Source organism: Ovis aries, chromosome 21 (assembly GCF_016772045.2).
Source record: "Ovis aries strain OAR_USU_Benz2616 breed Rambouillet chromosome 21, ARS-UI_Ramb_v3.0, whole genome shotgun sequence".
NCBI lineage: Eukaryota > Metazoa > Chordata > Mammalia > Artiodactyla > Bovidae > Ovis > Ovis aries.
The window spans coordinates 867,432-989,327 of NC_056074.1; the positions used below are offsets into that span (position 1 = coordinate 867,432).

General features: G+C 46.8%; 1 protein-coding gene and 1 non-coding gene across 30 annotated transcripts; one reads left to right on the forward strand and one right to left on the reverse strand.

Annotated features, from left to right (window-relative positions):
* The first annotated feature begins 17,404 nt into the window (after positions 1 to 17,404).
* On the forward strand, positions 17,405 to 97,141 carry SMCO4 (single-pass membrane protein with coiled-coil domains 4). 29 transcript variants are annotated; one of them, XR_009597911.1, is made up of 6 exons: positions 18,096 to 18,127; positions 19,827 to 19,903; positions 42,750 to 42,907; positions 43,156 to 51,581; positions 63,218 to 63,298; positions 96,385 to 96,427. XR_009597911.1 is itself a non-coding variant. In XM_060404218.1 (6 exons), exon 6 carries the CDS (start codon positions 96,466 to 96,468, stop codon positions 96,643 to 96,645), a length of 180 nt encoding a protein of 59 aa, XP_060260201.1. In that variant the 5' UTR covers positions 18,096 to 18,127; positions 19,827 to 19,903; positions 42,750 to 42,907; positions 63,221 to 63,298; positions 74,292 to 74,395; positions 96,385 to 96,465; the 3' UTR covers positions 96,646 to 97,141. The 29 variants fall into 29 exon arrangements, 23 of the variants coding, with proteins under 23 accessions (XP_060260193.1, XP_042094345.1, XP_042094340.1 ...); XM_060404218.1 differs by lacking the exon at positions 43,156 to 51,581 and adding an exon at positions 74,292 to 74,395 and having other exon boundaries at positions 63,221 to 63,298; positions 96,385 to 97,141; XR_006057576.1 differs by lacking the exons at positions 42,750 to 42,907; positions 43,156 to 51,581 and adding an exon at positions 22,439 to 22,608 and having other exon boundaries at positions 96,385 to 97,141.
* Positions 65,137 to 65,208, reverse strand: TRNAC-GCA (transfer RNA cysteine (anticodon GCA)). The gene has a single exon. It is a non-coding gene; the product is annotated as a tRNA-Cys (tRNA).
* Positions 97,142 to 121,896: the final 24,755 nt, after the last annotated feature.

A 121,896-nucleotide genomic window follows, 5' to 3' on the forward strand; every position in this document is an offset into this window, starting at 1 on the left:
TCCTAAGGGAAATAAACCCTGAACACTCATTGGAAGGACTGATGCTGAAGCTGAATCTTCAATATTTTGACCACCTGATGTGAAGAGCCAACTCATTGGAAAAGATCCTGATGCTGAGAAAGGTTGAAGGCAAAAGGAGAAGAGGGCAACAGAGGATGAAATGGTTGGATGGCATCACTGATTCAGTGAACATGAATTTGGGTGAACTCCAGGAGATGGTGAGGGACAGAGAGGCCTGGTTTGCTGCAGTCCATGGGGTTGCAAAGAGTCAGACACAACTTATCGACTGAATAACAACAACAATAGATACACATTTCCTTAACCCAGTCATCTGTTGATGGGTTGCTTCCATATCTTGGCTATTGCAAATAATGCTGCATGAATTTTCTTGAATTAGTGTTTTTATTTTTTCTGGATCTATACCCAGGAGTGAAATCGCTGGATCACGTGGTAGTTCTGTTTTCCATAGTGCCTGCACAGTGGTCTCTTACTAGCCAGGTAATTACTGAACCACCCTGTGCTTTAGTTTCCTCATTTGTGAAATGAAGGTAATAATAGTATGAGTAATGGTATCCACTTGTAGGGATGTGGGAAGGATCTTATGAGTTAACATGTATGAAATGCAAGAACAGCCCTTGGCACATGGTCAGACCTTGAGTGTGCTAGCTAAATCGCTGCTTGACTGGGTCTGTGAAAGCAGGTGTAGCTCTTCCTTTCTTCTGTAACCCAGACCCTGGCCTAGTGGGCGGCTCCCTGTGATCCTCGGCGAGTGCTGCTGAGTGAAGAGCCTGCCCAGGTGCAGAAGCAGGCTCCACGCCATTAGGGGACACGTGCACGACCCCCGGAGCATCACACGGGCCTTGAGAGCTCTTAGGTTGGTATTGACCTGGTCACTCGTGCATGTGCAGTAGGTGGTAAGCTCTTCTATCTGTGTACCTGGAGCAAAGAAGGCTCAGTGCAGTTAAACTCACTTTTCAGATTGCCTTTTATGATATCTATAGAGCAGCATTTGCAGTTACAGAACACGTGAAAAAAAGTGAATATAAGTGTAAACTTTTGATATTACTGTGATTTCGGGAATGATAGGTGTTATTTTTTCTCAAGTTTTATGTAATGTGAATGCATGCTCTGGAATAATCTGAACAAAAGTTGTAAATAAGCCTGAAGAGTATTTATTTCTAGGATAAGGTGTGATGGCAGTGTGTCCCTTATCTTTCAAATGTTGGCAAAATGTGTGGTATTTCTAACAGTGCAAGTGTGAGATATTTCCTCACAGTATTTATTGGCCTGAGATGCTATGAAACAAAGCCATACTCATCTTTGGAGCCCTGATTTAGAATCTTCAGTCCTCAGGGATGCTGCTGGGAGCAGGAAGGTCAAGGGAGGTTTTGACTTCTTACACTCACAGTTAAGACTGCTTGTCCTCCACCTGGAGGTGTCTACCCTGCCCTGGCTCCGGGCCCAGTTCTGATTTGAGGGCAAAGTGAAGGAACCCAGGTCTTGTAAGTTAGCTCTGCTGTTGGACTCATTCTGATCTGGGTTCTGATTCCAGGTAAAGAAACCAACTTGCTGATTGACCTATCTATGTCAGGCTTCTACATGCTTTATCTGGTTTACTCTTCATAAAAAACGTCACGTGTGATGAAACAGGTGCCTAGAACGATTAAGTGACTCAACTTAACCAGGATTCAAAATCTGGTTCATGGTGGAAACAACCCAAATACCCATCCACTGGTGAATGGATAAACAAAACATGGTATATCCTTGCAATGTGATTGTATTCAGTCATTTAAATAAATGAAGTACTGATCCACGCTATGTATTAGTCAGGATTCTCCAAAGAAATGGAACAAATAGGATGTGTATAAAATATGTATTTTATAATTAAACATATTAATATTGGTATACCTATGTACCTACATATCATCTACCACTAGGAGATATATAAAATATATTAATATATCAATATATACTTGGGTCAGACAGAGAAGGAGAAATATTGTATGGCATCCCTTATATGTGGGATCTAAAAAGAAGTGACAGAAATGACTTACTTATAAAACAGAAAGAGACTCACACACTTAGAGAATGAGCTTATGGTTGCCAAGGGGAAGGGGTAGTTAGTGACTTTGAAAAGGTCATGTACACACTGCTGTATTTAAAATGAATAACCAACAAGGATCTATGGTATAGCACATGGAACTCTGGTCAGTATTATATGCTAGCCTGCATGGGAGGTAGGTTTGGAAGTGAATGGATACGTGTGTATGGATGGCTGAGTCCCTTTGCTGTTCATCTGAAACTACCACAACATTATTAATTGGCTATACCCCAATCCAAAATAAAAAGTTTTGGGAAAATATAGACATATATAAAATATATTAATATATTATATATTCATACTATGTTATCCCTACAAAAAGGGGAAAATAAGTCACACGGTGATGGAGGTTAACAAGACCCAAGATCTGCAACCTGCAAGCCAATACTCAGTGGAACCAAAATGGTATGGTTTTAAGTCCAAGTTCAAAGGCACGAGAACTCGGACAATCAATGTTGTAAGTTCCAGTCTAAGTCCAAGTTCAAAGACCAGCATCCCTGCTTGAAATCAGTCAGGCAGACAGAGAGATAGAGGGCGAATTTTCCCTGGCACAGCCTTTTTGTTCTATTCAGCTCTTCAGTGGATTGGATGAGGCCCACCCACACTCTGCAGGGAAAGGGGCATAACTCAGTCCAGCAATTCAAATGTTCAAATGCTCATCCAGAAACACTTTCACAGATACACCCAGAAATAATGTTTAACCAAATATCTGGGCCTCTTATGGCCCAGTCAAGTTGACACACGAAATTAACCATCACAGACTACTCCACATATGAACCTTGAAACCATTATGCTAAGTGAAAGAAGCCAGACACAAAAGGTTACCTGTTGTGTGATTCCATTTAAATGAAATGTCCAGAGCAGGCAAATCCAGAGAAACAAAAAGCGGACTAGTGGCAGCCCAGGAACTGGTGGGGAGATGGAATGCCAGTGACTAATTCGTGAGTATGGGGTTTCTGTTTCACGCTAAGTCACTTCAGTCATGTCTGACTCTGTGCAACTCCAGGGACTGTAGCCTGCCAGCCTCCTCTGTCCGTGGGATTCTCTAGACAAGAACACTGGAGTGGGTTGCCATTTCCTACTCCGGGGGATCTTCCCGACCCAGGGATCGAACTCGTGTGTCTTACATCTCTCTGCACTGACAGGCAGGTTCTTTACCCCTAGCGCCACATGGGAAGCCTAGGGTTCCTGCTCAGGGTGTGGAAAATGTTCTGCAGCTAGACAGTACTGATGGCTGCGTGGCACTGTTAATGTAACGAATACCATTGAATTGTACACTTTAAATCAGTTAAACTGATATCAGTTTATGGCAGGTGATGTGTATCCTGCCATAATTTAAAAAACCTCACACCTTGTTTCTCTCATACAACAGTGCTTCTGCTGTGTCCCTGATTCACAGCGATTTCTCTGTGGAAAAGCTGCTCAGCCTTCCAGTCCCCGCCCCTGCAGCACGGGCTGTACTCTTTAACGCCAGCCCCCCACGTCTCGCCCCTCCAGGCCTCGCCCCTCCCCACGGGGGCTGGGTTGGAGCTTTGTCCTCCAGCAGGGGCGGGGGTGGGCGGGTGCGTGACGTCGCTCATTCCGACTTCCTGCCTGCTTGTGGGCGGGCTGCTCCTCCGTCGCTCTGCGATCCCGCCAGAAACCTGCTCCCCTTCTAAGCGCTCATCTTCAGCCTGACCTTGCAGGGCAGAGTTTCCGTGGCCGGTGCTGCCTGTCCCAGGGAGCTGCTCAGGCTGACCCGCGTCAGACGCTTCCTCTGTCCCCCTGCCGCTCGTCTCACGCCCTTTCCCCCACAGACCCTGCCTTCCCCTCCTACCGTACCCCTGACTGCCGGTACCTGTCAAAGTGTCCCCAGCGGGACGATCAGTCCTGTGTGGAAACTGGGTGAAGCCTACTTATTCTGGGCTTTCTTGCCCTTTCCCAGCTGACCCATCTTCTCAGAAAACACGTGTTATCATACCCACTCTGCCCCTAATTACCCTTGCCAACAACATGTGGGTCTAAGGCAAGACAGTGTAGAAGGGAAGAAGCCACATAATATAAAACAGAGAAAAACTGAACATGGTAGGACATTTGAGCCCAGAAAGGAAGAAGAAACCATCACAAGGTCAAGGAACGTGGTAGGAGCCCCGCACGGTCTTCCGCCTGGTGAAATCGCCTGGTGAAATCGCCCGGTGCACCACCCCCACCCAAGGCCTGTCCTCTCCTGTGGGTGCCTAATGCCACTGAACCCTTTCTTCTTGCCAGCATGATCCACAGGATCTTTCGTGGTCTCAAGTGGCTTGAAGCAGGATTTTGGTTCCCACCCAGAGACTGAAGTCAGGCTATGGGAGTGAAGAGTGCTGAATCCTAACCGCAGGACCACACCAGGGACCAGTGCCCAATGACAGGCTCTGGCCCTTTGAGCTTGCAGAAATGAACTCCCACAAAGACGGAAAGTAATAAAACGTGTAAAGTGTTTGTTACGAAGAAAAAGAGTACAGTATGTGTCAATAGACACACAGGCAGACTCAGAGAGCATCGCGCCCTTGTGGAAGTTTAAATCACTTATATGGGGTGTTTTTTCCAGATTTCCTTGGGCCAATCACCTTCCCTTGTCTGATTCCAAGTCTGTACTTGGTGGATCTCAGGATCCTCTTAGGTGTGCGTTTGAATCTCTTAGCCAAGGTGGATTCCAGCGAAGAGGCTTATGGGGTTGTCATCACTCACCTTTTGACCTCCAAGGAGTTTTTCTGTGCATGTGTGGTTGGAATGATCTTGACATCAAGAATGAGAAGTATCTTGTCTGTATTATTATTGGCAGGGCTCAGTCTCTCCTGTTATCCTCCTGTTATCTTCCTCTTAGAACATCTATCCTTAGACGATAAACTCCAGCTGCTCAACCCGGAGCCTCTCTACCCCTGCCTCACACATTCCACCTACTTGGCAGCCTGCTGTCGCCGGGACGTAGGGCCCAACCTGCTCCTTCTCCGAATAAGCAGCCATGCTTCACTTCCGTGAATCTCCCAATGTCCCTGCCAGAGAGGGGTGACGCCATTGGACACGTAAAGGGAGAAAGAGCCCTTTCCATTGTCCAGCTGCAAAGGCAACAGGCCGCATCTGTGAGAGGCCTTGCAGCAGGGACAAAGCCCCGAGTGAGGCCGGCCCCCCTGTGCAGGGGGGGCGGTGTAGAGCAACTCGGAGCCCTGTCAGTCTTCCCGGTGCAAGGAAAGGGGCCAGGGAAACAGGCCCAAAGCTTCAGTCTGAAAAAATATCCATCTCCTGCTGATGGGAGAGAAGCAAGCGATTTCTATCTCTCAACCCTGTCAGGTACTGCATGCAGTAAAGACAGAGGGAAAAGACACAGGCGCTGCTCTGAGTGAGGGGTTTGCTCTGGGCGTGGTGTGGGGCAGGGCAGGGAGGCAAGACCCAGCGTGGCTGCGGGTGACGCCTGCTATGCTTGGTGTGTGCTGGTGTAAGAAGTGCATTCAGAGGAGGCCGGCACCCCAAGGGGCTGAGAAAGCTTCCTGGAGAGGGGGAGCCACACCCTGAGGAATGAGGGGGTCCGGGGTGCAGAGGGGAGAGACATTCTGGGTGAAGCCGCTGTGACACAGTCAGGGGCCAAGGAGGGGAAGGCCGGCTGAAGCTGAGCACAGGAACGGAAGCTGGAGGATGGAAGGGAGGTGGCGGGACACGGGGAGGGCTTGAGGAGTGCGACCCCGGCCTAGTCTCTGCATCTGTGAACGACCGTGAGAAAACCATGATGTTCACAAGCATTGCTGAAGACACCCAATTGGAAACCTAGCCCAGCAACCAGCACTGTCTGGGCCCTCCTGAAACGACAGTTCGGGGCTTGAAACAGGAAGAGAGGAGATAGGGCACAGCCTTGGAAGCCTGAGGGCACAACGTACACTGCTGCCACTGCTAAGTCACTTCAGTCGTGTCCGACTCTGTGCGACCCCATAGACGGCAGCCCACCGGGCTCCCCCATCCCTGGGATTCTCCAGGCAAGAACACTGGAGTGGGTTGCCATTTCCTTCTCCAATGCATGAAAGTGAAAAATGAAAGTGAAGTCGCTCAGTCGTGTCCGACTCTTCGTGACCCCATGGACTGTAGCCCACCAGGCTCCTCTGTCCACGGGATTTCCCAGGCAAGAGTACTGGAGTGGGGTGCCATTGCCTTCTCCGACGATGTACACTAGTTAGAATCAAATGGGTCCAGAGTGACAGACAAGTCAGCTTCGACTAGACCTTGACCCTCAGTATATACTTGTTGTGACATCGGCAAGCTGAATGTCTTGACACCAGAGGTGCCATGACAGTTCCAAGGCCGACCGTCAAAGACAAAAAGTGGGCAGTGGCCCAGTTCCTGGTCATATCCGTCCCGTCCCCAAAATAGTTGGAATAATTTTCCCACTCATGAACCTATGAAATTACCCAGCCCATGTGGCACAGTGGTAAATAATCCACCTGCAATGCAAGAGACTCAGGAGGAGTGAGTTTAATCCCTGGTCCGGGAAGATCCTGCGGAGTAGGGAATAGCAGCCCACTCCAGTATTCTTGCCTGGGAAATCCCATGGACAGAAGAGCCTGGTGGGCTACAGCCCATGGGGTCACAAAAGAGTCGGAGATGACTTAACGACTAAACAGCAATTACATGAAAAGTAGCCACAGCACGTTCTGAGGCTGCACTCGTCCTCTGCAACTGCCTCGGCAGCACGCTCTGTGGAGTGTTTCTCTCTGAATAAAACCACTCCTTACCTTTCACTTTGTCTCTCAGTGAATTCTTTCTGCCACAAGATAGTAAGAACCTGAGCTTCACCGGGTCCTGAAAGCAGGTCTGTGATCTCAGTTGGAGGACCATGGGTTTGGACTGGGTTTGTGTCTTGGTCTTGTGAGTTCAAGTCCCAATCTGAGGTAAACGGTTGCAACCTGAGATACTTGGGCATTATCCCACAGGCTGTGTGGAGTCACAGGAGCTGGTGAACAGGAAAAGGATTTCAAAGCTCAGGCAGAAAGGAAATTATGAAGGATGTGAGAGGGGCTTGTGGAAGATTAATCCTAGCCTTCTCTGACGGAGGCCAGCAAGGACCGAGAACCCTGGTGGGAGCCGCAGAAGTCCTAGAGCTACCGGGATGGGAAGCCTTCCAGCGACCTCTCAGACCCTGCTTGAGTCCGTCAGATCATGCTGGAAACCTTCCCTGAAAACTCTCCAGAGCTCTCAGGAGGTAGGGGCTGCCAATCCCTAGTTCCTCAAGGCGAAAGCAGAATGTGTGGGTAGGACGGGAGAGACTCTCTCCTCCCTTCTCAGTCATCACTGTCAGCCGTTTTTCACTCCAGTGAAAATGTAGTAGGTATATTAAAATGCATCCAGGCACAATAAAGCCTGTTTCAAGTTTAAAATATAGCTTGTCAGGTGAGTATTTAGTGGTGTGTTTTAATGTGCAAAAGTGCAGACCAGAATTTCATGTGCAGCCTAGGGTACACATTAGCAATTTCACGAGTGTCCATGGGCCGCTTGAGGGGCGGGATGGGGAGGAGAGGGAGCAAAAGAGCTTGAAACTTTGGGACCTTTTTACTTTATCCCCCTAAGTAGGGCCTTGAATTCCCAGGTGACTTTATAATGGAGTTTCTTTGCACTTATTATTGTATCTTATGTTTTATTGAGAGAGAATTCGTATAAAATTAGCCCTTTTACGGTGGGTAATGCAACGGCATCTAGTGCACGCGCAGGGTTGTGCTCTCCGACCGTCATCGGCTCCCAGCTCTGTGACGTTTTCATCGCCCAGAAGCAGGCCCTGCATCCACTAAGCAGTCACCCCTCCTCTCCTCCTCGTTTCAGCCCCTGGCAACCAACCACTCATCTGCTTTCTGTCTCCATGGATTTACCTATTCCAGACCCTTCTATTTTTAAAATGTCTTATTAATTTTTGGCTTTTGTTTCTGTCTTATGATTCATAGAAGTGTTTGTGTGTTTCTCTGGACCACAGGCAATCATGCCTGCTGTTTTGGAGGGATTCAGGGATTGCAAAATGGTAGCTGAGACATCGAGTTATTGAAAAGAGAGGGACTGCAGGGAGGATGCTACACAGGTAACACTGCAGAAGCCAACACAGGCAAGGTGGGAGATGGTCCTACCATCCTACCAAATTGTTCCCAAGCGAGGCTATTAACCTTTTCGTATGACTAGTGACTAACTCCTTGGCAGTCTGATGAAGCTCTTGGACTTCCTCTCAGGATGGTGATTTGGATAAAATAGAGCATAGAGGATTACAAAGGAAGCTAATTATATTGAGATTCAGTTATAAAATATTAAAGTATTTAGTGATCGTGTTTTATTTAATGCTTCTTTATTAACGTATTGAATAAGGAGACCTAGTCGTGGGTCTAATAATACTGTAATCTTAAAGTAGGGAGAGGTGCAAATTATATTTGGAGTTATCTGTAACACTACAAAGTGGTATGAAAATATCTTATATTGGTGGTGAAGTCACAGATATTGCTAATATTACTGTGATTTGTCACCTATATTCATAATGGAAAGGAACATGCATGGAACCTAGGGGAAACAAAGTTATCATTTTTCCCCAACCAAGTTCATCCACTGATGTTGCTTAAGAATGCTTATTCTGGAGTCAATGGTTTCTAATCTATTTTCAGCCATGGATGTCTCTGAAAATCTAACAAAAGCTATCTGTACGCCATCTCACCCTCCTGCAAATGCATTTATTAGTACAAAATCTACATCATGTACAAGTACATGTACAAAAATTACATCATGGCTATGGACCCCCTGACACCTGTCCATGGACCATTTCCAAGCCCATGGACCCCAGGTTAAGATCACCAGTTTTACCTGCACCAATAGTCAAGGGCACTGTATGACTTAGCATTTCTTGGCTGTAGATAACAGAAAATGCCTGGAGCCTGCAGTTCTAGAGGATGGCTGTAACAGAAGCTTCTAGACAGTCTTATCTGCATTCCACATCTAGAATAAGTAGGTTCCATCTGGGGCCAGGCTTTTGACCCTCAATCACCACTCCAACATCTGAGTGTCCTCGGCCGGGTTAGGAGCCCATTGCTGCACTAGAGGAGAACTGGGTACCTTGGTCAGATACCTCAGCAGGCTGTCTGTGATGAGGAAGAAGCATTTCTCAGAAGGAATTTGAGGCACACACACACACAACGAACAGAAAAAAAATTGCTGCGGATATGAGGCAGAAAAAAGACAAAATAATTTTTTAAGTTCCGTGAAAACCATAGACAAGTACTATTTTATTATTATAAGATACTTTCTGGGAACATTTTAATATTTCTGCAATCAGGATATAACTCTCAATATAAACACACATTGAAAGCACCCCAACTCTCCTCCCTACGCCCAGACAAGTAAACTGCTGTTATATCAAATCAGTTTTGTGTCTTACAGCTGAGTCTTAGAACTGTGGCCTCACAGAGTCATACAAGCTACATTTCCAGAAGCTTCAGAAAGTCCTTCCATTCCTATTCTCTTCATGCTATTTTCTTTTAATCTTAGCTCTTCTAAAGCATACTTTATTTGTCTAGTTTGGCTCCTTTTTCATATCGGATGTTTACCATATGACTAAACACTGAGATGAAGCCTGATTCAGTTAAGCAGGTGTCCTCTGAAGAGCAGCTACCAATCCAGCTCTTTTCTGAGCATTGTGAGCATCAGACAGGGAGAATAAAGCAGAGTCACCTGCTCCCTGAGAGCTTACAGCGTAGATGTGGAGGCTGCACACACACAGGAACCAGGTACAGCACTCATCTGGACTGCTAGCCTAAGTGATGCACACTTTGGTGTTCAGGTGCTCAGTCATGTCCCCATGTTGCTCTGAGACCCCATGGACTGGAGCACACCAGGCCTCCCTGTCCTTCACCATCTCCTCCTAGAGCTTACTCAAATTCAGGTCCATTGAATCGGTGATGCCGTCCAACCATCTCATCCTCTGTCGTCCCCTTCTCCTCCTGCCTTCAGTCTTTCCCAGCATCAGGGTCTTTTCCAAGGAGTCAGCTCTTCACATCAGGTGGCTGAAGTACTGGAGTTTCAGCTTCAGCATCGATCCTTCCAATGAACACTCAGGATTGATCTCTTTTAGGATGGACTGGTTTGATTGCCTAGCGGTCCAAGGGACTCTCAAGAGTCTTTTCCAGCACCACAGTTTGAAACCATCAATTCTTTGTCTCTCAGCCTTCTTTATGGTTAGGTGAGCCTTTACGAGCTGCTGCTGGGAGTCAGGAATTGAGAGAGCAGGGGACGGGTTGAGTGGCAAAGCAAGACCCTGGGCATCCTGTCCTGGGTCTGTGCCTGTGTGCACGCGGGGCTCTCTGGACATCTCTCTGAAAGCAACGAGTGTTTGAGAAGTTGCACTCCTTGTCTTGGTCATGATACAAGAAACACGGAATCTTTGAGTAAGGAAGACCATGTGGCCCCTGGGCCCATCACAGGGCCAACCCCCGTTTATCTCCCAGGTCTCTGCTTTAAGGTCACTTCCAGAAAGTTCCTCTCCACCCTCTCAATTTAGAACTAAATGCTGCTATGAAACTTTCTCATAGTACCTTGTTCTTTTTCCTCAAAACACTTAAGATCATTTGTAATTACATGTTTATTTTTCTTTCTCCTGGTCTGCAAGGTTTTCTAGGTAGGCCAAGGACTGTGTCTTTTTCGCTTGCCTCTGCATTCACAAAACTCAGTGCAGTGTCTGCGTCTTTGAAGTGCTCAGGAAATACGTGCAGAGTGATTAGAGATTTAAGTGTAGGCTACAGGCTTCCCTGGTGGCTCAGGTGGTAACGAATCCACCTGCAATGCAGGAGACCCAGGTTCAACCCCTTGGTTGGAAAGATCCCCCAGAGAAGGGAATGGCAACCTCCTCCAGTATTCTTGCCTGGAGAATTCCATGGACACAGAAGGCTACAGTCCACAAGGTCACAAAGAATTGGACATGACTGAGTGATTTATGTTTCAGAAACCACGTCAGTGTTTTCTGATAATGATGAGGTTCAGTTGAGGACAAGGGCACCACTGACAGGAAACATCGTTTGATGTTAAAATTGTGCCAGACCAAAAGGACAGCTGGTATATATGTCACTGATGCAGATCTTAAGGGTTATGAATCTGAGAGTTACGGTAATTAAGAAACATTGCTTTCCGGTTTGGAATTGAAAACCTGTAGTGAAATACAACCTATGGAATAAAGTGGAGAGGCTCCTGCTCTGTTGCATCCATGCCAACTATTTCAACTGTTGTGCCTTTAATGGGACTCTGGGGAGTTGTGTGTTACTGTGGTCTTATTTTCTCAAGCCAAAAAAAAAAAAAAAAAAAAAAAAAAGCCGTGAAACCCTGAAAGGAATTAGACAACTACAAAGACAGGCAAGTTAATGAAACTCTTATTTCTCTTCAAGCAGAAACTTAACATTTGCCAGCAGGGAGAAAGTTGTGAAGAACTGAAGTTGAAAGAATCCACTGGCCTTCCTGGCTTGAGAGTTTGCTTTGGTTGTTGGCAGTGGGGTGGAGCAGGGATTCCTTTCCATTTTTAAGCTGAAGACTTAAACTTCAAAAATCAGAGGCAGTGAGCATAAAGGTCTTGGTTGAACTTTGCATTACTGCTCCAATGTGTGTGTTAGTCACTCACGTCTGACTCTTTGCGACCCCTGGACTGTAACCTGCCAGGCTCCTCTGTCCATGGGGATTCTCCAGGCAAGGATACTGGAGTGTGTTGCCATTTCCTCTTTCAGGGGATCTTCCTGACCCAGCTGGATCTCCTGCATTGTAGGCAGACTCTTTACTGTCTGAGCCACCAGGGAGGCCCAATGTCTTTGTGCAAATGAAAGCAGAGATCATGAAAGTTTCCTTATATGGGATTTTACAGCTTTATAAAAATGAGCAAGCCTTCCTTTACTGTAGAATTGAGTAGGTATAATTTGGTTTAAAGTCTTTTTATTTAATTTTTAAAAACTATGTATGTCTGATATTACTATCAGTGAGAAAAAAGACATTTTTATTGTAAGACTTGATACTTATGCAGCAGTCTTCTCTGAGGGATTCAAAAATTCCAGCTAAGTGTATGACATGGGTAGGCTTGCTCCTGGTGGGAATGTGAAAGTTTGGGACTTTATGCTACTCTTGAAAACACAAGAAGTTGGATATTTTCCTCTCGCAGCTTAGGGAAGATAAATTCCACCCGTTTTTTAGTTCTAGAAGAGTCTTTCTGGAATGTCAGCTTCTGGGAATTCATATCGGATTTAATTTTCACCAGTTGAGTACCTGCAGCAGGAAGCATTGTCGAAGGTTTTGAGTGTCTGGCCTCTGTGTTCAGCTGGCCTTGGTCTCAAACGTGCTAAGCCTCAGTTTTCCCCTTGGTATGTGTGGCTTTTAAGTCACCTCAATCATGTCCCACTATTTGTGACCCCATGGACTGTAACCTACCAGGCTCCTCTGTCCATGGGATTATCCTGGCAAGAATACTGGATTGAGTTGCCATGCCTTCCTCCAAGGGATCTTCTCAACCCAGGGATCGAACTCGCATCTCTTGTGGCTCCTGCATTGCAGGTGGATTCTTCACTGCTGAGCCGCCTGGGAAGTTCCCCGTTTGTAAGATTAAAACAATATCTTCTCTTAGGGTCAAGTAGCCTCCCTCTGGTGAACAGTTTTGGTGACCTGAGAAGGCCTCCCCTTGCCACAAGCACACACCTATGAGCGTGCACACATATGCGTGGGCACACACACGTACACACACATACTCTGTCACTGACCAAACCCCAAGCCCAAAGTCTCAGTCCTGAGTCACCCCCAGTTTCTTCCTAACCCACAGCCACAGACGCAGTCCCTGGAGCAATGCCTCTTGAGGCTCCATATTCTAACCTGCTAATGTGTCTGCCACGTAGGTGAGCGAGAAGGAGACAGAGGCATGATTCAGACAGTAGCAGTTGAACGAATAACGGTGCATTGAGTCTGCTGAGCCTTTGCGGGGATCACCCAGATCTCTGCGATTGTAAGGCAGTCACGTCCAAGGCTTTCAGATGGCATGGCCCTGTAACATTACGAAAATATTTAAGGGGCAAACTGAGACTGTCAATGTTCTATTTTGCTGAAAACAAAAAACCCTAAGCCATCAAGAGTATAATATTCACTGATATAAAAATCGAATGCATTTAGCTTTACATTGCTCTAACAAGATCTCATTTTGCTTCTGAGTAGCAGAAACCTCTCCACGGGTCTGCAGCCATCAGCAATGAGCCTGGGATCCTGCTGTAGAGATGACACAGCTGGGCAGGGCCAGGCCCAAGGGAGCAGGTTCGTGACCAGGCGCTGAGCTGTGCTCCAGCAGCTGTAGCCAGGGTGCGCCCAGTCTCAGTTCTGAGGACTCCTGTCTGTGAGTGCCCAGGCCTGCTGCCTTCCCCATCCCAGACCTGCCCTTTCTTACTTCTCAGCTTTTAGAACTCATTCCCCAAGACTGGCACAGGACTGTTCTGGTGGTCCAGGGGTTAGGAGTTTGCCTGCCAGTTCACAGGGCATGGATTCAATGCCTGGTCTGGGAAGACCCCACATGCTGAGGACAGCTAAGCCTGTGAGCCCCAACTTCCGAGGCCCGCACACCCAGGGCCCACGCCCCGAAATGAGAGGAGTCCCCCTGCTGAGGAGCCCACATTGCAACGGAGGGGCCCCTGCCTGATGCAACTAGAGAAAGCCATCCATAGCAACCAAGGCCCAGCACAGCTGAAAATAAAGAAATACAACTAAAAAAGAAAGACTGGCATGGTCCAGCACAACACGGCCCATCTCGGATGCGTAAGCTATCGTTTCCTCCTTCGCCCTGAATGTGAGTACGTGTCCTCCTCACAGGGTCACGGACGGACCCAGCATGGTGTGTCTTCCACAAATCTATACCCACCACATTCTCTTTATTTTTTCGCCATTCCTATAAAGCTAATGCCATATGGAATGAGTCAGAAGAGTCAAAGGCCTATATTATTTGTCCATTGATTCATTCATTTAATAAATTTTGAGAGCCGATTTTGCAGCAGGCTCTACGTCAGGTTACAGGGATACAGCAGTGGGTCAACAGCACAGTCCCTTCTCTCATGGGGGGAGAACATGACAAACAAACAAATATGTAATCATGAAATGTGATGAGCACAGTGAAAGGTCAGGAGTGTCGTGGCAGAGTGTAAGAGATGCAGAAGGTAAGAGACGCTTTCCTGAGAAAGCTACAGCTGAGCCGAGGCCTGAGATAATGTAGTAGATGTCCACTGGTTTTGGTCACCTTTGGTTCGCTTTCTCTTCTTTTGATGACAACACTTGATGATTGTCTTTGGGGGCTTTCTTCATGGGAGTCCCATTCTTCTTAGGTTGGTGCTGTGATCAAGCTGGGTCATGTGACCAAGCCAGGTCAAGCTGGCTTTCATTGAGGGCTTGGACTCTGAGCGGAGTGACACAGGACGGAAGACAATCAGGGAGGGCAGGGCGTGCCGCGTGACAGCAGAAGCCGAAGCGATGGGCTGGCTGCACCAGGCTTCGTGGGGCCAGATGGAGGCTTTGGATTTTATCCTAAATACAAAGGAAAGTTGCAAAGCTATTTTGAGCACAGGGAGGATATTTTTGGGAGCAACCAGTGTCACAGGGGAAAAACAACCCAACAAACAATCCAGTCCAATGAACAGTGTGAAGACCTTTGGTCTTCTCAGTTCTGCCCTAAGCTAGCTCCAGGACCCTGAGCATTTGTTAGGCTCTTCTCATCTCTAATCTCTCTGAGCCCCAGTGCCTTCCTCTGCAAAATGAGGTAGGAGATTAGCTGACCTTTAATTTCCCTTTCTTCTTGGATGTTTCATGATCTACCGAGAAACCCTGTCAAATAGAATGAAGTGCTCATCATCAAGAAGTTTATAATCAAACGGGAGATACGAACACCCAACCTCTGTAACCCCTGCTGTATTCCAAGGATCCATGTTTAAAGCGGTTTCTAAGCTGGTTTTGCCAGCTCATTGTCTTGTTGGCTGCAGAAGGATTTTAACCAGGCTCAGTAGTCATTCAATGTAAACTTTGAGAGAAGGCAGTACTTGAAGTGTGATGCTCTGTTAAGCTGAGACATACTGACTTCAGCTGAGTGTTCTGTGACAGAAAACACGAGTGAGAGTATTGACTCTTGGCTGAATTTAGCCAAGATCTTGGAACTGTGGAAATGGCTGCGTGTGATATGTCTGCTGCTGCTCCGTAACTAAATCACGTCCAACTCTGCGACTCCATGGACTGCAGCAGGCCAGGCTTCCCTGATTTCACCAACTCCCGGAGCTTGCTCAAACTCATGTCCATTGAGTCGGTGATGCCATCCGACCATCTTGTCCTCTGTCACCCCCTTCTCCTCCCGCATCGTCTATCAGTTCATCTATTGCTGCTAACACTCAGTGGCTTAAAGCATCCACCATTTTATTTCTCACAACTCTTCGGACGGCTGGGTCATTTTGGCTAGACTTGCCTGGCCTCTGTCTTACGGCGGCATTCAGCTGGTGGGTTGGCTGGGGAACTGCTACAGCTGGGATGACAAGCCTCTCTCTGCCTCAGGCTTTCATTTTTGACGAGGTTGGACCAGGTTTTTTTCACTTTCTTCATAGCATTTCCAGAAGGCAAGGAGCGAGGCACAAGTGCTGATCAAACAGCCCTCGTTTGCCGTGTCTGTGGATGTCCCAGCGGCCAAGCCCAGGCTTAACAGAGGAGGCTTGACACCAAGGACATGCATAAGGAGGTGAGAGTCATCAGAGGCCATTAGGGTGACTGTGTGAACTGTCCCTCTTAGATATGCATTGCAAGACATGCAAGTTTAACCTATATGGTGCTTTCACAAAGACAAAATGTTCATGTTATTACTAGTATAAGGAAGCATTTGGAGTCACCTTATTAAGGGACTAAATCCTACATCAAGTGGTTCTGCTTGCCTCATAAAATTATTCATTAATTTTTGCAGTGGCCTTGGAAAGTTATGTACATATTTAGAAGAAAATACCATTTGCAATTATAATGAATTAAAGCAATCTTTACTGCAGTACCACTGTCTCAGTTTGGAACTAAGGCTTTCTAATTTCATATTAGCAGCGTCTATGTCCTCCCAACCCCTCTGCCCAAGGATGTGGGTGCCCTTCTCGTCGACCAGACCTCAGTCTCTTTTGAGGACAGGAATCCTACCTCACCCAAGTTTCTTTCTCTCATTCTCCCAGAATGTATGACATTCAGTGGACGCTCCTCGAGCTGTGCTATGCTAGGCTCAGATGCTGAGTTGTGTCCAACTCTCTGCCACCCCATGGACTGTAGCCCACTAGGCTCCTCTGTCCATGGGATTCCCCAGGTAAGAATACTGGAGTGGGTTGCCATTTCCTCCTCCAGGGGATTGTCCTGACCCAGGGATTGAACCTGTGTCTCCTGCACTAGCAGGTATATTCTTTACCACTAGCTCCACCTAGGATGCTCCCTGAATGCTGATTAAATAAACAAATCCACAGTTGCCTTTTAGTAAACCCCTTTATATTCCAAACACTTCACTCACAGATTGGATCACCAATCTCTCAACGCCACAGATGGATCATTCTCCACAGTTTACAACTCAGGGGACGGAGGCACAGAAAACCCAAGGTGGACAGGCTGGGATTCCAGCCCAGTCCTGTCTAACGCAACTTCATTGCACTCACTGCTGTTTTCCATGCAGAGCAGGAAGGAGACTGTCAGAAGTGAAAAGACACCTCCAGGTGTTGAGAGAGGGGCAATGAGGAAACAGTAGAGGCTGTAGCTTGCAGAAACCCTTAAGCATTCACTGCCTTTACAAGAAAATAAACACTGTTAATTAAGAGACTGGCCACCAAAACCCAGGTGGAAAACCAGTAGGAGAGCTGGTTCTACAGGTCTTAAAAAAACCCAGTACCAATTAGTTAATTCTTGGGGATGGGGAAGAGGAGAGACTGGAGAGGCCCTGTTGGGTAGGTGACAATTCCACACTCACAAGGGGTGTCCTCAGATGAAAAGATGGCCGTTAGTTTACATTTTGCATATAGTTTTTATTACCTACTGGATCAGTAATAATAGTAACAGTAGCTACCTGTTAATGATCATAATAACGGCTTCTACCACTTAGCTCTGGAGCATAGGTGGGTGGAGGGGCCGAGCAAGGCACTTCACATACAATGCAAGGTCTCAACGCTCACAACAGCCCAGAGAAGTAGGTTTTACTATTCTCAGTGTGTAGACGAGGTAACCCGCTCAGAGAGATTAGCTTTCCCAAGAGCTCCCAGCTGTTAAGTGGAAGATCTAAATCCTAAGTCTGTTCGACTGAAAGCCAGGAGTAACTGGGCGGTGGGCCCTGTGCCGCTCCGTGCTGGTCTGAGGTCGGGAACTGTGAATCTTATTTATTTATGCAACGTTGAGCACGTGTCTGAGTGTGTAATTCACAAACGAAAAAACAAATCTAGGTCCGGGTATCTGTTCTCTGGAAGTTTAGAAGCCTGCGTGGTGGAGAGCTGCCAAAGTCTGTCTTCATTCATTCGCTCCTTGGATCCCGTAAGAAGTGTTTGTGGCGCACTTGGGTATTCCGGGCGGGGCGCTAAACTAGGAGAGGGGACGGCGAGCCGGCTGCTCCCCAGCCTGACTTGACTTTCTCCGGGGCAAGGGTTAGGGTTAAGGGAAGCAGAAACGGTATGGAGCCGGCTGGGGCGCGACCCGCACCGGCGGCGGGGCGCGGGCGGGCGGCGAGCGGCGGCTGTCCGGGGCGGGCGCCCGGAGGCGGGCTCCCCGAGTCGGGCCCGGGGCCTCCGGCGGGGCGTCTCGGAGCAGCGGCGGTAGAGAGCCGGGCGAGGGGCCGCGGCACGCGGGCGGGCGGCCGGGCGGGGCGGGCGCGTTAGGGTTAGGGAGGGAGGATTCGGCTTCCCGGCGGCAGAGGGCGCCTGGCACTGCCGGCCGGGGCCGCGCGCCCGGGCGCCGGGAGGCGAGGCGGGGAGCGCGAGCGGCGGCCACCGCCACGTCTTCCCGGCAGCGGCGGCGCGGGCGGAGGTGAGCGGCGGCGCGGGCCCGGCCGGGCCGGGCTGGGGGCGGCGGCCCCGCGGTTCCCGCCGCGCCCGCCCCGCGCAGAGCCAAGCGGCCGCCGAGGCCCGGGCCCCGAGCGCGTCCCGAGCGCAACTCGTGCCGGCCGCGGGCGGGGGCCGCGGGGCCGCGCGTCTCTGCGCGGGGCCGGGGTCTCCGCGCTGCGGGCCGGGGCCGCGGCCGGGAAAGTTGGGGCGGACCGCGAGCCCCGCGGGCCGGGCGGGAAGTGCGGGCGCGCGGCGGCCCCGGGGGACGGGGGCACGGGGGGCGGCGGGCGCGGGTGCTCGGCGCGCGGAGAGGAAGGGGCGCGCTCGGGGTCCCGGCTGGAGCCCGCAGGTGCCCGGCGCGGCCCGTGGTGAGCAGGGGAAGGCAGGCCCGCGGGGTGCGCCGGGGGGCGGGGGGCGGAGTGGAGCGGCGGTGGGCTTGCCCCCTCCCCGCTGCCGGCGGACGCGGGGGAGGGGTCGGGCTCAGAGTTGGGGACGCCCCTGGGCTCCCGGAGACCCGGTGGGGAGTTCCTGGAACTGCTGGAGGAGGCGGCCGAGCCGCGCTTCCTCTACCGCCTGGGCCAAGTACCTCCCCTCCCCGTCTGCCAGACTCGCCTCCCCGACTGCGGCGCTGCTGTCTGGGAAGTTGACGAAGGACCCCTGAGTGGATGGGATATGTAGGGGTCCCGTGGGCAGTAGGATTGGGCTGCATGCAATCATTAACCGTTGCCAGGAGAGAACGCAGCTCTGACCCCCTCTGACACCCACGCACCCACCCCCATTCCCCTCTCCAGCACAAGCCACGTCGGTATTCCCAGGGTTCGGCTACGGATCCGCAAAGCCTAGCAGCCCCTCTGTTGGCAGAGTCGTGGTCATCCTGAAGGGGCGAAAGACACGGCCATTGATTCTCGGGCTGAGGCTGGCTATTTCAGAAACAAGTGGTTCTGCAGATGCTTTATTGGAATAATCTGTGTGGTGCCCCTTGACAGTGGAGATGACTCATGTTAGCTTTTTTTTTTCCCCTTCAAATAAATTTTGTATTCAAGACACAAGCGCACTAGGTCATTTGCAACCGTGGTAGAGCTGGAGACCCACACTGTAGGCCTTGAGACCTTGTCCTAGTCCTAGATGTATTAGCAAGGATTATGGCCTCCAATAATGGCATCACCAACTTGATGGACATGAGTTTGAGTAAGCTCCGGGAGTTGGTGATGGACAGGGAAGCCTGGCTTGCTGTAGTCCATGGGATCGAAGTCAGACATGACTGAGCGACTCAACTGATGGCCTCCAATGCATCACTTCCCGTCTTTGGAACTCAGTTTCTTTATCTGCAAAGTTCGGTATACAGAATGAGTTAGACAGTCTCAGGTGGCAGGAGTAGGTGTTTGAGGGAACCTTTTTCCTTGTGAACCTTGATCAGCCACACAAAGTCCACCTCAGCCTATTATAAAGAAATTAGGATGGACTGAACACAGCTCAGAAGCAAGAGAGGCTGCATAAGGCAAAACAAAACCAAAAACTAATAATACTTGGTACTGGATTTGCAGTCAGGATACTTTCTTATGTAGACAATTAGTGTATTGCCTGTTCAGCTATCATTATCATAAAGTAGTTAACTGTGCTTTAAAAAGTTATGTATGTCTCATCTGAGGACCTGAAATTTTTCTTTTGTTTGAACCTTCAAGCCTGGAGTGGATGCGCAGTGGCTCCACGTGGAGCAGCCTTACTCGAAGAATACCCCCAGGATCTCTCCTTGCCGTGGGTGAGTGCTCAGTCGTGCTTGACTCTGTGATCCCATTCTGTACCGGAGGACCCCACCAGCCTCCTTGGTCCGCAGAATCTTCTGGCAAGAATACTGGAGCGGATTGTCATACCCTCCTCCAGGGGATCTTCCCTATCCAGGGATTGAACCTGGGTCTTATGCACTGCAGGCTGATGCTTTACCACTGAGCCGCCCGGAAGCCTCTCTCGTTGCCATAGGACCATAGGTTTCCTTCTGTCTGACTGATGCTGCCGTCCTTGTACCACCACACTTCTGTCATCTTTCCCGTTCTGACTTGAGAAGTGGGGAGCTGATTCCTGTTGCATGTGGCATTTCTGAACCTCCCAGGTTTCGAGTGAGTGAAATTGATAGGCAAATAGTGCATTAGATACAGCACATTAAAAATAGCTCAAGGTAATAATGTGTCTGCTCCACCCCTATTCCCTAGACCCTCTGGACAACCTCTCAGTAGAAGTTCAGAGGCACTTCCTGCCCATCTTGTTTTGGATGCTGAGAGTTGAAATGCCATAGCTGGGTCAAATGGCACATTCATGACCAAGTCATGGTGCTGGTGGGCGGGAAGGGTTCTGTGTGTGTGTATTTTATCATAACTGAATGCTTCTGTCTTTCTGTTCTCTTCCATTAGTAGCTTTCAAATCCATATTGGGTTTGACCACATCATTTTCAGTAATCCTTTTCTGTCAGTTTCTTGTATACATTTTTACTTTAACTGAGAGCTATTAAATTAATAAAAATCCTGGTGCTAATAATAGTTGTCATTTGAGCCCCTACCATGTATCAGGCAGGACAAGATACGGGGGCTCAGCAGTAAAGAATCTGCCTGTGATGCAGGAGATGCAGCAGGGGTCGTGGGTTTGATCCCTGGTGGGGAAGATCCACTGGAGGAGGGGATGACACCCACTCCAGTGTTCCTGCCTGGAGAATCCATGGACAGAGGGGCCTGTCAGGCTACCGTCCATGGGGACATGAAGAGTCGGACATGACAGGCTGCACGCATGTAATGTTTTATGATAGTGGAAGAGTAATTCTTTTTTTTTTAATGTTTTATTTTGTTTTGGGATGTAGTGATTAACAACGTTGTGTAGTGTCAGCTGAGCAGCAGAGGCACTCAGCCATGCGTATGCATGTACCCCTTCTCCCCCAAGCTCCTCTCCCATGGAAAAGCAATTCTTAACTGTCTCATACAGGATTGGGATATTAAATGAGATCTTGTATGTGAAAAGCAATGTGTAAACTGTAAAGTGCCCTCCAACCCAGGGCAGGTTCTACACTAAGCACCCGAAGACTCTGGAAGCGTATGAGTCCATGAGTCAGGAGCCCAGTGTCTGGTGGGCCTGGTGTACATGCTGAGCCCATCGCCTAATCCCTCTGAGCCTGATTTCCATGTGTGTAAAATTAAGATGATAATATCTGCCTTGCACTAAATGAGATGCACTTGTGAGTTGCAGCAAGTACTCAGTGATGGTTAGCATTCACCCCTTCCTCTCCCCTTGCCCATGGGCACTTGGAATAATGGGATTGATTAAGTCTTCCAGTAGGAATTGTCCTCCAGGGAAAAAGGCTTTAAAGTACGTTTTTGTACTTATAAATAATTCTTTTAGCTTTTGGCTTCCCACTGCACCCTCAACACACACAGTGAATATTCGGGGTCTTAGCATCATCTGAAAGGAGGGCATTGCTGAGACTAGCTCAGCCTTGTGAATCAACTATACTTCAAGTGAGAATTAAAAGAAAGGTGGGGCTTGAAGTAAACTAGAAGCCAGAAGGAACAGGTCTTTGGTAGGGGCTAAAGATGGATGTGGCTAGTTACCTTGTGTCCGTTTTGTGCAAAAAGGGAAAGAGACTGAATTTGGGGACTTCTGGCTGGAAGGAGGCATTGTTAGAGCTCTAGTATATGGTGGGAGGGGAGGGAAGCTATGGGCTGTGAAAGGGATGGAAGAAGTGATTTTGATGGTAAAATCTGGACAGTTTGTCATGGGGGAGTTCTCTGTTAGATGAGGATTTGGCTAAATATGGGACCAATTTCCATCAAGTCCTAAAGGAATCTGTTGTGGCACTTTGAAGTTTTTGTGCTCCAGGCAGATTTTGACTGGTAGTGGTATCATCATAAATGAGTTTCCATAGTAAGTTGTATGTGGAAAATGAAATTAAATTCCAAGAGGGTGTTTGTTGTGACTGATGCCAGAATTTCTCTGAGAATTTTATTAAGATTCAGTCAGTCTGTAAAAGTACTTCTTAGTTCTCTGAAGATATTAATTAAGAAACAATTAAAAAAAAAACCCAGAAATGTCTCCTTTGTGAGCTTTTGAAATGTAATCTTCCTAAATCTTTGGAAAAAATGAAGTCTAAGAAAAAGTCGCAAAGCTGTATATTTTAAAAGCAGTTCCTCTGAAGTGATGTTTTTCTTTTTTCCTGTCTCTTCCCTCCTCTCCCATTATTTTGATAATGAGTTAATTTTGGTATCTTTCACAGCTTGGGAACCTAATTTTTATGTTTATGACCCTTCCCCTTTAGATCTCAAATGTGCCTTTTTTCTGAGCTTGCCCATGTTCATTCATTGTGAGGAAGCAGCACGGCGAGGTCGTGAAGAGCGGAGACTCTGGAGCCAGGCTGGGGACAGGGAGAGTCATGGTCCTTCTTGGAGAGCCGGGGTGTCCTCTGCTGAATTCACAGAGGCTCCGGAGGTCAGTCGTGTTATCCCCCTGCTCAGATGAGGAGACGGCTCAGAAGCACCTGTGTCCCCAGAGCTGGGGCGGGATGTTCGCCTGCGTGGCAGCCCAGATGTCTGTGAGTCCAGAGCCTGGGAGGCGGGGGTCAGGCCGCCCTGCCAGTGCTGGACTCTGCCCCAGAGACGGGGCTGGGTCGGGGCTGTGTGGAGTCCGCAAGGGGCGGCAGAGGATTGAGGCCTTCAGGGTAACTGGCCTGAGAGAGCGTGAGGGTTGGCCTCACGGCGTTGAGGCTGGCAGCTGGTGGGCACAGGGGGCGCTGGCCGTGGACAGTGTTCCGTCCTTGGACCTGGGCTTGAGAGATGCGGGGCCGAGTCTCCGTTCTCCCCCTGCCCCTCACGGCCAGTCTCACGCCGCAGGCAGGGTATGGATGCTATGTGCAGACCGAGGGCCTCTCTAGAAACCATGGTGGCCTCCTGTGGTCTCTCTCTCGGGCTGGGGGAAGGTGCTGGCATAAGCCCCAAGCCCTCCCCTGTCTTTACCCGCCTACCTGGCCTCCATTGCCACCTTTCCTGGAGCAGCTCGGGATGGAATTCAGGTTCTCAGACCCCAGTCCATGAGGGACGTGCAAGCTTGCTTGTTCACACTTCAGGTGAAAGGATCGCAGGGGAAAAGCCCCATGGAGGCCGCCTCCCGGGGTGGGGTCCGCACCCTCCTGTTCCCGGGGGACCCAGCGGACTGTGCTGGCCGTGGGCCTCACCTCTGACAGGTCCCCCAGGGCCTGACCCATCTCTGGACGTGGCAGGTGGTCACCACACATCCGAGGCCGGTTGGTGGGCGAGTTCTCGGGGTGGCCGGTCCTGCCGGGAGGTGAGCCCACCCCCCGAGGGGTGCAGCGCGGCGGGGAGCCGGGCTGCGCCCGGGGGAAGCAGCGCCAAAGCCCAGGGGCGCGCGCGGTGCCTGTGCCCTCCGGGCCTGCGTGTCCTCATCGCGCGGGGCCTGCCGCCACGTCAGGAGTGCGCTGGCCCCGGGCCGTTCCCCTCCCAGTGCCCGTGTCTGTGCAAACTCGCCCAGGCTTCCCATTTTCCTTGCGTAAACACTGGGACTCTTCAGGTAGCTCCCGCTGAGCTCCGGCCTGTTGGCCAGGTCCTGGCTTTTCTTGGGTCGCATTCTCACTGCGAGGGGGCCGAGGATCCTCGCTGGGCCCGCCTGCTCCCGGCTTCTGCAGGCAAGGCTCACCCCGGTGAGTCATGCATGGGACTCCGCCGCCCCGTTGTGCGGGGGGCACCCCTTTCCCCCAAGACGGGGCTTCTCTTCCTTGTCCTGAGGGTGGTCCCCTAGCCGTGGGCTGTTCCAGTGCCCAGAGTGTTTGGTGCACTAATGGGGTACCTGTACTAATGGGAGGGAAGCACCTGACCTGGGGGTGTCAGCTGTCAGCCTGCCTCCTGAACATCATGTCCTAAGCAAAGCCCTTCTCTTTTTCTTTTTGCTCTGTGTTTAGCTGCGTGCTTGTGTGTTCGTTTTAGTTTTTATTAGGAAGCAAACAGGTCTTTATCAAATCTTTAATTTTACAGACATGTTACTATGGGCAAGCAGAAAGAGTAACTGTCTTTACCCAGGATATCACTGATTGATCTCTCCTTGTACCACATTGTTCTTGTTCTGTTGGCAGAACCCTCTGATATGTGTACCGGTTCAGTTTCAGTGTTGAATGTGAAGTGAGGCTTGACTGGTTGTTCGGAGGGAGTTGAATGTTTGGACACTGGGCTGCCAGCCTGGCTGTCCTTGGAGCCTCAGGAGCCTGGCAGCAAAGTGGCTCAGATGGTAAAAAATCCACCTGCAGTGCAGGAGACCAGGGTTTGATCCCTGGGTTGGGAAAGTCCCCTGAGAAAGGAATGGCAACCCACTCCAGTGGCCTGGAGAATCCCATGGACAGGAGCCTGGCGGGCTACAGTCCGTGGGGTCACAGAGTGTGACATGACTTAACAGCTGATATGTTCCCTGCTTTCCCTTTTTCTCCAGCTTCACTCGCGGGTGGCTCTGCTGCTGACAGTGGGTGACTGCCCCTCTGCTGTGGGAAAAGGAATTCTCCTTCACCCTGGTTCTTACTTTCTTCTTATCCCGTGGGGTGAGAGGGAGGCAAGTCTTGGAACAGTAGCTCCTGGAGCCCAGCAGCTTCAGGGGTGCAGCTGCAGCTCCCACAGCGCTGCCGTCCACTTTGCCCTTCCTCCCTGTCGACCCTGATCCCATCTGTCTCTGTGGCTTAGAGATTGCACTTGAACTTCATTATTCATTCTTGCGAAGACCTTGGAGTGTGGCCCCAAACTTGTTCAAATTGCGGAGGCAGCTTCAAGCCAGAGCACAAAGGAACCCTGTTTTGGTGGTAGTGGTATTATTCAATCAGTTTGTTGCCTTTTTTCTAAGCGATACATTAATTTGTTACACTCTTGCACCCCACCCTCCCAATCACTTAGTAAAGTCCGCAGCAGCAGATACAGAGTTCTCCTTCCCCTGGGACCCCCTCTCTCAAGGGGCCCCTCCCTGCTAACTCCTCAGCCCTGACCATTGGAACGTCCATCAGCCTGTCCAGACCCAGAAACATACTGCTTCGTTTCTTCTGAGGCATAAATTGCATTGCATCATCTATGTCGTTTCACTATTGTATCTTTTCATATACTGGGTCTTACAGATCGTCTCATGCATTCTTCTCTTACTTTTCCTACAGAATATTTTATAGTATAGATGTATCATGATTTATGAGTCAGTCCCCCACTGATAGACATAATCTAACTCCTTAGTTTTGCTACTATATCTTCATACATGCATACTGTTGTACACGTGTATTTCTCTAGGAGTGGAATCAGTATGCCACAGGTTCTACATGTTTGAACTGTTATAGCAAATCCCCACGCTGCGCTCTTGAGGGCTGGGCTGGTTTAAAGCACCAATAGATAATGAGGCCGCCCCTTCCCCCTGGACTGCCATTCTGCTAGACGATAGAAATGGATAGTGTTTAGTAGGCATTTCACCACCGCTGGTGTGGCTATGAGACTCACTTGGCTTTCGGATCTTACTTGTGGGGGAGGCATCATAGCCCTAGAGGATGGGGACGCTGAACCCCCAGGACCACGGCTCTGCTCAGGGTGTCCTGCAGACAGGGGTGGGAATGTGGCAGTGGAAGCAAGTGCTCCTGGTTTCATGTTTTCTCCACTTTTCCCAGAGGCTGGGCACTGTAATGGATCATTTTAATTCTGGCATGACCTGCCAGAGTCTTTCTGCGAGCTTCTCCCCAAGGAGGCAAGTGCTTGTAAGCAGCGCTTTGATAGCAGTTCTGTTCTGCGTAGCTGAGGCAGAGGTGCCAGGCCTGGGAGCTGAGCTAGGGAAGTGCACGCCAGAAAGTCAGAGGCTCTGGCTTCGGGACAGCCTCTGTTCTGGGTGTGAAGCAGCACCCTGCGGCGGCGGGGCTGTCCCTGCAGCAGGCGGTGCCTCTCCGCCCGCTCCCAGCTCGCTTGGGAAGAGAGTGACGGGCGGTCCCTGCGCTGCCTGGGCCGGCAGAGAGCATGTCCTGAGGCTTCCCCTGGCCTTTCCATGTGGGCTGAGCTGCACAGTGGGCTCTGGAGGCTCTGACTTAATGACAGCGTCCTGCACCTGCTGGTCAAAGACGGCCAGGAGGCAGGAGTGATGGAGGCGCTGGTGGGGTGGGAGGAGGCTCCACTTCCAGCTCCCCCTCTGTCGTTTGTGGCTGTGTGATGTAAGTAAAGTTGTCTTTTCTCCTGGCCTCCGTTTCCTCATCTGTAAACCAGGAATAATATCAGCACCCACCCCACAGGGCTGTTGCGGGGATTCAGAGAGTCATGTTTGTGAAGATCAGCACACTACTAGTGTGCACCCAGCAACAGTAAGCAGCTGCCACTTTGATTTGTGTTCTCCTTTCCTTACAGGTGGCTTAATCACTAGGTCGTATCTGACTCTGCGACCCCATGGACTGTAGCCCACCAGGCTTCTCTGTCTGTGGGAATTCTCCAGGCCAGAATACTGGAGTGGGTTGCCATTCCCTTCTCCAGGGAATCTTCCTGACCCAGGGGTCAAACCAAGGTCTCCCGCATTGCAGGCAGATTCTTTGCCAGCTGAGCAACCGGTGAAGCCCAAGATTACTGGAGTGGGTTGCCATTTCCTTCTCCAGGGGACCTTCCCCACCCAGAGGTTGAACCCACGTCTCCTGCATTGTAGGCGGATTCTTTATGTCTGAGCCACCTGGGAAGCCCCTTTCCTTACTTAGTAAGTGTTTCTAAATGAACAAATGAGTGTTGCCTTCGGTAAGTGTAGCAGTGCACATCGTCTGGTAACGTCGAGGAGGATACAGGCAGATCCAGGTCAGGCAGGGCTGTGGGAGTGCCGCGGGGTGGAGGCTTTGGGGCTCTTTCTGCATCAGCCCTGCCGTGGGGTGTCAGAGCAGAGGCCCCCTGCTTAGGGTGACTGGGTCCTGCGGATCCTCTTACAGCCTCTCCACTTTGTTTCAAAGGCTAAGCCCAGCCGTGAGAGGGGACGTGCAGCTGTGAGCCTGGTGGCTCAGCGTGCAGGTGGGACGGGGCTCTGGGCTCGAGGCTTGGGGCTCTTTACCCTGTTCTGCACGCCGGGTAAATGGGCCACGTGCTGCCTCTTCTAGCTGCAGGAAAATAGAACCACGCAGTGTTCGGGGTGCCCTGCAGAGTCTGCCGTCTGCTGCTCTGGGACCCTGTGAGCTGAGGTCGCTGCAGGGAGGGCCAGGAAGTGCAGCCCGCAGGTGGGGGGCTCTCGCTTCACCCCCTGCCTGGTTGTGCTCCCAACAGCGCTAGCCCTGGGGTGCCATTGTCGCGGGTCTCCTGCCCTGACCACATGTGTGTGCAGTGCACGCAAGTGTGATGGCACGCTCTTCTGAAGTCCCTGCTATGTTTTCTGATGGTTCCCCCAAACCAGAGAGGCCTGCCGGCTAAGTGTGGGCAAGGCTGTGCCCAGGATTCCAGAGGACCCTGGCTGCCTGGGTCCAGGGGGCAGAAGGGAACCTTGGTCCTGAGAGCAGAGTGTGCTGGGGGAGCCCCATGTGTGCGGGGGAGGAACAGGGCCGCCCGCCCGGCGGGGACAGAGGTGGTTCGCAGACCGCGGGGCTTGCAGAGCCACGGGTGTGGGGAGTCCAGGCGCATGTGCATGTGGCAGGGTGTGACTGTGGGGCGTGCAAGCACGAGTGCCCTGTAGTGCGAGCTGGACTTCAGAGTAGTGCTCAGAGAGCGCCAGAGGCGCCACCTGCATCAGCCGCTGGACAGCCGTCCTCTGGCCTCTGGGCCCTTGAGGGCCTTGCGGAAGCAGTGTGGGAAGACAGGCCTCGCTTGCATCCTCACTCTGCGGGCGAGGACGCAGCCCTGCCCAGGGGACGCCTGAAGCCTGCGCTGCCTGCACTCTGCTCCACGCGCATGCTCACCAAGGGCTCGCGTGGCAGTGCCTTGCTTGGTGCCCGGAGGAGCTGAAGGTTGCTTCCCAAAAGAATGAACGAGGTCTTGATTCAGTTCTGGTTCTGGCTCTTCTGTCTCTGGGTGGAGCTGGGACCCTGGCCCTTCAGTTGTGCCCTCTGTAGGGTGGGCGCAGCACCCCACCTCCCTTCTAGGCTTATCTTCATTCACTCAGAACCTGTTCAGCAAATACATTTTTTCAGGTGGATGCTATTCCACGCGTTGGGCGTTTTACATAGAGCAAAAGAACATCAAAATCCTTTTCTCTTGGGGCTTATTTTCTCGTGAGGGGCAACAGACCATAAATAGCTGGTCACAGTCCATGGTCGTCCCAGTTTCCTAGCGTGTTGCAACAAAGGACCGCAACCAGATGGCTTAAACACCAGGACCTTGTTTTCTCGCTGTCCTGGGGCTCTGAGGGCAGACCAGTCCCTTGCTCCCGCCGTTCCTGGGGGTGCCTGCATCCTCTGCTCCCAGCCTCCCATCACCACACGGCACCTTCCCTGTGTCTGTGGCCCCTCTTTCTTTGCGGGCCCCCTCTTCCACGTGACCTTGCCCTAACCGTGTACATCTGAAGGCCCTCTCTCCAGAAGGGGTCACGTGGTTCCAGGTGGCTGTGGGTTTGTGGGGACACTGGTGGACCCAGAACAGTGAGTGAGGTGGGGATAGTCGCTGAAATGTCAGGGGAGCGCCTAGGGCAGGGGGTGGTGAGGTGCTGAAAGTGGGTCCAGGCAGGCCTTGCTGAGCAGTCATGTCTGAGGGGAGTTGTAGTGTGGAGCAGACGTGGTCCAGCCAGGGGACAGCTGCCACAGAGGCCTTGAAGTGGACACGTGCGCCTGCCAGGCTGGTGTGGGGGCATGGAGATGGAAGTCGTGTGTGTGTGTGCATGTGTGCGTGTGTGTGCGCGTGTGTGCATGTGTGTGTATGTGTGCGTGTGTGCATGTGTGCGTGTATGTGCATGTGTGTGCGTGTGCGTGCGTGTGTGTGCGTGTGCATGTGTGTGTGCGTGTGTGCGTGCGTGTGCGTGCGTGCGTGCGCGTGTGCGTGCGTGCGCGTGTGGGTGTGTGCGCGTGTGTGCGTGTGCATGTGCGTGCGTGTGCGTGCGTGTGTGCGTCTGTGTGCGTGTGTGTGTGTGCATGTGTGTGTGTGTTTGGGGTGGGGGCCTTTTGCCCCCATGGGATGGGAGCCAGTGTTGAGTCCGCAAGAAAGCGAGAGAATCATTGGCAGGTGGGTAGCCGGTTGCGGCTTTTCCAGGTTTAGATGCCACTGCAGTGCCGTGTTCAGGCACCAGGGTATTTTGTGGCAGTTGTCTCTCTCTGCTCTGTTGACCCTCGACCCACCGCCCTCTCCTGTGTGTCCTCCTCATAGATGCCTGTACACCACCCGCTCCCCACGTGGAAATCACAGGCAAGAAGAGAGAGCAGAGGAGGCCAGGGTGCGTCTTGCCACCAGCCCGGCTTGAGGGGTACCACCTGGGACGGTGCCTGCGCCCCAGCAGGTGTAGAAACTACCGACTGAGGCCGGCACACCCAGGGCCCACATCCTTCCATGGACCCCGTCACCGTGAGAAGAGTGGAGTCAGCGCAGGGCTGGGAGGGGGTGCGGCATGGGCCAGGCACCCGGGCGGCGTCAGGGCACCCAGGCCCTCCCTGCCCCCAGCTTGTTGTGGGTGCACAGAGCTGTGCGCTGTCGTTCCTGTTTGCCGTGAAAGCACTCGGGCCCACGTCCGAGCCCCGTCATCGTTGGAAGGAAGGCGCCTCGGGCATGGCTGGCCGGTCTGGGTTGGTTTGGCCTGCGTGGCCCCTGGGGACTCATAACTGTGGATCACTCGGCGTCGGAGCTCCTTATCTGGCTCCCGTTTGATTTCCTCTCTGCGTCTCCAGAGGAAAGGGCCTGGCACGCCTGTGATCCGGGCCTGGGAGGAGTGGGCCACGGGTGGCCGTGCTTTGGGCTGTCTTCCAGGCCTCTCTCTGTGATGCTGGTGCAGAAGCAGCCGGTCCAGGAGGTGACCTGGGGCCGCTGGTGCTGCCAGCCCTCCAGGGAGTGCCGCTGTAGAGATAATTACGTGTAAGCAGAGATGGAAATAGAACTCCCCAGCGCCCGGAGCAGCTGCTTCTCTGTCGGATTTCAGGAACTGCCTTGGGGGTGCTGCTTGCTCCCTGGCCCTGCTTCCCAACAGAATACTCACCCGTCCAAAATGAAAGTGGGGGAAGGCCATGCCTCACCGGCGACAGAACCTTTAAGTGCGTTTTGTGGGATCGTGGTTCCTTCTACACTAACTCCTGGAGTTAGTCCTGGGGCTGCTTCCCCAGCCCAGCAGAAGAGCTTCCTTCTTTGCCAGGCGCTCCGGGAGGTTTTGGCCCATGTGGCATCCCCAGGAGTCAGTGGAGTCTGGCCTTGTGTCCGCATTAGAGGCGGAGAGGCCTTGCCCACGGACGGGAGCCAGGCAGAGCCCGAGGGTCCGGGTAAAACAAGCTCCTTGTCCTGTGCCCAGGCGCCACTGTCTCTGTGCTGACACGCTCGCAGTGTGTGCCTGCCCGATTGTGTCCGGCTCTTTGTGACCCCATGGACTGTAGCCCGCCAGGCTCCTCTGTCCACGGGATTCTCCAGGCAAGACTACTGGAGCGGGTTGCCATTTGCTTCTCGAGGAGATCTTCACCACCCAGGGATCGAACCTGTGTCTTCTGTGTCTCCCGCATTGGCAGGAGGATTCTTTAATGCTGAGCCACTGGGGATGTGCCCCAAGCACCTAGTAAATAAGGGCTTGTACGTACATACTGGATATTGGCCCTGATGGTTTCTTTTTGTTTTTTATTGTGTGTGTTTTTTTAAACTGGGCATCTGTGAGCTACCTCAGGACCCTGAGAACTCAGCCTTCTGGCCTGAAGTCAGGACTGGTCTCATCCCTGCAGCCTTGGGGCCGTCACTTGTCTCCTGGGCAACCTCCTCCTTACCAGGGGCTGGGTGGGATGGCTGTCATGCGTGTCTCCTTCCTGTGCCCCCACAGCCTGAGGCACAGGCCCCAGGGTGACTTGCCTGCAGAGGCTCCTCTGTCACTGCAGGAGCTCCTGAGGGTGGGGACATGGTGTGCAGAGCTCCCACGGGCTCCTCCATGGCCCTTGTCCTGCTCGGCCAGACCCCCAGGGTCTTGCTTTCTGGGTGAGCGTCGATGGGGAGGGAGGAACAGGTGGCCGGGGTTTGATGGACACCTCCCTCCTGGCTTTGGGGGCAGGTGTCCCCAGCTGTTCAGCGTGAGCTCTGTGTTCCTGCCTCAAGTTTCATGCAACTTTTGATCCTTGCCCTGAACAAAGTCCCTTTATTTCTGGGTGTTGTAGAGAGAGCTGTTTCTGCAGTTTTGCAGAAAAGAATGGATCATGATGACAAAGTTGGCTATTTATTATATTCCAAATTTACAAAATATCTATGCTTTGGAAAAATACCATAACGAATTTTATTTCAGTGGTTGCCTCTGGATTTCAGTATTAAAGGAGATTCTTTTTATCTTTTTGTTTTTCAGCATTTTCCATGTTGAGCACATATTGCCTAGATAATAAAAGCTATTAATATTAAAATTACTATGAATAATAAATAGCTATTTATTATGCTTTAGTATGTGCTACACACATAAGAATTGCCATTAAACTCTTATTTAATCCTTGTTATGAACCTGTGAGGTTCTCTAACAGTATAAATGCTAGCCCATTTTATTTTACTGTGGCGAAATATACAAAACTCATCTCTTTAACCATTTTTAAGTTCTGTGACATGAAATACATTCACCATGAAATCCTTTTTTTGAATTCCTTATTTTAGAAATGAGGAAGCTGAGATTTAGAGAAACAAAGATGCTTAAGGTCACAGAGAGTAAGGAGTCCCAGAAACAGGATGTAGACCCAGGGTGCTGGTACTCGGAGGTCTAGGGTCTCTGGCTTGTGGGAGATCTCTGGGATCTGACACCTACCCTGCACCGGGATCGCCATTTGATTGCGGAGAGCAGTGCGTGTGTCTCTCTCCTCTGGAAGCTCTGGAGTTGGGTCTAGTGTGTTTACAGGGAGGTGGGTGGCCACCTGGCTTGGGGCACAACTGGCTGACATGAGTGACACCACGGTTGGTGATTTCTCTGCACCTGTTTGTTAAGCAGGTGGAAGTGTGTGTGGGTGTGTGTGGCCTGTGTGTTAGCGTTCTGTCTCCAGAAGGTTTTCAGTCGTAGGGGCCAGTGGGCTGGAGACCAGAGGGCTGGAGCTCAGATACCTGGCTTTCCCAGGCCTGGCCACACTGTGCGGGTGATTTTAGAGAAAAGGCATTGAACTTGGAGTTAGAAGGTCTGTGCAGCAGACCTGATTTTTACCATGGGGTAGACATGCTGTGGCCTCTATTTCCTCATTTCTAAGCGGGCGATGAAAGTGCTTGTTCTGCTTGCCTCGTGATTGCAGAGGATTAAATGTCATGATGGGGTCAAAGTGCTAAACAAACTAAAGGCCTACCAAGTAAGTTTCTGGGATGGGTATTTGAGAGCTCAGTCTGGGAGAGGAGTCTATGCTGCTGATGCTGGAGCCCTGGGGAGGGTGGATTTGGATGTGAAGACTAGCAGCTTTGCTCCGACTTGTTCTCTTTGGTTTTGGCCATCAGCTTGCTTCCTCCACCGTTGCCTAGTTGGTGAAAGACAGTGTTCCATTGTCTGCCTCGTACTGTACGTTGGAATGCTCTGAGATTTTACTGGCTTTGACTCTGCCAAGGCCCTTGGATTCACTTTCCTGGTTCCCCATCTCCTGCCCCAGGGGTCACACTGCCCTAGTGAAATGAATTATGATAGAGGAGGTCTGTTTTGTAGCACCTGGTGGTTGAAACTATGTAGCAGCTTTCCCTGGTCTTCTGTGCCTTTCTCATCTTTGTAGCCAGCAAAGTCTGTCTCTTTCTCTTCCCTAATCTTGAGGAGCCAAGCGTGGGAGTGGGTGGGACCTGGAAGACTTGCTGGCGAGGCAGTGGTGGTGAATGCAGTGCTTGCTTCTCACCGCACCAAGACGCTGTGAAATATCACGATAAAGAAGACAGGGTCCCGAGGAGCCCATTGTGTCCTGGAGAAGGTACAGATACTCCAGAAACAACTGTGAAGGTGAGGGATAGGTAGCTTGAAAAGGGACTGTCAAGAGAGGTCCTTTTGTTTAAATGAATGAAAATACATCATGAGAGCTGGTCAGAGGGGTGCACTGTCATGACTTTGAGACTCTTTGCTTTTTAACAACTGTTTGAATCAGCTGTTTCTAAGCTAAGGTTTCTGTCTGGCCCCTCCCAAGGTAATTTCTCAAGCCATCACTGTTTTAGTGCATGTTTTGAATTACAGGAAAACTGGGGTGCTGTGCAGGGCCCTGCGGAAGTCAGCGGACCCGCCCACCCCCCTGGGTCTAGCGTTGGGAATGGTACTGGAAGACTAAGTAGGTCACAGAGATCTATTTTGAACTGAGTGTGGCTGGGCTGCCTGGACGTTTAATTTCCGGATCAAATATTGTTGGGCTTGTTTGCCCAGGAGGTTGGCAGCGAGCACACTCTGGTGGGTCGTGTGGTATATTTATAAAGTGTGAAGAGTCTGGAGGTAAGGAGACCTGCCAGCCATTTCTCATCTGGTAGGGGCGCCGGTGATGGAGAGGTTTCAGAATCCTTCCAGAAGGCGGGGGAGTATAGTTTTCCCCACCCCGCAGCCTTGATTTTTCTGAAAATGGTCAGTCCTCATTAACTTCCTGAAATCTTTTTCTTTTAAAGAATGAGATCTAGTTATTACCCAGGGCTGGGTGGCTTCTGCTTATGTTAGTAAGAGTGGCTGGTTGCTGATCAAGTCTTTTAGGTGTATTGTTTTATTTACTCCTCACAACAACTTTGGAAATGCGAAATTACTGTCCCTGTTTTGTAAGACAAGAATCAGCTGTTGCCAACAGACCTGGTGTGTAAGTAGCAGCGCCAGAGATTTGAACCCAGGTCTTTCTGTTTTAGTTTCGTTAAAACCTTTAATTTTGTACTGGAGCATGGCTGATTAGCAGTGCTCTGATAGTTTCAGGTGCACAGCAGCCCAGCCACAGTTGTGCATGTATCCATTCTCCCCCAGGCTCCTTCCCGTTCCCGCTGCCGCATAACACTGAGCAGAGGAACCAGGTCCGTCTGCCCAGTGTGGCCTCTTGCTTCACTCCGCATGCTCTTGGGAGCCCATCTGGGAGTGGGGAGTCGGGTAGCGGCTCCTGGGCCTGTTTGGAGGCAGGAGTGACCTGCCCCCGGAGGGGAACAGGTGTGGGCACTGGGGCACTGGCCTCCCGACTCAGACATTCTGTGTGCAAATAGAGCCAAATTTCAGGCGAGCTCTCTGATCTGATGGACCACAGAATCATGGGAATTTTGCTCTTTGTTGGCGTTTTCTCCCCTTTCCCTCTTTTTTCTGTAGGTGTTCTTGCCTAAGGCCTTGGGTGAGTGCGGTGGGGCGGTGAGGTCCATGAAGAGACGCAGGTGGTGATGGAGTCCTCTCCACTCACTCCTCGGGATGCAGGGCCTGTCTGCCTGGACATCCTTCTGTCCTCAGGACTCTGCTTTCCCTGCATTATTGGGGAGTAAACACAAGCTTTCGGGTGTGTGTTTGCCCGTCTCTGCAGTTCTTCCCTCTGAGCCTCTTGCGGAGCCCCGGCAGTCAGCCTGCTGCGCATGGTGTCTGCGACGCGGGCGTGCAGCACTTCTCAGGCGCTGTGCACAGGCTTGCCTCACAGTGAGCCACCGTTGACCTCAGCTCACAGACCGGTACTTTTTCTTTTCTTTTTTTATAAATTTTATTTGTTTGTTTACTGAGTGCACTCAGCCTCTGTTGCTGCGTGTGGCCTTCCTCGAGCTGCAGAGCTCTGGGGCTGCTCTCCAGGGGCAGCGGCCGTGGCTTCTCTTTTCTGGTTGCAGAGCACAGGCTCAGTAGTTGAGGCACACAGCTTAGTTGCTCCACAGCATGAAGAATCTTCCCAGACTGGGACTGAACCCGTGTCCCCTGTATCGGCAGGCAGATTTTTTTTAAAATTTATTATTATTATTATTTTTACGTTACAATCTTGTATTGGTTTTGCCACACATCAACATGAATCCACCACGGGTGTACATGTGTTCCCAATCCTTAACCCACCTCTGACCTACCCCCTGACACCATTCCTCCTGGTCATCCCAGTGCACCAGCCCCAAGCATCCTGCACCCTGCATCAAACCTAGACTGATGATTCGTTTCTTATATGATATTATACATGTTTCAATGCCATTCTCCCAAATCATCTCACCCTCTCCCTCTCCCACAGAGACCAAAAGACTGTTCTATACATCTGTGTCTCGTTTGCTGTCTCACATACAGGGTTATCGTTACCATCTTCCTAAATTCCATGTATATGTGTTAGTATACGTTAGTATGCGTTAGTATTGGTGTTTTTCTTTCTGGCTTACTTCACTCTCTATAATCGGCTCCAGTTTCATCCACCTCATTAGAACTGATTCAAATGTATTGTTTTTAATGGCTGAGTAATACTCCATTGTGTATATGTACCATGGCTTTCTTCTCCATTCATCTGCTGATGGACATCTAGGCTGCTTCCATGTCCTGGCAATTATAAACAGTGCTGTGATGAACACTGGGGTACATGTCTCTTTCAATTCTGGATTCTTTGGTGTGTATGCCCAGCAGTGGGATTGCTGGGTCATAAGGTAGTTCTAGTTCCAGTTTTTTAAAGAATCTCCACACTGTTCTCCATAGTGGCTGTACTAGTTTGCATTCCCACCAACAGTGTAAGAGGGTTCCTTTTCTCCACACCCTCTCCAGCATTTATTGCTTGTAGACTTTTGGATCACTGCCATTCTGACTGGCATGAAATGGTACCTCATTGTGATTTTGATTTGCATTTCTCTGATAATGAGTGATGTTGAGCATCTTTCCATGTGTTTATTAGCCATCTGTATGTCTTCTTTGGAGAAATGTCTATTTAGTTCTTTGGCCCATTTTTGATTGGGTCGTTTATTTTCTGGAATTGAGCTGCAGGTGTTGCTTGTATATTTTTGAGATTGGTTGTTTGTCAGTTGCTTCATTTGCTATTATTTTCTCCCATTCCAAAGGCTTTCTTTTGACTTTGCTTATAGTTTCCTTTGTTGTGCAGAAGCTTTTAATTTTAATTAGGTCCCATTTGTTTATTTTTGCTTTTATTTCTAGTATTCTGGGAGGTGGATCATAGAGGATCCTGCTGTGATTTATGTTGGAGACTATTTTGCCTATGTTCTCCTCTGGGAGTTTTATAGTTTGTGGTCTTGTGTTTAGATCTTTAATCCATTTTGAGTTTATTTTTGTGTATGGAGTTAGAAAGTGATCTAGTTTCATTCTTTTACAAGTGATTGACCGTTTTTCCCAGCACCATTTGTTAAAGAGATTGTCTTTAATCCATTTATATTCTTGCCTCCTTTGTCAAAGATAAGGTGTCCATAGGTATGTGGATTTATCTCTGGGCTTTCTATTTTGTTCCATTGATCTGTATTTCTGTCTTTGTGCCAGTACCATACTGTCTTGATGACTGTGGCTTTGTAGTAGAGCCTGAAGTCAGGCGGGTTGATTCCTCCAGTTTCATTTTTCTTTCTCAAGATTGCTTTGGCTATTCGAGGTTTTTGTATTTCCATACAAATTGTGAAATTATTTGTTCTAGCTCTGTGAAAATACTGCTGGTAGCTTGATAGGGATTGCATTGAATCTATAGATTGCTTTGGGTAGTATACTCATTTTCACTAGATTGATTCTTCCGATCCATGAACATGGTATATTTCTCCATCTATTAGTGTCCTCTTGATTTCTTTCATCAGTGTTTTATAGTTTTCTATATCTAGGTCTTTAGATCCTTTAGATAAATATATTCCTAACTATTTTATTCTTTTTGTTGCAATGGTGAATGGAATTCTTTCCTTAATTTCTTTTCTACTTTCTCATTATTATTGTATAGGAATGCAAGGGATTCTGTGTGTTGATTTTATATCCTGAAACTTTACTATATTCATTGATTAGTTCTAGTAATTTTCTTGTGGAGTCTTATTTTTCTGATTCCTTTATTTCTTTTTCTGCTCTGATTGCTCTGGCCAAAACTTCCAGAATAAGTTGAATAGTAGTGTTGAGAGTGGGCACCCTTGTCTTGTTCCTGACTTTAGGGGAAATGCTTTCAATTTTTCTTTTTTTTTTTCTCTTTTTTTAAATTTTTTATTTTTTTAATTTTAAAACCTTTAATTCTTACATGCGTTCCCAAACATGACCCCTCCTCCCACCTCCCTCTCCACAACATCTCTCTGGGTCATCCCCATGCACCAGCCCCAAGCATGCTGCATCCTACGTCAGACATGGACTGGCGATTCAATTCTACATGATAGTATACATGTTAGAATTCCATTCTCCCAAATCATCCCACCCTCTCCCTCTCCCTCTGAGTCCAAAAGTCCGTTATACACATCTGTGTCTTTTTCCTGTCTTGCATACAGGGTCGTCATTGCCATCTTCCTAAATTCCATATATATGTGTTAGTATACTGTATTGGTGTTTTTCTTTCTGGCTTACTTCACTCTGTATAATCGGCTCCAGTTTCATCCATCTCATCAGAACTGATTCAAATGAATTCTTTTTAACGGCTGAGTAATACTCCATTGTGTATATGTACCACAGCTTTCTTATCCATTCATCTGCTGATGGACATCTAGGTTGTTTCCATGTCCTGGCTATTATAAACAGTGCTGCGATGAACATTGGGGTACATGTCTCTTTCCATTCTGGTTTCCTCGGTGTGTATGCCCAGCAGTGGGATTGCTGGGTCATAAGGTAGTTCTATTTGCAATTAGTGGCTGTACTAGTTTGCATTCCCACCAACAGTGTAGGAGGGTTCCTTTTCTCCACCCTCCAGCATTTATTGCTTGCAGATTTTTGGATCGCAGCCATTCTGACTGGTGTGAAGTGGTACCTCATTGTGGTTTTGATTTGCATTTCTAATAATGAGTGATGTTGAGCATCTTTTCATGTGTTTGTTAGCCATCCGTATGTCTTCTTTGGAGAAATGTCTATTTAGTTCTTTGGCCCATTTTTGATTGGGTCGTTTATTTTCTGGAGTTGAGCTGCATAAGTTGCTTGTATATTTTTGAGATTAGTTGTTTGTCAGTTGCTTCATTTGCTATTATTTTCTCCCATTCAGAAGGCTATCTTTTCACCTTGCTTATATTTTCCTTTGTTGTGCAGAAGCTTTTAATTTTAATTAGGTCCCATTTGTTTATTTTTGCTTTTATTTCTAGTATTCTGGGAGGTGGATCATAGAGGATCCTGCTGTGATTTATGTCTGAGAGTGTTTTGCCTATATTCTCCTCTAGGAGTTTTATAGTTTCTGGTCTTACATTTAGATCTTTAATCCATTTTGAGTTTATTTTTGTGTACGGTGTTAGAAAGTGATCTAGTTTCATTCTTTTACAAGTGGTTGACCAGTTTTCCAGCACCACTTGTTAAAGAGATTGTCTTTACTCCATTGTATATTCTTGCCTCCTTTGTCAAAGATAAGGTGTCCATATGTGTGGATTTATCTCTGGGCTTTCTATTTTGTTCCATTGATCTATATGTCTGTCTTTGTGCCAGTACCATACTGTCTTGATGACTGTGGCTTTGTAGTAGAGCCTGAAGTCAGGCAAGTTGATTCCTCCCGTTCCATTCTTCTTTCTCAAGATTGCTTTGGCTATTCGAGGTTTTTGTATTTCCATACAAATCTTGAAATTATTTGTTCTAGTTCTGTGAAAATGTGGCTGGTAGCTTGACAGGGATTGCATTGAATTTGTAAATTGCTTTGGGTAGTATACTCATTTTCACTATATTGATTCTTCCGATCCATGAACATGGTATATTTCTCCATCTATTAGTGTTCTCTTTGATTTCTTTCATCAGTGTTTTATAGTTTTCTATATATAGGTCTTTAGTTTCTTTAGGTAGATATATTCCTAAGTATTTTATTCTTTTCATTGCAATGGTGAATGGAATTGTTTCCTTAATTTCTTTTCTACTTTCTCATTATTCGTGTATAGGAATGCAAGGGATTTCTGTGTGTTGATTTTATATCCTGCAACTTTACTATATTCATTGATTAGCTCTAGTAATTTTCTGGTGGAGTCTTTAGGGTTTTCCATGTAGAGGATCATGTCATCTGCAAACAGTGAGAGTTTTACTTCTTTTCCAATTTTGAACTATGTTGAATAGTAGTGGTGAAAGTGGACACCCTTGTCTTGTTCCTGACTTTAGGGAAATGCTTTCAATTTTCACCATTGAGGATAATGTTTGCTGTGGGTTTGTCATATATAGCTTTTATTATGTTGAGGTATGTTCCTTCTATTCCTGCTTTCTGGAGAGTTTTAATCATAAATGGATGTTGAATTTTGTCAAAGGCCTTCTCTGCATCTATTGAGATAATCATATGGTTTTTATTTTTCAATTTGTTAATGTGGTGAATTACATTGATTGATTTGCGGATATTGAAGAATCCTTGCATCCCTGGGATAAAGCCCACTTGGTCATGGTGTATGATCTTTTTAATGTGTTGTTGGATTCTGATTGCTAGAATTTTGTTGAGGATTTTTGCATCTATGTTCATCAGTGATATTGGCCTGTAGTTTTTGTCAGGTTTTGGTATTAGGGTGATGGTGGCCTCATAGAATGAGTTTGGAAGTTTACCTTCCTCTGCATTTTTCTGGAAGAGTTTGAGTAGGATAGGTGTTAGCTCTTCTCTAAATTTTTGGTAGAATTCAGCTGTGAAGCCGTTTGGACCTGGGCTTTTGTTTGCTGGAAGATTTCTGTTTACACTTTCAATTTCCGTGCTTGTGATGGGCCTGTTAAGATTGTCTATTTCTTCCTGGTTCAGTTTTGGAAAGTTGTACTTTTCTAAGAATTTGTTCATTTCTTCCACGTTGTCCATTTTATTGGCATATAATTGCTGATAGTAGTCTCTTATGATCCATTGTATTTCTGTGTTGTCTGTTGTGATCTCTCCATTTTCATTTCTAATGTTATTGATTTGATTTTTCTCCTTTGTTTCTTGATGAGTCTGGCTAATGGTTTGTCAATTTTATTTATCCTTTCAAAGAACCAGCTTTTGGCTTTGTTGATTTTTGCTGTGGTCTCTTTTGTTTCTTTTGCATTTATTTCTGCCCTAATTTTTAAGATTTCTTTCCTTCTACTAACCCTGGGGTTCTCCAGTTCTTCCTTTTCTAGTTGCTTTAGGTGTAGAGTTAGGTTATTTATTTGACTTTTTTCTTGTTTCTTGAGGTATGCCTGTATTGCTATGAACTTTCCCCTTAGCACTGCTTTTACAGTGTCCCATAGGTTTTGGGTTGTTGTGTTTTCATTTTCATTTGTTTCTATGCATATTTTGGTTTCTTTTTGATTTCTTCTGTGATTTGTTGGTTATTCAGAAGTGTGTTGTTCAGCTTCCATATGTTGGAATTTTTAATAGTTTTTCTTCTGTAATTGAGATCTAATCTTACTGCATTATGGTCAGAAAAGATGCTTGGAATGATTTCCGTTTTTTTGAATTTACCAAGGTAGATTTATGGCCCAGGATGTGATCTATCCTGGAGAGGTTTCCATGTGCACTTGAGAAAAGGTGAAATTCATTGTTTAGGGGTGAAATGTCCTATATATATCAATTAGGTCTAACTGGTCTATTGTATCATTTAAAGTTTGTGTTTCTTTGTTAATTTTCTGTTTAGTTGATCTATCCATAAGTGTGAGTGGGATATTAAGTTCAATTCAGTTGCTCAGTTGTGTCCAATTCTTTGCAACCCCATGAATCGCAGCACACCAGGCCTCCCTGTCCATCACCATCTCCCAGAGTTCACTCAGACTCAGTCCATTGAGTCCATGATGCCATCCAGCTATCTCATCCTCTGTCGTCCCCTTCTCCTCCTGCCCCCAATCCCTCCCAGCATCAGAGTCTTTTCCAATGAGTCAACTCTTCCCATGAGGTGGCCAAAGTACTGGAGTTTCAGCTTTAGCATCATTCCTTCCAAAGAAATCCCAGGGCTGATCTCCTTCAGAATGGACTGGTTGGATCTCCTTGCAGTCCAAGGGACTCTCAAGAGTCTTCTCCAACACCATAGTTCAAAAGTAAAGTCTCCCACTATTATTGTGTTACTGTTAATTTCCGCTTTCATATTTGTTAGCATTGGTCTTACATATTGCAGTGCTCCTATGTTGGGTGCATATATATTTATAATTGTTATATCTTCTTCTTGGATTGATCCTTTGATCATTATGTAGTGTCCTTCTTTGTCTCTTTTCGCAGCCTTTGTTTTAAAGCCTATTTTATCTGATATGAGTATTGCTACTCCTGCTTTCTTTTAGTCTCTATTTGCATGGAATATCTTTTTCCAGCCCTTCACTTTCAGTCTGTATGTGTCCCTTGTTTTGAGGTGGGTCTCTTATAGACAACATATATAGGGGTCTTGTTTTTGTATCCATTCAGCCAGTCTTTGTCTTTTGGTTGGGGCATTCAACCCATTTACGTTTAAGGTAATTACTGATAAGTATGATCCCGTTGCTGTTTACTTTATTGTTTTGGGTTTGGGTTTATACACTGTTTTTGTGTTTCCTATCTAGAGAGTATCCTTTGGCATTTGGTGGAGAGCTGGTTTCATGGTGCTGAATTCTCTCAGCTTTTGCTTGTCTGTAAAGCTTTTGATTTCTCCTTCATATTTGAATGAGATCCTTGCTGGGTACAGTAATCTGGGCTGTAGGTTATTTTCTTTCATCACTTTAAGTATGTCTTGCCATTTCCTCCTGGCCTGAAGAGTTTCTATTGAAAGATCAGCTGTTATCCTTATGGGAATCCCCTTGTGTGTTATTTGTTGTTTTTCCCTTGCTGCTTTTAATATTTGTTCTTTGTGTTTGATCTTTGTTAATTTGGTTAATATATGTCTTGGGGTGTTCTGCCTTGGGTTTATCCTGTTTGGGACTCTCTGGGTTTCTTGGACTTGGGTGATTATTTCCTTCCCCATTTTAGGGAAGTTTTCAACTATTATCTTCTCAAGGATTTTCTCATGGTCTTTCTTTTTGTCTTCTTCTTCTGGGACTCCTATGATTCGAATATTGGAGTGTTTCATATTGTCCTGGAGGTCTCTGAGATTGTCCTCATTTCTCTTAATTCGTTTTTCTTTTTTCCTCTCTGATTCATTTATTTCTACCATTCTATCTTCCACTTCACTAATCCTATCTTCTGGCAGGCAGATTTTTAGCCACTGGATCACCAGGGACATCCCCGGATGGGTTCTCAGGGGACGTCACAAACCTGAGACTTTAGGTAGCGTACTGCGTAGGCTTCTCTGATGTTTCAGACAAAATATCAGCAGGGGTATAAACTGAAACTCAGTCGTCTTCTGAGAATGAACGTGTGTCCCCTTCGTGTGCTGCCCCCACTGGCAAGGACACCGTGGGGCCTGGGGGCTGCGTGTGGGCCCATCTGAGTGTCCCTCCCAGTCACCTCCTGGCTTTTTACTCAACCTCTGTGTCTGTGATCCCTAAGCTGGGCATCATTATAATATCTGAAGGAGCTGAGTAGATGTAAACAAGACAGCATACATGAAATTGCTTGGAACTCAATGAACAGGTTACTACTTTGTCTTTATTTTAAGCCAGCATGACTTGGAGAGATCACAGACCTTTAACTCGGGTGCAGAGGCCTGAGACGCTCCCACCGCCCCGAGAGCCTTAGTGACTGACCTCCCCGGTACACTCCCTTCTCCAAAGTGAGAGAGAGAGGACGGAGCATAAAGAGTCCTGCTTTAGCCAGGTATTTTCTAAGGTTGTTGGTTTGGGAGCTGGGTAGCTGACATTTGCTTCATTTGCTGGGACCAGAGCTCTAAGGGTGTCCTTGTTAACCACATGGCCACTCTCAAGTGCCCAGGCCCATTTCTTCATTTAAAAAATGAAGAAATGCCAAAATAGGATGTTGGAAACAGGTGTTTTTTTCCTAATTGAAGTGTGATATTTTGGGCTTCCCTGGTGGCTCAGACGGTAAAGAATCTGCCTGCATTGCAGGAGACCTGGTTTTGATCCCTGGGTTGGGAAGATCTCCTAGAGAAGGGCATGGCAACACACTCCAGTATTCTTGCCTGGAGAATCCCTGGGTACAGAGGAGCTTGGCGGCTACAGTCCATGGGGTTGCAGCGTCAGACGCAACTAAGCACATCACACCACGGTAGGTTCACAGTGCGGTTTTAGTTTCAAGTGTGCAGCCAAGTGATTCAGTTATAGACATGCATACATACATATATACATACAGCTGAAGATGCTGAATGTAGCTCCCTGTGATACACAGTCCCTGTGGGTTATCTAGTTTATGTATAGCAGTCTCTTTGTGCTCATCACAAGCGCCTGATCTATCTCTTCCTCCTCCCCTTTCCTCTTTGGTAACCATAAGTTTTATTTGCAGTGTCTGTTTCTGTTTTGTAAATAAATTTGTGTGTGTGACTTTTAGATTCTGCATATAAGTGCTATCACATGGTATTTGTCCTTCTTTGTGTGACTTACTTCACTTGGGGTAATCTCTGGGTTCATCCATGTTGCTGCAGCTGACATCATTTCATCCTTTTTTTATGGCTGAGTAATATTCCTTTGTGTATATATAATCCATCTTCTTATCCCTTCATCTGTCATGTTGCTTCCATGTCTTGGCTGTGTAAACAGTGCCACTATGAATGGTGGGGTGCATGTATCTTTACAGTTTCCATTTTTCTGGATATATGCCCAGCAGTGGGATTGCTGGGCCATGTGGTAACCCTCTTTTAGATTTTTAACGGATTTTCATACTGAGAAACAGGCATTTCAAGTATGCACATTGGACACATGAATACTTTTAGTACACACATATACAGTGGCTTTATAATCTTAAGATGACTTTTAAAGTCTAACTTGGAGGCCTCTGGCCTCACCTTTCAGAAGACCTACTTAAGCATCCAGCAGATTCAGTCTTATTTTTGACTGCCTCATGGAAGGCCTTTCATCCTGCTCACCCTTCCTTCCTCTTGTAATTTTGATTCTGGACAAATATAGAGCAAGTTCCAGAGGAACTGGAAAGGCAATCAGTGATTTACCATCTTTCGAGCTTCCAGTCTTGTGATGTTTGTCATGTGATGTTGAACAGGTGACCTCACTTCCAGCCTCAGGGCGCTTACAGTCCCATCAGGGAGGCAGCGCTGGAGCTGTGACCGTCCTGCTTGCTGCTGCTGTAGCAATATCCAAGGACGGGCTTCCCTGGTGGCTTGGTAACGAATCTGCCTGCAATGCCGGAGATGTGGGTTCGATCCCTGGGCCGGGAAGATCCCCTGGAACAAGAAGTGGCAGCCCACTCCAGTGTTCTTGCCTGGGGAATCCCATGGACAGAGGAGCTTAGTGGGCTACAGTCCATGGGGTTCACAAAGAGTCGCACACAACTCAGTGACTGAACACCAGCAAGAGCAGGCAAGGATGCTTTTCTTCCGGGCTTGAGACTTGGCTTGGAGGCGGTAGTTTCTGATTCTTAATGCATTAGCAATTTGTGAGCTGTGGTGTTTTTTCCTACTAAAAAAAGTCAGCTAGGATTTAGGAGTGGGCCTTCCAGCATGAGCTGCGTTCTCCCGGGATGCCTGGTTTTCAGTTACACTGCCTGGCCCAGTGGATTATACAGTCACCTGTTTACCTGTCCATCTGCCCAGCTTGAGGGCGCGCTCCGAGGGCAGGCGCCTGGCCGAGGCCCCATCGTAGCTTAGGTACCTCACGTGTCATGCTTCCTGTAGAAAACAGACCTTTCCTCCCTGAGAGGTGAGGTCTGAAGGCGGCCCTCGTTGCGGTGGAGGGGCGCAGGCCAGTCTGCAGCTGCAGAGCTGTCTGCAACCACTTGGGGGCGTCAGGCGCTGTGTGGTGGAGGCCGGGGTCGGGGTCCGGGCCTGTCCCGCAGGCTAGGCTTGGCCCCCTCCCGCCCGTGTCCTAGGCCTCCTGAACATCGGGGACCAGCTCCCGGGCAGGTGGCCTGCGACAAGCTTGGGGGTGAGTGGCGTTGGCTCCCAGTTTACAGGCCAGAGTCTGGAGGACTTGGGCAGCGTTTGGGTGCGGGTCAGAGGACTCCAGGTGCAGAACCTCAGCCAGCCCGGTCACTGCTGAGTCCGCCCCCAGGAGGTGTGCAGCCGTGCGCATTGGAGTGACCTGGCAGCCTAAGAAACTTAAGCTGGATGTCAGGGCCAGCTTCCTGATTGTTTTTTGCTGTTTTATTTATTTATTTTTAAAATTAGAGCTAAAATAGGGCATTCTGGAGCAGGGCTTTTCAAGCTATCATCCAGAATCTACAGTCACAGAGTCAATTTAGTAGGTTGACACATTGAAAAAAAAAAAAGGGCTTCCCTGGCGGTATAGTGGTTAAGACTTCACTCCCGACGCAGTGGGCAGAGGTTCGACCCTGGTTATGGAACTAAGATCCTGCATGAACCGTGTGTGTGGTGCAGCAAAAAATAGCAAAGGGACCTAAGAGTATGGGATTAAGAGATACAGACTACTGTGTATAAAATTAATAAGCAACAAGGGTATATTGTGGAGTTTCCCTGATAGCTTAGCAGTAAAGAATCCGCCTGCAGTGCAGGAGACACAGGAGACAGGGGTTGGATCACTGGGTCAGGAAGACCCCCTGGAGGAAGGCCTGGCAACCCACTCCAGTGTTCTTGCCTGGAGAATCCCGTGGACAGAGGAGCCTGGCGGGCAACAATCCATAGGATTGCAAAGAGTCCCACACAGCTGAGCGGCTGAACACACAAGGATATATACAGCACAGAAATATACCCAATATTTTATAATAATTTTCAATGGAATATAATTTATTTAAGTATTGAATCATTATGTTGTACACCTGAAATGACTGTAATATTGTAAACCAACTATACTCGAATTAAAGGGAAAGGAAAGAGGGTTAGGAAGTGTCAGTGCGTCACACACTCAGGCTCTGTGTGTGTGCGTGTGTCCCAGATGACGATGGAAATACTTTGCTGACCGGAAATGCCCTAGAGATACAGGGGTTTGTTTAGATCTCTCTAGCTTAGACGGTTGAGTTCTTCAGGGCAGAGATGTTTTCTCTTCCTTTTATGCTCCCTTTATCCAGCTGGTTTGTCTGGGAGAACCGCTAGCGTTTTCCCTTCAGACTGGAAGTGAGAACCTGCCCTGCACTGTCTGAGGAGACGGCAGTGGGGCCTTCCTGGGCTTTGTGCATGGGGGGAGGGAGAGCCCCGCGGGGTGAGGGGGCCGAGGGCTGGGCGCTCACGTCTGAGGGACCTGGGTTGTGCGTGTGTGTGCAGCGTCTGGGTGTGCGGCCCTGGGCAGCTCCTTTAGCCGTGCTGAGCTTCTTGTCTCTGTCTTTAAAGCTGGCCGTAAGAGGGGCACCTCCTGCAGAGTGTGGGGGTTGTGAAAGGAGAGAGCTTGAGCGCAGGGCCTTCGCACACCACTGGGCCTCTGATCGTGTGCAGGAAGCCTTCTCTGCTGCCCTCGTCTTTGTGATGCACGTTGAGGATTGTGACTCACGTGGGGCCTGCGGCAGGTGGCCCTCGTGGAGCTGCAGTTCTGGGACGGGTGTAGATCGTGGAGGGACCGGAAGCCCGAGTGTGCGGGGAAAGGTTGTGCAGGGAAAGGCCGTGGTATTGCACTGGGCCAGGTGTCTGCAGGGAGACGGTCTGGTTCTGCAGCTTACAGAGCGAAGCATCTCCATGTACGATGAGATGGCACTCTCACTGTGGTATCTGAGAAGGTAAATGGCATTTCTTACAAAAGTCAGATGCTTTTTAATCAAAAAACATCAGTTTCATTTAATGTCATTTTTTATATTTTGACAATTTTCAAAAATAACTGTTTTTTAAAACTAAACGTAGGCATGCTTACGATTAAACTGGTGATTCTGTGATGTTTTTAGTAGAAGTGCCAAGATCTGGTAAACACTGATTTCTGAAATCAACCGGGCCTGGCAGCACCACTATCCAGTCACAATTAACTCTGTGAAAATAAATATGCAACTTGTTGAAAGTGCAAGATGCCAGACAGAATCCCAAAGGGACATGTTTTGGCTCCAGCCTCTAATTTCTCAGGTCTGAGTCTAATCAGTTCTGTTGTCTGGGCTGGAGAGTCTTAAGCCGTCTCACCAAAGTTAAAATATTGTTGTTCTTTATATCTCTTAGTGCAGGTTGTTGTTGTTGTTTTTTAAATCTTGAAGGGCAAGGTGACAGACAATAAAAACTACCCAGTGATAAGAAGTTTCTGGTGTACATTTAAGTTAAAAATGTGACTTCCTCCCTTGTTTGGAGGCAGTCAGATACTAATATAAGGGTCAAGAGCATGGATTTCAGCTAGACCTAGGTTTCCATCCTTCATGTGCTGCTTTTTTCCCCTCTTATTTTTCCTAGCTGTCCTGAGGCATAATTAACAAATAAAAAGTGTATATTTTTAAGGAGTACCACGAGGTGATTTGATGTACATACACATTGTGAAAAGATTATCGCAATCAAGTAAATTAACACGTGTCACCTCACATAGTCACCACTGCTGTTGTGTGTGGTAAGAACACTGCGGATCTACGCTTGTAGCAAATTAGGCTTTGGGTATTACTAACTGTAGACTCCATGTTGCACATTACACCCTGGAATGTATTCATCTCATAGCTGAGTGTTTGTTCTCTCTGACCATCATCTCCCCACCCCCCACCCCAGCTACCACCATTCTGCTCTGCTTCTCTATGGGTTTTGACTGTTTTAGATTCCACATGTCGGTGAGATCGTGCTGTGTTTTATCTGCTTTTCTGTGTCAGGTTTCTTTCACTTGGCACAATGCTTTCCAGGTTCATCCATGCTGTTGCACACCTCCCTTCTCCCAAGCTGTGTGACTTTGGGCCGGTAGCTTAACCTCTCTGCACCTCACGTGTGAAATGGGCTAATAACAGTACTGCACGTGCACTAAGCCGCTTCAGTCCTGTCCAGCTCTTTGCGGCCCTGTGGACCGTAGCCCCCTAGGCTCCTCTGTCATGGGATCCTCCAGGCAGGAACACTGGAGTGGGTTGCCATTTCCTCCTCCAGGGGATCTTCACAACCCAGGGTTTACACCAGGGTCTCTCATGTCTCTTGTCTTGGCAGGCGTGTTCTTTGCCACTGGCACCACCTAAGTACTACTACTGCCTTCTAGTTTGCTGAGGATTGATTGCATGGGATAATACATGTAAAGCCCTCATTGTAATGTTTGCTTGTAAATTCTTCAGCACCAGCACCACCATCATCAATACTGTTTAGTGGAAGGCCTTCCAGGAGATCAGGGTTATAGGCCTGGCTTTGCTGTTGTTAACAGTCAGTCCTGGATATGTTGCTGAATCTCTCCAAACCTCACTATTGTTTTCTCTAAAACAAAGGAGGGGCACAGACATCACACACTCCTTCTAGGTCTAATACTCCGCTTTGCAGCCAGGTGTTCCATTTTTTCTCTGGCCTGAGTGATGTGATGCTGGGTGCCAGGAGAATCCCACTTTATCAAGGACCTGTAGCTCTCTGTCCTGATAACCTTTGTTTTTTTCACCTAGATTTTATATTATTCTCAGCGTATGTCTGTTTCCCTTGCCTCTGTCAAATGAGTCTTTGTGCTTTTCTATACTCTTTCCCATGTATTCAGACCATAGGTCTGCCTGGTAGGTGGGAGTTAAGTCCCGACTTTCCAGAGGCTCACACATGAGGGATGTTACAAGTAAGGGCGCGTGTGTGTGTTTGTGTGTATGTGTGCGGGCATGCATGCTCAGTCATGCCCAACACTTGGGACCCTAAGGGCTGTAGCCACAAGGCTCGTCTGTCCCTGGAATTTTCCAGGCAAGAATCAAACCCGTGTCTCTTGCTTCTCCTGCATTGGCAGGAGGATTCTTTACCACTAGCGCCACCCGGGAGGCCCACTTTGCTGTTGGGTTTTAAGTCACGTCCGTGTTTGTCTTTATCACATTCCCCAGTCCAAGCACCGGGTCTGCCTGTATCTGAAGCGACCAGGCAGAGCCACTCGCGAGGAAGGAATTACTCTTTTTGATTCATAAGCTACCTTTTGCTTTGTTTCCGTCCTGGCCTTGATTTTAGCTTGAACTTTAAAGGGCTTGCTAGAGCTAATCTGGGAGTTCTTTTGGCTTTTGCACATGCATCTTCGCTAGACTCTGCTTTGGCCAAAAGCGGGGCTGTGGACTTAACCTCAGGCCACCGCTGGTGTTTCAGGCGTGTCTTTGTGGGGAGCCACGCACAGCGAGCTGACAGAGCTGCTGTTTATGGACCCCCTGCCCCTGAGCGCCGCTGGCGCTCCTGCCTGTCTCCTGGCTCGCCGCCATCCCCGTCACGCTGGTGTTCTGCTTGTGTCAGAAGAGTCGGTTTTGTCATTTGTGGTTAGCTCACTCTGTCTTCAGCGAGCTATTTTCTTCTTCACTTAATTTAAAGGTGTCGACGTGGCCCCTTCTGGTGCAGTCCCTCCGCGTTTCCGTCTTGCCACTGGCTGTCCTGCTAAAGCGTTGGCGGTGATCAGCCGCGTGAAAGCCTGTGAGGCAGGTGCAGAGAGGCTGTGTCTGCGCCCTGGGCCGCTCTCAGCTTGCTCCGAACAACAAGAATTACATATCTTAGCTTTCTCCTGCTAGTGTTCTTAGCCTTTTAAGAAGAAGTGTACTGTTTTGGTTCCTTCTGCCCAGACTTGAGCTTATTGAAAGAAGGGGTGAGACTAGAAAACCTTTTTTTTTAACTTCTTTGATCTCACTGAGGTTTTGCATTTTGCTTGCAGCGTCCTGGCTTTTCTCTGTAGCATTTCCTATTTTCAAGACATGTTAAAGGTTCCTTAAAAGCTAAACAGAGCATTACCATGTTGTTTACTGTTAGTCGCTAAGTTGTGTTAGACTCTTTTGCGACCCCATGGACTGTAGCCCACCAGGATCCTCTGTCCATGGGATTCTCCAGGCAAGAGTACTGGAGTGGGTTTCCACTTCCTTCTCCAGGGGATCTTCCTGACCCAGGGGTCAAACCCGCATCTCTTGCACTGCAGGCAGATTCCTTCTCATCTGAGCCACCAGGGAAGCGCCCAGTAAATACCAGCATTTGTCTCTGGTCTGTGGAGGGAGACAATGAAGTGGGCGCAGCTCAGGAAGAGAAGCAAGATGCTGGAAGCAGAGAAATGGGGGTGATTCCAGTGATCCAGGCTTAGGTCAGACCACTGAGAAAAGGATCAGAAGCTCCCACTCCTTGGATTGCTTCTAGAAGTCATCATAACCCCGCGCAGCCAGTGGAAGCAGCTACAGCAGAGAACATTTGTAAAGCAGCAGCGAGGATGAGAGCTGTGTTTGATGAAGAAGAAGGAACCCCAGGCGGGCTGCAGGGCCCCCGCCCCTCCACTTCCTTCGCTCCCACGGGCCCTGCCTCCTGTGTTGGCCCTTTAGTCTCTTCAGAGAGTTGGGCCCTTGCCTTCATCTTGGTTGACTTGGGTTTGTGTTTCTGATTTCTGCTTCCTTCCTGAGAAGCAGGGCCTTTAGTTGTCACCTGGGCAGAGAGGAATCATGGACCCAAGGAGAGACCTTTCACTCAGCTGTAGGGAGTCAGAAGGGAGCTGGGAGGCAGGCCTGGCTCTCATTGATGAAGAAACATGGTTTCTGTTTCATCCTAGCACAAAACTGTGGTGTGGAGATCTCTGAGTTCAGTTCAGTTCAGTCACTCAGACATGTCCGACTCTCTGCAACCCCATGAACTGCAGCATGCCAGGCTGTCCATCACCAACTCCTGGAGTCCACCCAAACCATGTCCATTGAGTCGGTGATGCCATCCAACCATCTCATCCTCTGTCGTCCCCTTCTCTTCTCGCCTTCAATCTTTCCCAGCATCAGGGTCTTTTCAAACGAGTTTCAGTTCTTCACATCAGGTGGCCACACTATTGGAGTTTCAGCTTCAACATCAGTCCTTCCAGTGAACACCCAGGACTGATCTCCCTCAGGATGGACTGGTTGGATCTCCTTGCAGTCCAAGGGACTCTCAAAAGTCTTCTCCAGCACCACAGTTCAAAAGTGTCAATTCTTCGGAGATCTCTAGTTTTAGAATATTCTGTGGATGTAAACAGGTGCATTGATTTCTCTGAATGCTGTTTGCACTAAGCGTCTTTACTGCACAATTAGCACCTTACTCTACACTGGCTGTTCTTTACTGGTATTGCTTTACAATTTAGTGCCCAAATAATGTCAGCTGTGGTGCAGAATGAGTGAGATTACTGGACTTGGGATCTGAAGAGCAGTGGCTTAGCAGTTATGTGTGCAGGGTTTCTGAATACTTATGATTATGGTGTTATTTCATCTGCCTTAAATAAGCCTTCTTCCTTTGTTGGAGACTGGTGCACCCTTCCTGTTTTTCTGAGGAAGCACTTTTCCTCTGTCGGAACTCGGGACCTGCCAGGAGTGGTTCTTGATTGGTCCCTGCGCTGTAAGTAGACCCTTGACCTACTTGGGCCAGGCAGGGCTCCCCTTGAATCTTTTTTTTTTAGTAAAAGGGAAGAATTTATTATGAAGCCCCAGGTATCTCACTCCAAGGCAGTAATTGCAGTCGTGTGGGCTTCCCTGGTAGCTCAGATGGTAAAGAATCTGCCTGCAGTATGGATGACCTGGGTTCCATCCCTGGGTCAGGAGGATCCCCTGGAGGAGGGCCTGGCAACCCCCTCCAGTATTCTTGTCTGGAGAATCCCCATGGATAGAGGAGCCTGGCGGGCTACAGTCCATGGGGTCACAAAGGGTTGGACGTGACTGAGCAACTAGCACACTAACGGTAGGATGTTAACATGGTTTTCTTTTCCTGCCTCTGTTTATCCGGAGCTGCCAGTGCGGGGCTGTCCTGTACCATCGCAAGCTTGAGGCAGCCTCCTGTGTGGAAATTCCAAGGGGAAAGCATAGCGCTGGTTTTGCCACTTTTGGGCCCCTCAGCCAGGTCAGAGAGATGAAGGGGAGGGCTTCAGACGTGGAGAGGATGTGATGATGGGATGCCTCTGGGGGCCATCCATCCCCCGCTGCCCCCCACCCCGCCCCCGTCCCCCACCCAGCACAGTGCTGGGGAGCAGGGAGGCATTTCCGACTCACCCTGTGGCTTCTGAACTCCAGGCCCCAGAGCCTTTCCGTCAGAGGTGGTGGGCGGGAGTCAGAGGTGGTGGGCGGGGACGCGGGCTCTGCAGTGCCGGCTTCCTGTCTGCAGGGGAGGTCTGGGCCGTCCAGGGCGGGAGGACGCTGCGGTGTGGGGTGGGGGGCGAACTGGGAGCCTTGCTGCCCGGGGCCCTCCTTCTTTCTCCTGTGACCCTGCTGCTCAGAGCACTTTCTTTTGTAGGTTATAACCAGGTCCTGAGTCACAGGAACTGTGACCGCCAGGGACTCACTGGACGTCTCTTAGTCTTGCTTTGTTCTCACCCCACAGTTACTGAGATGATCAGATGAAGTCACGCATGTCCGGGAGTTGGGCAGACTGAAACACAGCAGATGCGGAGGCTGTTGCGCGTTTTGTGACTGTTTTACTAACGACCTGACACTAATAATTTGATTAGTCTGAGCGTAGTTTCTTAGTTTAACTAAACATTCTTTAAAACAACACTTTTTTTAAATTAAAAAAATATATATTTTAGCCATGCTGTGAGGCTTGTGGGATCCTAGTTCCCCAATCAGGGATCAAACCTAGGCCTGGTTCAGTGGAAGCATGGAGTCCTAATCATGACCCTCAGGGAATTCCCTAAATGTTCTTTCAGAAATAAGTGAGGCCATTAGCACATTCCATTTTTTTCTAAGTCGTAGAGTTAAAATAAGCTTGACTTGACCCATGTGCTGGTAAGAGATGAATAAATGAGTCTTGATAAGCTGTGGCTTTCTCAAGCCTAAAAAAGCTTTCTGTGAGTTGAGCCCTGCTTAAGTCTTTGGTGAGTATTGACTGTGGACTCCATATCAGATGGGCTGTTCTCCGGCCTCTGTGCCAGGGAAAAAGAGGGCAGAAACTTCAGAGTGATTGTGTTTGTCTTTGGAGTTAAGTAGCCTTAGGTCTGAACTCCAGTGTTGCCACTTACTCAACTATCTTGTCTCTTTGAGCCTCAATCTTGTCATCCATAAAATGGAAATAATAATCCCTACCCTGCAGATTGAAGATTGCAGGAGATGCTGTATTTAAGGTCCTTAGTTGTGCATTGTATATGGTAGGTGCTTAATAAATATAGCTGTTACTATTAAAAATGACAGCTTTAGTAACAGTTGCAACTAAAGGGGGTAAGACTAGAAAATCTGAATCTGAATTTGGTATTTAATGCAAACATAATCAGTATAAACACCAGTCACTCAGTGGCTATTGGGTGCCTTGTCTGTGCAAAGGATGGGGGTGTTTGCATAAGAAGGGTGTGTATTACCATCCCAGTTGGCTGGCGGAACGAGTCACATACATGTAAGAAAAATAGATAACCTCCAAGGAGCTGGGCTTTGGAGGATGGCAGAGGATTGGAAACAGAGGCACGCCTGAGGAGGCCTCAAGTTGATGGAAATATATAGCAAGGGGAGTGAAGAGATGAATCCAGCATCCAGGGTGACCTTGGAAGAGGTCGAATGACATACACACGTTACACCTCATCTTTCCAGTTTTATTTTTCCTGTGTCTTCCTGATTCCCTCCAGGACCTGCTTAATACCTCTCATCATTATGATGAAGATCCATACCCGTCTTGAATTGCGGCGTTTTCACAGGTTTTTGCAGGTTCCTTTTGTCTGTGAATTTGTTGGCCCACATCCTGAAGTGACCACAAATTCTCCTGGCAGGTTCTGTTTGCCTGTCCCATCTGCTGTACCTTATCTTAGTGTCCTGAACTGTAAGTGGCCTTTTTGGGGGTTTTTATCACGTTGAATCACTGAATTGAGGACCTCCCAGAGGCAGTGGGCAGGGCCACGTGCTGGGTAGGCCTGGGGAGTAGAAAGATGCATGACCCAGGGTGGTCCCTGCCCCGAAGCAGCTCACTTAGTGGAGGAAGCAGATGGGCAGACGGACTCAGAAGGCAATGGCAACCCACTCCAGTACTCTCGCCTGGAAAATCCCTTGGACGGAGGAGACTGGTGGGCTGCAGTCCATGGGGTCGCTAAGAGTCGGACATGACTGAGCGACTTCACTTTCACTTTTCCTTTCATGCATTGGAGAAGGAAATGGCAACCCACTCCAGTGTTCTTGCCTGGAGAATCCCAGGGACGGGGGAGCCTGGTGGGCTGCCGTCTATGGGGTCGCAGAGTCGGACACGACTGAAGCGACTTAGCAGCAGCGGCAGCAGCTTGGTAGCTCCTTGTTCATGATTAGGACCTCCCGTTTAAGGTAACTCCTGCAAGCGGTCACTACGGTGCCTGGCCAGGGTTGGTGGTCTCAGTCGGCTGTTCCCCAACAACGTCATCATCCCAGAGGACTGAGTCATCTGACAGCCCCTCCCCTGTAACCAGTCACCCCAAAACTATCAGCTCTGTCTCCTCTGTTGCCATTACCCCGGTCCAAGCCCTTGTCTCCAGCTGGAGGTCAGGACCCTGGTAACGGGGTTCCGAAGTTAATCCAGAGGGTCTCTGCCAGTATTAAAAAAGAAGAAGAAATAGAATGGGAGGAAGGCATGAGAGTGGAATACACATAGTCAGATTGAGTTTTGTGAAAGTTGTGTGTAGTAAGAGTTTTACAGAGAAAGGTTGACGCCATGAAGCGCTTTACACAGGTTGACTTATTTCTCCACAACAACTGAAGTCGTGGTGTCGTTTTCCCTGTCCTTGACTCACAGGGGAGGAGCTGGACTGTGGGAAGTGGAGAAACTGACCAGGGTCAGGCTGGAAGCCTGCGTCTCAGAGATGCTGTGTGTGTGTGTGCGTGCGCGTGTGTGTGCGCACGCTACTGGGTTGCCAAGTAAAGTGTCTTTCTCACTCTGCAGGTTGTGGTGAAAACAGAAGTTGGCCGGTTTCTGTTTGACAGACGTCTGAACCTGTCCTCTTGTCCTCTCCCCCCTCCGGCCTGCACCCTTGCAGCCTGGGTGCTCCTGGTCTCTGTCGCAGGGTCCGGCACTTTTGGGAGGGTGTGCAGTGTGTGTGGTCTCAGGGCCTGTGAAGCCTGGTCCTGCTGACCTCCTCGGCTCAGAGGCTTTGAGAGAACAGGACTCCCCACCTGGCAGAAGAGAAAACCGAGGCCCAGGGAGTTTGAGAAACTTGCCAACCTCTGCTGTTCTCAGAGCATGCCGTTTGCATTTTCCTTACAGCTGGCCTGTGAGATGTTTGTGGGGTTAGGTTTCCTTGTCTTTTTCATTTGCAGCACTGCAGGACCTTCCCCAGCCAGGAACCAAGCTTGTGCCCCTGGAGTCTTAATCACCGGCCTTCACTGGACTGCCTGGGACGTTCCTTGGTTTTTGTTATTGATTTAGAAAATAATGATTATAAGCTCCTCGAGAGCAAATTCGAATAGTTATCTTGTCTGTTCTCGGTCGTCTGGGTTTTTGATTGGCGTGATGCATCTTTTCCTGGGCAAGACTCTGGTCGTCCAGGTAAGGATCCCCGGCCTCTGCCTGTGCTGGACTCTGCAGAGGTCTCCTTCCTCGGCAAGTGCTTCGTGCCCGCTCCCCCAGCAGCTCCCCAGCCCCCGCCCCACCCTGGAGTGGATGGAGCCCACGCTCTGGAAATAGGAGCTGATTTCCTCCCGGCTTTTTACTTGTGAAGACTCCGTCTGTCTTGTCTGGGCTGCATTCGTTTCCCCTCTTTACTGCTGCGGCTTACTGCTCTTTACTGCTCATTTGTTTTTACTTTTCAGCCTTGCCCAAAGTGCACCTTGATTTTGGTATCTTTAGATCTTTAAAGCCCTGTCCTGTTACTGATGATTTCCTTCATTTTGCAGAATTCTAGTTGGTTGCAAGTCTATTTTGCGAGACCTTGTTCCTTTCCCTTCTGTCGTTAAATTTTAATACATTTCTGTTCCTCCTCTTTTATAGGAATTTGTGTTTCCTTTTTTTTAGATTGTAGTAATGGACCTTCAGTGTCCTGCAGTCTGACTTCGCATCAGACTGACTGGCGTTTAGAATCGGATGTTCATCGAGCATTGATCAGCTCTGCGGTGTCCTTGCTCTTTCTTTGGCAGGCACGTCTGTTGCACCCTCTTGGTGCTCCCCGCTCCTTTGCTGGCTCTTGTTGGATCAGCCCTGACCCCTCACCACAGTGGGGGTCACTGCTGGCCCTCCAGCCGCTTCTTCACCCTCTTCTCCCCACCCCCCACAACCAACAGCTCTCTAACTTTTCATTTCGGACCCCTTTTAAAACTCTTAAAAGCTAGTGAGATCCCCAAAGAGCTTTCAATTGAAATGTGGGTTATATCTAGCAGTACTTATAATATTAGAAATTGAAGTTGAAAAGATTTTAAAGTGTTTATTAGTTTAAATATGTAATAAACCCATTACGTAATACAGATAACACTTTTAATGAAAAATAACTGTTTCCAAAGCAGAAAATGAAGGGCGGCATTGTTTTGCTTCTTCCCAGGTAACTTTATTGCCTGCCTTAATGGAAGAGAGCTGGATTCTCACCAATGGCTTTACCTTCATTCTGTTGTAGTATGTTGTATGTGTGTGTGTTTTTCTTTTAAGAATTGAGAACAATTAATTTATTTTTGGCTGTGCTGGGTCTTCATTGCTCCGTGGCTTTTCTCTAGTTGCCGGGGCTTCGCTACGTTGCAGCGCACAGGCTGCTCACTGTGGTGGTCTCTCCTGTTGCTGAGCACAGGCCGCGGGGCGCGTGGCCTGGAAGCGGAGGTTCCGGCCCTCTGGGGCGCAGGCTCGGCCGCTGTGGCGCATGGGGTTTGTTGCTCTACAGCACGTGGAATCTTCCTGGATCAGGGATCCAACCCGTGTCTCCTGCATTGGCAGGTGGATTCCTCTCCACTAAGCCACCACGGAAGCCCTGTTGTGTTTTATGTATGAAGAAAATACAGCCTTACCTGGATATACTTGGAAAAGGGAGGAATGTTTTAACAACCTATTCAGTTAATTGTGGATAGTCTTTGAAACTACATCAGAGCTTGATAAGTGGCAGTTTCTTCAAGGTTTGTTGCAGCATAGAATCTGAAATCTTATATCAAAGAGTCTCTCATATTCTGTTACATTAAAATCTTTTGGTCTGTCTTGCATTTGAAAAGGTCTTGTATGCATTTTGTAACATCATGCATGAGTCATTTGAATAACATCACATTAGTTACTGTCACTACCACTCTCCTCTGAAGAGCCTTAAAGTATTGAAAGACTCTAAAGCTCATAGTGGCCAATAGAGTTTTTCCAAATTTTAATTTTTGCTTGAAAGCTCAAATTTTTCTTTAGTAGCAAATACTGTCAGTTTTCCTTGAACTAACAAGCTCCCTTTATTCATTCTAAAGACACCCAGATCTGAGTCACTGTAGCTTTTCTGTCAGCCATTCTTTCAAGTTAGAATGGCCTTCAGTGGAAAAGAGTGGCCAGTTCGGCTTGCCGCTCAGTTGTACGAGTGCTTTTCCTGCCAAGAACCACTACGCTTGGGCTTGTAGCAGAAGTGCTGTGTGTCCTCTCGTTTTGTCATGGGATAGTAAAAAGATACGTACTCAAGGTTAATATTTAGTGGAATTAATAACTTACTGCTTCCATTAGTATATTCTTAGATGAAATTAACCTTTTCTTTTTTTTAAACTGTGAGAGTGTGGTGGTGGAGATTACAGTGAATGGCTATCACAGTCAGATACCACTGCCTTATTACTGGCTGAGGCTCCAGCTATTTTCCCCACCACTGTTTTTGCACCATCAGTGCAAATGTCGCACAACTGAAGATAGTTTTGACCTGGCAGCACCCCCAGAGAGGGTTTTGGACCATATTTTGGAAACCACTGGATAAGACCAATGTGTACATAAAACCTCTGCACACATTGGACACTCTTGCTTCTCATCTGCCTGGAAAAGCCTCTCCCTTTCCATGTGTGTGTGCAAATGCACACTCTTATGCACATATATGTGTATGTAGCTATATGTGCATATATGTGCCTGTGTCTGTCACTTCAGTTAATATTGGTTCTACTCATCACGTGTTCATGGGTCTCTTCCAGTAGACAGTAGACCGTGAGCCAGGTTTCACATTTACCATAGGTGGTGATAGCCCCAAGTATCATTCCTATTAAATATTAACTTGTTTAATGTTGCCTGTCTTCATCACCCTTATATTATTTTTGTTTCCAGGGCTTAATAAATGTTTTTTGAACAAACAAAGAATTGGGTTACTATTTTCCCAGGGTTTTCTTAGGATGTTGGTTCTTTTATATCAGCAAGTGTTAAGCATGAAAGGGCATCTGTGGTTAAGCTGATTTGGGAAGTTCAACAAGTGTTTAATTGAAGGCTTTCCCGTATTTTTCATTGTATGATATGCACTGTGAATTTTTAAGCGGGATGGGAGGCTACAGAACGTACTATTTCTCGCCAGTTGAATAACACAGGAAACTTTTCTTGGCATGAATCACAGGATTAGGTTCCTTGGAATTTTCTTTAGGAAATAATTGTGTAAACTGCCTTTTTCAGTTTTTATAGATTAGTAAACTGATTACACATGTTTATTCATGCATTAATTTATACCTTGTATTTAGTTAGTACTTCTTAAGGCTAGACACTGGTAGATTTAGACATTCAATGGCTAGCAGAAAGAAAAAATACTTTGAGAAAATATTCATACACTACTGTGTGGAGTAGATGGTCAAGTGGGAGGTTCAAGTATCATCAACTGACCCTGCAAATTACAGGTGTTAGGTTGATGGTATGTTTGAAGGTACCCCTGGGAGATTGGTCTCAGGACTCCTGCAGATACCACAATCCTCAGGTGCCCAAGTTTCTTGCATAAAATGACTTAGTATTTGCATAAAACCTGCGTACGTCTTCCCATATACTTTAAATCTATAGAATATTTATAGCACCTTTCCGTATACTCTAAATCATCTGTATATCCTGTGTAAATAGTCATATGTGTGCTTGGTCGCTCAGTCATGTCCGACTCTGCGACCCCATGGACTGTGGCCTGCCAGGCTCCTCTGTCCATGGAGATTCTCCAGGCAAGAATACTGGAGTGGGTTGCTATGCCCTCCTCCAGGGGATCTTCCCAACCCAGGGATCCAACCCAGGTCTCCTGCATTGCAGGTGGATTCTTTACCATCTGAGCCATCAGGGAAGCCCAGGTAGTCATAAATGCAATGTAAATACTATGTAAATAGTTGCCAGTGTGTGGCAAATTTGTTTTGCTTTTTGGGACATTTTGGAAATTTCTTTTTTATAGTATTTTCCATCTGCGGTTGGTTGAATCCTTGGATGTGGAACCTGCAGAGACAGAGGGCGGATGGTCCATAGTGCTAAAGCATTTGCTTTTTGTTTTTCTCCTTCTCAAACCTCCACCGGGCCTGTTCAGGTGTCCCTGTCTGCATTTTGCTGCTGCTGGCATTCTTGGGATCCGGAAGGCTGATGAAGAGGCTCCATAATGATGGGGCCTCACTTGGCCGTGTCATCGGAGGGGATGGCGTGTCGGAGACTAGGCCTTTAGAAATGTGAACCAGCTTCCTGTTAGAGCCTGGCATGTAGTAGGTTCATGTATGTTGACTGGCTGAACAGTGAGTGAATAAGTGTGCTCAGAGACTAAAGGATAAACTCCACACTGTGATCCCATCAACCCTGTGCCTGAGCTTGCTCCACCATACAGGGTGGGCTGAATAAAGCCCTGTACCTGCTTTTCACGCCCCTTGGGTCTGACCTAGCCTGTGTTGTAGGGAACCAGTGACTCTTCCACCTTCTCTGCCATGCAAAACAAAACGTGAAGCCTGCCCTCCTTTCTGTGTTGATCCAGTTCTGTCCATATGAAAGTATTTAATCAAAGGATGTAATTTTGATACAGTGAAATTGGCCTTTGTCCTCTGACTTCCCAGACAGATGATAGCAGGATGGTTTTGCAACAGAATGGTCTCGGAGTCCGGACTTCAGTAAGATTAAGCCCATGCTTAGTGTGATGTTTCACTCTGTGAAGTCACCCACAGAAAAGGCAAACATTCCATGTTTAGTAACCAGTCCTGTTGGTTCTTGGAGTGTGGCCCATGCCAGTTTGGGCTGGATGGGCTGGATGGGCTCTGGGAACGTGCGGACTTCTCCCAGTGCTCCCCGCTCCCCACCACCTCGTGTGGATGGATAGATAGGAAAACATGCACCCACTCAGACTGTCCTTTTCTTTCCAAGCCTGAAACTTCTTTAGCCACGTCAAGGTCCTGCCAGAGTCTGGAAACTGGTAAGCTTTAGAGAGGCCGAGGGTCGGCTAGAGTCTCTTAGGAGAGGAAATGCACCCGGGTGGTTGGTTTCTTCAGGTGTTGCTCTGAGACCGAATTAGGAGAATCCTCAGGGAGTTTTCTTGAGTTTTCATTTTTGTGATTGAGTTAGAGTTGCAGAAGTATCATGAGTTGCTAATTTAAAAAGTGGGGTTTTTTTTTTCATTTCTTTGTAAAAGAAATTCACATTAATTGTAGAAATTTGGAAAAATATCAAAAGGCATAATGCTGAAAATTACCCATAATTTCTAGTATTCAGAGATAATCACTACAAAACGTTTTGTTGTATTTGCATGCATTTTATATGCATAATTAAGATCATTGTGTATAAATTTTGATTTTCCCTTTTCCCATTTAGCGTATTTTATCTTGCATTGAGAGCGCTACAGCATGGGAACTTGTATTAGTTTCCTCTGGCTGCAGATTTCCACAAACTGGATGGCTTAAGACCATGGAAATGGATTCCCTCAGTTCTCGGGGCCAGAAGTCTGAGCCGGGCCTGAGGAGGGTGCGCCCCCTGGAGGCTCTTGGGGGGAGCGCACCCTCGACCCTCAGTTTCTGGTGCTTGCCGGCGTTCCTGGCATGTGGCCCCGTCTCTCCAACACCTGCCTCTGTTTTCACCTGCCTTTCCTGTGTGTGTATGTAAGAAATCTCCCTCTTCCTCTCTTGTGAGACATTTGGGAGGGCATCTAGGGCCCACCCGATGATCAAGGATGTCTCTCCATCTTGAGATTCTTCACCGGCAGAGGTGCCATATCTACCCAAGCTAGCATTTAGAGGTTCCAGAGTAAGGATCTGTTATCTTTGGGGACCATTATTCAGACTGTCAGAGGATTTAAGAGCATAGACTTTTGAGCCAGACAGGGTGGGCTCAAAACCCCGTGTGGTCTCTTACTAGCAGGGTGATCTTGAGCAAGTGTCTTAAGTATTGGTGCCTCCATTTTCTGATCTGTTAAGCGGGAATAACATTAGCAACCTGAGGATTAGGAGGGTTAATGTTTGTAAAGCACCTTGTAAGCTTAGGAGACAGTGTTTGACCCATGTAAAGATTAGCTCTTGCTATTGTAGTTGGTTTTTATTAGAAATTCTTTGTAAAGCAGTCAAAGTACCCGGTCAAGGGTAAAGACCACGGCTATCATCAACTTAATTTCCAGCTGACTGCTTTCGTCTTGGTGCTTTGGGTTGTCTTTTCCCTCCATAGCCCAGTTTTAACATTCTACATGTTCAGAGTGGTAATAATTCTCTCAGAGAATGGGATTAGCCTGTAGTCATCTTGACTCTTAAGCTGCTTGAATAAAATCCAACTTAACTTGGGGCTTCCCAAGTGGTACTGTGGTAAAGAATGTGCCTGCCAGTGCAGGAGGTGCCAGTCTGATCCTTGGGTCACGAAGACCCCCTGGAGTAAGAATTGGCAACTCACTCCAGTATTCTTGCCTGGGAAATCCCATGGACAGAGGAGGCTGGTGGGTTACAGTTCATAGGGTTGCAAAGAGTCAGACATGACTGAGTGACTGAGCATGCATGCAATTTAACTTGACATTCAGACCCCCTGAAAAACCATCTACCTTCTAACCCTGCCTCCCAGCCCTCTCTTTCATAGCCCTTATCTTTAAACTTCATGAAAATCTTACTCCCTAATAGAGGGATTAGAAGAGTTTAGAGTCTTGAAGCCCTACAGTAGGTGATTTCATGGTTGATCCACTGAGGAACCAATGGAAAATTAGGTCAAGGGGATAGTGGGCATAAATGTTTCAAGATCTTAGCAAAACAAATGTTCATGTTCACTAAAACAGACTCTAAAGATAGCATAAATAGCTAGTACCAGCCACTAGTATGTGAACTGAGTCATCTGGTCTACCATCTGGCTCAGCTGAACCACAAATGCCTGTAGCCACATGAGTAAACCAGGCAAGACCAGAAGAAAAACCACCCCACTGAGCCCAGCACTAATTGCTGACCCACCAACCATGAGTAAATAAAATGTTTATTAAGGCCAAAAAAAGGACAGCACAGTAAATCAAGACTTATCTGTAAGTTATTTCATCTCTCATTGTAGTGTTGATAGGCATTGTATGGTTACTCAATTATTCCTCATGTGCTGTAGACACTTTCAGAGTCTCTCATGTTTATATTTTCATTGAAATTCTTTTTTATTTTGTTATGGGTAATATCCACATTAGGAGCCCTCTCTCCCCAGTATCTGGGTCTCCATCTTAGTCCTGAATACCGCTGAGATTTTATGACTTGTTTGCTGGTTCTCCTCTCTGGGTTTCCCACCTCTCTCTCTTCCTCTCCTCTCAGATATTATGGGATGGTAGTTGAGAGGCCCAGGTCAGTGTCTCTCATCTTTTACTTTTCCTTTGTTTCAGAAGTCTTTATTTCATCACCCTCTACTTGTGTTTTTTTTTTTTTTCCAGTCCTAACCCTGGATCTTGTAGTTTTCAATAAGTAACTTTTGGTTGCAAGGAAAAGAAATGCTCTCTTTCCAGCTTAAGTCAGCAGACGGTCTGTCGCAGGAACCTCAGGAATGCAGGGAAGAGCCTGACCAGCGTGCTGGGGGCTGGAGAGGCAGGCTCCTCCGGTCCTGCCTTGTGTGAGGGAGGGCAGGGTGGGGCCGGATGAGTGCTGGTGAGGAGCAGCCGGGGGAGCCACGCAATTGCCCTCTCAGCAGGGACTTGGAGGTGTCACAGGAGGTCTGCAGAAAGCAAACCAGCCAAACCTATGATACCTCTTCTGATTTCTCAGCAGGAATAATCCAGATCACCTTTCCTGGAAGTCAGTTTGCTGAAACTACTGAAGCAGCAGTTCTTGGAAGTTGAAGAAAAGGTAAATAGAAGCAAATTCGTGTCTGCTAAAGTCCCCTTAAGAGGGAAACCCATGTTTGGAGGGCCCCTATTGTTTCTCAGACATCCCTGTATGTAATATTTTACCTTCCTCTGCCTGGCCACACCCTAGTTTACCTTCACCAATGGCTGCCATCTTGGAAATGAGGGCTTTCCCCTCTGGCTGATGTGGTTTCTCCTGCCTTTGAACCCCCCTGTACCGCATTCTCCTTACTGACCTGTATCCCTGGGGGCACTCCGTGCCTCTCCTCTCTGTCCTCCCACAGCCGTGTGGGATGTGGGGCTGCTTTCTGTGGCCCGCACCCCACTGTAGCACTTCTGTACTGGATTATAGTTACCTGTTTGCGTGTTTCCCCCAGTGACTTCCTTAAGATGTATCTGAACTGTGCCTCAGACATAGAAGATGCCTTCATAAATGTTTATTGAATGAGCAGTGGTCACCTCATATGTGGATTCACTATGTACGTCCACCATTCGACCCATATAGGGCCTGTACTGTAAATCGATTTTATTCTTTGAGCATTCATCAGAGATTTTTAATCTCTAGTTGCTTTTTGCATTTTGGCTATTGGGGAAATGAAGCAAAGCTTTCATATCTAGTTTTTATTTTTCATGGGCAGTTTGGTTCCACGTTAAGAGCTGTGGTCCAGAGGCTTGAGGGGAAGGGAGGTGACGGGCAGGTCAGGGAACCAGTGACCTTGGAAGCGTGGCTCCCCACCCCACTCCACCTTGCTGGGGGTGGTGTTGAATGGGATTGCACGAGGTGGGGTTTGGTCATGCTGTGTCTGTGGCCCTCTTGTCTGCTGGATGGCAGACTCCTCTTCCACCCACCCACCCATCCATCTATTCATCCATATTATCCTCCAGACTGCCTCAATCATCAGAGAGTTGCATCTGAGCCCACCTTCCTGCTCCTAATCTTTTTTTTTTTTGCTTTAAATTATTGTCAGTAGATTCCTTTTCTCACCTGCTTTTACTGAACCTGCTGAATATCGCAAAGATGTTCCTTACTTATTTTATCTGTTTTGTTGATCACAATCCTCTTCAAAGGACTCATTCCAGCCTTTCCTACCTGACAGTAACCAGCAGTTGTCTGCTACATTTGATGAGTTCTTCCCCTTTCAGAAAGTGCTTCTGTGCTCACCACCGAAGTTCCTTCTCCCACCAATCCTAGGAAATAGGCAGGGGCGAATGGTAACTTCCCATTCCCGGAAACTCAGAGTGCTAGATATTCCATGTGAGGCCCATTGCCAGTGTGAACAGTGTCTGGTTTTTCTCTCCCTGGCACCGTCTTGCTAGTTCTCCTTGGAAGCTGCTTCTGTCACAAAGCCAGGGGGCCCTTTTCACCCACTCCAGGGTCCTCTCGGTGGGGAGCCTTGGCCTGTTGACCCGAGATGCTGTCTGATGCTGCCGTTTCCTCTACCCCAGCCAGGCCTGATCCTGGTGTTTCCTCTACCCCCCAGCCAGGCCACTTTCTTAAAAAAAAGTAGATCTCCTCTTCCCAAGAGCTTCCAGTCAGTCTTGTGAGTTTTATTTTTTGTTCGGGCTTATTTAAACACAGGAAATTGAGTTAGTTTACATGAATGCTGCGCTGCCTTACTCTGGAAGCACAGAAAGATGCTAACAGGGATTGGGGCAGCCTAATTTGGCTGTCTCTAATGATCTTCCTGCCTCCCCTCTGAAGTGAAGTGAAGTGAAGTCGCTCAGTCGTGTCCGACTCTTTGTGACCTCATGGACTATAGCCTACCAGGCTCCTCCGTCCATGGAATTTTCCAGGCAAAGAGTACTGGACTGGGTTGACATTTCCTTCTCCAGGGGATCTTCCCAACCCGGGGATTGAACCCGGGTCTCCTGCACTGCAGGCAGACGCTTTACCCTCTGAGCCACCAGGGAAGCGCCTCTAAATAACTGCAGATGGGGCCATGCACCAAGGAGGCAGAGCACAGCGCTTTATTGCCTTGTGCGGTTATCTAGTTAAATGCATTTTGTTTTCTTTTGTTTTTAAAGAAATGGCTCAACTTTTAATTGGAAAACAGAAGGTTGAATGGCATTTTGATTTGTCCTTTGGTGGCAAAACTGGAAAAATAGATCCATTTTGATAGGAAACCAGGTGCTGGTCCCGAAGAAGGCATATTAACTTCAGAGCAGGATGTGAACTCAGAGTCATTGTTTCCCTAAAACAGGCCAAATTCAGAGTCATTGTTTCCCTAAAACAGGCCATCTACGCTGGGCTTTTTCTTGTGAGACCTTCTCCTGCATCTGTACCACCTTAGAGTGACGTTTCCCTGGGGAGGTTCTATTTGGAATCTCCCAAACAGGGCAGTATCCCCAGTGACGTAACTGTCAGGACACAGGGCGAGATGCTGAGACCCTTCTGCCTGGATGCCTTGAAAATGTCAGTGTCAGGAAATCCGCACCCCTGTTATGATGATTGTAATTGAAAAAAATGCCAGGCTGTATACTTCACTTCGGGCTTCCCTGGAGGCTCAGATGATAAAGAATTTGCCTGTAATGTGGGAGACCTAGGTTTGATCCCTGTGTCAGGAAAATCCCCTGGAAGAGGGCCTGGCAACCCACTCCAGTATTCTTGCTTGAAGAATCCCACGGACAGAGGAACCTGACGGGCTACAGTCCATGGGGTCACAAAGAGTTGGACAGGATTGAAGTGACTTACACACACACACACACACACACACACACACACACACACACACGCTCTACTTCGCATTGTGCTGTGATGCAAAGCCCATTTTATCATTAACAGGACTGTTTTCTTAGCCCCAAAGCTGGTGTCTGCTTTACTGAAGGTCATCTTAGAAGCAGCTTGCATGTGTCCTGGCTGAGTTTGGCCACATGAGCTCCCCATGAGGTGCACCCCACCTTGAGCTGGCACAGAGGTGGTCATATGAGCACCCCGAGAGAAGGGCAGGAATGATCATTTGTGAGATCCGCCCCAGGCTTCCATTACTCTATCCTCTGTGCTTCACGGCTCTTTTTGTATCTTTTTTAAAAACAATTATTTGTTTTTTAATTGAAGGATAATTGCTTTACAGAATTTTGCTGTTTTCTGTCAAACCTCAACATGAATTAGCCATGCTGCTGCTGAGTCGCTTCAGTTGTGTCCGACTCTGTGCGACCCCATAGACGGCAGCCCACCAGGCTCCCCCGTCCCTGGGATTAGGTATACATATATCCCCTCCCTTATTGGAACTCCCAATCCCTCCCCATCCCACCCCTCTAGATTGATACAGAGCCCTTGTTTGAGTTCCCTGAGACACACAGCAAATTCCCATTGGCTATCTATTTTGCATATGGTAATAGAAGTTTCCAGGTTACTCTTTCCATATATCTCCCCATGTGCATAATTCTATTCTCTATGTCTGTTTCTCCTTTCCTGCCCTGCAAATAAATTCTTCAGTACCATTTTTCTAGATTCCGTATATATGTTACAATACGATATTTCTTTCTTTTCTTTCTGACTCACTTCACTCTGTATAATAGGTTCTAGGTTCATCCACCTCACCAGAATGGACTCAAATGTACTCCTTTTTATGGCTGAGTAATATTCCATCCTGTATGTGTACCCCAACTTCTTCATCCATTCATCTGTCAGTGGACATCTAGATTGCTTCCATGTTCTAGCTATTGTAAACAGTGCTGCATGAACAATGGGATACATGTATCTTTTTCAGTTTTGGTTTCCTCAGGGTATATACCTAAGAGTGGGATTGCTGGGTCATATGGTGATTTTATTCCTAGTTTTTTAAGGAATTTCCATACTGTCTTCCATAGTGGCTGTATCAACTTACATTCCTACCAACAGTGCAAGAGCATTCCCTTTCTACCACACCCTCTCCTGCATTTATTATTTGTAGACTTTTTGAGGAGAAGGCACTGGCGACCCACTCCAGTACTCTTACCTGGAAAATCCCATGGACAGAGAAGCCTGGTAGGCTGCAGTCCATGGGTTCGCTAAGAGTCAGACATGACTGAGGGACTTCACTGTCACTTTTCACTTTCATGCATTTGAGAAGGAAATGGCAACCCACTCCAGTGTTCTTGCCTGGAGAATCCCAGGGACAGAGGAACCTTGTGGGCTGCCGTCTATGGGGTTGCAGAGAGTTGGACACGACTGACGTGATTTAGCAGCAGTGGCAGCAACAGCAGCAGACTTCTTGATGATGGCCATTCTGACCAGTGTGAGGTGATCAGTTCAGTTCAGTCTCTCAGTCATGTCTGACTCTTTGCAACCCCAATGACTACAGCACGCCAGGCCTCCCTGTCCATCACCAAACCCTGGAGTTTACTCAAACTCATGTTCATTGTGTTGGTGATGCCATCCAACCATCTTATCCTCAGTCGTCACCTTCTCTTGCCTTCAATCTTTCCCAGCATCAGGGTCTTTTCAAATGAGTTAGTTCTATGCATCAGGTGGCCAAAGTGTTGGAGTTTCAGCTTCAGCATCAGTCCTTCCAGTGAATAGGCAGATCTGATTTCCTTTACAATTGACTGGTTTGATTGCCTTGCAGTCCAAGGGACTCTCAAGAGTCTTCTCTGACACCAAAAGCATCAATATTTCGGTGGTCAGCTTTCTTTATAGTCCAGCTCTCATATACATACATGACTACTGGAAAAATCATAGCTTTGACGAGATGTATGTTTGTTGTGTGGTGTGAGGTGATATCTCATTGTAGTTTTGATTTGCATTTCTCTAATAATGAGTGATATTGAGCATCTTTTCATGTGTCTGTTAGCCATCTGTATGTCATCTTTGGAGAAATGTCTGTTTAGGTCTTTTACCCATTTTTTGATTGGGTTGTTTGTTTTTCTGGTATGGAGGTGTATGAACTGCTTGTATATTTTGGAGGTTAATCCTTTGTCAGTTGTTTCACGTGCTATTATTTTCTCCCATTCTGAAAGTTGTCTTTTTACCTTGCCTATAGTGTCCTTTGCTGTGCAAAAGTTTCTAAGTTTAATCGGGTCCCATCTGTTTACTTTTGTTTTTATTTCTGCTACTCTAGGATGTGGGTCATAGAGGGTCTTGCTTTGATTTATGTCACCAAGTGCTCTGCCTATGTTTTCCTCTAAGAGTTACACTCTGGTCTTACATTTAGGTCTTTAATCCATTGTGAGTTTATCTTTGTGTATGGTGTTAGGAAGTGTTCTAATTTCATTCTTTTACATGTAGCTGTCCAGTTTTCCCAGCACCGTTTATTGAAGAGGCTGTCTTTGCCCCATTGTATATTCTTGCCTCTTTTATCAAACATAAGGTACCCGCAGGTGCGTGGGTTTATTTCTGGGCTCTCTATCTTCTTCATTGGTCTGTGTTTCTCTTTTTGTGCCAGTATACCATACTGTCTTGATGACTACAGCTTTGTAGTATAATCTGAAGTCAGGAAGGTGATTTCTCCAGCTCCATTCTTCTTTCTCAAGATGGCTTTGGCTATTCGGGGTCTTTTGTGTTTCCATATGAATTGTGAAATTTTTTGTTCTAGTTCTGTGAAAAATGCCATTGTTAATTTCATAGAGATCTCACTGAATCTGTAGATTGCATTTGGTAGTATAGTCATTTTCACAACATTGTTTCTTCCTACCCAAGAACATGGAGTATCTTTCCATTTGTTTATGTCATCTTTGATTTCTTTTGTTAGTGTCTTATAATTTTCTGGGTACAGTTCTTTTCTCTCCTTAGATAAGTTTATTCCTAGATATTTAATTTTTTTGTTGCAGTGGTGAATGGGATTGATTCCTTAATTTCTCTTTCTGATTTTTCATTGTTATATACAGAAATGAAAGTGATTTCTGTGTATTGATTTTGTATCCTGCAACTTTGCTAAATTCACTGATTAGTTCTAGTAATTTTTTGATAGTATCTTTAGGGTTTTCTATGTACAGTATTATGTCATCTGCAAACAGTGAGAGCTTTAGTTCTTTTTTGATCTGGATTCCTTTTATTTCTTTTTCTTCTCTGATTGCCTTAGCTAGGAATTCCAGAACTAGGTTGAATAATAATGGTGAAACTGGACACCCTTGTCTTATTCCTGATCTTAGGGGAAATGCTTTCAGTTTTTCCCCATTGAGAATAATGTTTGTTGTAGGGTTATTATATATGACCTTTACTATGTTGAGGTAGGCTCCTTCTATGCCCATTTTTTGAAGAGTTTTAATCATAAATGGGTGCTGAATTTTGTCAGAGGATTTTTCTGCATCTATTGAGATGATCATATGGTTTTTATCTTTCAATTTGTTAATATGGTGTATCACATTGATTGATTTCCATATGTTGAAGAATCCTTGCATCCCTGGAATAAACCCAACTTGATCATGGTGTATCAGCTTTTTGATGTGTTGCTGAATTCTGTTTGCTAAAATTTTGTTGAGGATTTTTGCATCTATGTTCATCAGTGATATTGGCCTGTAGTTTTCTTTTTGTGTGTTGTCTCTGTCTGATTTTGGTGTCAGGGTGATGGTGGCCTTGTAGAATGAGTTTGGAAGTGTTCCTTCCTCTGCAATTTTTTGAAAGACTTTTAGAAGGATAGGCATTAGCTCTTCTCTAAATGTTTGATAGAATTCTCCTGTGAAGCCATTTGGTCCTGGGCTTTTGTTTTTTGGGAGATTTTTTAAAATCACAGCTTCAATTTCAGTGCTTGTAATTGGGTTGTTCATGATTTCTATTTCTTCCTGGTTCAGTCATGGAAGATTGAACTTTTCTAAGAATCTGTCCTTTTCTTCCAGGTTATCCATTTTATTGCTATATAGTCATTCATAATAGTCTATTATAATCCTTTTTATTTTGGCATTGTCTGTTGTAATCTCTCCTTTTCATTTCTAATTTTGTTGAATTGATTCTTCTTATTTTCTTGATGAGTCTGGGTAAAGGCTTGTCAATTTTGTTTATTTATTAATCTTTATTAATCTTTAGTATTGTTTCTTTCATTTCTTTTTCATTTCTGCTCACATCTTTATGATTTCTTTCCTTCTAATTTTTGGGGGTTTTGTTCTTCTTTTTCCAGTTGTTTTAGGTGTAAAGTCAGGGTATCTATTCGATGTTTTCCTTGTTTCTTGAGCTAAGACTGTATTGCTATAAACTTCCCTCTTTGAACTGCTTTTGCTGCATCCCATAGGTTTTGAGTTGTCATGTTTTCATCGTCATTTGTTTCTAGAAATTTTTTAATTTCCCTTTTGATTTTTCCAATAACTTGTTATTTAGGAATGTGTTGTTTAATCTCCATGTGTTTCTGTATCTTACAGTTTTTTTCTCATAGTTTACCTCTAGTCTCATAGCGTTGTGGTCGGAGAAGATGCCTGATACAATTTCAGTTTTCTTTAATTCACTGAGGTTTGATTTGCGATCCAAGATGTGGTCTATCCTGAAGAATGTTTCGTGTGCACTTGAGAAGAAGGTGTATTCTGCATTTTGATGGAATGTCCTAAAGATATCAGTGAGATCCACCTTATCTAATGTCTCATTTAAGACTTGTGTTTCCTTATTAATCTTCTGTTTCGATGCTCTGTCCATTGGTGTGAGTGGCGTCTCACAGTGTCTCCTACTAAAGTCTCCTACTTTTTTTGTGTTACTGTCAATTTCTCCTTTTATGTCTGTTAGTGTTTGTCTTGTGTATTGAGGTGCTCCTTTGTTGGGTGCATAGATATTTACAATTGTTATCTCTTCCTCTTGGATTGATCCCTTGATCATTATGAATGTCCTTCTTTATTTCTTGTAATATTCTTTATTTTAAGGTCTATTTTTTCTGATATGAGGATTGCTACTCAAGCTTTCTTTTACTTCCTATTTGCATGCAATGTATTTTTCCATCCTCTCACTTATAGTCTATATGTGTCTTGAGGTCTGAAGTGGATTTCTTCTAGACAGCATATATATGGGTCTTGTTCTTATATCCCTTCAGCCAGTCTGTGTCTTTTGGTTGGAGCATTTAATCCATTTACATTTAAAGTAATTATTTATATATATATATATTTATTTTTTTTTTCCTCTTGCCATTTTCTTAATTGTTCAGGATTAATTTTGTAGATCTTTTTTCTTCTGTTGTATTTCTTGACTATATAAGTCCCTTTAACATTTGTTGTAAAGCTGGTTTGGTGGTACTGAATTCTGTTAACTTGCTTGTCCGAGAAGCTTTTTATTTCTTCATTAATTTTGAATGAGATCCTTGCAGGTACAGTAATCTTGGTTGTAGACTTTTCCCTTTCAGTACTTTAAATATTTCCTGCCATTCCCTTCTGGCCTGCAGAGTTTCTGCTGAAAGACCAGCTGTTAAGCATATGGGGTTTTCCTTGTATGTTACTTGTTGCTTCTCCCTTGCTGCTTTTAATATTCTTTCTTTATGTTTAGTCTGTTAGTTTGATTAGTATGCGTCTTGGCATGTTTCTCCTTGGGCTTATCCTGTATGGGACTCTGCGCCTCTTGGACTTGATTGACTATTTCCTTTTCCATGTTGGGGAAATTTTCAACTATAATCTCTTCAAAAATTTTCTCATACCCTTTCTTTTTCTCTTCTTCTTCTGGGACCCCTATAATTTGAATGTTGGTTCGTTTGATGCCATTTCAGGGGTCTCAGAGACTGTCCTCAGTTGTGTAAGCTTGTATGAGGTGATGTTTGTGCTGAGTTTTTTTGTTTGTTTGTTTTTCCTCTGATGGGCAAGGTTGAGTGAGGTGGTGCTTTTCTGCTGATGATGGGGCTTGTATTTTCGTTTGTTGTTTAGATGAGGCGTCCTGCACTGGTGGCTGGCTGATGCCAGGTCTTGTATGCAAGTGGTTGCCCTTGTGCGAGTTCTCAGCATTTGACAGCACCTCGGGTTAGCTCTCTGGCAGTCTAGGGTCTTGGAGTCAGTGCTCCCACTCCAAAGTTTCAGGGCTTGATCTCTGGTCAGGAACAAAGATTCTACAAGCGGTTTGTTATGGCATTAAGTGAGATTAAAACAAATACCCTAAAACAAAAAACCAAAGATGAACCCCAGGCAAATGGCAGTTACAAAATCAGGGAACAATAATTAAAGTAATGGAATATACGCATATACATAGACACCCATCAACAAATCAAAACAGTCTATCAAAAATAAAGTACAATAGATTGACCTGGTGAACAAAGAAAATAAAAAATTATATTTACGAGTTAAGAACAAAACTAACTAAAGCACAAACTGGAAAACAAAACTGAAGCAAGGTGCCATGTGGGAAATAAAGTGATAAAAACAAAACTAACAAATTTGTTGAGAGGAATGGAAAGAAAGAAAGAAAAAAAGAATAGATATGCAAAGTTAAACAGAGGTAGATAAACAAGATTTATATACATTAAAGATTAACTCCAAGGGATAAAGAACAGTGGGAAAAGCAAACAAAGGAATAAATGTAGAAAAAATAAAATAAGTTAAAAAAATTAAAAATTAAAATTTAAAAAAGTGGGAAAAAAGGAAGAATATTGGAAAAAACAAAAGGATAACTCCACAGAACTGCAAAAGCCCAATGTAAAGGCAGAGGTTTATACCAACAGTAAAAAATATGACTTAGGAAAAAAAAGCTCAAAAGCTTAATTAGATTTCATAGTGCCAATAAAATTGACAACTACAGTGGAGGAGGGAAAAAAAAGAAAAAAAAAATCCAAAAGAATCTATAGAACAAGTCAAAACATAAGATTAATAAGTGATTTTCTTGAGTCACTGCTGTCAGAGTTCTTTCCCTCGCCAGGAGTCACAGCCTCCCTCACCTCCCTGTGATGCCCTCCAGCACTCTGCTGACCTCTGGACCTGCTGTGTGGGCAGCTCAGAGTCTAATCTGGTCCTGCTCCTGTGTGTTCTTGCCACCAGTGTCCACAGCTGTCAGAACTAGTGCGTTTTCTTCTGTGGGAGCTCTCAATGGCCTTTATGTATTCCATAGACACAGAGAGGGGTTCTGGCAGCACCAGGTACTCGGGGGTTGGCGGCTAGGGCAGCAGGAAATACAGTGCTCTAGAAGGGGATGGCAACCAGTGTTGGACAGTACGCTCCAGTATTCTTGCCTGGAGAACCCGCTGACAGAGAAGCCTGGCAGGCCACAGTCCACAGGGCTGCAAAGCGTTGGACATGACTGATGTGACGCTGCAGGCATATACGAGAGACTTCTTTTGCCTCTGGCAGCTCTGCCCCAGTGAGGGTTGAGCATGAAGCTGGTGCAGCTGCTTGGCTTGTGGGGATTCTGGTGGCATCAAGTGTGTAGGGACACGGATTGTCTCTGCTGCAGGAGTTATGGCCCTATGAGAGTCTTTTTTCCAGCCTCTTGTATCTGGTGATCAGAAGGCCTCTTTGGCCAGTCTTTATCGGTAGCTCCAGCCATTCAAGCACTTAGAGGGCTCCCTTGACTGGGGTCCTTCTCTGTTGTTCAGTGCGTCAGACACATAGAGGGGACCCCCTGCCTGGGGTCCTACTCTGTAGATCGGTGCATCAGTCACTTAGAGGGGCACCCTGAGCGGAATGCTACCCTGTAGTTCAGTGCTCCAGGTGTTTGGTGGGCCAGCCTCTCTATTGCTCTCCTGCAGATCCTGGCCTGTGGGGAGAGAGGCTGTGGTGATGGCTCCACCCCTATGCGTACTCAGCAGTATCGCCTTGCTTCCATGGTGCCTGGCTTTCCTCCACCCGCATTTCCCACCACGATCTCCTCCCTCACATCCCCTGATCCGTCTCTCCACAGTCAACAGCAGCCCTCTCCCTGGGATTGCTCCACAATCCCTGAGCTCCAGCTCTCAGCTGCTGCGCCTTCTAGGGGACCTGCATCTCTGTCCAGGGTGTGCGTGCCTGTGGCAAGGACTGTCTGATTCTCATTCCATTTAGGCTGCCACAGCTCAGCGGTTTCACTCTCAGCCTTAAATGTTTCTCCTCTGACTCAGACAATTGCCCCGATGTGGGGATCGGATGCCTGCTTCAGTTCCCCCACCCGCCGAGGGCAGGTCCAGTCCTACTAACACTCCTGTTTTTCCCCCTAGTTCCTTCGTCCTACCGAGTTTTGCGTGGGTCTACATATTCTTTCCGCTGGTTAGGTCCTCCTGCCTGTCTCAGCTGGTGTTTGCCTGCACTTATGCATCTGAAGGTATGTTCCTGATGTATCTGTGGAGAGAGATGCACTCCACGTCACCTACCCCTCCACCATCTTGTTCTCTCCTCTGCTTATACCTTTGATAGGAGCTAGTGAACTTGGCTGTCTCATGGGCCCCTCCAGCTTAATGGGTCCCAATTTTAACTTTTGGTCCCCTTCTGCCACAGCCCCTTTCCAGCCTTCCCTTCCCCCCATCTCATTAAGGAGCACAACTGATAGCTCACTTTTTCAGTCCAGAAACTGGGGAGTCATCTGTTATCCCTTACTTCTCCCTTCTCCAAATTGCCGAGTCTGAGCGGCACTTCCGAAGCAGGTCTTGAATGCATCTGCTACCTTTCCTCACGTGTCTCCCAGGTTGGTGATGTCATTGTTTGCCTGGGTCACAGCAAAGGCCCTTGAACTGGTTGCCCTGCTTCTACTTTTCCTCCATTTTGCTCACCATGTTGGAGCCAGGGGATCCTTAGCAATGCTTTTCTCCTCATTCACTTCTTTCTCAAAGTTTCAATGACCTCCTCCCACACTGGGATGGAGCCCATGCACCCAGCAGGGCCCATGAAGGGGACTGTGAAGTCTGGGCCCCGGGCCTGGCTGGAGATGCCACAGCATTGTTGCCGTTGCATTAAAGTAGCTCGTGAGATGCTTTGCCCTTTCACTTTCGACTTTCCGGGCAGATCGAAGTAACTCTGATTTTCCTAGTGCAATAAAATACCTGCTGGCTGGCTAAGGTAGACTTAGGGTGGATACGGAGTTCTGGGAAATGGTGAGTGCTTTGTTCCTCGAACCCTATCAACGCTTAGAACACAGAGGTGGACCATTATTTCATTTCAAGCCTTGACAAGTAAATAATCAATATGTAGTTAACAAAAATTCTAAAACCTAATATTGTGCTATTCTCCAAGTGCTCCTCCCCCTAATATTTTGACATAAAAATGTACACAACATTTTAGCTCAGAAAATCATGAATGAAACTTTGTTCCAAGCCAGTAGAAGAAAAGACTGACTTTCTACAAGGGAAAAAAAGAGACAGACAAAATATCAGTACACAGCTTTTCTTTTTATGCACATTTGTCCTACTGTGATGCCTACTTGCTTTCTTCCCTTTCACCTTTGAACTTTGCCTATGTGTGTATGTGTGTTTGTGTGTGTGTAGCCACTGGGTTCTGTCTGAATCCAGTGACACTCTCCATTCTCCTTGAGCCTTTCAATCAAGGTAATGGGAATTACTGAAATTCCAGCTTTATTTTTGGTGTACTTTGGCTTCAAATTAGGACAACTTTTCTGTGACCTTGAGTTTGGAATTTTTTCTAGTACCAGTTGGATGAATCACTGTGATGAGCTGCAAGCAAGATTATAACATAATGGGAATAGCAGACGTGGGCTCTTAGTGCAGCATGGTGAGCACTGGGGTGCAGTTTGTCCCCAGATGTAATGGGAGCACAGAGATGAGCTCCCCACTCATCTCAGGGACTGAGGAGTCATGAAATGCTTTCTGGAGTGTGTGACCCTTGAGCTGGGTCTTGAAGGAGGAATTTGCCAAGTGGAAGGGTGGCTGGGAGAAAAGAGGTGTATGAGGGCATTTCAGATAACTGCATGAGTGGAGGCCTGGGTGGTCAGCAAGGGGGTGCCATGCCCAGAGGGCTCAAGGAGGCTGCATAACCACTGTAGTTAGAGGCGTGGACTGGGCTGGGGGCTGAAAGATGGGCAGGGGTTAGGTCATTCTGCAGAATGTCCCCATGGGACTCTACATAAGGGAGATCCTGGAGGTTTGATTTTACAGTAGGGATTCTTCAGTCTGGGTCTTTACTTAAAAGGCTTCTCCTGGATGGCAGTGATCTGATTCAGACATGCAGTTTCTTTCAGCGGTTCCTAAGGGTGTGGGTCTCGGAGTTCCAAGTTCAAGGTATGACTGCAGGCTATCTACTTCTGATCACAAGGATATCATTAAAAGCTACTGAAATGTGATTGGTGTTGCAGTCTGACCTCCTTGTCCTTGGGTTCTCCACTGGTGACTCTAATCAGCCTTGGACTGAAAATATTTGAGAAAAAAAAATTCCAGAAAGTTCCAAAAAGCAAAAGCTGAATTTGTCACACACAACAACTAATTACATATCATTTACATTATGTTAGGTATTACAAGGAATCTAAAGATGATTTAAAGTATATGGGAGGCTGTGCCATAGTTTACATGCAAATACTATGCCATTTTATACCAGGGACTTGGGTGCACATTGAAGACGGGGGTCCTGGAACCAACCCCCTGCAGATCCTGAGGGATGACTGTCCTGCCTGCTGGAGTTTCTGGATAAGTCTGTCTCGTCCTTCACTTGGAGGCTAGTTCCTCACCATGTGAGCAGTCATGCGTTTCAGGTTCCCATAGAACATGAACTTACACAGGCCGTAGAATTTCCCATAGATTTTTGCAAACAGCACTGTAATAAGAGTGTGCTGTTGCCAGCATCTTGAATTTGTGGCAATTTTTAATTGGTAGAAATCAGATGTTTAATTATCAATCACTGATAGCTTGGCTTTCTCATTATTAGTTGGTTGATTGTTTACCTCCAACAGTTCAGTTAAGTCACTCAGTCGTGTTCGACTCTTTGTGACCCCATGGACTGCAGCATGCCAGGCCTCCCTGTCCATCACCAACTCCTGGAGTTTACTCAAACCCATGCCCACTGAGTTGGTGATGCCATAGACTTTAAAACATGCATGTGACTTAAACGAGTCATCCATGTGAAAAAGTGAAAGCGTTAGTTGCTCAGCCGTGTCTGACTTTTTACAGTTCCATGCCCTGTAGCCTGCCAGGCTCCTCTGTCCATGGAATTCTCTAGGCAAGAATACTGGAGTGGATAGCCATTCCCTTCTCCAGGACATCTTCCCTGCCAAGGGATCAAACTGGGTCATGGCCTTGCAGGCAGATTCTTTACTGTCTGAGCCACCAGGGAATGAGTCATCCATACCTTAAATGGGTACATCTCCTGCATTTGCTTCTACAGTGATTCTTCACAACTACTACTGCATATGTTTTGCTCAGAAGGGGAAAGTGTGTGGAGTGGGTCCACACCCACCCATGGGCAGTGATTTTAGAGAGATTTAGTAATGTTTGTACTACTTAGAGCTTGAGAAAGTAGCAAGGCAAGGCAGGGAAACCCAGGTTGCAAAAATCTGCATGAACCAGACAAGGGCCTGACCTAGTGGTAGTGGGGATGGAGCAGGAGAATGTGTTGAGAGATGTTTAGGAAAAGGGATTAGTAGGTCTGTTTTGCCAAAAGTTGTACTTTCCTTTTAGGTTCAAAGGATTGATTAACAAAAGAAACCACTCTTTACACACATAAACAATTTCAGTTTTTTGTAGAAGATTATTTGACTTAATTCCAATATGCATTCACTAAAAGAAAATAAATAGAAACAATAGAAATAGCAGCATAAACATCACCAAATTGGGCCCACCTATATCCAGACTTCAGGTGGTGTGTCATCCCATGGGTGACATTTCAAATTGCAGTTTTGTGGGCTCCCGCTTGTAATCCCAGGCTGCAAACTGATGTCATCATCAGTTAGCATGCAAAAACACAGCTCTGGTTTTACACTGTAACCATTTTACAGTGTTCATTTCAGTTTGTGAGTCATGGGATTTCATTAGACCCTGGGGGACTGGCCAGACCTCCAGAGACTCAAAAATTCCAAGACCAACTCGCTTTCTTGATGAAAGTGAAAGAGGAGAGTGAAAAAGTTGGCTTAAAGCTCAACATTCCGAAAAAGAAGATCATGGCATCCGGTCCCATCACTTCATGGGAAATAGATGGGGAAACAGTGGGAACAGTGTCAGACTTTAGTTTTTTGGGCTCCAAAATCACTGCAGATGGTGATTGCAGCCATGAAATGAAAAGACGCTTACTCCTTGGAAGAAAAGTTATGAGCAACCTAGATAGCATATTCAAAAGCAGAGACATTACTTTGCTGACTAAGGTCCATCTAGTCAAGGCTATGGTTTTTCCCGTGGTCATGTATGGATGTGAGAGTTGGACTGTGAAGAAGGCTGAGCACTGAAGAATTGATGCTTTTGACCTGTGGTGTTGGAGAAGACTCTTGAGAGTCCCTTGGACTGCAAGGAGATCAGCCCTGGGATTTCTTTGGAAGGAATGATGCTAAAGCTGAAACTCCAGTACTTTGGCCACCTCATGTGAAGAGTTGACTCATTGGAAAAGACTCTGATGCTGGGAGGGATTAGGGGCAGGAGGAGAAGAGGACGACAGAGGATGAGATGGCTGGATGGCATCACCAACTCGATGGACGTTGAGTTTGAGTGAACTCCGAGAGTTGGTGATGGACAGGGAGGCCTGGCATGCTGCAATTCATGGGGTCACAAAGAGTTGGACATGACTGAGAGACTGAACCGAACTCCCTTTCTTATCTGAAGTGTTGCCTGACTTGCTGTGTTTGCCGGCAGGCAGGGAATCTGGGCAGTGTCCAGGCAGGTCAGAGGCCTGCTCTCCTGCTTTGAAGCCTGAACAAGACTTCCTCTATTTTGATTTCCCTAACATAGGTCTTGGGGGATAATTTGATACAAGGAACTAGGGCAAGGGGAGGCACCCAAAAACCCCCCAAACTTCTGCCTTGGGTGACATTAGTAAGAGAAACAGGTTTAGACCATTCAGTAAATGCTTACTGAACTTCTTCTGGTGGGGGAGGTGGACAAAAATGATGAACTCTTTAAAAAGAAAAGAGTGGAGCAAAGAAGGGCTATTTTAAAGATGTAGACGTAGGCAAAATGGCGCCTGATTTTGACTAAGGGGCTCAGACAGGCTTCCTCATCTGTGTGTGCGTAAGGCTGGCCGAGATGAGAAGCTGTGAGCATGAGGGCATGTGGGCTCCTTCTGTCACCATGTCAGGGGTGCTGGATGCCATACAGGGAACTGGGCCGTGTTGCCGCTGGGTAGATTCTGCACAGCAGCCTGGTTTACTGATGCCTTTTGCAGGATACCCGGACTTTGTCAGTGGTCAGGGCCTGCAGTGAAGCACAAACAACGGGCTTGGAGACCTCGCTGTGGGTCTGTGGCATCTGCTTTGGTGTGATCTTCTCACCTTCCCTGCTCCTCCTCTCGCTCACCAGGCATCAGGTGCCTATGGGCCCACATTGTGGTGCTGCAAAGGTGCCATCTGTTCAGGCCCTCCTGCCCTGGTTCTGCTCAAGCCTCAATCCTGCCTCTCCTTGAGGTCTCTGCTGTCTAATCTGATACGGGCCCCTGATAGTATTGCAGCGTGCCCTCTGCTGTCACCTTATGCTGCTTTGTCTTTCTTCACAGCACTTCACTCCTTGACACGCTATGTATTGATTTGTCTTTCGTCCATCTGCCTTTCCTGGAACGTATGTTCCATCAGAGCTGGAACTTTGTGTTGTTCGTGATTCCGTCTCCACTGCCAGGATAGTGCCTCATGCACCCAGGTGAATCAGTGACTGTCAAGATGGGCTGGTCAGTTCATCTGTCTGTATGTGCAGACGAGCAGGGCCTGGCATGCAGTAGGTGCCTGCTAAGTGCTTGATGGAATGCACTGGTGAGTGAGTGACTCTGTGTCATTGGCTAGTCCCCAGCACTTAGGTGCCCAGTGAGTGTCTGTTGAAAAGATGAGTGGTCTAGAGAGCTTGCCCGTCTCTCTCTGAGGCTGGCCCTCTGTGGGGTCAGCCCCAGTAACTGCGCTTGAGAAGGGCAAAAAAAAAAAAAAAAAACCAGAGGGAAGGGCCCAGGCATGCAGTCTTGGGTGCCTGTGGTTGCAGTTGTTCTTTGCATCTGATGTTTGAGTCAATGCTTCACACTCTCTCAGTATGTCTGCCATCAGCCAGGTGCTGCAATTAACTTGCTGTGATTTAGCATAGAGATGAATTTTTCATTTTAAAGATGCCACAAACAACTGGCGCTGGTGATACATTGGTTGTCAATGAAGCTCATGTCTAAGAGAACATGAGGATGGTGTCCCGTGTCTAGGAGAGAAGGGCTGGTAGCCCACACCTGGCTACAGAGTGTGAGGAGGCCAGAAGCATTCTGGCAGACCTGGGGTTCCACACGCCCAAGGTGCTGCCCATCATGTGGGTAGATCCTTGGGGTGATTGTGGGTCCTGTTTTACCTAAAGGTTTGAGGGAAACAACATTTAAAGAATATTGCACAGGACTGGGGAAACAGACTCTTGGAGGGCACAAACAAAACCTTGTGTGCACCAGGACCCAGAGACTCCACAGAGACTGAGCCAGAACTGTGTTTGAGTGTCTCTTGTGGAGGTACGTGTCAGCAGTGGACTGCCACGGGGGCTCTGTGTGCAGCAGACCTGGGTCATACAGCCTGTGGCATAAGCCCTCTTGGAGGTCACCATTAACCCCACCATAGAGCCACCAGATCTTACAACAGGACTGGGAAAACAAACTCTTGGTGGGCACAAACAAAACCTTGTGCACACCAGGACCCAGGAGAAAGGAGCAGTGACCCCACAAGAGACTGAGCCAGGCTTGCCCGTGAGTGTCCAGGAGTGTCTGGTGGAGGCGTGGTTGGCGGTGGCCTGGTGCAGGGTCAGGGACACGGAGTGCAGCAGTGCACATACAGGACCTTTTGAAGGAGGTTATTATCTTCACTTTCTCCACCATAGTTGCCCTCAGGTCAAACAACAGGGAGGGAACACAGCCCTGCCCATCAACAGGAAATTGGATTAAAGATTTACTGAACATGGCTCCACCCATCAGAAGAAGACCCAGTTTCCCCATCAGTCAGTCTCTCCCATCAGGAAGCTTCCATAAGCCTCTTATCCTTATCCATCAGAGGGCAGGCAGAATGAAAACCACAATCACAGAAAACAAATCAAACTGATCACATGGACCACAGCCTTGTCTAATTCAATGAAACCATGAGCCATGCCCTGTAGGGCCACCCAAGACAGACAGGTCATGGTGGAGAGTTCTGACAAAACATGGTCCACTGGAGAAGGGAATGGCAGACCACTTCAGTACTCCTGTCTTGTGAACCCCATGAACAGTATGAAAAGGGGAAAAGGTATGACATTGAAGGATGAGCTCCCCAGGTCAGTAGGTGCCCAATAAGTTACTGGAGAAGAGTGGAGAAATAACTCCAGAAAGAATGAAGAGATGGAGCCAAAGCAACAACATCACCCAGTTGTGGATGTGACTGGTGATGGAAGTAAAGTCCGATTCTGTAAAGAGCAATATTGCATAGGAACCTAGAATGTTAGGTCCATGAGTCAAGGTAAATTGGAAGTAGTCAAACAGGAGATGACAAGAGTGAACATCGACATTTTAGGAATCAGTGAACCAAGATGGACTGGAATGGGTGAATTTAAATCAGATGACCATTACATCTACTACTGTGGGCAAGAATCCCTTAGAAGAAATGGAGTTGCCCTCATAGTTAAGAGTCCGAAATGCAGTACTTGGATGCAATCTCAAAAACAAGAGAATGATCTCTGTTCATTTCCAAGGCAAACCATTCAGTATTACAGTAATCCAAGTCTATGTCCCAACCAGTAAAGCTGAAGAAGCTGAGGTTGAACAGTTCTATGAAGACCTACAAGACCTTCTAGAACTAACACCCCAAAAAGATGTCCTTTTCATTATAGGGGACTGGAATGCAAAAGTAGGAAGTCAAGAGATACCTGGAGTAACAAGCAAATTTGGCCTTGGAATATGGAATGAAGCAGGGCAAAGGCTAACAGAGTTCTGCCAAGCAAACGTACTGGTCATAAGCAAACACCCTCTTCCAACAACACAAGAGAAGACTCTACACATGGACATCACCAGATGGTCAACACCGAAATCAGACTGATTATATTCTTTGCAGCCAAAGATGGAGAAGCTCTATACAGTCAACAAAAACAAGACAAGGAGCTGACTGTGGCTCAGATCATGAACTCCTTATTGCCAAATTCAAACAAATTGAAGAAAGTAAGGACAACCACTAGACCATTCAGGTATGACCTAAATCAAATCCCTTACAATTATACAATGGAAGTGACAAGTAGCTTCAAGTGATTAGATCTGATAGACAGAGTGCCTGAAGAACTATGGATGGAGGTTTGTGACATTGTACAGGAGACAGGGATCAAGACCATCCCCAAGAGAAAGAAATGCAAAAAGGGCAAAATGATTGACTGAGAAGGCCTTACAAATAGCTGCGAAAAGAAGAGAAGAGAAAAGCAAAGAAAAAAAGGAAAGATATACCCATTTGAATGCAGAGTTCTAAAGAATAGCAAGGAGAGATAAGAAAGCCTTCCTCAGTGATTAGTACAAAGAAATAGAGGAAAACAATAGAATGGGAAAGACTAAATATCTCTTCAAGAAAATTAGTGATACCAAGGGAACATTTCATGCAAAAATTGGCACAATAAAGGACAGAAATGGTATGTACCTAATAGAAGCAGAAGATATTAAGAAGAGGTGGCAAGAATACACAGCAGAACTATACAAAAAACATCTTAATGACCCAGATGATCATGATGGTGTGATCAGTCACCTAGAGCCAGACATCCTGGAATGTGAAGTCAAGTGGGCCTTAGGAAGCATGACTACAAACAAAGCCAGTGGCAGTGATAGAATTCCAGTTGACTTATTTCAAATCCTGAAAGATGATGCTGTGAAAGTGCTGTACTCAATATGCCAGCAAATTTGGAAAACTCAGCAGTGGCCACAGTACTGTTATAGGTCAGTTTGCTTTCCAATCCCAAAGAATGGCAATGCCAAAGAATGCTCAAACCACACACACACACACACACAATTGCACTCATCTCACAGGCTAGCCAAGTAATGCTCAAAATCCTCTAAGCCAGGCTTAACAGTACGTGAACCATGAACTTCCAGATGTTCAAGCTGGATTTAGAAAAGGCAGAGGAATCAGAGGTCAAATTGCCAACATCCATTGGATCATAGAAAAAGCAAGAGAGTTCCAGGAAAACATCTGCTTTATTGACTATGCCAAAGCCTTTGACTGTGTGGATCACAACAAACTGTGGAAAATTCTTCAAGAGATTGGAATACCAGACCACCTTACCTGCCTCCTGAGAAATCTGTATGTAGGTCAAGAAGCAACAGTTAGAACTGGACATGCAACAACATACTGGTTCCAAATCGGGAAAGGAGTATGTCAAGGCTGTTATTGTCATCCTGCTTATTTAACTTATATGCAGAGTACATCATGCAAAGTGCCAGGCTGGATGAAGCATAAGCTAGAATCAAGATTGCTGGGAGAAATATCAGTAACCTCAGATATGCAGATGACCCTACCCTTATGGCAGAAAGCAAAGAAGAACTAAAGAGCCTCTTGATGGAAGTAAAAGAGGAGAGTGGAAAAGTTGGCCTAAAACTCAGCATTCAGAAAACTAAGATCATGGCATTCGGTCCCATCACTTCATGGCAAATAGATGGGGAAACAATGGAAACAGTGACAGACTTTATTTTGGGGGGCTCCAAAATCATTGTAGATGGTGACTGCAGCCATGAAATTAAAAGACGCTGGCTCCTTGGAAGAAAAGCTATGACCAAACTATACAACATATTAAAAAGCAGAGACATCACCTTGCAGACAAAGGTCCGTCCAGTCAAAGCTATTGTTTTTCCAGTAGTCACGTATGGGATGTGAGATTTGGACTACAAAGAAATCTGAGCACCGAAGAATTGATGCTCTTGAACTGTGGTTTTGGAGAAGAGTCTTGAGAGTCCCTTGCTCTGCAAGGAGATCCAACCAGTCCATCCTAAAGGAAATGAGTCCTGAATATTCACTGGAAGGACTGATGCTAAAGCTGAAGCTCCAGTCCTTTGGCCACCTGATGCAAAGAACCGACTCATTGGAAAAGACCTTGATGCTGGGAAAGATTGAAGGTGGGAGGAGAAGGGGATGACAGAGGATAAGATGGTCGTATGACATCACTGACTCAATGGACATGAGTTTGAGCATGCTCCTGGAGCTTGTGATGGACAGGGAAGCCTGGCCTGCTGCAGTCCGTGAGGTTGCAAAAAGTCGGATATGACTAAGCGACTGAACTGAACTGAAAACAAATATGGCTCCTTGTTGGAGGGGAATTCAAATAGCTTAGTGGTTACAGCAGGGTTCTGAAGCTAGACTGGGTACATTTGAATCTGTCCCATCACTTCCTTGCTTCGTGGTCCTGGGCAGGTTACACTGACTTTCAAGACCTCATTTCTCAGGACATCCCTGGTGGTCCAGTGGCTAGGACTCTGAGCTCCCACTGCTCAGGTTCCCAATGACCCAGGTTCGATCCCTGGTCCAGAAATTAGATCCTACATGTCCCAACTAAGAGTTCACATGCTACAGCTAAGTTCACATGCCGAGGCTAAGCATCCTGCATGCCACATCAAAGACTGAAGAACCCGTGTGCCACAACTAAGACCTGGCACAGCCCAATTAAAAAAAGAAACAAAAACATTCCTTGCCTGGGACACTGAGAGCCCCCTTAGCACAGTGCCATGCACATCCCAAGTGAACAGCAAGGGCTAATATATATAATTGCTCAACACTTTCAAATAAAAGAGGAGACAATTACAATTTTAGTCTTGAATTGGCTTTGCCTCCAGGATTGATTCTCCACCCCTCTCTGTCATGTTTGAGATGGAAAAGTTAGAGAAACACTGCCTTAAAAAAATAGACATCCAGTGCAGTGCATGTAACTGGCTGGTAAGTTTACCTTCAGGAATTTTCCTTCAACCTTGTCTTAGTTTTCGCCTGTCACAGAGTTGAGCTCTCATTACCAAAGTGATAAATTAGTGATGCTTACTTTCAGTACCTAGGATCTGAGAGGACCTAGTTGAATAGCAGATGAGGTTCAGGGAACCTGCAGGTTTGAATCAAGAATTGCCACTTAAGGAATGACAATACCTAGAAGAGCTTGTAACTTCACATGTGTTTCTTTCATTTCATTCTCAGAAGAGCTTGTTATTCATCAAGGTGAAAAAGGCTGTCGGGCTGTTTCTGCGACTTCTTCTGGGAATGAGATTGAAACATTTACCAGCCCTTCCTGGTCTCCTTTCAGTGTTTTTTTGACTGCAAGTCATTGTCCATGGATTGAAGTGGCATTTTCCCTAATGAAGCACAGTATGAAATATCAGAGCATGCTGCACATAATAAGGTTACATTGGTGTCCAGTCACTAAGTCGTATCCGATGTCATCCGTAAAACTTTGGTTTTAATTTGTGTGGTATGTGCAGCTGTTAACTGTGTTTCTTTCTGGGCATCTTAACCATTTCAGAAGTTACTGTTTTGGACCCTCTTACAGGACTTTCACATTCCTTTGCTTCTGTTTAGTTGTCTCCTTTGCTCTTTCTGTGGTTGAGTTTGCTTCAGGTCAACTAGTTAAAACAAATTGCTATGCTTGAAGTTGCTGATCACTGTAAATTTAACTCTGACGTGTCTTCGAAGGAGGGCAGTGGGCCGTCACGGGTTAGTGATGAGATCCATCAGCGTCTGGGCGTCCATCGCTTTGCCTGCCTCATGACCACCCCCCCATCTTTCCCCTGCCCCGTGTGTGCCTCTGCTTGGGCCACAGAACCGTGAGTCGTATTATTTCACACTCCCTTTCCAGTCTGCTGGTGAGTCATGTTGGCACTCCCTTCAGAAAGCACTCTGCCCGGCTGCTTTTCAGCCTACCTGCCCCTCCAGGGACCAAGCCACCACGTCCCTCCTGAGTGGCTCACTGGCATCTGACCCCTTTCCCAGCCTCAGCCCTGGCTTCCCACAGCCAGCAGCCCAGCGTTGCTCTTCTCATCACAGGCAGAGCCATCCAGTGACTCCAGACTTGCCTCGGTCACTTTCTCGCCTCCTGGAGTCTCCGGTCCACTTTCTCAGGAACCTTCCTTGATTGATTTCTCTAAATTTGCAGCTTCTGTTTCCCTCATCTTTGTTTTCTCTAAAGCATAGCATCATCTGATACACAGTCTATTCATTCGTGGGTTGTCCATCCCCCATGTTCCTGTAAACTACCCACCATGTCTCCTGACATAGATGCCCAAAAACTATTTGAATGCTAGGAATTTTTAATCCCTGTTTTAGAAACAGTCATTGAAGGTCTAAGAGACTAAAGGTTCCTTGCCCAGACCCTACAAGTGCCAGGATGGGAGTTAGAACCCAGACATGAAGTTGCCATGTACACTCCTCCTTCTCGTTAAAAAGGGCAGAGTCACCGCGTGAGGAGACAGATTCTACGCAGAAGCACTTGGCAGGAAGGCCCCTCATCCCGCTTATTGAGACCCCCAGCTTTTTACGTCTGTGTTATTCAGCAGCCCACCCCGAGGTTCTTTTAGTGTTCCGGATTTTTATTTAGGAGTAGCTGAGCCTGCTATTACCTATTTTACCCCACCCAATTACCTATTTTCTTTTTTTCCTAGCCTTGATGAGAGAAGCGTGCACGGGTTGGCGTCTGTCAGCGTCTGTGTGCTCGACGCCCCGAGGCCGTGGCCAGTGGGGTGTTGAGGCTGTGGTCAGTGGGGTGTTGCAGCCTGGGGGGCTGTCTCTGTGCGCTCACAGCTGCGCCCTCAGGAGGCACAAATGTCAGCCGCACATGCAGACTCCCAGCCTGCTCAGTTTTCCCAGAAACCCGCTGGGCTCTGCCCCTTCTAGCCGGCAGGCGGGAGTGGGGTCATCTCTGGCCCCTTGTGGCTAAATCTGAGGACAGAAAGTAAAGCAGGCTCCCCCAATGAGCCGCTTACATTTCCCTGCACTCAGGACAGCTTCCCGGGGTTCGTGGCCAGGAGCGCGGAGCAGGTAGGCCTCCTGATGCACCCAGAAGAACTGGTGAGGTCCCGCAGCCCCTGCGCAGACACCCTTCTTGGTGGTGGTGGGTTAGTAACTCAGTTGTGTCTGACTCTTGGCTCATCGGTCCATGGGATTCTCCAGGCAAGAATTAGTGGAGTGGGCTGTCGTTTCCTTCTCCAGGGGGTCTTCCTGACCCAGGGATCGACCTGGGGTCTCCTGCATTGCAGGCGGATTCTTTACCACCTAGCCATCAGGGAAGCCTACCCTGTCTTCTGTGCTGTTTAAAAGTGAAAGTGAAGTCGCTCAGTCGTGTCCGAGGACCCCATGGACTGTAGCCTACCAGGCTCCTCCCTCCATGGGATTCTTCAGGCAAGAGTACTGGAGTGGGTTGCCATTTCCTTCTCCAGGGGATCTTCTTTTGTTTGCATTCCTGATTTGGAAGTAGGAGAAGCCTGCAGCATTTTCTCCACGAGCACGTCATGCTCACTGCCTTTTCTGGGGACAGAAGGTCCAGGGGCTTTGAACCAGTGGACAGCACGGAGGAGGGCGGCAGTCTCCGGCCGTCACCCCGGGAGTGGCCTCCCTGGGGCTGCCCCTGGGCCTGGTTTCCGTCCTCCCGTCGCCGGTGTGGGGAGGAGGGCCGCAACCCACAGCCCCTCCACGTGGTCACCCGGACATGCTGCTCCTTCGGGCGCCCCTCGAACGGTCGGGGACATCCTGGGGGCTTTTCAGGCCGCCTAACCCATGGTGGGTCCAAACAGCAGGCAGTGTGTCTTTAAACCCAGGACAGCGGCCCAGCCTGTGGGGGCTGTGCAGGATACCGTCCAGGACCTGGGGCAGGTCAGGAACAGGCTTTACCCTCTGCTAAGTGAGGCAGGCTATGGAAGGCCTGGCTCCCGCTCACCCTGCCTGCTCCGCACAGCCTCCCTCAGGAGCTAACAGGCAGGAGCCTATGTGGACCCTTGACCCTGTGCCCCGTCATTCCGTGTGCTTCTAAGGGACGGCCTGGCCACCTGGAGGCCGCTGTAGGACTGGAGCAGGCAGAGGACTGGGGCAGAATCCCAGATGCACTCTGGCCTGGCTCTTCTCTGAGCCTCAGTTCCCTAGTCTGCAAAGTGGGATAGAGGTTTGTGTATTTGTAGAGGGATTTAGTGGGGCCTCCCAGGTGGCTCAGTGGTAAAGTATCTGACTGCAATGCAGGAGACCCAGGTTTGACCCCTGGGTCAGGAAGATCCCCTGAAGAAGGAAATGGCAACCCACTCCAGTATTCTTACCTGGAGGATCCCGTGGACAGGATACTGGCAGACATCCATGGGGTCTCAAAGAGTCAGACACAGCTTAGCAACTGAGCGCACAGACATACAGAGGGGTTTAGTGCAGTAGTCCAGCAGCAAGTGAGTCTTCAGGATGTGACAGGTGACATTCTTAATTGTGGGGTGACCGAGAGGCACTGTGGGGTCATGCAAAGAGGACGCATGGACTTGGAATTAAGTCCAAGTTCAAATCCTCGGTCCATTCATTCACTCAGTGTTTAATGAGTGATGATGTTTTTCGAATTGTGGTGCTAGAGAAGATTCTTTAGAGTCCCTTGGACTTCAAGGAGATCAAACCGATCAGTCCTAAAGGAAATCAACCCTGAATAGTGATTGCAAGGACAGATCCTGAAGCTGAAGCTTCAATACTTTGGCCACCTGATGGAAAGAGCTGACTCACTGGAAAAGACCCTGATGCTGGGAACCACTGAGGGCAGTAGGAGAAGAGGGTGAGATGGTTGGATGACATCACCGACTCAATAGACATGAGTTTGAGCAAACTCTGGGAAATGCTCAAGGACAGGAAAGCCTGGCGTGTGCTGCAGTCTGTGGGGTTGCAAAGAGTCATAACTTAGTGACTGAACACACACACATTATGGGATTTACACTGGGATGGAGACTGTGTTGATTAGTCTTTGATGTGGGCAAATCGCCATGCTTTCCGAAACTCAGTTTCTTCATATAAAATGGGAGTGAGGATACCAACCTTGTGTTGAGAATGAGATGAGCGTTTCTAAGTGGCAGCTAGCTGCTTGGTTATTTTCTGCTATAACTTTTTCTTCTCTGCTGTAACTCTGTGGTTAGTATGTAAGATAACTGCTTGTATTAAACTCTTCCACCTTTGATGTTCAATCCAGAGGTGCTTGTTTGAGCACCCGTTATGTGAGAGGCATCCGGCCAGCCTAGGGGAAGTGCATGGTCCTGTGGGAACATCAGAGGCCAGTGCTGCAATAAAGGCATAGACTGAGTGCTGAGCTGGTGCCAAGGAGGGAGTGCTGAAGGCCGGGCATAGGGTGGACCACGGATGAGTGCACTGAGAGGATGCCAGTGCATGGGCAAGGGCATGAGAGTTACGCAGGGGGGTGGCGCGTGACAGAGCTCCAGCGTGGGTGTAACCATGGACGTGGGGTGTGAGTGCGTGGGGTGAGTGCTCAGGTGTGTCGGTAGCTGTGGGTCACAGGAGGTGTGAGGAGGCTGGAGAGATCCACGGGCTGGACTGTGAGAGGTCTCGAGTCCCCGCCGCTGTGAGTTGCGGCTGTGATGTGGGAACTTCTCAGGGGCTGAACCTGGTGCTTATTTGCATGGGGCAGGCGCAGGGCTGCTCAGTTAGAGTGCCAAGTAGAGCCACTCATGGAATCTGACGCTTCCGAGTAGCCCACATTAAGACAGAAGGAGACAGGTGAAATGACTTTAGTAGCATAGCGTATTGGACCTAGTGTCTCCAAAATACTGGCATTTCTTGTAATTGATATAGACGATATTAATGAGATCTTTTATATTCTTTCTTTTAGTACTGAGTCTTCAATCTCTGGTAGGTATTTCAAATATTTCAAATTACAGTTCAGCTCAGTTTGGATTGCACCGTGTCTCCGGGCTCGTAGCTAGCTGCATGTGACTCTGGCTGCCATACGGCAGTGCAGGCCTAGCCCATCTGGGATACGGGAGCTGGGCCTGGTCTCTGTGATTCTGAGCCTTCCTTCAGTTGCCATGCCAGCCCACTTCTCCCATTAAACCTTTGGGAAAACCTGCCCAACAGCAGATTGGTAACTGGTGGTTTTCCGCAGGGAAGAGAGAAAAACTGGGGGATTCTGTCATCCAGGGGTTATATGGTTCAAAACCAAAACAGGGCAGAGTTCCCTGGTGTCTCCCTCCTTACCTGCATCTGCACTGCACAAACATCCCTGGAGACTGCGTTACTCTGCATTCGCTTATTGAGCATCTAGTTTGGCCTGTTAATCAATACTTTGGTCTGTCTCTTTTTTTTTCAGTAACTCCACAAAACAGGTTTTCTTGTCCCATTTTACAGAGGAAAGCCCATGAGAGATTAAGTACATTGCCCAGGGTTGTATAACTAGACATGGCGCGGCTGAGGCTCAAACCTGGTATCAAACCCACGTTCTAACCTCTGCTCCTGACTGTTTCCCTCATAAATTCTAAGGATGCTATGCACATTATGATCTCTAAGTTGGAAGAAATATACATAAAGCTCTTAATAAGCACGTGTATGCACACAGGTAGTATACACACACATGCACACGCATGTATAGAAAAGGCTATGGTTTTCCTGGTAGGCATGTGCGGATGTGAAAGTTGGACTGTAAAGGAGGCTGAAGCCAAAGAATTGATGCTTTTGACTCTTGAGAGTCCCTTGGACAACAAGATCAAACCAGTCAATCCGAAAGGAAATCAACCCTGAATATTCACTGGAAGGACTGATCCTGAAGCTCCAATACTTTGGCCACCTGATGCAAAGAGCAACTCATTGGAAAAGACCCTGATGCTGGGCAAGATTGAGGGCAGGAGGAGGAGGGGTTGAGATGGTTGGATGGCATCACCGACTCAATGGATATAAGTTTGAGCAAGCTCTGGGAGATGGTGAAGGACAGGGAGGCCTCCTGTGCTGAAGTCCATGGGGTCGCAGTCAGACATTACTTAGACACAAGTTCAGTCTTAGTGACTGAACAAAAATATAGCAAAGAGACTGGAAAGCTTCACGAAAATCCATAAAACGAGTCAAAACTAAAGGATGTGTTTCCTCCTCTTCTCTACCCTCCTCCCTTCTATCCACGCACTGGGGACCAGTTGGAATGTTCCAGTGCTGACCAGTTGCTATGGGCCTGTTGGCAGGGGAGGGGCATGGGTGGAACTCCAGTGTTTGTGAAGTCTTCCATTTCTTTGGTAGGGGAGCTCGAGACAGCGGGGTGGCCGGGGGCAGTCACAGTTGGGCTCTAAAGCTAGAACTCAGCTAGTGGTCTCGATCCGGCCTGGGCTGCTTGCTGGGAAAGAGCCAGACTGCACCTCGTGAGCTTCATCTTCGACTTTCTCTCTGACGGAGGCTGGTGAGCAGTGATGTTGCCGCAAAGGGGGTAAAGGGTTGGGAAGGTCCATGGGGAAGGGACTGGAGGATGGTGAGGAGTTGGGCTTCAGGGTCAGACTGCTGTGGGTTTGACTTAGGACTCCGCCACTCCCTCATTTTGGTCTCCTCGTTTGTAAAACTGGAACAATCATTTTAGCCAGGGCTCCTTCATTAGAGGCCACAGTGACCCACTGGAAATAACTCCACTTCAAAGAGATGTCTATGCTAGGATTCAGAAGCATGTGTACACAGGTCGGCTCGGGAGCCTGTGGCCAGCAGGCCCTTGCAGGCTGTGCTGGAGACCGCAGCGGACCTGCTCCTCAGCTCTCAGGAGCCCCTGCACCCCAGCTCCTGTCCGCAGCGCGGCCTCCTCTGCCGGCTGCTGCGCATGGCCTCAGGTTGCTTCCCCGGCGCCTGCCCCTGCAGGGTTTTCCAGCTTCAGTGTCCATTCAGGTTTCTTAGTTTAGACTTCTGAAATAGAGGTGGATTGGCCCGACTTCCTTTCCAGGCAGCGCCACACATTTCAAAGGTCTGGCAGACCCGGGGGAGCCACCCCGGGACTGGCTAGCCCCCTGGTCCAGGCGGCTGTGGCCAGAGTGGGTGAGCCGGTCCTCAGCCTGCCGGGGGCGGGACATGGACACGGAGGACGCAGCGGGGTTGGCCGTGCGGGCTGGTGTTTCCCTTCTCGGCTTGACTTCTCCTTCTCCACCAGGATTATTCCTGCCTCCTCTTCCCTTGAGCCTACCTCCCAGCTCCCTAGGTTTCCCTGGAAGCCCTCCGCTCTTTCACTGAGAAGGGAAAGCCTCTCATCCCCTCCAGGCCGTTCAGACCTGCCCCCTGAACCCGTCGTCTTTGTCTTGCCTCCCACTGGATCCCAACTCCTGCCTTAGCTTCTCTCAAAGGCAGAGCTGTCCTTCTGTGCTCTCAGCTTTCTCCTGAAGATACCCCTCCTTTTCTTCAGCCTTGAGGTTTTCTCCCTTCTGTGGGAGCCCTCATACATCCTCAGCGTTTCTCTCTGGACCCCCCAGGGGCTTCCTGCAGAGCTTCAGACCAGCTGTCTGTCCAAGGACCAGGCCCAGGGCTGGGGTGTGAGTCTCTGGCCACAAGTCCTCACAGGACTAAGCAGTTTGTGATGGGATGTTGATCAGCTGTGCACTGCAAACACTTTGGTTCAGCTGACATTTTTTTCACGGTGAAACTTTCTCAGTGAAGGAAGAGGTATGTCATTTACAGTTGGGCACAGCTTCTGTCTGCTCAGGGACAGTGTGTGACCTCTCCTGTAATAGCCCCAGCCTGGGCGCTCCCCTCCCGCCCCCTAAATGAAGTTCCTCTTGGCAGCTCCCCGAGTCACCAGGTCCAGAGGCCTTTACTTTACAGCATGCTCTTCTCGCCTCTTGGTCCCCAGGGCTCCAGAGTCTTTTCTCGTCTTCACCCCAGGGCTTCACAGTCTTCTCCACAGGCTCCCCCGTCCCTCAAACCCCCATTCCCACAGACACACACACAGACACACACACACACGCACGCTCCCTGTGCTCTCTGTCAGATGCTCGGGCCAGGCCCTCTTCTGCATCTGCCTTGTCCTTGCTGAGCTCTCGTCCTCAATCGCTGGTGACTTCCAGTACAGACCTTCAGCCCAGGCCAAGCTCTAGACTCCTGTCCTCCCCACTTCCTGAGTGTCTTCACGCTGATGTCTGAGGGGCTGCCTCACGTGTGGATAGGTGCAAGCAGAGCCCTGATGGCCTTTCTCAAATCCAGCCCCACTTCCCATGATTCCCCTTTACCTCAATGAGGGTGGTCACCATCCACCCAGATGCTCAAGCTCCAAACCTGAGGTCTTCCCCATGACTCTCTTTTCCTCTCGCGCCATGTCTAATCTGTCGTTAGGTCTTGTTCGTTGTATCAAACCTGGCTTCCCTGGTGGCTCAGATGGTAAAGAACCTGCCTGCAATGCAGGAGTCCCAGGTTTGATCCCTGGATTGGGAAGATCCCCTGGAGAAGGGAATGGCTACCCACTCCAGTATTTTTGCCTGGAGAATTCCATGGACAGAGGAGCCTGGCGGGCTACAGTCCATGGGGTTGCAAAGAGTTGGACACTTCTGAGCAACTTTCACTTTTACCCTTGTCTTTATCACTACTGGTTGTCCCCACCATGTCTGAGCTACCCTTGTCCCTCCCTGGCCAGCTCTAAGCTTTTCATCCCTCTATACCCAAGTCTCCATGGACAGGCCTGAAGAGCTTTTTAAAGCTTGCGCCTCCCTGTATGCAGCCCTCACGCTGCTCTGAGAGTGAAGCCTGACCCCTAGCTGTGGTCCAGCAGCCCCTGGGTGGCCTGGCCTCACTGCCATCTCCATGTCCCCTCCTGTCACCCTTCGGGCTCTGTCCACTCCCTCTGCCTGCCGCCCTTCCCGGGGCTTTGTCCCGCTGGACCCTTTCTCCTCCCCTCGGCTGTCAGCTCAGAGGCGTTTCCCCTCCCTCCCCATTACCCCCTCTTCGGCCGAAGGAGCGCTCCAGGCTGTGTTTCAGGCCCATGGCACAGGTGACTGAGAGCAGGGAGGCCACCACTGAGCCTGTGTTTGTCCCCTAAGTCCTGGCCAGACCTGCACTATCCCCAGGAATGAGGCTTTTTTAAGCCTCGGGGAACTTCTGACACTGAGGCTTTGTGAAGCCCCAGACCATTCAGCCAGCAAGTGATCGTCCTGAGTTTGAACCCAGGTTAGCCTGCCAGTTTTCTGAAAGATTTGAAAAGGAGGGTTTGTAAAAAAGGAGAGTTTGTAAAGCCAGGGGCTCCTACACCTGTCAGGTCCTAAAAAGTAGTGGCCTGTTGGTAGAGGGCTCCTAGTCTCTTACCACTCCTCTCGTCCCAGACCCCAGTATCTGTTTTGTATTATCCATAGTCAGGCGGAGTTTCTCAAAGTGCAAGAGGGCTGATGTTCCTGTAGCGGGCTGACATGATGCCAGCCAACAGCAAATAGTAAATGTTCCGGGCAGCCCCATTTAGGCAAACGTATGATTCCCATCAGGCTTTGGAAAACAGCCACTCTTCCTTTCTTAAGAACGGCGTCCTTTCCCAGCTGGGACCTCACGTTCCATGTCCTGCCACTTCACATGTCTCTCTTAGAGGAGTACTGGTGCCCGCTGCTCCTCTGCCCCCCAAAGGGCCTGACTCCTACCAGGGCCGGGGAGGTTTTGGTTGGCGTTTATCTCTCTTACTTCCCTGCCCAGTACTCACCCTCCGCTCCTTCACTGTACTCAGAGAGCACGCGCCTCGCTGTGGAGATTGGATGGCTGGGCTGCGGGTGTACTGGGCCTCAGTGTGTCTGGTCATGCGCAAGTGGTGACGCAGGAAAGCTGGGCCCCGGGGGGTCCTCCGGAGCAGTGACAGCGGCCTGTCTGGTCCACCTCACCCGCCACCCCGCCTGGCTCCAGGCGGCGGCCAGGCTGCGCTCCAGCCCCTAGGCCGCTTTGAGACCGGAGGTGTCAGTGGGCTCCTGGGATGGCCGCTGGCTCCGGAGTGCTCAGTCGTGTCCGATTCTGCGACCCCACGGACTGCAGCCTGCCAGGCTCCTCGGTCCGTGGGATTTCCCAGGCAAGAATACTGGAGTGGGCTGCCGTTTCCTCCTCCAGGGGATCTTCCCGACCCAGGGATCGAACCCCCGTCTCCTGCATTGCAGGCGGGTTCTTTACCACTGAGCTACCAGGGAAGCCCCTTGTCACACTGTCCTTGATCCCGTGCGGTGCCCAAGGCCACGGCCTAAACTTCTCAATTTAACTCGGCCGCAGCCTGTTTCTGTTGCTTTAAACTCGGGATGGGACTTGCGCGGAGTTACACCCGGGTTTCCTTCCTTCCCCGGCCCCGGACAGCACCGCTGCACCCCCGGAGCGCCTCCCCGGGGCACAGACTTTACAGACGTGGGTTGAGTGGGCGGTGGGGCCCTGGGTTCAGCCGGTCTCCCATTATGTCTGTCTGTGCCAGCTCTCCACTCTGCCTGCAGCCCAGGGTGCATCCTCGGAGCATGCTATCCGTGCGCACAGACCGAGGGTGCCACGCCTTCCTCAGCCCGGCGAGCAGAGCCTGGCACGTAGGAGGTGTGGGTGGGCGGGCGAGGGAACCCACGGAGAGGAAGAGGCAGCGGTGCCCCGGCTCTCTGCAGCCCTACTGAGGCGGCCCCGGTTGGGGGAGCCGTGGGCGGTATGGCGCTGGGCTTGGCTGGGGAGATGGTGGGTTTAGAAGGAGTTAAGTACATGGAGGCTTGAGCGGGAGAAGGGTGCCTCGCACCCGCTGAGGGGAGGCGGCAGTCAGCGCTCTCTTCATACCACGAAAGCTGCTGCTGCTGCTGCTGCTAAGTCGCTTCAGTCGTGTCCGACTCTGTGCGACCCCATAGACGGCCGCCCACTAGGCTCCCCCGTCCCTGGGATTCTCCAGGCAAGAACACTGGAGTGGGTTGCCATTTCCTTCTCCAGTGCATGCAAGTGAAAAGTGAAAGTGAAGTCGCTCAGTCCTGTCCGACTCTTAGCGACCCCATGGACTGCAGCCCACCAGGCTCCTCCAGCCATGGGATTTTCCAGGCGAGAGTACTGGAGTGGGGTGCCATTGCACTGGAGTCCATCTGTGCCCACGCCCGGCCGGCTGCCGTGGGGCTGAGAAGCCCTGTCTCACTGCCCAGGAAATCCCTGGCCTGTCCCCGCCGCCCGCCGTCCGGAGGCATGGCCAGGCCTCTTCGGTCCTTCCCCCTGGGCCTCGACTCGCAGATCCTCCTCCTGGTTTAGCGTTGCCTTTCACTCTGGATTCCTTTCCCCTTTGCCTCTGTTGGTTCTTGACCGTGGTTCTCTCGCAGGAGATCCGGCGCCTTGACCTGAGGGGTGTGGTCCTCCCGTGGGAACCGGCTCCAGACGCGCCCTCCTAGCAGCCCGGGAAGATGCGGCAGCTCAAGGGGAAGCCCAAGAAGGAGACGTCCCGCGACAAGAAGGAGCGGAAGCAAGCCATGCAGGAGGCGCGGCGGCAGATCACCACCGTGGTGCTGCCCACGCTGGCCGTGGTGGTGCTGCTCATCGTGGTGTTCGTGTACGTGGCCACGCGCCCGGCCAGCGCCGAGTGAGGGCGCAGACGAGCGGCTCCCGTGCGCAGGGCCTCCTGAGCTCCAAGCAGGGGCCCCCTGTCTTCTCTGGTCTGTGACTTGATTAAAGTTTCTCCACTTTTCTCGGGAAGGGAATAGGGAACGTTTTATCACTGAATGTGCCATACACCTTATGGTCCACTTCATGTGCCTTTCAGACTAAAGCCGTGTGTGTGTGTGTGTGTGTGTGTGTGTATGTGTGTGTGTGTGTGTGTGTGGTGTGTGTGTGTGTGTTTCTCTCCTCTAATCGATATGTCGACAGCTTCACCTGGTGAGAGGAGGAATCTCTGGGTCACGGATCAGTTGGGATCAGTGCTTCTTACCCCATCCCTGTTGCTTTGAACATGACTCTTTGCTACATGTGTTCACGATTTCCGAAGGGACTGTAATTCTTCTCTGTGCTTCATGTGATTTGAAATATATGTCGATTCAAAAGTGAAATATTTATTTTTTGAATAAAGGAGATAATAGCCTTAAATTGGACATCTGTCTTGTTTTGCCAGGAGGTGGTCTTTGCTCTTCAGGGACCACAAGAAGGTGTTGTCTGTCTGTGGGGGTCTTCCCTCTGGCTGGGCAGTGTCCCTCTGGCCCCCAGTCCCCGGGGCTTTGTCCACCTTGCCCTTCATTCCCCACTGTGAATCACTCTCAATAAAATCATGCTATTTGACTGGCTCGTTTTAAGATTGAGAGAATCTCGAGAGGGCCAGAAAGGAGGCATTAATCGGTCTGTTACAGCGAACTAGGAGTTGTCCACAAGCGCTTTAGACACCGGCGAGCAAAGAGCACCACAGACTGGACTTGGAGGTCCAGCTCAGGCTTTGTTCTGTCCTGCAGAGGGGCTGGCAGGCACAGTCCAGCTGAGTTTTGGGTGCAGGCTGGATGGGCTGCTTCGTTGTATTCCGCGGGCATCGTCTGCTGCCCTGCCTGCTGGATGCAGCGGGCCCCTTTCTAAAGTCAGATGCCTGGCAGCTGTTCCAAGGGTGTCTGTTCCATGATCACTGCTGACTGGGGGAGGTTTGTGGGGAGAGGAGCACTTGTTTAATCTCGCGGGCTGCGTGACTCACTCCGACTGTGAAGGCGTGTTCTGGGGACATGCAGCCCCTTGGAGTGAGTCTCTCAGAAGACGAAGTAGCTGCTGGAAGGAGGGGCTCCAGCTGAAGCTCTGTGTGCCTCTGAGGGAGACATGTGTCATGGCCCTGGAAAAAGATTTGCTCAAGTTTTTATCAAGTGTAGAGGCTGGTTCTCAAAGGAGCTTGTTGGTCTGGGGATGCCTGGAGGCAATCGCCCCCAGGACACTCACTGGGGCAGGAGTCAGGGGCAGGGCCTAGGCCAGGGCATGCCAGGCTCTTAAAAAACACTAATTTCGTCCTCTCTACTCTTCCAGCCTAAAGCAAGCTTTCCTGCCCAAAACATGTGGACAGTCTTAGACACCGTCTTTGGACCAACAGGCTGTTGTGATTCAGCTTTATCCACCGAGTGTCTGATACCTGCTCAATCTCTCACCCTCATGGTGATGAAGAGAAAAGCCTGTTCCACAGGCTCCTCATGAAAGCGTCTTAGTGCTCGTGCTTAGGACATTCTAGGGGTGATATGAGAAGAGTGTGAGGCTTCAGCAGCAAGGACTGAGTCCTCCCCCAACCCCTTACTAGCCAGGTTACCTCGGTCGTCCATGATGTGAGCTGCAGCTGCCCGCTGCATCAGGCAAGGTCATGTTACTACTGATGCAGAGGGTGTTGGGGGGATGCATGGCACTGGGCCTCGGACAGTAGATGCTCAATAAACAGCCCTTTCCTTCCTTCTTGTCAGTGTGCTCAAACCCCATGGCGTGCCTGGAGGCCGGCCTCCTGGGCACCGTGCGTCACCCTGGCAACAGAGCCTCCGGGTGCCTCTGGCTCTTCTGTTCTCCCACTGCTTCCCTCTTTACTGTCCGCCCGGAGGCCTGGTGGACTGGTCCTGGGTTCTCAGTGGAGGCACTTACCAGGCGGGCTTGGTGAATGGACCGTTACCAGCAGTGGGCTGGGAATGGACTCCTGGAAGTGAACACAGCTCTGATGTGAGCCCCCTCCTGGCAGGAACGAAACGCCAATTTACATGGAACCGAACAGATCTCAGGGTAAATGGTACTCTACTGTGGAGGCACTGGGTAATGATTTGAGACACAGCTTCTAAATTATGCCCAGTTATTCAACAGCTTCAAAGCCAAGTTGAATGGTTTATTAGGAGTTTCACAGAAAGTTGTGCTGTGGTTCTTCAGCAGGATCTGGGGGCTCTTGGTTTTCGGAATCCTCATTTCTGAGCGTAAGGTTTCTCAAAAAGCAAATTCCAAAAGAGGAATCAGATTAGAAACAGGAATAGAGGCCATTGTTAGGGACTTCCCTGATGGTCCAGTGGTTAAGACTCCTTGCTTCCAGTGCAGGGCCTTGGATTTGATCCCTTTTTGGGGAACTAAGATCCTGCATACCACGTGGTGCAGCCAAAATAAACCCCCAAAACCATTGTCATTGGTTTGAAAGGTGTTACTTGACGTGTTTTTAAGAAAGTTGTACCAAGATGTGTCTGTGTATCTGCTGGTTCTAAAGTCACCCCTTTAATTCCTGCTCGGTTGGTTCAAAGAGCAGCACATGCCGTCTTCCCTCCTGCATCCTTCATGAGCCACCAGGAAGGAAACAGGAGGCTAGACTCATCTGTAAGATGGATATGGTTTTTAACACCTGCTTCAGGGTTGTTTAGGACAGTGAAAGAGATGATTGTTGTCCTCCTTTCCCCGAAAGGATCTTAACATCATTATTTACTTGCTAGAGGCAGAGAAAGAAGGACATCTCTTGAAATTATGGCTCTTAGATTTCATTTTGGAAGTCTGCCATCACATACACGCGTGTGGATGTATGTGTATGTGTGTGTATACATGGATATGTTTATCTTTTATAGCTCCATATTAAAAATGCCCCCAATGCCTAGTCACCTGAAGATGTCTGTTTTGCTTCTTTTTTTTTTTTAGATTTTTTGATGCGGACCATTTTGAAAGTCTGTATTGAATTTGTTACAATATTGCTTCTGTTTTTTGTGCTTTGGGCATTTTGGCTGTGAGGCCTGTGGGGTCTCAGCTCTCCGACCAGAGATCGAACCCGCCCCCACCCCCTCGTGCACTGGAAGGCAGAGTCACAACCTCTGGACTTCCAGGGAAGTCTCTATCTGCTTTACTTTGAATACTTTTTTTTTTTTAGGAACCAAGTTTAATTCTATGTTCTCTTGAGTATTTGCCACAGACTTGCTTAAACATTAAAAATGAGATACAGCATCTTTGGATCAAGGAAATAGATGAGTAGCTTCCTCCCGATCCTTCCAGAATATCTGTACTAGGATTGCGTAGGCGCTTGCACGTACTCTGAAAGTCCTGTCCCTCCTGCCCCGTGCTTCAAAGACCAGGGAAGCACAGTTGTGAGCCTGTGTCCTGCCTCACCCACTCTGTTAGGCCTCTTTGTGTCTTGCAGTAGCCAGGCTATCCTCTGTTGTTCTGAGTATTTGCTCATTACTCTACAAGGCAAATGTTTCTGACTTCAGTGTATTCCAGCTGGGTCATCCGTATTATCTCCCCACCTGCCAGGTCTGTGGAAAGGAGTCAGTCTTTTCAAAAAGCTTTTAATCTCTTGAGCTGTTGAGTAATAACTGCAGGAAGGTAGACCAGAGGGAACTTTGGGTGCTCAGTGATGCCATGGTTAAGGGTCTATGCTTCCTTTGTTCACTTCCCCATCGTATAGAAGGCTGTCTGTCTTTGAACCCTCCCAGGAAGGAAACTTCTCCAGCCTGTGACTGTTCCTTTTCTGATTGGAACAAAGCACAGCTAGCTACATGGATCACAGCCACTCTTTCAGAGAGCACAGTGAGCTTTTTGGGATTAGGCCCAACTCCCAAGGCATCACCTTCTTTGGACTGGAACAAATTAAGAAGTCCATGAGGAACTCCTCCCGCAAGGCCCTCCACCTAGAGTTACTTCTACCTCTAATTGTATTACAGCCTCCTTGAAGGTCTTTCTATCTAGTTCCTTCACCTAGATTCTCCAGAGACATTGAAATTCCCTGCCAGGTTGGGTTTTCAAAGATGTAGTAATATCCATAAAAGACATATTTAAAGCCAAAGTGTATTAAAGACCGACAAGTAAAAAATGGATGGAAAAAATACATGTCAACAAGATTGAACAAAAGCCATGGCAGTAATTTTAACATTAGCAAAACAATTACAAGATGAATATGCTGTAAGGGGCAATGGGTGTCATATATTATTAGTAACAAATGATATTATGATCATGGGTATGTATGTTGCTGCCAATATAGCATCAAAATATATAAAGCAAGTGACTACAATCGACTAGAAAGAGATCAACAGTTTTAGTTGGAGATTTTAAGTGGATAGATCAAAAGCTGAAAAAAACAAAGATACAGATTTGAATTACAATATTAACAAACTTAATCTAGTAGATAAATATAGATCTTTTCATTCAAGAGAGAATAATCAGTTTTTAAGAGCACACATGGGACAGAAATAAAAATTAGCTTAAAAATTTTCAAAAACAATGAAAAAAAGACTCAGAGATTCAAGAATTATAACAATTTAAAGCAAGATTAAACATAAAGAAGACCACACTTAGATATCTCAAGGTCAGATTTGTAAATAAGGTAGCCATTGAAAGGTAAGAGAGTATAAATTTTTTCTTGAATGATCATAGCACATACATAAACAAAGGAAACAGTCAAATATAGGAAGTTATTTTAAAACATTAGTGGAAAGACCACGTGTCATGTAAAATATGATGAAGAAAGCAAGACCAAATAGCTGTCATGTATGTAAATGTAAATGGTCCCAATACACTTAAAGAAAAAGACTCAAACTGGATTGTAAGGAAAATCCAAGTATACGCTATATAAAAAAAGATACACCTTGAAGTGATTCAGAACACCTGATGGGCAAAAAGTATGATATATCAATGATACATGTGGAAATAATGCCATTCAAGGAGTGTTGAGAGGAACGTTTACAGCTTTAAATACTTATATCTGTAATCATGAAAAAATGACATTGTCAGAGAAACAAAAGGGAGGCAGTGTTTACAGCCTCACTGTTCCAGATGAATCGTAGCGAAAACCTAAGAGAAAGGACATATGGTGATGAAGTGTATAATTCACATGAAGATACAAAATTATAGACGTGTGGAAAATCACATTTTTCTCATTAAAAATTACAGGAACTACAAAGGGCGGTAGAAGCCTATTAGTATTAATAAGTGGAGACTTCAGTTCACCATTTTCAGCTCATGACAGGGCAAGTAAATAAAAAATAAGGATTTAGAAGACCCAAACCACATAATAAAATGTCAATAAATCTGACTTATATCAAATTCTGTCTCTAAAAACAGAGGCTGTCTTTTCAAGTTCCAGAAACATTTACAAAATTTATGGATCTTTGTCTACTTCCTGTAAATGATGAGCTCTGAGATGACCAGTAAAGAGCTCTGAACAAGCGAAAGAACGCAGTGCACAAGAGGGAAAAAACTAAATGGTTGATAAGGCCACGAGGGGAAAGGCACATCTTTATAAACAGAGGCATTCCTGTTCAAATAATAAAAGAATACCGTTTTACCTGTCAAACTGGCAAAACACAAAAAATAACATGCTCTAAATCCTTGCTTTGTATATATAAATGCATACCCAGATACTGTGTCAACTCTGCGAAATGTCAAGCAGAACAGATAACACGGATGGTTCTTCCCCGTTCCTGATCCTCTCATGCAAGCATCCAAGGTGAGCCCTGCCCCGGCGGAGACGTCCTGGCTGCGTTATGTCCGGTTCTCACTGCCCCTTTCCTTCATCAGGGGGCCCCAGGCAGGACAGCGTGTTCCCCCGTAGGCTCACAGCTGCGCGCGTGTGTGCTTAGCTGCTGTCGTGTCTGATTCTTTGTGACCCCATGGGCTGTAGCCCGCCCGTTTCCTCTGTCCATGGGATTCTCCAGGCAAGAACACTGGAGTAGGTTGCCATTTCCTACTGCAGAGGATCTTCCCAACCCTGGGACTGAACCTGAGTCTCCTGTGTCTCCTGCTCTGCAGGTGGATTCTTTGCCTGCTGAGCCACTGGGGAAGCCCAGGCCCACCGCTGGGGACCACCCGTTTCTGAAGAGCCCCCAGGAACTCCCTGCTGAGCTGCCCTCACCCAGCATGTGGAGTCTGGAGCTCTGCCCCAAGGCAGTGTGTCCCCTGCGCTGGCGTTTAGCCTGTTACTGGCATGTCAGGTTGCTACATGGAACTCAGAGCACATTTTCACAAATCCATAAAGGTATGTATTAGATGGTTAGATTTCCAGACCACCCCACAAAGAAACTATTTGAATTTCAGAAACTTAAAGCCAAAAGACATTAAAACTTAAAGCCATTTATAGACATTACTGGTGCAATCTCCTGCCTCCTCCTGGAACACCCTGATCCATTCTGATGAAGTATCTACGATTAGGAGGGCAGACAGCTAGGGAGGATGGGCCCCCAATCCTGGCATAATATTGACAAAACAAAAAGCAGGAGAAAAAAGGAGTTTGAAGAAGATGCCACATCCAAATACTTCCTCCTTCAAGTTAGGCTTGGGATTTGACTTCCCACCTTCTAGCCTAACCATATCTGGTGAAGAGAACTAATCTCAGCTATATCTAGAATGATCATTTGAGTCCATGTTCTTGACATAACTATGGGGCTGGGGGCAAGAATGATGACAAACTAAGACAGAAATTAACACACACACACACACGCAGAATGATGAAAAACCGAGACAGAAACGCACGCGCGCGTGCACACACACACACACACACACAGAATGATGACAAACCGAGACAGAAATTAACACACACACACACACACACAGAGAATGATGACAAACCGAGACAGAAATTAACACACACACACACAGAGAATGATGAGAAACCGAGACAGAAACGCACACACACACACACACACACACACACGCACACACACGCAAAGACTGATGACAAACCGAGACAGAAATTAACACACACACACACAAAGACTGATGACAAACCGAGACAGAAATTAACACACACACACACACACAGAGAATGATGAGAAACTGAGACAGAAACGCACACACACACACACACACACACACGCACACACACGCAAAGACTGATGACAAACCGAGACAGAAATTAACACACACACACACAAAGACTGATGACAAACCGAGACAGAAATTAACACACACACACACACACACACAAAGACTGATGACAAACCAAGACAGAAATTAACACACACACACACACAGAGTGATGACAAGCCCAGATGCCATGTTAAACCCTTCCTGCCATTTTAATTCCTCATGTGTTGGCAGATTATGATGATTTAAATGAAGACCTCTGGTTACTGATGGTGAGTCAAACACATGCTGTCTCCTGATGATAAGACAACAGTGAGGGAAAAAAAACTTCATCCCAGGATGAAGACAAAGTGAGCAGCTTCCCACCCCCATATCTAGCACCCAGAATGTGTCAAGGAAGATGGAAAAGTAAAGTGTCTTATCCACGGAATTTAACAGACCCAGGAGAAAAGACCTAAGGACACGAATGTTGTCAAAGAGTGATCTACTTGGGATTAACCTTCAGCAGAGTCCTTGGTCGGTAAGCTCCACAAAGCCTCACCCATGAGCACAGAGCTTTCTAGCACCCTACCCTTAAATGTAATCAGCTAAGGATCGTAATGGTTTTTTGTTTTTTTTTTTTCCAGCTGTGCCTCATGACTTGAGGAAATCTTAGCTCCCTGACTAGGGATTGAACCTTGGCCACAGCAGTGAAAGCACTGAGTCCCAACCACTGGACTGTCAGGGAATTCCCCACAATACAGTTTTTAAAAAGAGAGGCCAATATAAATAATTACAGTGTGATACAAAGGAAACTGAGACCACAGTGAATGAATAATGATTATTGGAGCAAAGATTTTTCTAATATGAATGTGAACATAGATACTTTGTGTCTGTATGCATGCTCAGTTTTGTGTCTGTCTTTTTGGAAGCCCATGGACTGTAGCCTGCCAGGCTCCTCTTTCTATGGAATTTTCCCAGGAACCGTATTGGAGTGGGTTGTCATTTCCTCCCCTAGGGGATCTTCCCAACCCAGGGATAGCACCTGTGTCGCCTGCATTGGCAGGCCAATTCTTTACCACTGAGCTACCTGGGAAGCCCTCACAGATGCTTTAATGGTGTTAATTGTGTGTGTGTGCCGCACAGTGGACAAAACTGAGATTGAAATGGAAAGACTGAGAAAGTGAACACCAGTCTATGCAATTCAAACAGAACTCCTGTTCAAAGAATGATCATATTTACATGACCCACACCAGAGTTGAATAAAACACATACTTGTGTCCATGATGCAGTGAAAATCCAGGAGGTAGGAAAACAGGGGCAGCATATACCTGGAGAAGGTGAGCGCGTGGTACTGATATGAGAGCAATGATAAGAGAAAGAGGATTTTGAAGATTCTAAAACCAGAGGGGTTACATATCTGCTGCTCTTATCCCCTTCAGGTTAGGTTGGGAATGGACGCTTGCCATCTAGAAAAGCACTGCCGTAATTATAAGAGCTAATGAAGACGCATTTTAAGACCTCTAATTGTGTCCAGATCTCTCTACAGTTTTGACATCTAAGACGCCGCTGAATGAACGTATAGTGTTTCTTGTTGTTTCATTAAGCTGTATAAACTACTACAGCCTCTGGGCCAAATTCAGCCTACCACCTGTTTTTGAACAGATGGAGAGCTAGGAATAGCTACTTTTTAAAAACTAAGCCTTTTATTTTGAGATTATGTCAGATTCAAGGCAGTTGTGAGAAGTCATGCAGAGCGATCCTGTGGTCCCTCTCCCTCGCTCTCCCCAGGACTGACTTCAGACCCGTAGAACAAGGACCTGGCTCAACTGGGATACTGACATTGGCATGGTCCAGACGCAGAACAGAGACCACAGGATGCTCTGCCCCCTTTCAGCGACTCCCACTTCCCTCTCGCCCTCACTGCCTCCACTGTCCCACAGCAACTCCTAACCGGGTCTCCATTTCTATGATCTTGTCACATCTGTTATTTTTTTATATAACAAAAATGTAGCCATTTGTGGTTAACTTTTCAGCTCAACATAATTCTTTGGAGTGTCCTCTAGGTTGTATTTGAATCAATTGTTTGCTCGTTTTTTAATTGCTGAGTGGTTATTTCATGATATAGATGTACCCTGTACCCGTTTCCCCATTTTTAATTATTCACGTGTTGAAGGACTTCTGTGTTGTTTCCACTTTGGGGCTGTTATATATAATGCTGCTATGAACATTCACGTATAGCTCTTTGTGTGAGAATATAAGTCCTTCTCTGGGATAAACACCAAAGAGTGCAATCGCTGGATCCTATGGTGGCTGCCAAACTGATTTCCAGAGTCACAGTCCCACTTTACATTCCTACCAGCAATGCGATCCAGTTTCTGTGTGCTCTTGCCAGCATTTTGCGTCGTCGCTGTTTTAAAATCTTACCTATTCTGATAGATCTGTAGTGATATCTTACTGTGATTTTAATTTGCATTTCCCTAATGACTAATCATGTTGAACATCTTTTTGTATGTTCCTTTGCAACCTGTATATTCCCTTCAGTGAATGTGTCTTCATATCTTTTACTCATATTCTAATTGGATTGTTTATTTTTTAACCTATTTTTCTGTTGAGTTTTGAGTAATTTGTACACACTCCAGATGCTAGTTCTTCTCTGGATATGTGGTTTGCAAATACTTTCTCCTGGTGGTAACTTTTTTCATTCTCCTATAAGGGCCCTTGGGGCTTCACAGGTGGCTCAGCAATTAGACCTGCCTCCCAATGCAGGAGACTTGGGTTCAATCCCTGGATCGGGAAGATCTCTTAAAGAAGGAAATGACAACTCACTCCAGTATTCTTGCCTGGGAAATCCCGTGGACAGAGGAGCCTGGTGGGCTACAGTCCATGGGATCACAAAAGAGTCAGACACGACTTAGTGACTAAACAACAACAAAACAGGGCCCTTAGCAGATCAAAAGTTTTTAATCTTTGATGACTTCCAATTTATCAGTTTTCCCTTGTATGGAACATTCTTTTCTTTCACATCAAAGAACTCTTGGCTTAGCCCTAGGTCTAGGGTTTTTTCCTCATAGAGTTTTCCGATGTTTTTGTTCTAAAATGTTATAGCTTTACATTTAAGTCCATGCTCCATTTTTGTATAATTAATTTTATAATTTTTTAATTGCCAAAAATAATTATTGTATAAAGCCTGACAAATTCTCTTAGTTTTCCTTCACCCACGAATATCTTGACTTCATTTTCTGAAGGACCTTTTCACTGCATATGAGGTTCTTGGTTAACAGTTCTTTTCTTTCAGCCCTCAAAAATACTGTGCCATTTACTTCTGGTCTCCATGGTTTCTGATTAGACATTCGCTGTAATTAAAATTGTTTTCTCTTTATAGTTAAGGTGTTTTCTATTGCTGCTTTCAATAGAAAGCTTTTTTGTTTTCAGTTTTCAGATGTTTGTAATACAGGCTTTCCCAGTTATCTAAAAGTAGAGAGTTCCTATGAACATTTTATATGCTGAAATGGTGTAAAGCAAAGAAGCAATTTTTTTTCATAAAAGCAAAAATTTTCTTCAGATTGCTTTCAGTTAGTGAAAACAGGTATAATGTAGGTCTTCTGTAGAAGTGAAGTGGTTTAAAGCAAACTTTTGAAAAGCAGGCAAAATCTGTGTGTAACAATACAGATTTCTTGGGTTTACCCTGTGGGCTTGCACAGACCCTCGGAGGTTCACAGGCAGATCTTTGAGAACTTTCCAGTACTGCCCTCTCCCCGCTGTCCTTCCCAGAGCCCAGACGCAGCTCTTAGGTCCCTGTTATAGCGTCACATGTTCCTGAGAGCTGGTAGATTTTATTTATTTTATTATAATTTTATTCTATATTGGAGTATAGTTAATTAACAATGTTGCATTTGTTTTAGGTGTACAGCAAAGTGATTCAGCTATGCAGACACATGTAGCTATTTTTTTTCAAATTCTTTCCCATTTAAATTGTTACATGATATTGAGCAGAGTTCCCTATGCTATAAAATAGGTTCTTGTTGGTTATCTATTTTATTTTATTTTTTATTTTATTTTTTTTTCACCTTTTAATACTTTATTTTTTTTTTAATTTTTTTATTTTTTAAATTTTAAAATCTTTAATTCTTACATGCATTCCCAAACATGAACCCCCCTCCTACCTCCCTCCCCATAACATCTTTCTGGGTCATCCCCATGCACCAGCCCCAAGCATGCTGCATCCTGCGTCAGACATAGACTGGCGATTCAATTCACATGATAGTATACATGTTAGAATGTCATTCTCCCAAATCATCCCACCCTCTCCCTCTCCCTCTGAGTCCAAAAGTCCGTTATACACATCTGTGTCTCTTTCCCTGTCTTGCATACAGGGTCGTCATTGCCATCTTCCTAAATTCCATATATATGTGTTAGTATACTGTATTGGTGTTTTTCTTTCTGGCTTACTTCACTCTGTATAATCGGCTCCAGTTTCATCCATCTCATCAGAACTGATTCAAATGAATTCTTTTTAACGGCTGAGTAATACTCCATTGTGTATATGTACCACGGCTTTCTTATCCATTCATCTGCTGATGGACATCTAGGTTGTTTCCATGTCCTGGCTATTATAAACAGTGCTGCGATGAACATTGGGGTACATGTGTCTCTTTCAATTCTGGTTTCCTCGGTGTGTATGCCCAGAAGTGGGATTGCTGGGTCATAAGGTAGATCTATTTGCAATTTTTAAGGAATCTCCACACTGTTTTCCATAGTGGCTGTACTAGTTTGCATTCCCACCAACAGTGTAGGAGGGTTCCCTTTTCTCCACACCCCTCGCCAGCATTTATTGCTTGCAGATTTTTGGATCGCAGCCATTCTGACTGGTGTGAAGTGGTACCTCATTGTGGTTTTGATTTGCATTTCTCTAATAATGAGTGATGTTGAGCATCTTTTCATGTGTTTGTTAGCCATCCGTATGTCTTCTTTGGAGAAATGTCTATTTAGTTCTTTGGCCCATTTTTTGATTGGGTCGTTTATTTTTCTGGAGTTGAGCTGCAGAAGTTGCTTGTATATTTTTGAGATTAGTTGTTTGTCAGTTGCTTCATTTGCTATTATTTTCTCCCCATTCAGAAGGCTGTCTTTTCACCTTGCTTATATTTTCCTTTGTTGTGCAGAAGCTTTTAATTTTAATTAGATCCCATTTGTTTATTTTTGCTTTTATTTCCAGAATTCTGGGAGGTGGATCATAGAGGATCCTGCTGTGATTTATGTCTGAGAGTGTTTTGCCTATGTTCTCCTCTAGGAGTTTTATAGTTTCTGATCTTACATTTAGATCTTTAATCCATTTTGAGTTTATTTTTGTGTGCGGTGTTAGAAAGTGATCTAGTTTCATTCTTTTACAAGTGGTTGACCAGTTTTCCCAGCACCACTTGTTAAAGAGATTGTCTTTACTCCATTGTATATTCTTGCCTCCTTTGTCAAAGATAAGGTGTCCATATGTGTGTGGATTTATCTCTGGGCTTTCTATTTTGTTCCATTGATCTATATGTCTGTCTTTGTGCCAGTACCATACTGTCTTGATGACTGTGGCTTTGTAGTAGAGCCTGAAGTCAGGCAAGTTGATTCCTCCAGTTCCATTCTTCTTTCTCAAGATTGCTTTGGCTATTCGAGGTTTTTGTATTTCCATACAAATCTTGAAATTATTTGTTCTAGTTCTGTGAAAATGTGGCTGGTAGCTTGATAGGGATTGCATTGAATTTGTAAATTGCTTTGGGTAGTATACTCATTTTCACTATATTGATTCTTCCAATCCATGAACATGGTATATGTCTCCATCTATTAGTGTCCTCTTTGATTTCTTTCATCAGTGTTTTATAGTTTTCTATATATAGGTCTTTAGTTTCTTTAGGTAGATATATTCCTAAGTATTTTATTCTTTTCGTTGCAATGGTGAATGGAATTGTTTCCTTAATTTCTTTTTCTACTTTCTCATTATTCATGTATAGGAATGCAAGGGATTTCTGTGTGTTGATTTTATATCCTGCAACTTTACTATATTCATTGATGATCTCTAGTAATTTTCTGGTGGAGTCTTTAGGGTTTTCCATGTAGAGGATCATGTCATCTGCAAACAGTGAGAGTTTTACTTCTTCTTTTCCGATTTGGATTCCTTTTATTTCTTTTTCTGCTCTGATTGCTGTGGCCAAAACTTCCAGAACTATGTTGAATAGTAGCGGTGAAAGTGGACACCCTTGTCTTGTTCCTGACTTTAGGGAAATGCCTTCAATTTTTCACCATTGAGGATAATGTTTGCTGTGGGTTTGTCATAGATAGCTTTTATTATGTTGAGGTATGTTCCTTCTATTCCTGCTTTCTGGAGAGTTTTTATCATAAATGGATGTTGAATTTTGTCAAAGGCCTTCTCTGCATCTATTGAGATAATCATATGGTTTTTATTTTTCAATTTGTTAATGTGGTGAATTACATTGATTGATTTGCGGATATTGAAGAATCCTTGCATCCCTGGGATAAAGCCCACTTGGTCATGGTGTATGATCTTTTAATGTGTTGTTGGATTCTGATTGCTAGAATTTTGTTGAGGATTTTTGCATCTATGTTCATCAGAGATATTGGCCTGTAGTTTTCTTTTTTGTGACATCTTTGTCAGGTTTTGGTATTAGGGTGATGGTGGCCTCATAGAATGAGTTTGGAAGTTTACCTTCCTCTGCAATTTTCTGGAAGAGTTTGAGTAGGATAGGTGTTAGCTCTTCTCGAAATTTTTGGTAGAATTCAGCTGTGAAGCCATCTGGACCTGGGCTTTTGTTTGCTGGAAGATTTCTGATTACAGTATCAATTTCCGTGCTTGTGATGGGTCTGTTAAGATTTTCGATTTCTTCCTGGTTCAGTTTTGGAAAATTGTACTTTTCTAAGAATTTGTCCATTTCTTCCACGTTGTCCATTTTATTGGCATACAACTGCTGATAGTAGTCTCTTATGATCCTTTGTATTTCTGTGTTGTCTGTTGTGATCTCTCCATTTTCATTTCTAATTTTATTGATTTGATTTTTCTCTCTTTGCTTCTTGATGAGTCTGGCTAATGGTTTGTCAATTTTATTTATCCTTTCAAAGAACCAGCTTTTGGCTTTGTTGATTTTTGCTATGGTCTCTTTTGTTTCTTTTGCATTTATTTCTGCCCTAATTTTTAAGATTTCTTTCCTTCTACTCACTCTGGGGTTCTCCAACTCTTCCTTTTCTAGTTGCTTTAGTTGTAGAGTTAGGTTATTTATTTGACTTTTTCTTGTTTCTTGAGGTATGCCTGTATTGCTATGAACTTTCCTCTTAGCACTGCTTTTATAGTGTCCCACAGGTTTTGGGTTGTTGTGTTTTCATTTTCATTAGTTTCTATGCATATTTTGATTTCTTTTTGATTTCTTCTGTGATTTGTTGGTTATTCAGAAGTGTGTTGTTCAACCTCCATATGTTGGAATTTTTAATAGTTTTTCTCCTGTAATTGAGATCTAATCTTAATGCATTATGGTCAGAAAAGATGCTTGGAATGATTTCGATTTTTTGAATTTATCAAGTTTAGATTTATGGCCCAGGATGTGATCTATCCTGGAGAAGGTTCCATGAGCACTTGAAAAAAGGTGAAATTCGTTGTTTTGGGGTGAAATGTCCTATAGATATCAATTAGGTCTAACTGATCTAATGTATCATTTAAAGTTTGCGTTTCTTTGTTAATTTTCTGTTTAGTTGATCTGTCCATAGGTGTGAGTGGGGTATTAAAGTCTCCCACTATTATTGTGTTATTGTTGATTTCCCCTTTCATACTTGTTAGCATTTGTCTTACATATTGTGGTGCTCCTATATTGGGTGCATATATATTTATAATTGTTATATCTTCTTCTTGGATTGTTCCTTTGATCATTATGTAGTGGCCTTCTTTGTCTCTTTTCACAGCCTTTGTTTTAAAGTCTATTTTATCGGATATGAGTATTGCCACTCCTGCTTTCTTTTGGTCTCTATTCGCGTGGTATATCTTTTTCCAACCCTTCACTTTCACTCTGTATGTGTCCCTTGTTTTGAGGTGGGTCTCTTGTAAGCAGCATATAGAGGGGTCTTGTTTTTGTATCCATTCGGCCAGTCTTTGTCTTTTGGTTGGGGCGTTCAACCCATTTACGTTTAAGGTAATTATTGATAAGTATGATCCCGTTGCCATTTACTTTATTGTTTTGGGTTCGGGTTTATACACCCTTTCGTGTTTCCTGTCTAGAGGATATCCTTTAGAATTTGTTGGAGAGCTGGTTTGGTGGTGCTGAATTCTCTCAGCTTTTGCTTGTCTGTAAAGCTTTTGATTTATCCTTCGTATTTGAATGAGATCCTTGCTGGGTACAGTAATCTGGGCTGTAGGTTATTGTCTTTCATCACTTTAAGTATGTCTTGCCATTCCCTCCTGGCCTGGAGAGTTTCTATTGACAGATCAGCTGTTATCCTTATGGGAATCCCCTTGTGTGTTATTTGTTGTTTTTCCCTTGCTGCTTTTAATATTTGTTCTTTGTGTTTGATCTTTGTTAATTTGATTAATATGTGTCTTGGGGTGTTTCGCCTTGGGTTTATCCTATTTGGGACTCTCTGTGTTTCTTGGACTTGGGTGATTATTTCCTTCCCCATTTTAGGGAAGTTTTCAACTATTATCTCCTCAAGGATTTTCTCATGATCTTTCTTTCTGTCTTCTTCTTCTGGGACTCCTATAATTCGAATGTTGGAGCGTTTCATATTGTCCTGGAGGTCTCTGAGATTGTCCTCGTTTCTTTTAATTCGTTTTTCTTGTTTCCTCTCTGATTCATTTATTTCTACCATTCTATCTTCTATTTCACTAATCCTATCTTCTGCCTCTGTTATTCTGCTATTTGTTGCCTCCAGAGTGTTTCTGATCTCATTTATTGTGTTATTCATTATATTTTGACTCTTTTTATTTCTTCTAGGTCCTTGTTAAACCTTTCTTGCATCTTCTCAATCCTTGTCTCTAGGCTATTTATCTGTGTTTCCATTTTGATTTCAAGATTTTGGATCATTTTCACTATCAATATTCGGAATTCCTTCTCCGGTAGATTCCCTACTTCTTCCTCTTTTGTTTGATTTGGTGGGCAACTCTCCTGTTCCTTTACCTGCTGAGTATTCCTCTGTCTCTTCATCTTGGTTATATTGCTGCGTTTGGGGTGGCCTTTTTATATTCTGATAATTTGTGGAGTTCTCTTTATTATGGAGCTTCCTCACTTTGGGTGGGGTTCTATCAGTGGCTTGTCAAGGTTTCCTGGTTAGGGAGGCTTGTGTTGGAGTTTTGGTGGGTGGAGCTGGGTTTCTTCTCTCTGGAGTGCAGTGGAGTGACCCGTAATGGGTTATGAGACATCAAAGGTATTGGGATAATTTTGAGCTGCCTGTATATTGAGGCTCAGGGGAGTGTTCCTGTGTTGCTGGAGAATTTGCGTGGTATGTCTTGTTTTGGAACTTGTTGGCCCTTGGGTGGAGCTTGGTTTCAGTGTAGGTATGAAGGCTTTTGATGAGCTCCTATTGCTTAATGTTCCCTGAATTCAAGAGTTCTCTAATGTTTTCAGGCTTTGGGTTTAAGCTTCCTGCTTCTGGTTTTCAGTTTTATTTTCACAGTAGCCTCTAGACTTCTCCATCTATACAGCACCGATGATAAAACATCTAGGTTAAAGATGAAAAGTTTCTCCACCTTGAGGGACACTCAGAGAGGTTCACTGAGTTACAAGGAGAAGAGAAGATGGAGGGGGTAATTAGAGGTAACTGGAATGAGATGTGGTGAGATCAAGAGAGGAGAGAGCAAGCTAGCCAGTAGTCACTTCCTTATGTGCGCTCTATAGTCTGGACCGCTCAGAGGTATTTACAGAGTTATACGGGGAAGAGGAGAGGGAGGAAGTAGACAGAGGTGACCAGGAGGATAAGAGAGAGGAATGAGTAGGAGAGAGACAAATCCTGCCAGTAACCAGTTCCTTAGGTGTTCTCTACCGTCTGGAACACACAGAGATTCACAGAGTTGGATAGAGAAGAGATGGGGGAGAAAAGAGACAGAGGCCACCTGGTGGAGAAAAAAGGAGAGGCCAGAGGAGGAGAGAGTGGACAAGCCAGTAATCTTGCTCTCAGGTAAACTTGGGTAGTGAAGTTTGGGTTTTTAAATGTACAAAATTGACAACAAAGATTAAAAATCTGGAGTAGAGGTTGGATTTTCAAAGATACAATATTAAAGAAAAGCAGAAGGAAAAGGAAGAAAGAAAAAAAGAATTATTAAAAAACAAACAAACAAACAAAAAACAAAACAAAACACCAACAACCATCCAAAGAGTATATATGGTGTTTGCCTTAAAAAAAAAAAAAAGTCTTTTTTTTTAAAAATAGTAATACTAGGTTATAGAAATAAAAATTAGAGGAGAAATAGAAGATTTAACAATTAAAAAAAGCTCGGAAAAAAAGAAAAAAAATGCAAAAGGCAAAAAAAAAAGAATGATTTTAAAAATATTAAAAAATTAAAAATATATCTGGCTCTTCTCTGATGTTATGGGCCGTGTGGGCTCACTTCCAAGGTGGTTCCCTCTGTTTAACTTCTTCTGTTTGCTGGTTTTTAGGCTCACTAGTTCAGTCGCGCTGTGGGGAGGTGGGATGCTGCAAACAAATAGCACTGTTGTGTGTACACAGTATCTCTGCCCCGCTTGACCTGTCCTTCCTCGCGGCGCACAAACCACTCCGGCTCTACGATGCTCAGCCGGGAACCGTCTGGGGCCGGCCCTAGGCTGCGTGCACTTCCCCGGTCCAAGCCGCTCAGGTTCGGCCCTCAGGCAGCCCTCAGAGGCACAAATGTGGCTGGGACTGCGCTTTGTGCCCTTCCCAGGTCCGAGTAGCTCAGGAGTTTGGCGAGCGCAATCGCCGCGGCTTGTCACCTTTTCCGCCGCTGCCGCTCAGCTCTCTGGGTGGACCGCTGGCGCACCCCGTGAGGCAGACTGTGACTGTCCAGCACCCCAGAAGTCTTAGCAAAGGAGCCTGCTTGCAGTTAGGTAAGTAAAGTCTCTCCGGGTCTGCAATTGCCCCTTTCCAGTCCTTACGGCTCTGGCTGCCTGTCCCCGGCGGGAATGGTCTGCAGCCGGCTTTTTCCATTCCGTCCTTTGTTCTGTGCTGGATCCTGGCGGTGTCTTATGTTCGAGCTTTTCGCGTGGTAGCTATCCCACAGTCTGGTTTGCTAGCCCAAGTTAGATCGTTCTGGTGGAGCGTGGGGCGTTCGTGCCCGATTCTTACAAAGCTCTGCAGCCCGCGCCTCCCGCGCGTCCCTGCCCTGCCCCCACTTCCCAATGGCGGATGCAGGCGTCTGTGCTGCTTTTCCGCTGGGGGAGTTACTGGTGGGCTTGTAATCTCTTGGTTTTAATTATTTATCTATTTTTCCTTCCTGTTATGTTGCCCTCTGTGTTTCCAAGGCTCGCCACAGACTCGGCAGGGAGAGTGTTTCCTGGTGTTTGGAAACCTCTCTTCTTAAAATTCCCTTCCCGGGACGGGCTTCCCTTCCCGGGACGGAGCTCCCTCCCCACCTCCTTTGTCTCCTTTTTCGTCTTTTATATTTTTTCCTACCTGATTTTGAAGACAATGGTCTGCTTTTCTGGTTGCCTGATGTCCTCTGCCAGCCTACCGAAGTTGTTTTGTGGAGTTTGCTCGGCGTTGAAATGTTCTTTTGAGGAATTTGTGAGGGAGAACGTGATCTTCCCGTCCTATTCCTCCGCCATCTTTCCCTCCCTCTATCTATTTTAAATATAGCAGTTTGTACAAGTCAATCCAAGACTCACAATCTATGCTTCCCCAACCTACCCTTCCTTCCTGGTAACCAGTTTGTTCTCTAAGTCTGTGAGCCTGTTTCCCCTTTGTAAATAAGTTTATTTCCATCATTTTTTTTTTTTTTAGGTTCCACATATAAGCAATATCATATGATATTTGTCTTTCTCTGACTTACTTCACTTAGTATGATTATCCCCAGGTTCATCCATGTTGCTGAAAAGGCATTATTTCTTTCATTTTAATGGCTAAGTACTATTCCATTGTATGTATGTACCAAATCTTCTTTACCCATTCATTTGTCAATGGACATTTACGGTGCTTCCGTGTCTTGGTCATTGTAAACAGCACTGAAATGAACATCGGGGCATGCATCCTTTCAAACTATGTTTTTCTCCAGATATATGCCCAGGAGTAGGATTGCTGATTATACAGCAGCTCTATTTTTAGTTTCTTAAGGAACTTCCATCTTTTTTTTCATAGTGGCTGCAGCAATTTACATTCCCACCACCAGTGTAGGAGGGTTCCTTTTCTCTGTACCCTCTCCAGCATTTATTGTGTGTAGATTTTTTGATGACAGACATTCTGGCTGGTGTGAGGTAATATCTCAATGCAGTTTTGATTTGCATCTCTCTAATTTTTAATGTTGCTAAGCATCTTTTCATGTACTTTTTGGCCATCTGATGTCTTCCTTGAATATATGTCTACGGGTCTTCTGCCCATTTTTTGATTGGGTTGTTTGTTTTTTCATGTATAGAGCCCCATGGGCTGTTTGTAAATTTTGGAGACTAATCCTTTGTTGTTCAAATCATTTGCAAATATTTTCTCCCAGTCTCTGGGTTGTCTTTTCATTTTGTTTATGGTTTCCTTAGCTGTGCAAAAGCTTTTGAATTTATTTAGGTTTCTCTTGTTTGTTTGTTTTTATTTTTTTATGGAAGGATAATTGCTTTACAGAATTTTGTTGTTTTCTGTCAAATTTCAATATGAATCAGCCCTAGGTATACATATATCCCCTTCCTCTGGAACCTCCCTCCCCTTTCCCTCCCTATCCCACCCCTCTAGGTTGATACAGAGCCTCTGTTTGAGTTTCCTGTCCAATACAGCAAATTCCCGTTGGCTATCTATTTTACACATGGTAATGTAAGTTTCCATGTTACTCTTTGCATTCTATTTATTTATTTTAGCTGGTAGATTTTAATTATCATTCTGTTTTTTCTGATTTCCAGGTTAATGGTAGTAGTGCTCAGTGACTCTTTGCGACCCCCATGATCACATAGCCCACCAGGCTCCTCTGTCCTTGGGATTTCCCAGGCAAGAATCCTGGAGTGGGTTGCCATTTCCTTCTCCAGGGGATCTTCCTGACCCAGGGATCGAACCTGCGTCTGTGTCTCCTGTGTCGGGTTCTTTGCCCCTGTGCCGCCTGGGAAGCCCAGATCAATCTGGGTAGTCTCTGCTGTTCACTGATTGTTTCTTCCATCTCCTCCATTATGCTTGAGCTCCTCCACTGAGTTTTGATTTGATATTGTATTTTTCAATTCTGAGATTTCCACTCAGTTTTACTTTGCATCTTCTATTTCTTTGCTGAAACTTTCCATGTTTTTATTTTCCCCCATTATGTTTCTGATTGCTTGCTGAATCATTTTATGATGGTAGCTTGAAACCTTTGTGGGCTCATTCTGACATCCATGTCATCTCAGTTTCCTGTACTGTCTTTCCTCATTCAAGCTGAGGTCTTCCTGGTTCTTGGTATGACAAGTGAGTTTGAATATTTGGGGCATTTTATTCTGAGATTCTGGATCTTATCTAAATTTTATGTTTTGGAAGGCTTATTCTGACAATGTCAGGTGGGGTATAGCAGCATTCCTGCAGATGGTAGTGGAAACCCCGGTTCTTGACTCAGCTTTTGCTGATGCCCAGGAAAGGGGCTCCTCATTACTGCTGGATGGGGGGAGTTCTGGCCCCCAGTAGTCTGTACTGATACCACCCTGGCTGAGAGGGGTGGGCTGCCCTATTACTGATTCCTCCATAGACTCGATCCCCACTGTGGGGCAAAGGAGGAGGACCTCATTACCCCTCAGCTGTGGTTAATATCCCGCCTGTCCACTAGACCTCACTGACGCCGCAGTGGAGAGGGGAACGGATGCCTTGCTGCCTCCTCTGCTCTCCGCGCATTAGACTCCCCAGTGGGACTGCTGGGCTGATGCCTCCTCCTCTCCTGGCAGGGATGAAAGCGCTGCTGTCTTGCTGCCCTGCTCAGCCTTCTGGACACCACAGGATTGGGGTTGAGGCTGGAAATCTAGGTGCTCTGTCCACCTTTGCTGGTGTGGTTGGGGAGGGCCTACAGTTCGTGGTGTTTGACTGAATGAGTGTTGTTGTCTAAAAGGTTTCTGCTTTGCTCTGCTGCCCCTTGCTTTGTCTTCTGTGTAGAGAGAGCAGGCTCGGCTGTTTTTTTGTTTGCTTGTTTGGGCCCTTTGCTCTTTCGAGGTTGTCAGCTTTTTCAGCTCCAAGTAAGTGTTCACCTCGGCTCGTGTACCAAAGTGTCATAAACTGGGTGGCTTAAACCCAGACCCAAAATTTGGAGTGCCTTACACAACTAGCATAGTGTCTTCAATGAAATAAGTGCTTTTTCTCTAAAATGAAGCTGTTATGTTTGGCCATTAAGTCCTTTATTTCCTTAAATACACATATTTTTAATATTCACAATAGTGACTAAAACTAAATTTTCCAAGCTCTGAGACTGTTCTTGACTCACATTATTTTTGTAAACCACCATATTGAAATATGATTGATATATAAAAACTCTGCATGTTTAATGTATGCAACTGGATGCATCTGGAGATATGTATACACCTGTGGCTCAGTGGCTAAAAACCTTCCTGCCAGTGCAGGAAATGTGGGTCCGATCGGGAAGATCCCCTGGAGAAGGAAACGGCAACCCACTCCAGTATTCTTGCCTGGAAAATTCCATGGACAGAGGAGCCTGGTGGGCTACAGTCCATGGGGTCACAAAGAGTCAGACATGACTTAGTGACTAAACAGCAACAGACAACAACAGTGATACATCTGTGAAACCACCTATGCCATTAATATTTCTGTCACCTCTAAAAGTTTTCTCCCTCTCTGTTTATTATTATTTTCAGAGCTTCATGTGTGTGTATATGTAAGTATGTATATGTTGTTTACATACACATACATATACACACACACACACATGTATACATGTTTATTCTCCCAAGATGTTCTTGGGTGCAACTCTTGTTAATATAAAAACTTTTGGTTCTAAACTGAACTTTTTATGGAGCAACTGAAGCCAAAGAGCTGTTTTAGTTTGGTTACTTTTATTCATCAAAGTCATTTGGGAATGACTCATCAAATAATTTATCTCAGTCAAGAGATATGTTTGGGATTTGTAATGGTTTGAAATCAAACAGTACTGACTTTCGGAAGATTTTCCTAAAGCTGATGAATGTGAGGAATTTCAAAGCTGTTCTTGTTTTCAGAAACAAACAACAACAACAAAGAAATCATACCAAAATTGGAAGAATGTTACTAAGTTACTCAGTTCTTTTCTGTTTTATTGCTTTAATGTATAAAATTTTCTGATCGAGGTCTGTTGTATGCACCTTAAATACAACATATACAGTCCATGGGATTCTCTAGGCCAGAATACTGGAGTGGGTAGCCTTTCCCTTCTCCAGGGGATCTTCCCAATCCAGAGATCGAACCCTAAACTTGGAGGACTAGGGCTTCCACAAATAAATAAGGTTGTTTTTAGTGGTGACCCTGGTGGGTGGGGGGGGTGGGCAACTTTAAGAAGCCCTATGTCTGTTTTGAGGCAGAGTGGCCTGGTAGAAGCAGCATGGACTTTGCAATCCCACTGACTGGTCAATTTCCAGATATCTGATATTGAGAGAAATCACTCAACCTTTTAAGTTCAAAATAAAGCAGGCCCTATTCTTACTTTGTGGAGAAGGACATGGCAACCCACTCCAGTACTCTTGCCTGGAAAATCCCATGGACAGAGGAGCCTGGTAAGCTACAGTCCATGGAGTTGCGAAGAGTTGGACACAACTGAGCTACTTCACTTTCACTTTTCACTTTCGTGCATTGGAGAAGGAAATGGCAACCCACTCCAGTACTCTTGCCTGGAGAATCCCAGGGAAGGGGGAGCCCGGTGGGCTGCCGTCTATGGGGTTGCACAGAGTCAGACACGACTGAAGTGACTTAGCAGCAGCAGCAGCCTTCTTACTTTGACGGATGATTATAAAGATTACATTGAACATAAAAATCGACAATCATCAAAATTGACTCAAGAAGAAATAGAAGACTGGAATAGATCTGTAAAAAGGAAAAACATTGAATTAGTAATTAAAATGTTCCCACAAAGAGCCCAGGCCTAGACTGTGTCACTAGTGAACTCCCATCAGATAACTGAAGAAGCAGTGCTAGTCCTTTACAAACTCTACCGGAAAAGAGAAGAGTAAGGGAAACTTACCAGTTAGTTTCATGATATAACTGATACCAAAGCCAGAAAAGATATGATGAGAAAAGTGTAAACCATTGTTGCTTATGAATATAGACAAAGAAATCCTCAACAAAAGGTTAGGAAACTGAATCCAGCAAACATGTGAAAAAAGTACTTCATGATCAAGTAGAATTTATCCTGAGAATGCAAGATTGGTTCATCCTAAAAGCAAGTTTATATAGTGGTTTAGTTGCTAAATTGTGTCTGACTCTTATAACCCTGTGGACTATAGCTCACTGGGCTCCTCTGTCCATGGAATTCTCTAGACAAGAATACTGGAGCGGGTAGCCTTTCCCTTCTCCAGGGGATCTTCCTGACCTAGGGGTCCAACCCAGGTCTCCTACAGTGCAGGCAGATTCTTTACCAACTGAGCCACCAGGGAAGCCCAGTATACTATATTAATAAAGAACAAAAACCACATGATCACCTCAATAGATTAAAAAGAAAAAGCATTTGACAAAATCTAATATCCAATCATAAAAGCTTTCAACAAACCAGGAATAGATGGGAACTTCCTTAATCTAATAAAAAGCATATACAAAAAAAAAGAAAAGAAAAAAGCCTACAGCTAACATCATGGTTAATGGTAAAAGGCTGAAATGTTTTTCATAAGCTCAGGAAAAAGGCAAACAATTAGCTTTCACCACTTCAAGCTGGAGTACTGGAGTTTCTAGCGAGTGCAATCAGGTAAGAAAAAGAAAGAAAATGCATCCAGAATGGAAAGGAAGAAGTACAAGCTATCTTTATTTAATGACAATATGATGCTTATGTAGAAAATTTTAAGAAACCACACTCAGAGTAAATAAGCTCAGCAGGGTCACAGATGGTAAAATTAATGCACAGAAATCAACTGTATTTCTATGTAATAGCAATGAATAATACAATAACAGATTTAAAACAATCTCATTCACAATAGTATCAGAGAGAATAAAGTGCTTAGGAATAAATTTAAGAAAAGAACTCAAGACTTACACCTTGAAAACTGTACAGTATTTCTAAGAGAAACTAAAGAAGATCAGACGCAGCAGTTAAGCATCCACCTGCCAATGCAGGAGACGCGGGAGAAGCAGGTTTGATTCCTGGGCAGGAAGATTCCCCTGGAGGAGGCAGTGGCAACCCACTTCAGTGTTCTTGCCTGGGAAATCCCGTGGACAGAGGAGCCTGGTGGGCTATAGCCATAGGGTCACAAAGAGTGGGACACAACTGAGTACGCATGGAAATAAGTAGAGAGGTATTTTATGTTCACTGATTGATTGGATGACTCAATTATTAAGCTGGTAATTCTCCATAAATAGAGATTCAATACTGGTTGATTTGGAGAGAATTGTCATTTTAATCCCTATCAAAAATTCCAGCAGGATTTTTTTAGGGGGAGGTAGTGGGTAAAAACTAAAAAGCTGACAAGCTAATCCTAAAACTTACCTGGAAATATAGTAGGCCCCAAATAGCAAAAGTAATCTTATAAGCTGGAGGATTTACACTTCCCAATATCAAAAGATACTACAAAGCAATAATTAAGACTATGTGGTGCTGGCCTAAGAATAAACCCGTAGATCAATGGAAAAGAAGAGTCTAGAAATAAGGCCTTACATTTATATTCAGTTGATTTTTCAGCGAAACGTACCAAGACAATTCAATAGGGTAAAGAATAGTCTTTTCAACAAATGGTGCTGAGACAGTGGGATATCCATCTGCATGTAAAAAAATGAATCTAGACCCTTACACTATACAAGAATGTTAAATCAAATTGGGTCATAAA

What these genes read in the sequence shown, in the direction of transcription:
- SMCO4 (XM_060404210.1), top strand. Translation starts at nt 96,466, where the DNA reads ATGCGGCAGCTCAAGGGGAAGCCCAAGAAGGAGACGTCCCGCGACAAG.